This window comes from Alosa alosa, chromosome 19 (assembly GCF_017589495.1).
Source record: "Alosa alosa isolate M-15738 ecotype Scorff River chromosome 19, AALO_Geno_1.1, whole genome shotgun sequence".
NCBI lineage: Eukaryota > Metazoa > Chordata > Actinopteri > Clupeiformes > Clupeidae > Alosa > Alosa alosa.
In genome coordinates, this window is record NC_063207.1 from 23,958,913 (window position 1) to 24,103,091 (window position 144,179).

Here is a 144,179-nt window from a genome sequence, read left to right on the forward strand (position 1 = left end):
CCCCGAGCCCCGTGCCACTCGTGTCCGAGCCCAGTCCAGTCACAGTCTGCACACGGAGACAAACACCTTTTGGATGACATCATTTCCAGTCAACGCAACAGAGCTCTGCATGGATTCTCCGGCCGGGGCTCCAAAGCCAATCGGTTAGGGCCCTTGTATGGCCCCATTGCTGGTATTAATTTCTGGCGCCTGTTGGCTTGTGTTCCCTGGCATCCTCTGAGCATTTTTTTTCTGAAGCAGTGTTACTGGAAAGCTGGCTTGTGGGATCTGGAGTTGATAATCATTTCTGTCCAGATCTGCCAGCATCTGTACCAGAACTTACAGGAGATTTAGACTAGTGCTGTCTTGAGTGCTGTGCATAACAGTTTAAAAAAATAACTGGATGTATTTATCATCGCAGTAGAAACTGGAGTAACATAAACAATGTCTTTTTTGGGGTTTGCTTTTGGTTTCAAATTGACCTCTAACCTAATATTGAAACAGTGAATACCACTGTCGATTCTAACCTTGTTCAAAGTTTTGTCTACTTTATCTGCGTCCAGCAGGCCTGTTTTTGATAGTAACACGGAGCAGACTGTGGCTAGCGGAGTCGTTTATATAGGGAATAACAAACACAATTTAACAAGACCTATTGTGTAAAAACGTAAACATCATGAAACACAACAGTCATGGTCTTAGGGAGTAATGGTCCAGTGGAGTTCATGAGGAGGTTCAGTTTATATTGGGCACACTTAACAGTGATTCCTATGAGGAACAGTCAAAGGTGGTTTGCAAGCAGTGCTGCCGAGGTCTTATTAACACAAACCATCACACTGTATCAGGTTGCGCGCAAAACAATTCCAAAACGTACACTCTTCATAAACATCTGTTGGCATATAAGGGCATGTCGGGTCATTTTTCCCGGCTCAGAAGCACACTCCAACGCAAAGATAATGGCCTCTTCGCTTGTATATTCCCCCCCCCCCCTTCTCCTTTTCCATGACAAGGCATGGCTCGAGCTAGCAGCTCAGCTCGGTTTAATGTGTTTCTATTTAAGCAGAGGGGGAAAGCATAATGACTCACACCACATATACATCATAATTCAGGGCCGCCAGGACACTTGAGCGCTTCCAGCGGCAATCACAACACCACGGCTCGCAGTGTCGGCAGTGGGGGAATGTGCGCTGCCGTTACATGGACGTCAATGAAGTATGCGGCTGTGGGATTCCGGTGGTTTGGGAAGCCACAGTTCCTTGCCTATTAGGAAATGTTTAACAATAAATCAATAGGAGGAAATACTTTCCCTCTTTTACAATCCAGATCCCATAAAGTGTTTTTTGTTACATTAAGTCTCTGATATTCAGAATAAAAGTTTACAGATTTTGCGGAGCAGACTTAGGGTGCCCGATAAAATTGTTTGCTGGCGTATTTGAGAGTGGAAGCATAGTGGCAGTTGTCGTGACATCAGCTCTGACTATTGTGACCAAAGAGAACAATAACATTCAGCAATGTCTTTCCAATAGCAATAAGCTATAACACCAGTTCGCTGAAGTTGTCACAACAGCTTTAAACCGATGATTAATAATGACAATAAAATAGCTAAACCCTAAAGATGAAAAAAGCTGCTGTCCAGTGATCAGTTGAAACCATTTGGGGCATCTCAGTGATTCATCCATCAATTATACTTTTAAAATAAACCGTGTGCTAATAGGCACTTTTTGGATATTCCACAACACACACATTCTGCCTCGCCACCTCACAGGGGATATCCCATTCAAATGTCCTCCTCTCCCCCTTGCCAATGAATTCCCCCACTCTTCCCCATCAGCATAAAAGTGCGAGAGAGTGTTGTCTTATTTCTCTCGAGTGGAAACGGCTCATTACCTCTCGCCTGTTCCCCTTGCTCCCGTGACGGCCGGAGCGTCTCGCTTGCATACTGAAGGTGACCCCATGTGCACCAGGACTAAGTTACCCCTCCCGCGTCGGCATCTGCAAAAAAAAAAAAAGTAAATATATAAATAAATAAGTGAAAGTCTGTGCTGGTATGTTCTCGAGAGCGCCACATCTCATTTGTCACCGTCGCTGAGCCGGCTTGATGCGACGCGCAGGTGAAGGTGACCCTGCCTGCCGGCGAGACCGCGACTGGGGCACTGATGCGCGACCGACGCTTTTTCGTGTCACGCAATATGTCGCGCCTGTCGCTGCTCCTTTTTCCCTCTCCCTCAAGTCTGTTTGAAGGAAAAAAGTCATTTAAATGCGCGGTGATGAATGCCCTGCTCTCAGCCAAACTCACAAACACCTTTGATATGTTTCCTATGCATATGCTAACATCTCCTTTATCTTTGTGGAAATAAGCGCTGCTGCAGTTGAGTGGGGGGGGCGGGGTGTGAAGCGCTTCTAACTGTGACACGGACGATCACAAGCGTACTGTGTTTCCGTGGTCTTGCCCCGGTGATGAACGAAGGTTAGGAAAACATGTCAATAAACAGGTGCTGCTTGGCGGAGGCTTGCGGAGGACGTGTGGAGCAGAAGAGTGTGTTTTAGATCATGGGTGGTGCTGTGGAGGTCAGTGATGCTGGAGCACGTGGCAGTCCTCCGCACATGGCTCTGGGACTGAGGGACTGAGACAGATGGCACCTGGTGGGTGACATACAATTAACAAACCTACCAGAATAGCTGGTTATGACACAGTCACGTAAGCAGAAGACGCAGAAGAGCGTTCGTCAAGACGGCTATTCTGTGCAAGTCAACATCCACTCTCTGTTACTGTGTTGCGCAAACATATTTCATCTTTAAGAGGCATTCGAGAAGGTTCAACTTTTCAACCCTGTGTCTGGGTTTCGTGTTGACGTCTCCAGGTTGAAACTCTTAGTCCGCACAGTATCCTGTGGGTGTCCTTAATCCCAACAGAAAAGCTTTGCCATTTCACAAAATTACAATCATCTGACTTTCGCAGTGAACACTGAAAATAGAACTACCAGAAATGAACTTCATCTAGACTTTTTTCCCCCTCATTTAGAAATCAACAATAGGTCTGGCCCAATTTTCATTTAAATATTGTCAGACGTCTGAGGAATGCGTCGCCACAAATAACACGTTTCTGTTTTTTCGGCTTTTAGCTTCAACATATAGTACACTCGACTCTCCCTACTCATCATGGTTAAGCCTGAGTAACAAATTCCTCTGCCCTGGCGCTGTCCCTATTTTAGCAGGCCCTGTCCTGTTAGCACATAGCTGTCATCTGGTTGAAATATTCCGCTGGACTGAAGCTGGCCCTGGTATGGCATTGCTCAAGCACATCTGGAGTCTAGACTCACTGGCTCTGTGGGCAGGGTTGTATCACTGCTGCATCAGGCCCACAGCCGAGTGCTGTTTACATAGGTGGCATACACACACATACACACACACACACACACACACACACACACACACACACTATCATCATCTGTTTCAACAGTCACACGCATGGCACCCACCCTTACCCCCAGCACCACTCCTGCTCCCCGCATCTTTGCCTTCGTCCGCTGGTGAGAGACAAGGGGATTATGGCAGAGTGTGTGTGTGTGTGTGTGTGTGTGTGTGTGTGTGTGTGTGTTTGTCTGTGTTGAGGTGGGGAGTGCGCTTCCTGCTGCCACCCCAAACTCACGTTGTTCCCACCCACAGGGGTCCCCAGTAACCACAAGCAAATGCTGGTTCAGAGAATCTGGCTCGTAAATCCTGACATCCAGGTTTTATAGCCAAGTCAAGATATTAAGACCTGGGACTGTGGTGTGTATGTGTGTGCATGTGTTTATGTATGTCTGTTGTGTGTCTCAGAGAAACACGAGAGAGAGTGTACAGAGAGACTAATTTATTTTCTTGAGAAATATTCTGGTTAATCTTCCAAATGGCCCCTCGGTGGAGTGGGGCTTGTCAGTGCTGCTGGGGTTTGTGCAGAGGACTCGGACTCAAAGAGCCCACAGCAACTGCAGGCCCTGATGCTTTACTAGGTTTGTACAAAAGTGCTGCCACTTTTAATTTACATCTCAGCACAAAGCGCCTTTAGCAAAATTACAGACACAAAATCATACTGAAGCTTTATATAAGAGGTTGGACACATTATCAAATGAAATGTAAAACACATGGCTTGAAATACAACATAAATACTATTAATGCATTTTCCTTAGTGAAACACTTCCAGCATTGAGGATTATATTATATTCAATCTTTCGGTAGTTCTAAGAAGGGCACTGATTATGGTATCCCATGATGTCAATTTAGGTCATCCTTACTAATGGCACTCATACTCGCTTCACCGCTGTCCACAGAACTTCCTCAGCCACACAAATAGATTCATCAATAAAAGATCACAGTGATATGCGAGGTGGTCAATACAATTGCAGAGGGTAGGGAAATCAAGCCTTTAATCGTATGTAACAATGAGAAATGCCCTTACGCCGTATGGATTTCTAGGTGGGCGCTAAATCGGCACTATAGAGTAGGCTACATTAGATATACTTGGATATTTTGTTTTTGCCTCACAGCAGAACGAATCTTTATGCGTGAGAGAAATGAGGTCTGACGTTGTTAAAAATAAGTGTCATTACTTCAGTTGCTGTCTCAAGGGCTCTTTTGCCAATTTCTGTTTTTCCAAAGAGTATTATTTACAGTTGGCTGCATAGGAGTTGTGATTACTTGATATAGTGATATAAAGAAAACCAGTACACAGCACTTGTGTACCTTCCCCACATCTGAATGGTTATAACTTGTCATTAAGTGAAATTGAAGCTGTTGAATGTTGACAAACACTTTTATGATCATTATAATCATTTGTCAGCTGTTATGAAACTCAAACCCTCCTCTCAAACCCCAATGTTTGGAGGCTATGCTGATGACAAGAATGAGAGGAAGCTTTGAGTCACTCCAGAGCATGTTGACCTTTACGCTGTGAAAGGACTCAGTCAAACTTGATCTTGTGAAAGTGCTCTCATTTCCCCGTTTTCCCCGGTGAGTCCCGTGCTTTCTCTTTTATTCTGTGATGAAAGGGGAGGACCAACCAATTAAAGATTATGATTTCACCCCTCAGTGTCTCATGCATTAACCCCCCCTTTTGATTGCTGGCGTACAAACAATTTGCAGCCAACTCTTGTTTGTTATTTAAAACCAAGGTGGGGATCGGGCGCTTGACTTGGTTCCAGCTCTTAGATAATTCCCATTCACCTGGACCCTGCCTCGGCTTTGGATGCCCTTCCTTTGCGGCTTGAATCCCTCCTCTTTGTACCATTTAGCTAACAATAACAAGAGTCATTTAGCACAGATAATTACAGGGACGGGAGCCAGCATGTTCTCCGTGCGGCACGCTCCCTACGCTCCAGCATACCCCAGTGCCGTGCGGAGTCATGCCCCTACACACGGCACAGATCCTCCTTGTAATGGCCTCGGATAAAGATGATCCCCCACCCCCTCTTACCAACACACACAAACACATACAATCAAATGCGCAGCAGGCTCTGCTGAAGGCGCCAGTGCTATCTCCCCTATCTCTTCCCAGGAGCGCCAGCATTCCCGAACACACCGGCGCAAAGAACTACCCGCACACTAGAAAAATGTGGAGATTTATGTCAGCGTAACACAATATCTCCCCAACCCCACCAGCTGTTCTCACTGGAAATGTGCATTCTAACTGTAGTTGTACTAACTGTTATGAATTCAAACCTTTGGGTAACTAGACAGTAAGAGAGAGAAAGAGAAAGAGAAAGACAGAGAGAGGAGACACATATGCTCTTCTAGTCGTTTTCATCTTATCCATCACGCTCAGATATGGCAGCTCCACTGGCGACCCTGTTGTGAGTAAACAAGGAGAGAAGGGGGAGAGGATGGAGATACTTGGCAGTAAGCGAGAACGTTCGCTCTACCACAGCTCATGAGAAGCCACCACGTCTTATACTATTCACTTTGGACTTGAGGAGTGGTGGTAAATCTCTCAAAGGATCCTTTCAGTTCCTGGTATTTCACAGGAGTTAGTTTCTCCATGTCCCACTTCATAATACATATATCGCACTGACACATGTGGGAATACATGTCTTATCTCATGACAGTGAAAAGTGGAAATGCATTAGAAGATACAATAAATGGTATGCTGAGCAAATCCGTTAAGGAGATCCATTATATAAAAATTGTATGTCTCTTGAAAGTCAATGGCCACAACGATTTAGTAGTGGAGGGGAGGCTTGACGCAAATTCTGAGTTGATTGGTCAAATTTCAACAGAGGGCAAGGCCTCTGACTCAAACAAGATGTGTCCTGGACAACGGCAACTCCAGAGTGACGAAGTCACACACTGCCATTAATTTAAACTCTGACACCACATTTAACACTCCATAACTTATTAACTAGGACAGGCTGCGGTAGCTTATATTATTACAACAAGTCAAGAGTTTGCCAGATTCTGTGTTTTGGAAGTAATAGCTGACAGAGTTTCGTGTACTTTAGTATACTGAAAGCGATTTTAATTTAGTAAGAGCACTTTTGAATTTCCAACATGACTTCTATCTTGCCTGTGCTCCCCTTTCTTGACTTGAGAACTGGTGAGGGTGAGACTGCTCTGCCTGTCTCTAACACAATGTTTCTGGGCTCTGTCTAGGTTTGGCCTATACTGAACTTAGATGAGACCATTATTATACTATGCGACTTAAAGATATTTGATCATCAAGTTAAATAACAGCTTACAGGATGGTACTAAGAAGCATTAGTAATGAGTTCCCATCAAAAACTAGCAAGCTAACTCGCTTAAGGCAAAAGACTTAACTGGGAAACAGCCAGGGGTGGCACTTTCACTAGAGTGGACAGGATGACTTGCAGTGATGACTGGTGTACTTTTCTGTGTATGTGATCATATGCGACCAATGAATCCTTGAATGTTCTACAAAGTAGTCTACAAAACATCTTTCAAAAATATGTTTAAAAAGCTGAATTGTGTTCTTTAAATATTTGTAAGCGTGTGCATTACAATAAATGAACATTTCATCTCACATAGGCTTCTGCCAACTAAAATGGACAATTATAAAGCACTTTATATTCAAAAATAAACAGAACCTTGATTTTGTTGAGTTGAGTCTCCAAACATATGCAACAGCTGTTCATATTGAAAGGCAACAAAATTGACATCATTTCAAACACATTGCACACACAGACCCTCAAGCTAGCTTATTGTTACACCTTTCTTTGTAATGTTGCAACAGTACTACTTCACTTCTTTTGGCACAACTACAGAACTCACATCAAAAGCCTCCTTGAGGGACACCAGGAGCTGTTCACCCACCATCTCCACTATCTCCCTCTCCCACACGCTCATGTTCTCCCAACATTTTCTGAACACATGTGGACCCTTAAGGAGGGTGCACCCCCCTCTCACCTCCACCCACCCTCCCTCCCTGCTGCCTCCATCACCTCCTCAGATCAAACAAGGTGCCTTCACGGGCCTCGTCGTCAGGCTCTGTTTGTCAGGCTCCATGTGGTGGTTCACACCCTGGGAGGTGGGAGGCGGTGGGGGGAGGAAGGAGCACAGCGGGGCCCGGGCTCTTTTTTAAACACGTCGCCCGCAGTGGCATCTGGCCACCCCGGGGCCCCGGCTTGCGAGCAGGAGAGGTGGCTGAGGAGCGTGGAGCCGCTAATGAAGATAAAAGCTGCGCCTCCGATCTGCCGCTGAGGAGGGAGCACTCTCGCCGGCAGACTTGAACACCATCGCCACCACCACCACCATCCCACACACCTGCCGTTCCCCCCAGACCCTATGCACTACCACATTTATGCTTCTTCACTGGATCTTCATATATTTGTATTGAGTTTGTATATTTTCACTTGAAGAGAAAGTATCTTATTTTATCGACTCGTAATCTTGAACAAGGTCATTCTGTCTGCATTTGAAAAACAAAAGCTCAAGGTTCCAAGTACACCATCAGAACACTTTGATAATTACGTGGGGTTCTACATTTTTTAGAGGGACTGCTATATGAAAGCAGACAAAGCCTTCATAGGAAGGCTCATAATCAAAGAAGTGGAAGGGGACCCTTTAATGGATGAGATGACCCCATGACCTTGAGTTTGTTGGCACCATGATATTCCAGTTTAAACCAAATGATGTTTGCGTTGTACAAAACAGACGACACGGGTGACAACAAGATAATTTCAGCAGCGTCTCACTAACCAGTCACCAGTTTATTGTTGGCAGAGATAATGTAAGATTCCCCAAAGAGCTCCTACAACCCAATTTGTAACATGGACAATAAATTTGGCTGGGTGCAAAGATTACATGATGTGAATTGGATTAAATTGTGTGTGTCAGTTCACGGTGGGTAGCCAATTAAAACCAAATTTGTTGGGAAGTCTGTCGCGGCACTACTAGTGATTGAGTGACATTAGAGTCACAGGACCACTGTTCTTGTGTCACACCAATTAACATGCACTGATGGGGTGATGATAGGCATATAAGTGAAAGAGAGCACAGCACACACACACACACACAAAATAGTTTGTTCCAGATGAGTAAATATGGCCCAGACACTTTTGTAGAGCAAATGTTAAAATACTGACACATTAAGAAGCAAAAAGGATTGTAGTTACTGATAATTGAAGATTTCAATATGCATTCCATCGATATTTGGTTACAATAGAACATGAATGCAGTTCCATCATAGAACACTGTTCACCAGAGATATGGAAAACTGGAGCAAACATAGAAGATGTATGAATAGTATGTATTGTAAAATACAATATTTTCTTTCATTCCAGTATGAGTGTTCTGTTGTGCAAAGCACCACATTAGGTCTCCTTCCAACATGTACACTTTTGTTTTCACGACCCCCCCCCCTCTCCATTTTCCAGCACGCACATGAACACTCATTCAGCTTGTTCTCAAATGTTTGTTTGTTTAATATGCATCCCAGCTTGTTTATACATATTTGATCAAACTCCACGCGCCAGCGTAATAATCCCGTGCGGTGCCAGTTATGGGCGGCTGGTGAAATTGCTGCAGAAGGCCTGTGTGTGTGTGTGTGTGTGTGTGTCTGTGTGTGTGTGTGTGTGTGTGAGACTGTCAGCCTCTGATGAAACACATAGCGGGGGGTGGGGTGGAGGGATGGAAGGATGGAAGGGTGGTGGGGGGCACAAAGAGGGGCCCAGAGTGCAGATGTTGCTGCTGGAAGCCGGGGGACTGCGGGCCACACTGGCTCTGGCCCGTGGCTATCGGGAGCCCAGCTGGGAGAGAAAGACTGAGTGCATTCATCTGGGCTCTCTGGGGCCCTGCCGCTCGGCACAGGTATCCAGCTATTCTGAGGCAGGGGGATGAAAGGCTGCTACACAGATGTCACCTGCTGGGGTTCAGTGGCCTAGCCAGCAAATGTCATGTTTGGCAGCTGGTGCGCTGCACTCGCTCCCACCAGTTGTTGGCAGAGAGGCTCCTAAAGGATGCAAAAGATGCTTGCACCGGGGGCATCCTAATGGGACGACATTAAAGAGAGTTGCTGGCTTCTGTCTGTCATAGTACATTAACCTTGTCCTGCCTCCTGCTCCTTCAGGGCAGCTGCTTCTGCTGGCTCCCCTTAGCACTGGAGTGGGGCTCACGCGTGCTCTCCAGCAATTTGGCCCCCTACCCCACGCTTCATATGGTTGTGCTTAAGGTCCGCCGCACACATCTGCGGGTCCGGCCGTACACATGCAAACAATAGTTCCCTCTCTCCTCCATTTCAGCCAACAAACCACTTCTGTTCATCCATCAGGAGGGTCTAGCTTTTCTCTGCAGCATATTTTTGCACACTACAGACATGAACCAAAGCTTCTGAATGTGCAAAGCATGACTGACTCTCTACACTCCATATAACTATATATAAAAATGGTTCAGAATACTTATACTTGCAGCAAATTAGGATTTTATATTAGTACGCTGTCGCAGACTCCTCCTTAAAAGTGGCTAAGTACATTTCCTTGCAAAAGCAGTGGCCAATGAACAATCAACAACCAAGCCTATTTAACATTACACAACATGACGCAGGATGCAACCACAATGCACAGTTGGCTGGCGGCAGTCGCAAATGCACCGCATGTTGTACCCAAGATACATCATGACCCTCCTTCACCGTAACACATGTGCTGCCAGTAACCGGAAGGCCCAACCAAAGCAAAGCAATGCAAAAATAACAAAACAACCAAAAAAGCAACCTTTGTGCACAAGAAACAGCATCACCAAGAGGGCAGCCTTCGTGAGCATTTCCCATTTCAAATCAAGCATACAAAAGCAATACAAGGTAATACAAACGATACTTATCATCATAACATATCTTCCCAATCGATAATGTTGTTGGGAACATTTATGCTCTGTTATTTTTCTAAAGGCATTATCTATGACTGATTTACATACAATTCTCCATCTGGATATACTAAATCCCACTGCCTAAGGGTCATCAGTCAGGTTGTGAAATAAAACGGGAAATGAAGATTAAAGAGACACAGTTATTCAAATGTTTAAGCGAGGAAAATCTTCCAAGAAAACATCCATGTTTTTTGATGTCCAACTGAGCACTATTGGATCAATAAGAAAAAAAGTGGATACTGCATCACACCACCTACATGGTTTGTAGAAAAGAAAGGGCTTGTAGATGGATTTATTTACCAGTAGGACAATAGCCTAAGGCTAAAGCAACACCGGAGTGGCTTAAAAACAGTTGAATTAATATTATAGATTGTCTATCAGTCAAATCCTTAAAACTCTGCTGAGAATTTGCTGTACCACAGTGGTAGACAAGTAGACAAAATAACACATTAAGGCTTTAGAAATAGACTATAGCATAGATGTTCATCATGAAACAGATTAGAAAAATATAAAGTGCAAGTATCTGCAAATCAGAAAATTATGACATTTTCTTAAGAACTCATCTTCTTCTTCTTAAGAGCCCCATGTTTTAATATAAGCTTTGGTAACATTTGTGGCCAATTGCTAAAATAATTCTTCAATAGACCAATCCGATCTAAATGGGATAAAACAAAATACCAAAACCTCATGCAATTCTAATGTACATTATAAGGTAATTTGCCCTAAAGGTGATTGTAATGAGAGGTCAAACTGTATCATCAGTCAACATAAAAAAAATCCTATTCTGGGATCAGGCTATTATAGCACTCACATACGTTAGTGGCAGGGTCCTCTCGACACATGGGGCATGGCTAATCTCAAGCCGCCATCTGGTTGCAAAGACAGGACCGCATAGTCACACAGCTCCTATGGCCTGGCCCCACAGCCTTCCCCTCGCCTGCTGAGACGAGGTCCAGCGAGGCCAGAGGTGAGTCCCTCAGCCTGCAGTGCTGAGGTAGCTCCTGCTGCTTAGAGGTCAACTGGCCCCGCTCCCTCTGACTACACACACATTATTGCATGTCAAAACACTCGCAGGAACATATGACGGGGGCTGGCAAAGGGGAACATGGCGAGCTCTTCCATGCGCAGAATCCGTGTGTGTGTTCAGTGGTCATGTTTCTCAAGATCCAATTCCTTTTAGCTGTCTGGTTTGTTTAAATCTCAAGGGTTGTCAAGGTTGTGCCAAAAGGAGGTGTCTATGTGCATCTTGTAGCTGACAAAGAACTCATTTCACTACATCCATAGGAGCTTCATTGAAGAGAGAGAGAGGAGGAGAGAGAGAGAGAGAGAGAGAGAGAGAGAGAAAATACATCCATACTGAACACATACTTCACACAAGCAGAAGCAATTCTGAGGTTTTAACTATAGCTCTAGTTATAGGGTGAACAGGCCAGGCTTTCAGCTCACCATATTACATGCCTCATGGACGACACATAAACCATGTAACAGGGTGAAAGATTTGAGCCTGAGGCTGATGTAGCAGTTTTTAGCATTACCCAGCAACTTATCTGAGCTACAGTGTACAGTAAGCCCTCTGGACTTCAGCATGAACTCTAAGCTCTAGACACAGAAAAGCTTTAGAGGCTGTTGAAAATAGCGGTCTTATTTCTGTATAAATATAAACCAAAAAAGTACCAAAAACATCCTGCTATGAAAGATTTCCTGAAAAACCCACTGCGCAGATGGACAATATGACATGCGTGACTGTCACTTTGAGTTTTTTCGGTCCGATAATTTAAGCTTTGTTCTGTTACTCCGAGAGGCTAGCTGCTCTAGTAACTTATTCCATTGGCACCTACCATGGTGCTCTTATTGCTGGCCTTTGTGAAAACCCACTAAGGGTTCATAACTGAAATGCCAGGGTGTGTACTGCATGCCTGCTGCTGTGAAAGGCAGCGGTAATTTGCCAAGAACTCATTAAAAATCTTTAAAAATCATTAATCCTTTTTTAATAAAGACAAGCACGAGGCAACAGAACAGGGTTTGGAAAATCTAATGCTCCATCCTACAAAGAGCACCTAACCTGTCTAACCTGTTCATTTTATTTTACAGTAGATGCATGTGTTTTTGCTGAGGTAAACAAACATTCAGTTACATTATGTGGCTTCCCACACCTTTTTGTTTCCAACCTCCCAACGAAAGCATACAGTAAAGTACTTTAATGTATCCATCTGTATTTCATAAAGCTCCACACTGGGTCAATATCCATCCACAGTTTAAACAAATTAATGGACATGGGGAAAGTGCCGGGGAGACAAATCACACCCCAGAGAATTTGTTTGCAATTAAGATTATCAATGTCATGTCAATAATTTTGCCCTGGCCTGTCAGTGAGAGGCAATTACAGCCTGCTCCAGCTGGTGAGAGCTGCCCTGACCCAATAAAGAGGTTTCCCTGACCGGGCCACTCAAGTTGCACTCACCATCAACAGAGATGTGCTGATGAAGACGAAGGTTACAGGCAAAGATTCTAGAGCACTAGGCCTGAGCTCTACACTAAAATCTTTGGTTAGAGGGGTTTTTTATTGATGAAGATGGGGGTTAAAGGGGGTTGTGAATGAATATAATCCAAATGAAGGTCCCCTAAACCTCAATCTGTCCTCTGTGTTCTTTTAGATAAGAATTCAGTGACACAGATGCCCTCTTAGAATGACAAAACCCCAACTGCAAAGGAAAGATTTAGCGACTAAAACAGATGGACTTCTCTGAAATCTAGGGCTGTATTTTGGGCACCAGCACATGGCGTAAAGTTCGTTTTCCACCCGCGCAAAGTTTAATTCGGTATTTTGCACGTTTATTTTTTAAACATTGCGCCCAGGGGTGTGGCAATTAACAACCTAGGGAGGGGCCTGGCGCGTTGTCTAAAAATCGCTATCATACACCACCTAAACCTGGTCAGAAGTCAATGGCGAGTTGTTCATACTGTATGCTATTTTAAGAGCGCATGTCAACAGTCATATTGGCAGGTGCACGCACCATCTTTCTATCATTCATGAACGCACACCAGCGCACGTCCATGCAAAGCATTACAAATTGCACGATTACAATGGGAAACATAATTAGAATACATGAAACATGATTAAAAAACCTAGTAACACCTTGTTGCGCCATGCGCTCCACTTTTGATAACGAAACCCCTCCCAATGTGAACTGGACATCCTACTAAATTTGAATAGACTTTTGACGAGTGACGATGCACTTTAGAATGTCATGATAGGGCCCCTAGACTCTTAATTATATATTTCTTTTTATGTCATACATTTAATGTCAATCGTTGCCTTGTTTAATATGAATAACAGAGATTTAAAAAGACATTGCATGACATGACAAGACTTTATATACTATAGAGTACCTCTATTTCTGACCATTAGGTTCATCACCACCATTGCTGTGTCAGTGATGACTGCCTTATCAACTCTGTCTCCCTGAAAAATCATCTGCTGTATTCTGTACTGTACTGGTCAAGGGTTCAGTTGTAAAGGCCTCAGACACAACAGTAGCTGTCTTGTAGACATTAATTTACAAACATGTTTTGTTGTCTGTATTGTTTCTTTGACAGACAGCAAAGAACCAAAATGAAAGCATTTTGAGTCATCTTTCTAAGTCATACATTGCAGAAGTGGGTACCTTCCCCAGCTCAGGATCAAAGCCTCAGTCCAACATAATGTCAGGGTAGCCCTCTTAACAGACTGTACATTTGGAAATAATGTACTTTACTTATGAAAAGTAAAAAGTAATCCATCAGCCCATTGAGCATTATATATAGTCTATCCGGAATTTCAAATACATATTGATGTTGCCAATTTAGAACAAGGGAAATATTTATGTTAGCCTGGGTGAACCCAGACGAATCAGCTTTAAATTTGCTCAGCAGGTGCGTCTGGCGACCATCATCATCAACCCCATCTCTGAATCACCAAAACCCAGGAACCAGAACCGCTTATCCAGCATGGGCCAGGCTTTATTTGATGACCGGCAGAGAAGAATGGTTTTAACACTACCGATGGCTGTGCTGAGGGCATCAGTGTTAAACGACACAATATATGCTTTGGTAAGAGTATAATTTGTATTTAATTTCACTGCTGGTTATGTCCCTTGAAAATCAGAAGGAGCAAAGCCTCCCCAGACCCATTTTCAATCACATTTGACATTTGATAATGTAGCTCTTATTTTGATTTTGAAGAATGAGGTGCAAAACAGACAGCCCTGACAGCTATCCAACCTGTCAGTGGCGTACCACCATTTAAATGTCAAAAATACATAAAGTTGTAAGGTAAGGCTAAATTAAGGTTCCATTAAGTAACATTAATTTGCATTAATTGCAGTGGTTAACAGTCATATGGCATTTCCTATGGCACTTAACATTAATGCTTTGCTAATGTTGACTAATGAACTGAATAAGTTAATAATCCCATGGGATAATAGATAACTAGATAATATAAACAAGCCATACATATTCAACCTTAGCATCGACAATCTGTGTCACTGTGTTCACTGACAGGTTTATCAGACCATGATGTATTCTGTATTCAAAAGGAATTTATATGTATCCTTCCAAATGGTGTCCAGATTTGGGCATAATCTGTTTTTCGCAAAACCAGCACCTTTGATTTGAATTGAATACTGTAATATGGAATTATGCATTGATGTATGTTTGCACAATATAAATGACTTTCATTAAATATAACAAATTCTTCTCATACCACATCAATTCAAATCATAGCTATTTTATAAGAATTCTATGATAATTTAACAGAGTCCACATATTGTGTTTTCAATATTGCAGGTAAGGGCAATCAATGCAAATGATGACAAAATGAATGCAACTGGTTACCTAAGCAATATGGTATGCGGCAATATATCAACAGCCCTGTCGAGAGCATTAATAGATCAAGTCCATTAAATACCATCTAAGCATAGGTGACGTTGCATAAACAAGCGCGCACGCACAAAAAGATACACACTAACATCAAGATGCACAGCATGACCGCAGTTTTTTGTTTCCATGGATTTCCTGAACAGGAAACAAAGAGTCTTTTTACATTTTTAAAATTCTCAGGTAGCCCTGTTGCCGGGCTACAGATGGTTGGTGAATGGTTGGAAGTGTTCTCTATGGTGATGGGATGCTCTCCCTCAGAAGCCCCCCAGCACCGAGCCCTCCATTAGCCATAATGGTCTGGAGGCACTGTGCTCTCCTGCACTATCTTCAAGCAAAATAAAGGAGGCAGGTGTGAGAAGGAAATTAATGTAAATCCATCAGTGTTCAATTAGGCCTAACACACACCCACCCACACACACACACACACAAATGGGGGAGGGAAAAAGCTTCTACCTCACAAACTATCAAGACCTCCCTTTTGTGTGGAGGCGACCATCCCTTTCAGTCCATCCATCCCTTTTATACCACAGACAAAAATCACGCAAACTTTAATTATGACCAAAAAAATTGTTCTATGAAATTTCCAGGTGCAGCTTTTCTCCCTCTCCCTCCCTCAATTCTGATGGTTTCCTTAAGCGGCCGTCAACATGCTTTTTCTCCATTATGGTACCAGCGTGTCGCCAGTGTAATTTGGAGCGCCTCGAGGCACAGGGAGCACTGGCCCTCTGTGGTCTGTCGAAAAAAGCACTTTAACCTAATTTGTTTCTAATTACAAAACAGGAAGTACACCTGCCATGTATCAGGCGGTACTCTACCCTCCAAGGCTGCTGCTGCCTAGCAGTAAAGCTCTGTAAGGCTGGGCTCCCGAGTTACCAGACATCTGCGACATTATTCCTATTATATTGCATTTCATGGCTGACCTCACCCTGTCCTGCAGTACGTCATTTTTCATATTGGAGGTTACGTTGCTGGTGTAAAAAGGATTGTGAGATACTGGGAAGTAACTGCAGCAAAGATTTTAACACCCCAGTACTAGCTTTGCAGTGATCCAACAATATTGTTTTCAAAGAGTTGTGGAAATGTGGATGATTAAAAACACTTGAGAAAATAATTGTGGTATACTGCCAGAGAGAGTGATGCCAAAAAAACCTTAAAGCTGTCAAATAAAACATTTTTTCCTGTCACACACCAACCACACTCTAAACAGAAACACAAATGCTTTATGCCTGATTCTGGCTGTTTAACAGCCAAAATAGTTGAGGATGCTAAGCTTGCAATTCAGCACTTTCTATCACCTGACAGTAGTTTAATCAAGAGGTATTTGCCAAGTCTGATGTAACTCTGACTAAAGCCCAGAATAAAGTCATCGAGAGTGTTTTGTTTTGCGATGTAAAACTTTAATTACTAATTTGCACACGACTTCTGCCAAGCTCCTTGATCTTCGCCGAGGCAAACGAGATGGTGAATGAAAACAAGCGTGTTGCATTTCAATCAATCACCATGTTATCATCATTCAAAATGATATCAATGAAAACAAACCCAGTGGGGCTGGCTGGGCTCCCCGGCTGTGAGCTCATTGTTATTGCATTAGTGCAACAAGACGATGTCAACTGATGTTCTACAATTACACGCATTTTCTCCTGTCTGCCATTATGCAAACTATGGATGACTTCAAGAGCAGCACAAACCTGCACTGCGGTACATCTCAGCCTCTATTCTCTTTTCAGGGAAAAAGACAACCAGTTCTACTTGTTAGCTTTCATCAAGATAATCTCTTAATCACTTTTCTTTCATTTCACAAAGTAGTGTGATAGTGGGTGACAAATGAATTTAATAACATGCCGCGCACCTGAAACATCTCTGATTATCATCGGCAAAGTTTAATTTCAGGGAAAATAAATGATAACGGCAGGTTTTTAATAAAACCTTGGCATTTGTGTGTGAAGAGCAGCGCTCGTCCACCACAGCCGGTGGGGCCTTGGGATGTGGTATTGATGTGGTTAAATCTGGCTCCAGTGTGGAGCCAGTGCTCTGATGTGCTAATGGATTCACCAAGGGCATGTCTGAGAACGAGCGTGGGGTGAGGTGGGCGTGGGGGGTTGTGGAGTGGGAGGCCAGAGAAGTGCACCATTAACTCCCCTGTCTCTATCCACGGGAAAGGTCAGGCAGTCCACCTCATCCGTCAGGCCTTATCAACAGACAAAAAGACCACTGGTGTTAATGGCCTCTATCCCTCTATCTGGTCCAACACATATACGACACTAACAAGGGGAAGAGGGAAAGGGATGGGGCTCTGATTGTTTCTTCTAATGTGTTACTTCCCTTCTGATGGGCTGCAATAGGGCTTGAAAGGCCGGAGCTGGAAGAATTACCCCAAGATCAGAGGAATCATCAGCCTCCATCTCAGCTGAGCTCAGCCGAGAGGAGTTGGATTTCAACTGTGCCGGTGTCCTGGGAAACTCTATGCTGTTCTGTGGAATCCACTCTCCCTAAAAAGCCTGGGCAAGAGGCTTTTTTGTGGGGGGCTCACTGCTGACAGAAGCAGCCTGTATTACTAAGGCATACTTAAGAGGCCACCTTCGAATAATTACGCATATTTAGAAATGTGTGTGAGCGTGAGACACTTTTGGAGAGTGGTTTGCTGCAGCCGATTCTTCCACTCGGTGATTTGCACTTTCTGCAGAACTTTGATCTTGCCGTATTAAAGTCAACCGAATCCTAATAGGATGGGAAATATAACCGGAGATTACAGGTTTTATTTTCTCCGGCGCTACATGTGAGAGGCTATCTGAGCTTAGACAGAAGCCTTGAGAAAAGGCGGAGGAACAAAAAAAGAGAGAGAGAGAAGCCCATTTGGCAGACTGACTGCTTGTCGAAGGAGCAGGTCAAGTTCTTGGCGCAGAAAGTGCTGTGTTGCCATGGTGATGTGAGGTTTTTTCCCCTCCTCCCCTTTCCTTCCTCCCTTTCTCTCGCTCCAGTGTCCTGGGGTTAGGGCGCCATCAGCGGTATGAGTGTTGCTTAAGAGCCACTGCAGCTCTGGCCCGTGAGCAGACCCATTTATTTTTGGGCCCCGACGTGTCGACGCGCCGGAGGCCGCGCAAAACAACAGATCGGCAAACGACGCCAGCAAGGCCCAACAGACAGCTCCGGAAACACCCATAATGCATGAGTAAATACGAGGAAAACGGCGTCATTAATACGTGACAGGAGCCGACAGCCTCTCCATAAATCTCGCTGTGTCTTGGGGCCTCCTCGTCGACTCTTCCTTCTGACTTGCCGGAGATGATTAAAGTTTACGGACGCGCTTCAATCGCTCATCATCACCGTGAACACTGGCACAAATGTACAGAGACGCTGATCCAAGAGTTGCTTCAGTCAAATTTTCATACAGTTGCTCTGTTGTGTCAAAAAATAAATAAAAAAACAGGAAAATACAGAATGCGACTCTGAACCTGGATTCAAAGGCTCCTTCAGCAGCTGCACTGACACCTCGTGGGCCTGTCAGCTACTTGTGTGTGAAGAAGCCTCGAACACTACTGTACTGCTCCCAAAAATACCTACTTTAAACATATAGCAAGTTGCATTTAATCAGTTCCCTGGTGGCAATATCTTTACATTTTATAAAATAATTCCTGTTTTTAACTACACAAGAGGAAGTGGGGAAAAAAAAAAACTTGGCACACAGTCGGCGCTTGTGGACAGGACTTGGGATGCCAAAGAGACTTTATTTATGTTTGGATGGAAGCGATCAGTTCAGGCTGGCACAGTCTGTCAGCTGTAGTCTTTGGCTCCCTTTGCCCATAGCTGTAGTGAGCTCTCGCCTCCTGCTCTGGTTCTGTGGACTGTCCGACAGAAAGGGTGTATGTGTGTGTGTGTGTGTGTGTCGTGTTCCCACTAGCCCCAACCCAAAAAACCAAGTCAGTCCACCCACATGCTGCCCAGTCTCACGTGTGTCCTCCTCTCCACCATCTGATAAACTCAAGAGTGTGTTTCTGTCGCTGGCCTTCTGTGCGCTGTGCTTACAACTCGCTAAAGACGTCATACGCAGAATATGCGTGAGTCATGCCCAAACTCACATGTAGTGGCTATTCTGATCTGCAGTGTTACTTAAGCAGCCATTTGCCAGGCTCTAAAACCGTACACCGTTCATCACGCAATGTTAGGAGGTCAAGCCACACATCTGCTATCATTTGAAAATGAGGCAGGCAAATACCAGTGAGTCTCCTCGGCGAGAACCATTACTTTCCTCCACTGCCACCCTTTGTTTTTATTTCACTTTAGATGAAAATCGAGATCCATATTTCACTCGCACCGCCTTCCACCCTGGTTTCTCTCGACGTATGCACACCATTTTCTGCTGGTATATATTTATACGCCGATGCCAAGAGCTTGCGGCCTTAAAAGGAAGCCGGGGCCGTTTCCCAGCGCTGGGCTAGCTGGAGCTCGTGCCTGCGGAGGCTCAGGAGAGGACATGCTCTGTGGCCTGGGATCCTTCAGAGAGGTGCAGCAGGACGCGCAGGACTGATTCCAGCCTGCCAGAGTGGCCACAGTCAGATAACAACCTGTGTGTGTCTGAGTGTGTGTGTGTGTATGTGTGTGTGTGTGTATGCATGTGTGTGTCTGAGTTTGAATGTGTAGCTGTGAGCATATTGTATGTTAATCTCACTGTGTTCTGTGTTATGAGTTTGTGTACATGTATCAGTGTATGAGGTCTTTGTACATCTAAGTGTGTCTCTGTGTGTGTGTGTGTGTGTGTGTGTGTGTGTGTGTGTGTGTTGGGGTCTAATTTGGTCATGAGTTGTGTGCTGGTGGTTGACGGGTGGCAGGGCTCCACTGGCATGGTGAGGTGTGTCTGATAAAAGAGCTGCAGCCAGACGGCTTCTCGCTGGCGGCCGGCGCTCTCTCAAGTGCTGGCTTCTGTCTTGGGGACCGGACGGCGACATACGCGGTCCTGTTTCCATTTCTCTCTGTTTCAATGGTCATCTCCTTTCTATCTCTTCTGTCCTTCACTCTGTCTCTCTCTCTATACAGCACCATCCACTATTATGGGCAGCCCACGTAAGGTTGAGTACAAAGAGTTATACAAAATCATCTATTGGAAATGTATCTTAATCTCACAATGAACACAATGGGGAAAATGTTGAAGGCAATCAAATCTATTCTGATAAAAAAAAACAATGAATCATAAAGAAATAAATATTATTTAACAAAAAACACATGTGCCACAAATATTGACACTCCTCTATTTAATAAACTGCAAAGCCCCCTTGCCAATAAAAGAGCTTTTACTCTTCTCCTGTGGCGAGCCATAAAGTTGGAGAATATAACGAAAGGGATAGAGACCATTCCTCTTTCCAGAATCTCTGTGTTCAGTAAGCCATTGTGTTGATCTGGACATATGTTTTGGTTCATTGACCAGCTGGATGATCCCACTTTTAGTTTAGCACATTTGGATTGGAAATGGCCAGGTATTTCATGGAGGTCATGATAGCATGCACCCTAATAAGGTTCCCAGGGCCTTCGGAATAAAAACAGCCCCAGAACATCCCAGACCGATACTTATCAGTAGGCAGGGGGTTCTTAGTATATATAGTTAGTATAGTCAGATGTATGTCAAACCCACCATGAGTGTTTTTGACAAAAAGCTCAATTTTCATTTCATCTGTCCATAGAACTACATTCCAGCCAAAGACCCAATAACAGTGAGCAATTGCAGCCTTTTACATTTGTAATTAAATGACAAGAAAGGCTTAACATGGGCGTCACTTCTGAACATTTTTGGAGACTTGGTGATTCAAAGATGCTACTTTTTTCTATAACTCTCCAGTAAGTGGTTCTTTCAATGTTTAGCCTCTCTTACCATCTTCCTCATTGTGCATGGGGGCAAGATTAACATGGGTCTATGAGACATTTCTATACTTAGAACAGGAGATCACAAAATATTGTTTTAAAGTTTTTTATATAAATGGGTAAAAAGATCCAGTTACATATTGTTTATAATAATTTATAGGGGTGCCAATAGTTGTGGTATGTGTGTTTTTGTTAAAAAAATATATATATTTATATGATACATTGTTTTTTTCTCAGAATAAATTTGCTTCCCTTCAAGGTTGTATTTTTCCTCATTTTTTTATCCTGAGAAAAACAACATAAATCACCAAAAGATTATTTTATTCCTCTTGATACTCAACTTTGACAGGAGTTTTATTCCTCTTGATACTCAACTTTACCACGAGTGCCAATAAATGTGCAGGGCGCTGTCTCTCTCTTCTTCACCCTGTTTCTGATCATCATAGCCTGCCCACTGCTCTGTCAGTCTCTCTCTCCACAGCCCTCATCTTAGCAACAGATAAACATGACAGAGATGCTGGACCCCACCCCCCACCCCACCCACCATCACCACCACCAACTTCCAATCCCACCCCCAGGCTGTTACCGTGTCAACACTCTGATGTGGCAGCAGACTCTGGCTCCAGAGTCTTGTGCCTCTCTTGCTTGTGGAGTGCTGCTCTTAGGGATGAGTGTCACTGTGTGATTCTGCCTGTTGACAAACAGCAGCTGTACCAACAACAACAACAACAATAACCACGACAACAAATTCTGTGGCCTAAGAGGGAGTTTGGAGAAAAGGTCATATGATCATTGATCTCAGCCTGGGAGGGGAAAAAGGGGGGTGGATTATTACTTTTTGTTCTCTCCTCCATATGCTCGTGTGTTGAACTGTTTAATCTACACAAGGGAGAGCCAGAACGCCTGAACGCTGACTGTCACAAATAACAGATTGACAGCACAGAATGACAATACACACAATGAAAGGCCTCCATTTGGATCGTATGGCGAGGAGCTGGCTTTGAGTGCCATGCAACAAAAAACCCACGCCTGTCGCCGGTCGCCTCTCGGAGCTCAGAGCTCTGAGCCGAGCATCGGCGGTCAGAATGACTGCTAAATGTCTGTGTCACAGGCACTCTCCGAGAGGACGGATACACAGACCAGCAGTTACACCACATTCTTGGCCAGCGCCGACCTCCAAACATTGGCCCTGTTGTACTTTGTCGCGATGCTGCAAGACTGGTGTGCGATCTCTGAGCATGTTTGGATATGGAGAATACTAAAACTTGTTTATGGATCCCATGTGCTCTAAATTACAGCTTATTGTGAAATAGCTTATGAATTTTCAAGTGCCTCTACGATTTATCTTACGATTGCAGAGGATTAACGGCTGAAATATCTCTTATAGATTGTATTTAATGTAATTTATATTCAATAGCAGCTACAGTATATAATACACATAAACACTTACTTTTATTGCACCATAGTATAAAATAGGAGGTTCATTATATTTTATTGCTTGTTTAAATGCATATTTCCCCTAATATATCTAGGTAGGTTCTCCATTTTCTGTGCTGCACATTTGATAGCAGGGCTCTTTCAGGAAAATGCTCTCATGCAATGGCTTTTCACAAGTAGTAGGAAAGTGCTCAAAGAAGCTAACTAGCACCCCCTTTTGAAATCACTGATCTAAGACCTCAACAGCACAGTTCTTGTTCAAAGTTTTGGTTTTGAACCAATTTCACCCTCACCATAAAACTCAATCTGATATAATTTATATGGCTAAAATGCATCAACTTAATGCACAATTAAAGCTTCATTAGGTAATCATTATAACTGTATAAGTATCAATGACCTGTGGGTTAAGTATATGGTATATTTTATTAGTGTCAGTACTAATAGTAATAGACTTTGTTGATGTATGTCAAAAAGTGCTCAGCCACACTCTTAAGGTCCATGGAATACTTAATCCAGAATGAATCAGCACCATTGCACTTTACAGCCTGCGAGCAGAACCAAAAGCACAGTGTGTGCCGTGTAAGTGTCAACAGTATGTGTCAAAAGGAGGAAATCTTTTGCAGGCTTCACACGCCGAGGTCAAGTGAGAGCATTCGCAAAAAGAAGAAGGAGAAAAAAAAAGGCCCATGTTGCTGTGTTTCAGGAGCGTAACCCGGCGATGACTGGCGTGTAATTAATCCTACTGTACGGCTGAGGAAACACAGACCCCGGCACTCGCACAGGGGGGAAGGATCAGAGCCCTGAACACATCCGAAAGAAAGTCCCTGCTTCCTTTTCCCCCCCGCGCAGGTTAGCACGCTAGTGGCGGACGGTGTGGTGTGGCGTGTCGCGGCACGGTCGCGGCGTCACCGGCGGTCCCTGGCTGTTTAAGGAACCACCCTGCTGGGGACGTGAGCCGGCGCCAGGGCACCAGAGAGCGGTGTGGGAGCAGGCAGATAAGCAGCTCAGACAGGATCAGGGGGACGAGAGGGGAAACACAAACACACACACACACACACTCTTGCTTCTCTCCCCTCACCCTAAAAGCATAGGGAAAGGGAAGGGAGGAGAGGAGTAGTATTTTTTTTTTGCGCCTGCTACCACTGCTGCTACAACTGCTGTCACTTTTTGAAGAGTGCTTGTTTTTGAGCTGGAGTTTTGGAGCCCGTGTAGGTCAAAGAGGAGACTGGCGGCCGGGGTGCGAGCGAGCGTTAAGCCGGTCAGGTGCAGCGCCACCAGTGATCATTAGGGTTACAGCTGCTCAGGCCAGATTGTCTGCTGCCTGCACCAGGCGAGATGTCTCACCCTGGGAAAAGAGCGAGCATCTGTCTGTCCTTCCCCGTAGACACGAACCTCCTACCAGCCTGTCCAATTCAACCCAACTGGTAACAAGGTCACCTAGCTCTCCCTCACTCTCTCTCCAACACTCTCTCTCTCTGCAGAGCCCGATTAAGTACTAGCTTTCCGCGTCTGTGCACTTCTAGGCCTCAATAAAGTAGCAACATTTAGAGGAGGATAGTTTATATTTTCTTACAATTTCTCTGTAGTGATATTTTGATGACAAAACTGTTCTTTTCTGACTTTTTGGCCACTGTATACCATGTTCAAACATTTATAGAACATTTCTGATTACAAAAAAGTAAAACTACATGTCAATGTTTGCTGAGAAGTTGACTGCACATTTAGTTATAATTTGTACAAAAAAAAATTACAGGGATATGGAACTTTTTATAAATACAATAATTGCTGCATTTTGGCTCCTATTTGATAAGAAAAACATGACGAGTGATGGAGTACCAGATACATATAACTAACTGGTTAAAAATGGACATGACAGGCAGAGACAGCAGATGCCTTCAGCCATTTCAGATGATTGTTATTGCACTCCCACTCAGCAGAAGCAGATGGATCACAAACTATTTTTTTTTTTAAAACATCACGTTTCTTGGTTCTACACTTACACTGTAGGAGTTTCACTTAAATCCATAAAACAATGGTCAGTAGTCAGATTAAAGTCAACATCTCTTCAGCCACCTCACATGCAACATAATACTCTAAACCGCTCATAAATATTAAACATCAGGTAGTAGATTATTTTAGGCTTTCCCATGGATAAAAGCTGTAAAATGTTGGGCTTCAATACATTTGAGTGAACTGTAAATCCCCCTCTTGTGCAATTAACAGATTCATCAAGTAATGTGATTACTCAAAATCATGCGAGCATGAAGTCGATCACTGATCAAATTAAACTCTCCTGAAGGTCAGTGGAATTTGCCCTGGACGGGAGGCCATAGCACAGGTACAGCAATGGTCGATACAGTAACTCGCGAGGAGCTCACGGAATCACGGAACAACATGATCGATATTTACGGCAATGAGTTGAAGGTTGTCACATAATGGAAATCTACTCATCTCATGAATTTTCACGTCAGACAAGTGTGAGGGAGGAGATCTGTGTTGGCCTTAGACAAAACGTAGCTTGAGATGAGAGGATAGTCGTCAAAGATGTAATTAATGGCGACAGCGTCAGCTGTACATAATTGTTGCAGGGCTACACTAGCTTGGCCGGGTGCAAACTGCAATGAATAAATATATAAATAAATAAACAAAACAAGATGAAACAGGTGTGACAGCAACTTTCTGCTTCACAGAAAAAAATAAAGCACTCTGTCAAGGGCATCACACCTGTTCTTTTGTCTTTGGCAAAGAGCTTTTAAGTGCAAATTTGCGTTTGGCTGTAAGCAGAGCTGTGGCCTTTGCACTCATGTTACTCATCTGAACTAATGCAATTTCCATAATGGTCAGAACTGAAATGAGGTCAACACATTTCAATATGAGATATAAGATGGACATCCTCTTTTCATCAGCCGACAGAAATCTGTAACATCAATCATTTTATCACAATCTTGTAGTGATAAACATCACAGAAATGCATACTTTCACAGAAATCACAGAAATGCATACTTTAGAGTTAGTTTGGTTTGGTTTGATGGCTATATTCACACTAATTTAGTTTCGCAAAACTTAAGTATCATAATAATCATGGAAAGATGTGGAAAGGAAATATTCATAATTCAATTTACATATTGGTACTCGACTCAGGAAATGATGAAAGGTCACCCAATGAATCAGTATATTAACTAAAAGCCCCCTTTTTTAAATCTGCATATGTGTATATGAATCAAGGAATTATTTATATTTGTATTTATGCAAGCCACATAAATATTGCGGCTTCTTACTGAATCAATATGAAAGCTTCAGCGATTTATAAAGGTAGACTTTTTCCTTGAGACACTCAGGGTGGTACAAGATTTGTGCCGAAATGTGAAATCCTTTACCCGTGAAAAATTAGCTATATTTTGAATTGAAGTTTTTGGAAGTAAATTAGAATTTGCAGCTTTTGGACATGGATTAATTACTTGTAAAAGTATTTGAGAAACAGGGTCAGAACTCTACCTGAACAAAACAGTGCAGGTGGCTGTGTGCAAACATATCTTATGCTCTTTGAAAACAAGTGAACAAGTATGTAATCTACAGCTGACATGATTTATCTCAACATGAGGGTTGTCATGTCCTTTTTGAGGACTGTTCTTTTCTTAATGTGCATTGCTCGAGCGTTGCATCACATGTTGTTTCCCAAGTTTGTTTTCCAACTAGTCCATGTAAATAGCTACAATCATAAAGCTCTATACAACAGCAGGGTAATCTGGCAAACTAAAATGACATGAAAGAAAACCATTCATCAAATGATGCATATGAGTTTCCAACTCACATATAGAAGTAAGTTGTCATGCTGAGAGACACAGATTTAACCAACCAGGCAAGTCTAGCATCTCAGGAGTGTGACATAGATTGCTGATAAATATGATGCGTTAGAAAATTGTGTGGGAGGACTTTGTTAATACACTCAGTGAATGCAATGCTGGTTTCCTGAGGTTACTGCTGTGTGTGTTGCACTACAGTTTTTGCACTACAGACTTCTGTAAGCAGCCAGTGCTGGTGCACTGCAGAGAGCAGAGCTTGCAGTCATTTCAACTTTTCCTGTATGACTCAACTCCTGTGTATTGGATTGTGCCGCCGCTTCTGGAAATACAAAGTCTGACTAGAACTCGCATTTGTAGTGTCGCATGCAAAAGCATATTGCCTTTCAGTGTCCAGCCAGACCTGGGAAAAACATTTGTTATTTGCCATTCATGTTAAGGAGATAAATATAGCAATAAAAGTGTTAAAGAGGAACTACATACTAAGGTGTAATGGCTTGATGTGAAAGTCTGATATCACACTGATTACTTTAAACTTACTTTGAAATAAATGTGTTTGCCAAGCAAAATAACAAGCTAAGAAGAAAAAGGGTTGAGGTCCTAGAATGCAGAGTATCTACTGTATGTGATGAAGGGAGTTTCAGTGACATATCCAGTCATAACACAATCAGTCATGTTTCCACAGAATTCCCTACAATATAATATTCAGTGTGACACATACACACACACACACACAAATACACATACACACAAGGGGGAGTCCCAGTGAGGTCTGTATCACTCATAGTTTTATGAATTAGAGATCAATTAATAACAATGAAATAACAACATAAAATGCTATACAACTGGCTGACTACCAGAATAACATCAACACTCTACATCCTTCTTATCAATCTCAAAGCTGAGTGCCATAGACTTTGGACATGCACACTGGAATCATTTGGTGCTGGCACTGCTCTGCTGTAGCCACCTGAACCTTTGACTGCAGGAGGCTATTACTTTGCTATATCATAGAATATACAACCTGTTTGTGACTCTAACATACTTTCCTTAAGTATGGCAAGTATCCATAAAAATAATATTTTATGATAGTCTAGCCTTTCTTTCTTCTTTAAGTCACTTAAAAATGTGTGGAGATACAAAATATTTACCCTGGTCTGGAAGTGACACTCCATTGACAATTGGAGTATTTGTGCAGTTTAATCTGCTTGAGCTTTCACACTTACAAGACACTTCCATGTACACACTAACACAAACAAGTATCAAGGCAATTGCCTCTGTCTTGTTCTCAGCTAAGGTAGATTATCCATTAATGCTTTGCCGAGTATCTCCGGGGATAATTTGGACTACAGTAATAAAACTCATAGTGTGCCTTTGCCAAGCTGGGACATCTGGTCACCTTATCATAGATAAGTGGGGGTTAGTCCTGGCATCTGTTAGAATTAATCCATTTTGCAAACACAGTTATCCTAATCTACTAAATATGCCGTCACGCCCCTCTAATGTCAAAGTATTGTACACTTTCAACTTTCAGCACTTCAACAAAGCGGTCATTCTCAATGTGCCCGAAAAGATGTCTTTTTGTTATTGATGGCCCCCCTTTTTCACAGACCGAAATCGGAACGACTAAAAAGCAGTGTGTCAAAACCTGACCAACTGTGTAGTGGATAGTCAGTCGCACCTAACATCCGCCTGCATGAATATTCATGAGAGAGATTTCTCTTTTGTTGCCTGCCTAGTCAGCAGTCACGAAACACATGGTGAGTGTTGGCAGCGCCGCGCCTAGGTAGAAGGGGCCGTGGACGGAGGCAATGGCAGGAAGCGGGACCTGTGAGGCTGACTGACATTTCCATCTGTAGTGAAGGCTGGTAATTATCGGGAAGAGGAGCGCCCGCAGCAGAGAGCCATCTGCTAGGGAAATGGCTCAATGAGGTATGAGCGGGACCGCGGCGCCACGGTGCCACTGCCTGGTTCTGACATGAGGGCTCGCATCTGCTGCCGACGAGCCGGGCCTCGGAACACAGCCTGGGCAAGAGGCGTGTGACAGGAGGGCTGAGAGGAGCCAGGCGCCCCCTGTGACCCGCACACACACACACACACACAGAAACGTGCACGCGCACGCGCACACGCACACGTACACACATCCACACACACACACACACACAGTGAAACAAACTAGTGCACGTGCAAGGCGTGCACACACAGCCCTGAAGTACTGCGACACCCAGTGTGAAACTTACTGAAGTTTGCATAAAGCTGCTGTGTAAGTTAGTTGGTTTGAGCGTTTCCTCAGTGTCATTGGAACACATGTAGAGGGAGGAATCACATGGGTGATGTCAGTGTTTGTCCATAAACATGAGATTGGCACCAAGTAATAGTGCATTTCAGGGCAGGGTGGTAAAACAACTGTAATAACCCACATTGGTGCAACTGAGATTTGGAATGCCACAGAAAACGATGGTGTGTCTCCATTTACAAGGGCAAGCGTTTGTAGGCGTCTGTGTGTGTGTGTGCGTGTGTGTGTGTGTGTGCAAAGCTTGTTGCAGATGTACCATCAATTCAGTGCGTTGTTGGCGATTCAGAGGTTTTCTGACTCATCTGTGTCGTGCAGCTTTGCGGGGCCGGTCGATGCTGGGGAGTCGAGGCGCCATTACGAGCGAGCCAGCCACACCTGACAGGTGTCTTCGCTCTGGTCCTCTCTCCTCCGCTCGCCTCGGATCCAAGCCCGAATGTGCTCCCCACACCCCGCACTGCCTGCAGACGGAGAGCGAAACATCCCATTAACAATGAACACGCAGCATGGCCTTCCAGGGGAGCTGCAAACTCATGATGAGGAGCCACATCGCCCCATTGCTTTGAAGACAGCTGTGAGGTGTGTGTGTGCATGTGTGTGTCTATTGAGGGTATTACACCAGAGGCTAAAGCCACCAACAGTTAGAATCAGGGAAGGACAGCACAGGATAATAAAACATGTGCATCCTTTCTTCTGCAATGGAGCACCTGAAGCCATTGTTCTGAGGTACAAAGAGTTCGTCCTTGCTCAAATGGGGGCCACTTTGAGGCTAAACATTTGTTATAAGGCACTATTATGAAGCCTAAACCTAAAGGTGACATTTTCTTTCTACACCACCTACACAAATCCTAACAGTTGTTTTTTTAGCAGTCATTCCTTAGCATCCTGAATACCTGATTAGTGCTTGGAAATGTTTTTTTTTAACCTTTTTGGATGTGTTTTCATTGGCTGTTAAATCACTTATTCCCAACCGAGGTTCGGTGAAAAAGCTAGCAAGAAAAAAAAACCTCCCCATCACAGGATTTTGTCAGACTGTTTCGACAGATTGGTAGAATACAAAATGCAGTGGGGGCTCTGATGTGGCGATAAAGCACTTGCCTTTGATCGTACTTCACCATTTTTTCTCCCCTTGCACATGTGCACGTCAAATCCAATTACATCACCTCTAGAGAGGTTCCACTGCATCCAGGAAGCTAGTCTGCACCACGACAGTTTGTTTTAAAAGTGACTGCTCCTGCAGCTCAGGTCGTAATTCTTCTGAAATTAAAAACCCTATGTGCACGTGTGCTTTCATAAATGACAGCAAATGGAGCGCAAGAATTTTTTCCATTTAATCTCGAACAGCAAAGATGTCTCTGATAGCCTAAACGAGGCACTATAGAAACGTGACTTTTGACGCTTCTTGGAGTGGCTTACTACATGTTGTCAACACTTAAAAGAGAATTTTGAGATGGCGACAATGCTGACGGCTCCCTATTCAGAGGCATTAACTCCGTGCCATGTGTCGAACAAACGGAGGCCATTCTGCAGACCTTAATGACAAGGCTGCCGCGCTCCTCTTGTCTCCCCCTCGCTCTTTTCAAATTGCTCTCTAAATGAAGTACAGCTGTGTGGACCAGGTGCTGCCATCCTTTTTCAGACCCAACCAGGAAATTATGAAAATTCCTAAATTCCTCAAACGTGGCGAACATCGCCTCCTCTGGTCTAACTGAAAGCGAATTCAGACCCTGGTTGGATGGTCAAAATATGGCCTGCACTAGTAAGCTAGATATTAACAAATACAACTTACCGGTATTATTAGGCTATTCGACATAGCAATATATAGCCTATATAAATATATATATATTTTAAACTGGGGTTGCCACGTAATCAATGAAAATGCGATTTTGAAATGTTCTTTCCTATGACATTATATATTGTAAGTAAGATTATGTGATTTCTGTAGGCTACTTATTGTCTGTAGGTATTTAGAGCTAAAATGTTTTGTGTTGTTAATATTATTCTAATTTATTTTAAATATATCACCACAACCATTAGTGATGTTTGACTAAATGACTTGATGCACATTTTTAGTACTGACCACCCCCATATAGTGATGATCACATGCTGTCTGAGGATTGGCCATAATGTGCAGTGAGCAGCTGGAAGGCTTGCATACGGTAATGATTGCAGCACGGCACCCTGGTGGCTATGGCATTAGCCTGCCATATCCCACGACTCCACTTTGACCAAAGCTCCAAACTGCTTATCAGGTACAAAATGGAAAAAAAGGTGCTTTGGTCTCCCTCGACTCATCCCCTCGTTTGTGTGCTCAGCTGTTTTGACTGAGGAGAGGAGCAAAGCCTTTCTAACACGCGAGATGTGCAGCTGTCAACGTCTCCATTAACTTCTGTATCCGCAAAGCACAAAGCACTCCTCACCTCAGCCTTACAGTCCCAGCTGCACCATCACCACAGGCAAATCCCAACCAGCCCAGGACCAGGCTCCAACCAGATGCCAACAGGCCATGATGGTTGGTGGGTCTGCAGTCCTCACGTGTAAAAGGTATGCACAACAGAATGTTATAATAATGCTTAATTATCATGAACATCATGAGGCAAAGCCATCACGTTTTCTTTAATTCAGTATGAGTGACATGTTTGTGATAGGCTATATCTTATTGAACAAGATTGAATAAATAATTGTAAAAGACTGTGCTATTTTCCTATGACAGGTGGGCTTATTGGCAGGATGAAATGCTATTCAAAACTATATCTGACCATCATGTGCAAATATGTTGCGTTGCATGCAAGCAAAGTAGGTTTGTAACTTCCTGGCATCATGCAGTTGCATACCATTTCTGCACTGAACCTGTAAATGTACAGTATGTGGTAACAAAAGGGATGTCGGTAAGTACGCAGGGTTATGCAGAGTTTTCTTCTATTGCATCAACAAATATTTCACCAAATACAGATTTTCTGAAAAGGATGAGCAATACCTAGTTGGCAAAATAAAAATGTCAGAAAAAAGCTTGGCTGCAAAGAACAATGGAAAATCACTTCTGCACCCTGTGGCACAACTTCTGTCATTTTGTGAATAAATTTAGGTATCCAAAGTAAAAAACAAGTAGTTGTGCCATTCCTCTAAAATACCATGTCAAACAGACTGTTCTCAGTAGACCCCCTACGGCTTCCATCAACAGAACAACATCTTGCTTCTGGTTTACTTCTTATGAGTTCATATGAAGCTTTGGCATTTGGCTCTCCCTTTAAACATACCATGCCAACTTTAGAGGACCCAGGTGCATGGCAGAGTTATCAACTCTACTAACAGCCGTGCTTATTGGGATCACAGAGCACGTTGTTGGTAGCTTTTAAGTCCCGTGTGCAGCCGAGACTGACCTGAATTGGAGGCAAGCAACCCCCTGCTGATATCAGCTAACCTCTGATGGGCAGTCTTATTCGTCTTCTTGGCCGTCTCTCTGCCTCCAACACACACAAAAAAATCTCTTTGAAATGCAGAGTTCCATGAAGAATTGAGAAGCAGGACAAAAATCAAAGGATTCTGATATGAAATAAGAAGGGAAAAAAAAACGTCAGTGCTCCAAACATGGATGAGAAAAGAAATATATGTGAGATATCTGCCAGTGTGAAACAAGAAAAGCATCTTCTTTTCAACTCTCTGTCCTACATGTCATGGCAGCTTCAGAGAAACACAGAAAGCCTTTGTTTATCGCATATTGATTTTCAGCCCCACAACATATTGTGTTGCTCTGTGAGCTATGCACAAAGCTTTCATCTCACACATTCAGTGGTCAGCTGTGTATGGTGAGAAAACATGTACATTCATCCCTGAGCACCCACACTAGGCCTATGACTCCCAGATCAAAGCGATATGATGGCGTAGAGACCCAGTCAGTCTCTTGCCGTTCATGATGTTTGTCTTCCATGTCAGAAACTGATATCCTCTCCTCCACGCCAGAGAGGGACGGACAATGGCAACAGTCCTTGCGAGATGAATAAAAGAGGGGGGAATATTTTAATGTGGCCCTGACAAAGCGTGGTGGTGGCAGCTGATGACTATTATGTCCAGGTGGCCAGGGTGATGGTGGGGCGCGATGAGAGCCACACAGCTGCTGGGATTCTTCGCATGTCAATTAGAGGGGGAGAGAGAGGGAGAGAGTATTTGTATTTACAGCAGACAAGGGCGCATAGAGCACTGTGGCCGTGATGAGTAATGAGAACAAAAAGTAAAATGATTTTACAAATATACGAATGCCACATAGCCGACATGCCACAGATTTCGCGGACACAAGGAACGCACGCTATCCTTTTTAAACACATCAGTGTGGACTCAATAGGAACGCATGCTATCCTTTTTAAACACATCAGTGTGGGCTCAATAGGAGCCCGCACACATGGTTCTGTGTGAGACGACTGCTGCGTTAGGTTGAGGGAGAGACAAAAAATGACTGTGACAACCATAGTCCTCCCATGCTGTTCTCCCCTACACCAAAGCAATTTCCATGGTTTAATAATATGTCTGAAATGAGGGCTGGTGATAATGGGACTTTAGGCTGAGCGCAAAGGAGGTGTGATCTAAACCGCTTGTAATTCATGACAGTGAATGTTAATTAGATAGCCATTCTCATCACTGACCATTATTGAAATGGCTAACTTTCTTCTGCCGATGAATATTCAGCAGCAGAGGTCAAAGTTGAAGTGTGGTGAGGGGCTAGCAGGTGACTCGCTATGTTGACTTTTTCTTTATTTTATTATTATTTTTTATGAACCATGCATGGGGGTGAGGGGTCAAAGGAGACTACCTTCGTTTTCATGTTCCATGTCTCACAACCCAAGCTGTGGATGTCTGCACGTGAGCTGCTTCTTGCAGTCGGCCATGACAGGTCGGTGTGTAATTGGCTCACCTAGGTGATTCGGTATCCCTGTGACTGGCATGTTCCTCTGTAAAGTTTGACACCAGAAGCAGAAGAGCTGGAGGGTAACCTTGTAACAGAACTGAATAGGAGCACAGAAACTCTAACTGCTCCAGACCGAGTTCACCTCACAACAGCTGAGGCCATTTTTTTTCTTTTTCTGTTTTCCTTCGACAGAATTATTTATCTCCCCTCCACCTGAATTGTTCGATGACCTTGCGCATTAATTACGCTCATATGCCGAAAGAAACGCCAGAGCGCTCGGAGTCAGACATGGTGAGTTGCTGAGCTTAGATGTATATGTCCTGAGCCAGCCCCTGCTGAGGGCTTAAAGTTCCCATATGGCAGAGTTGGACTTGTCTTCCTCCTGGCTTGAGTCTTTGAGAGGAACCACGTTGTTCCTCAGAACCATCCTCGTTCAGCACACAGATGGTTATTATGGAGCTGCACATAAATTGATTATGTTGGAAATTAACTGTTGCTGTCAAAGGCAGCCGCCAACCTGTCCCTGTGTGTCCCTCTGCCCGCTGATGCATAGGATCCAGCTGATGAGCCAGATGTTGTGCCGAGCGTCTCATTTTAAGGTCAGCACAAACGTGGGATGAGGCCCTCTCTCACACTTTGTTTTTCCTCTAGCCTTTGCATTTTGGTGCATCGTTCAAAAAGGATGTGTTAACTTACATCGGAAATAGTGGCTAAAATGAGTTCGAAAAGTATAGTGTGGTATTCAAAAATGGCATTAGAAACATCTCTATTTGGGGAAATGCATACACCAATGTAGCATAAGATTATGCATAATCTAATTTTCTTTATACCAGCTACATCGCAGCTTTTAATGGCGATCTCAGATGCAGTATTTATTTTAGTTTTGTGGTAATTGAAATATGTCTTTATAATATGCATGGCAACAATCAAAACTGGAGAACCTCTGTGCCAAAAGTCTTTGGGAACGCGTCCCTGGACGATCATCCATTCCAACAGCACATTTCAGGCGTGTGTTCAAGAGTGTGTGGACATTCCATGTTCTTCCACTGGGACCCATTCACCTACCTGCAGAGTCAGCAGAAACTAGTTTGTGTGGATGTTTGTACATTTCATCTCCAAGAGCTGACCTTAATTACTGTCCCATTCCTAACTGTTTCTTTATGCATGGCATGGCACTAAGTGTTGCCAGTATGTTAGCCAAGCAGGGCAGACAGACCCCAGTGATTCCTAGACTAAATTCCCATTTGGAGTCTTGGCATCTGTGTAGAAGCTCGGAAAGGTTTTTGGGAGACCATCAACAGCATCCGTAAATTTGATATTCCAACACTGCAATGTTCATTACATTCCATTATTACCTTATTTTACCTTAGCCGTGATACATTTAGCTTTTGTTTTTGATGCGTTTAATATGCTCTCTGTGCTGATGCCAAATATTTTGATTTTGAAAATGGTGCATTGGTGGCATTACTGTATGCCAAATAAGCAGAGCTCATACAGTTTGGTTTATAAAAAGTTAAAGTTTGTAATATCTGTAGACAAATGACGGAACAGCTTTTACAGAAGTATCAGACTTGCACCTATGGTTATACCAAATAGGAGCCTGTAAAGAAGTAACGGAATGAAAGCCTGTCTATCTCTCAGAAAAGACTGGTGTGGTGTTGCATTGCACAGCCAGGACTGATGAACCAATACCCAGAAAAAGGAAGGAAGGAATAGTTCTGTGTCAGACCAAAAGATGACTAAAGATTTAATTGATTCCTCAGTATAAAGTGTGTGCTCCATTATTTTTTATGTTATCAGACATTACACATTGTGTACTTAATACCACTCAGTTTATTCACTAATTATCCCTCACAGATGATGTAATCATTTACTTTTTCCATTGTTAGTCCAGAACACTGCTTGTTCCGTGATGTCCTCCTCGTTCTCTCCTCAGCCTGCCTCAACAGCATGTGCCCCCCCATCTCCAAGTGGCGTCTTGGCCTGGAGCTGGCGCCTGAGCGTGGCAAGCGCTCGTTCATTAATATGAATGATATCAGGTGCTAAAGAGTGGGCCTCGGTGAGCCGATGCTGTCCATGACACATCCTCTGCTCATCTCTCAGGCCCTCTCACACCCCAGATGTATGCGATGCTGGTGCCGCTGCCACTCAATCGGCAGGCTCCCAGGCGAGCAGCAGGCAGCCAGGCTCCTCCACGGACGCCAGGGAGCTCTGATGGAGCTGGAGTGTGGGGATATGTCTGGGGATGATGTGTGGTGTGTCCACTCACTGTGCTGACTGTGCCACTGAGCACAGGTGGTCCGTTCTAACTATGGAGCCTGTTTACGATACAAAAACTTTTATTTTACATTTGGTTAATTGCATATTGGCTGGGCAGCTTGTCAGGCTGGTAAGATGACATTTCTAGGTTGCCGTTGCTAGCTAACCAGTAGTAGTAGTATCACAATTTTGCAGTTGACGCAAAGGTAATATTTTCGTCATAACAAATGCTATAAAAACATGATTACTGAATGCAAATGCATATTGCAAGTCTCTGATTCAGTCGTGAGTTTCCATGGGTAGATATAGTTGGTATGATGACAGCTATACTACTCAGAAAGGTGACATGGTGTGGGTAGGAATGACTACTCCATAAACAACATGATCAGAAAGACAGGTTTTCTGCTTTTTTTTTTAAACCCACATCCGTTCAGTCTTGCCTCCAGAGAGGTGTCAAATAAAGAAACCTCATGGTTCTGTTTCCACTGTATGGTGACAGAGCTCATTTTACATGATTAGAGAGTACATTTGCAGTGTAGAGGACAAGACATTGCATATTTATTTTGTTGCTTTAAAGCAGCATGTAAGGAGTTTTGGTCAAAAACTAGAAATTACACTACTGAAAGTGCATGCAAAATTAATGACAACAGCAAAATCTAAAATCTACTACAGTGCAGTTGGCACTGATATAGCCTAAGTCTTTTTTGCTTTGAAGAAATTTTTGCAGGGTCTTACAGATTTGTGTTAGGGTTGCAATAACTCTTTAATGAAATAGTTGAATACCTTTTAAACATTTTTGCAGGGTGGTCTGATTCAGTCCACAGAGCTGCATAGAACTTCAGCGGCTAACATGGCTACATATAATTAAATGAAATAAATCTGAAGATGATACCAGCCTGTAAAAACATGTTTCAGAACCCAGTGAATTGTAGCATACTGTCTCTTTAAATATCAAAACCACCGCAATAAATCATGTTAAGTCTCAGATCACTTGTGTCTGACTTTCAAAAAGTTTCTAGGTGTTCTTCCGACTGAACTTTCTTTTGCTGGCTTTATAAACTGTGTTTGAAGTAGTCTGCAAAGTTTTGTAAAATTGCGTAATTACAGTAATTTACACCATGTTCCCTCTTAAGCCTCCCCAGACAACACAGGATTGTATTGTTACATTAAAGGGCTGCCGTCTTTTTAAAAATAACTTATGTAAATGGAGTAAAGCTTTAAACATTTCTGAGCATAAGTACAGGATACTTTTCCTACCCTGTGCTCACATGGGACTATTCAACCTCATAAAATTGCTTTGGAAATTAAACATATTAGAGAAAAATGTGCTTATCTTTTTTTTACAATACGCTCCTGCGGAATATCTCAGGCTATCCAGATGAATAAAAACACAAGTGAAAAAAATAATGTTGAGATTTTGGAGCAATGTGCTCCCATTGTTTCCCCAGTCAGATTAGAAGTGAGAGGGGGGCTTCTCATGATTTATACTCCCCAGTAAAAAGGCACAAGTCTCACTCCCAGTCTATCAGGACGGAACACCTTGGCTGATAGGAGCTCAGAGGTAGAAAAACAGCAAAATGAAATTTTCCGTGCTTAAATGGTTGAGGGGGGTGGAAAAAAGAGGGATATTCTCCAATCACTGCTCTGCCGGTTTTCTCTTTGTTCTGGGGGACTGTTCGCCATTCTGCACGATTAACAATATTATCTGTACCTGCCCGAGTGAGCCGGCAGTCTTTGGCCCATTGTGTTCCCGTCAGGGGTGACTGCTCAGGGCCCGGCGTGACACTGATGTTCGCCCGTCAGGTGCCACGGGGGTGGCTTATTCCAGGTGGGGCGCCGTGGCATTTTGGCCACCTCATCAGCGGGGGGGTAGGTGTGGGGGGAGGACACCCGCAGCAGGCAGGAGCCGGTTCCTCCACCGGCATCTGCCCAAATGAGGGGTGTGGGGGTGTGTGTGTGGGGTGGGGGAGTAGGTAGGGAGAGGGGAGGGTGGGCAGCCCTGAGGGAACACCTCGCGTGCCCCCGTGCACACGGCTCCATCTGGCTCCGTAGCTCTAAGAGCGCGAGTGCTGGCACCGACGAGCCGTCCCTGTGCAAGAGAAACTCGTTAGCTCCACACAGACGCCGTCGCATTTCTGCCCTCCCGCTCCTCCGCGGCCCGTTTCATTTCGGTTTCTCTTTTGTGTCTGTTTCGAGACAGCACAAGTCATGATGATGCTTTCATTTTTTTTTTGCACGTTAGCTTTGTCTGAAACGTTCGAGGGCCTTACCTCTCTAAATGTCACAGTGGGAAGCTAGTGCGAGCTATGGCTAAATATCTCTTGCCTCCTCTCACTACTTGTGTTGACCTGCAAGATCTCTGGACTTTACGAACGCTCTTTGATTTCATCAGGAAGTCATTGTCCAGGTGCTGGGGCTCTCTTTCTCTCTCCTCTCCCCCCACCCGACATTCTCTGCACCCTAAGCCCTCCCACTATTTGGAATAATTGACTCAGCTGCAGTCTTTGTGATATAATAACCAGTTTACTCTGCAGAATGACATTTCACAAGCTCCACTCTGGCATAAAGCTAATTGTTCTGAGAGAGAGAGAGAGAGAGAGAGAGAGAGAGAGAGAGAGAGAGAGAGTGGTGTGAGTGTGTGCGTGCGTGCATTTCAGTGTGTCTGAGTGTGTGTGTGTGTGTGGCTAATGATAAGGGACGCAGGCTCGCTGCAGGGCTGTGTGCGTGCGGTAGAAAGTGACATTTATCTTCTCGCCACGCCACACTCGCTCCCACCTCTCTCCGCACAAAGGGAATGGGGTTCTCAGCCACACTGTATTTTTATTACTTTTCAATAACGACAATGTTCCCTCTTGCTGCTCCCTCCGAGCACAGGCATCCACCCTGCAGAGCAAAGATAGGCTGTGTAATTTATGGCAAGGGCTTTCATTTGCCTCTGTTCTGAGTGTGTGTGTGTGTGTGTGTGTTTGGGGGGACGGGGGGGGGGGGTTGGGGTCTTTTTTCTTTTGCAAACTTTTATTTTTTCTCCTTTCTCCTCATTTTGTTTTGTTTGTCTGTTTGTGTGTTTTCTTGGAGCCAGTACTGTGACTTTGTGTTTATTTATTTTTTTAATCACTGTTTACTGCTCGGATTGAGCCAGGGGCAGAGCGTATATCAAAGAGCAGAGCATACAAGAGAGCGCCACATCAGGCCAGTGGAACAAACACAATTTGAAACGGAGACAATGATAAACATGCTATTGAGGGGTGAGCTCTTAATGTACACACCCATACAATGGAGAGATGGATTCACATATGTAAGCTCTAAGCAACTGTCACACATCTTTTGCAGGACATGCTCTCAATAACAAAGCATATGAAGAGCACTAACAGCCTTACAACTGACAATCTGATTTTCAGAAACCATTCAGAAACAAAGACCATAACAAAGCATTACATTTGCATTGATATTACTTATTCATATTACTGTGAAAGGCATCAACCTACAGTAGTAATCATACTATATTATAATGTATATATATATATATATATATAACCATTATTCACGAAAACCTATTGACTTACAAAGAAACCATTTAAGGATTTTACTGTTGTTGGGGGGCATTTGATACACTTGACTTCTATATAGATCCAAAACACAATAAAGAATGCCTGCTTTCACACATTGCTTGAGGGCATACAATGAAAATCATCCTTCCAGTCTCGTGATGCTGAAACATATGATGTATGTACAAAACATCAGTCGGACTATCTGAGTTATAATGCATGGGAGGCAATGGTTGATTGTGAATAAACCACAGTTACAAACATGGTTAGTTAATATATGTTGATATGTCCCCTTGCATGCTGTGGTAGGGTGCCTGGGTAGTTTGTTTGTCATTAACAAGTTTGCCAACATTTAGCAGAATTCATTTCATTCACAAACAAAAACAGTTTAACATTAAACTGCTGAGCAGATACTTGAGACGTGATCCATGTAAACCTGTGCTAGCGGGTCATTAGTTCTGCCTGCTGTTCAAAATGTAGCCCAAGATTTTATTTTTAAATCTAAACTAATAATATAATGATAAAAACAGTACATTGTTCTAAATCTACCATGAAAGAGTGAGTTGTGACCATTAAACTACCATCTGATGCAATCCAGAGTTCCAATAGACCAGCTCTGATATCAGACATTAGACAGCCAAATATGAAAATATCCACACAGGCTGTAAAGCAGCAACTTTGTTATGATGTAACCACACCTATCCACTTTATTCGTAAAACCCTTCCATCTTCTGTCCATTCTGTTCACATTAGAGCTTAGTGCAGTCTCAGCAGGCTAACTAGAATATTCTTAAACGTTGACAATTCTGCACTCAATATGGATATTCTATATAATATATGACTGACAAAACTTTACTTTTACATGGCTTAGCATGTGTCAGGTACTGTCTACCATCACATTAAAATCAATACAATGCAGCTTCGGCCGGAAATAGAAAAACGGATTTCTGAATAGTGAAGTGTCATGGCGACGCCCATTGTTGGCTCACAAATATTGTGGATAAATACCCAGAAATTACTTGTTGGTGCTTCAAAAATGAAATTGGATACAACCTACTCAACAAATAATCAGAAACAGAAAGAGGCCACTGTGCAAAGAGAACACAGACACACACAACCATCACGCTTAATTACACCAATCATATCTACACAAACGTCACATGCAGCACACACACAATGCATGATGGTCATCGGTCATCCCTGACATCTCTCTCTCTCTCTATCTCTCTCTCTCACCTGGTTTTTATCCATCTCCCCATCTCTAAAGAGCGAGCCAGAACTGTTTTTTTTTTTATCTGAAGAGGGGGAGTGCAACACCTGCACATGTGCAGGCCGACAGCTGTGTGCGGGGAGGTGGCACCCCTGAGCTGGCTCACGGATCGGGCCGAGTGGGAGGTGTGAACAGGAAGGCGCGCACACACACACACACACACACACACACACACACACACCCACGCCTCAGCCATTGCTCTACCACAAAAAGATAGTTGCTGTCCAGACCACCAGGGGTCTCACAGCCCTCCATCATAGTGCTGCCCCCCACACCCCAAACACAAAGGCAGTGGCCACCTGTCATGATGCTTCTGCTGTTGATAACCAGCTGAATAATGATTTGTCTTTCATGGGCCAGCGAGACCAGCCGGTTACAATCTGGACCAGTACCAAGCTGTAGTTTTTGGTTTTGACAAGATTCACCATTCCACTATTCAAGAGGGCAACAATTATTTTGTTTGCTGACTAGGCCATTACTATTGATTTTCAATACAGGTGACTCGATTAGAGGATCTGTGAAGTAGCACAGAGCATAAAAGATAGAAATCAGCAATACAGTAGTTCTAGGCACTCTATATGGAACAGCAATATTAATTTCCTCCAATTTCAATTGTATAAACACAAAGAATAACAATTAAAAGCTTCAACTAACAGCTAGGTCACTTAACAATGGTATTATCGACATAAACAAGTCTTCATAGGGCTGTTGCACCATCATTCTGTCCACCCCCAAAGCAAGGTCTAAGATGTTAATGACCAGATCATTACATTTAGAATCTATAGCTCCCTCATGAAGTCTCTGTGCTGGCGGTACGGTGCAAGTCATGCGACAGCCAGAGTTCTGAGCTCTGTCCTCCTCCATGCCTGGCTGCCAAAGCTTTCAGGGGCTGCGGAAATCTGCTCGGCAGATGGGTGCCTCGCTTTTACATCTCACTTGAGGGACGGGGAGGCAATGCAATCTGCGATCCACAATGCACCATCAGCGCGTGAGCGAGCGAGCGAGCAGGCAAGCGTGCGCAGGAGCAGAGTGGAGCGGGGAATCGATGCAAGGGCAGGGCCCAGGTTCTTAACAATCCCACTGTACTCCTGCCTCCCTCCCTGCCCAGCCCTTCAAAAAGCTCCAGCATGTTTTATTTATCCAGTGGGAGGGTGTGTGGGGGGGTGGGGGGTTGGAATGGGGGGAGAACACAGGACCTCAACACACAGAGTAGTCCTTCTGTTTCCTGAAAAAAAAAAAAAAAAAAAAAAAAAAATCTGCAGTTATCAAGAGCGAGGGGAGGGACAGTTGGGACTTGCACATGTCGTTTGAAAAGAACTACAAATCCCAGCAGGCCGGGTGGTGGAAATGAACCAGCTGTCAGTGGTTTGTAGATCTTCTCCCATCATCTTGATTATGAAATCAGAGTATAATGAGGACCAAAGAGCAGGCGTGAAGCTTTTCTCTTTCTCCTCATTCTTTCTTTTGTTTAGAGAGAGGTTATTTTTCTCCCATTGCCTCTGAGCTGTGCTCCACGTCTGCCACTGTTTGGGCACAGTACTGTCCCTGTTCTCTCGTACAGAAAAAAAGGACTCTGCATGCCCTGCCCTTCGAAAGTGCAGCTCTAGCTCCCGCCTTTTGTTTTATTTAATTTTGCACATAGCCAGCACGCCTCCCACCACCAACTGTCTCTATCAAAAATGCAAAGATCAAGGCAATTACCACATTGTATGGAGGCTAGTTCAGTTCCTATAAGTTTTGTCTTCAAAACTCTTTGACGCAACTTTCAACAAAGTTGAAAGCACAATTCTCTACTGTTGATTCAAAAGTAATTTGCTCCATACAAACAACACTGACCTTAATTTCATTACAAACTCTGTGGTATTTTTATGATATGATTAGGATAGATTCTGTGTAATTCCATTGTACATGACATGAACATCAATCTGGACAATTCATCGTCATGTTGAAATCAGGCCTTTTGTGCCTTTTCTACTTGAGGGAATGAATAACATGTCCAAACAATAAGTGACAAATTATGTTAATGATTATAGTAAAATGGGCTTGGTTTAATTGCTGTAAATACAGTATATAGCGATGAATAACACCAACCGACCAGCTCAATTTTTTTCTTTCTTAAAAGTGTTTTTTAGCCCTTCAATTTAACATGAGTACATTAAAGGCAAAAAAAACATTAAGAAAAGAAAGCATACAATCTTAACAGTCTTAAAATGTGAGTAAGACTGCGGTCGCAATAATAGAGCGAGTGGGTGGTGTGGGGTAATACTACACGCATGGGTGCAGTTTGCCAACACTGCTCTTGGGTTTGGCATCTTCTTCATAAAGAAGACTCCCATTCCAAATAATATTATCTGGCAGAGAACATCAAAAGCTCCAGAGCCACTCGAGGGTACAGGTGGGGATTTGAGTCCAAGTCAAAGAGGAGAGAAATAGTGTACAATCTGAGTCTCGATGCAGTATGATACACTGTTCTGTGAACAGTTGGCTATCTATCTTTTTACAAAAACAAGCAAATTGTGCACAAAGCAAAAATTTATTTTTGTAAAATTTACCTTGAAAATGTTAAGAGATAAGACTTGACCATTAGAGGAACATTGGAACACTGGTGTCACAAGCTGGGTCCCTGTCCAATTCATATTTTTGAGCACATTTATGACAATTTGGATTAAAGAAAGATTAATCTGCATGAATGAAGTGCATTTCTATCCACTGTTTTGCAAATTAAAAATTGACATATTGAGTTGTAGACAGCTGATGGTTAAAAATTTGATGTTGTAAAGGGCCACCACGTAGGGCAAATATGAAATCGCAACAGCGATTTGATGCGAATACTGTAAACCAATTTCCATCAACCTTGGTCACATTATCTTCTATGCAAAGCCAAAGTTAATCCACCCTCCTTGAATAATTTCTTATTTGAAGACTTTATGGAAATTTTTAAGCGTTTGCACTCAGGATTTTGACATTTGAATGGTCAAAATTCACATTAAAAATTGTATGGAAACCCAGCTATAGTCATATCCTACCTGTGGGTTTACAAGCCATTCTCAAGAGGACATTGGTCCAGAAAACAACATGTAGAATGACATTACCAGTGCTTTTTCAGTGCAACTCATTTGATTGGTATGTTAAACTTTACTTTAAAAGGAATAAATTATTCATAATGTCATAGCTCCCCCTTCAGATAGCATGTAGACCTCCCCTTGTCTAAGAATGGAGTCTCTGGCCGAGTGAATATTGACATGAGGCGCAAGACTCTCAAAATGAGCTCAAAGTGGAGAATTCTTGCGAAACATAGTTTTCCTGTCTGGAACAGACAAGAAATGTAAATAGCTGACAATGTTAATGTGGAACCAGAAGAGAGGAGTGCATGTAACCTGGCATTCACTCAAATCCTGCACCTGCACCTTTATAAAACGAGCTCTCCCGTGTGCTTTTCCCTCGGTTTCCCTCTGACTCCTCTCTCTCTCTTTCTCACACACTCTTTATCTCACTCTCTCCCTTTCCCTCACTCTATCTATTCAGCAGAATCACTCTCTGGCTCTGGGCAACTTTTTTTAGGTGTGTGTGTGTGTGTGTGTGTGTGTGTGTGTGTGTGTGTGTGTGTGCGCGCATGCTTTTTTTTTCTTTCCCAGAGATGAGCCGAGCATGTGTGTTAATTGTACCCACCCCTGGGGAAGGAGAACAATGTGGTGGACCTGTTAGGGAACGCCTTGCCAAGTTCAGCGGATGACACAGCGAGGAGCTGCAGACACCTGGCCTGCCTGAAGGGCAAGCGGAAGACGTCCTCCTCTGCTCTCGCGCTCGCTCTCTCTCTCCCATGCTCGCTTGGAGAAAACAGCTGCTGCTCAAGCTTCGCACAGCCTTCCTACCATAACGGCTCAACCTAGGCCATCAATCACCACGCCACTCCAGAGAGAGAGAAAGAGAGAAAGAGAGAAAGAGAGAGAGAGAGAGAGAGAGAGAGAGAGAGGAGAGAAAAAGTGAAAGAGAAGTGAGAGGAAAGGAGAAGAAATCTGTGGATATATCTTTCCTTGTTAAAAAGTGAAAATGACTAGCCCTAGAATATTTGCGAAGCCTAAAATGTATCTGCAAATGCAGAAATAAACTTGGCAATGCACAGAAATGAGCTGAATCCATCTATTTAACATGACCATACTGTAGGGAAGGCTAGGTCTGAGGGGCTCAACAGGGCTCAACAGCTCTTTTATGGACTTTTAGCTGTGTATTGATCGAGCTTCACTGGTCGTCATGCGCCCTGGTATTGGTTGTCATGACACCCTGCGCACCTGATCTACAGCAGGTGTGACACTGGCTATGAGTCACTATGAGGAAGACAACATTTGAACTGAGAGCACTCCTCCATCCAGCTGGTTTATTAGCTCCTGGCCTTCACTTAATAAGCACTATGAAGCATCTGTAGTTGTTACATTTAGCAGGGGCATATTCAAATGCACAGACAGTTTGCATGGACAAACATTTTCTTTGAGTAGTACTGTCTTAAAGATGGCAGATTTACTGGTATGCTATTAAGACTACCACTTCACCATGCTGTTACTGAAGAAATAGGGCGTTCATGGGTTTGGAGAACAGTTCTGCATTCAACGATTGGCAAGCAGCTGATGAGAAACAGGTGAAAGTTCTCTCAAGCCGCAAAACTCTCAAGCTTGAGCCTGGAAAGTACACTTGGCCCCCGTGCAGAGTGTGTGAGGGAGAAAGGGCAGGTGGTAAAAGTTGGGGGGCTTTCATATTCATGTGTGGCACGTTGAATAATGGAGAGGAGCTGGTGGAGTGCTTGTGGGCAGAACCGGTGACATACGGGCACAAGCACGTACGCACACACACACACACACACACACACACACACACACACACACACACACACACAACTTGGTCAGCACAGATGAGTTGTGGGAAAACAAGCAGCTGCAGGAGGAAGAATGGACCATAAGGCCCGACCGCTTGCCAAATTTCATCATCTATTATGGATTGCCTGAGATGCGCACTCTGCAGCGACCGGGGGCATGTTTCTGAATCACATGCAATCACAAATCTGCGCACTGCCACGGTTGCTAAGACATTAGCACACAGCCCCTTTCGAAGGAAAGTGAATGAGAGTGAATCATATTTTTAGCCTGCACATCTTATGTTAAAATAAGCACAGAGAATGTTTACATATAGTTGATTAAAGCTGAGCCTGAACTTTGCGGGTCTATCAATTCCCTCAATTAAATTGGAATGTTGGAATAAATTCATTATTATGAGGCAGGGTACAGCTTAATTAACTCCAGTTCTAATAAAATGTGTGTTCGCAATAAGCTTCCCAATAGTGGAATGAATATGCAAATATAAAGCTTTAAATCCTTTATGTACTCATCATAGCCTCATTCAGTGCTGAATAAAACCAATAATTAAGACTATTTACAATTTATAATATATATATATATATATATAGGCGCGCCATGCTTGGATAATCAAGAACTTGAGGATGGGATTTATGGTGGCGTTACAAAATTGTTGATCAGTCAGTACATCATGATGCTCTGCAGAGCCAGAGAGAAAGCCCTCTCAATTCTTGCCTTTACGTGCAATCAATTTTCTGTGTAAAAAATGAGTTTTTCCAAGCGACATATAAACAACTCCACATCGAAAGGTGTTGCTGGGCCTTCTTGGCTCGCTGCAGCGGAGGAAGGTTCTCCGATCTTTTCAGACGGAGCACTTTGGCTGGCACCATTACCACACAGCAGTCAATTGCCTTGTAAATTACAGGGCCGGCGTAATAAAAACTGATTTGTATATCACCAGGAGTGGAGAGTGTGTCTGTCTTGTAAATTTAATTAAACAGCAGGTGCAAAATCAGGTCATATGGCTTTGATGTGCCCCATGTGAGAATGACAAGCAGACAAAGATTCTAATACAGGGAGCATTTACATATTTTTGCATTCAGGGCTTGTACGAAGGAACAGCTATCACCTTGTAGCGTATTACATTTCCCCAAAATCAAACAGGATTCAAATGAGCTGTCACCTTCAATTTTAATAGATCTGTGCTAAAATAAACATTTAAGCTCTTCAATGGAAAAAAAACTGCCTCTGCTAGTCTAATGTTGCATAAACACACCTATTACCAAACAGCTAATACAGACTTTGAGCTAATTACAACCTCGCAACACGCCTTGTCTGCGGCTCAGCACAGAGAAATCCATTCTTAGAATGCATTCTCTCGCACGGCAGTAATTACGCAGCCCCTGTTAGGCTGAGTTCAGTAACAGGCGTTCACTATTTTTTTTCTTCCTGCTCCTATTTATACCGGCACTTAATGAAAAATTCCTCAGAGGCGTGTGGTTCAGCGAAGCTAAAAATCATCCTCTTATGGGACAATATGACCTGTGACTTCTCTCACAGGCTGAGCGCCATAGGGTCCCAATGATTTGATTTGACTTGCGAATGTGTCAGCGGCTGACCTGATGGTGACACCTCTCCCTTGTTTTGTTTTTTTCCCCCTCCGTCTTCTCGAGGAGGTGGTTGATAATTACCACCTAGGAGGTGCCATCTGTACCGCCCTTTCACGGCCTGTTAACTTGCCTCTCAAAAAGTTTGCCTGTGACAGGGGCCACACATGTGAGGATGAACACACCCGTTTTTTTTCCTTTTTCACGAGAGCACCTCTAAACATCCTGCTTGTACTCTCCTTCCCTATCTCTCTCTCTCTCATTAACATTCTCAATAATAAAAAGCCATACATACATAATTCTATGAATGACCAGCAAAGCCGTAGTAACAAATGATACCTGACAAATAATGGTTGCAGGTTAAAGGTAGGTGAATACTGGCCCTGAACAAGGAAGATAAACACTTATAATGTCCTTGGACAGGAACACTGAATGGTTCAAAGAGTGCCAGGCACACTACAGAAGGGGCTCTGCAACACTGTCAGGCACAGATGGAGGGGATCAAGTCAGAGCTGGCCATCGGCACAGCGAGCTCCTGCAACGCATTGTCTGGGGCCTCCCAAGGCACCTGTGTGTGTGTGTGTTTTTTTCCTCCCCTGCTTTCCACCAAAAGGCCTTATCAACAAGCTGCCGGATATCTCCTGGCCTGACAGTTTCATTGTGAAAGCTTCACTGTTGAAACTCTCGTGTCAAGCGGGTGTGAGTTTTTAATGAGAACTGCCAACCAAAATACACAGACAACAACAACGCGGCTGAGAAGAAGGTGTAGGGGTGTGTGTGTGTGTGTGTGTGTGTGTGTGTGTGTGTGTGTGTGTGTGTGTGTGTGTGTGTGTGTGTGCACGTGGAGGGCAGGAACAGGTGCATAGCTGGGAGCAGTGGATGAGCTAATATCCAAGGGGAGAACATATCTGTGGTAAAGATCTCCTCTGATTGCTGCCACCTCCAATCACAGAAATGAAACAACACCAAACAGGAGAAAGTAGTGAAGAGATGAGTGACAGCAGTGGCACGCCGGCTGTTGCGGTGGTGGCGATGTGGGAGTTATATAAAATAAATCCCATGTGTGTGTCTGAGTCGCAGAAAAATAGATCATCTCGAAAGCATTTTCTCATACTTTACAGCTGTTCTAACGTGGTTATCATCTTGCACATCCACATTGCTTGGTAACAGCCAGCGTGAGGATATTAAGTTGTGATGCTCCGCTGCACTAAAAGACCGTGTGTGTGTGTGGCAAAGGTTCATCACAATGCACGGCTAGAAGCAGAATCATTTTCCGAACAATAATAGGAGCATTAACACTGAGTGGCACATGAAAAAAATGTGCATTTTGATGAGAATTGCAGTGAATTTATGTTATGTGTAAGAAATGCATGATTCATCTTTTAGAATGCTTGTGTGTCTACACTGCATTGTTATATTTTTATTTATTTATATCCAAACAATGGATTATTATTTTTTGCATTATATGTATTCAAAAGGTTTTGATGTGTTTAATGTCCTGCCTAAATGCTAGCTCTGCTTCTACATTGACGATACTTGAAAGGTGACAAAGAATGTGGAGAACAAGATGTTGACATCTGGTTTGCTGAAGTTGTTATAGCAATTTTCAGTTTTGTATTTGTTAGAAATTCCATGTCAGAAGGCTGCACTAGAAATTGGCTCTCTCCCTGCGGCAAGGACCAACTCCCCCCTGGCCACAGCCCTGTGTCCAGGTGAAAGTCTTCAGGCATGCAAGCTGTAGTGTAGTCCCAGCTGAGTTGACTTGATTGACGGTTCCTTTATGACATAGCTTCACCATGGTGTGCTTCACGTCAAGTGTCAGTTGAAGCACAGGCAGGCCTCCAGTGAAACGAGACAGGTGTTGCACAAGGGTTAGCAGGTTCATTGACGAGAACCTTGGTCTCAACACGCAAACGTTTCGTCTTAGCACGCAAACGTTTCATTTGTGTTGCGTCAGTAACACAGGTCAGTGCCGGGGCCCATGTCTCCCGTCACATCGCCAAGGAGGGAGCGACAGAAGGTCTTGAAGGCATCATGAAAGGCAAGCTGATAAATGAGGCCAACATGGCTTGCAGGCCCATCTGCCCTGTTATTCTCTCCCTCCCTCTCTCCCTCTCTCCCTCTCTCTCACACAGACGGGGCTATTTCTGTGAGGACCGGCAGAGGTGGAGTGGTCAGGGTGAGTCGCGCGGACCAACAGCGGGAGCGCCCTAGAGTCATTTGACACCACCAGGTCCTGAAGGTGTATGACCCTCGAAGGGCCCACAAGCAGAAGCCGACTCCCCCGGCCACCAGTCATTAACCTTCTACTCCTGCCGAGCGGGCCCAGAAGAGGCTGTTGCGTTCTGCTAGCATTGCATGGGAGTAACAGATAACATCAACCTTCAGCGCTTCATCACAGCCACTGTTACTCCTCAGCTGACCTCACTACAGAGAGCGTCTCACATCCCGTGTTTGAGCTCAAGATGAAAACTAATTCATTTACGTAATATCCCACTAGAGAAGTGGCACCATTGTTTTTCAGCCTAGTAATAAACCATGACAAGCTCCCTAATTGTATGTAAGAATGTATGGACTCATAACTAGAGTAGAATGACTTGCTCGTCGTAACTTATTTTTCATGGTAGGCTTTATTCTATTTTCCGGTGTGCTGTGCCTGCTACAAAGCACTCTAGCGCCCTCTCCTGGCACATTGATGCAAATGGTTAGGGGGAAAGGAAAACAAAGAAATGGACCTCGGGGGAGGTTGGTCTAGATCCTGTCAATATGATTTATGATATTATCAGAACTGATCACCAGTATCTGCAATACTTAACTGAATACATCAAATAATCTTCAACTACCACTGTTGGGTTCAAGTATATTATATTATGTATCTCCTACATGGCATTAAAGATTATTGTATTAGTCTATTGACATGCATGAAGCCAATGTTCACAATTACCAACATCTTTAATATACAGCAATACTCCTGCACAAGTGTGTTGGGGGCCTAATCACTAGACAAAAACAACCTGATGAAATCATTGATTGGCATTGATTTCCTGTGCAGAGCTCATCTACTTTCTGGTACATAAAACAGAAGAGATGGAGAGAAGAGGTGACACAAAATGAAGACATTAGGGGAATAATCAGCTGAAGGTGATGATAATAATATTAGTCCTCTTTCCTAGCACATAAGTAATCTGCTCTTAATTACCAATGCTCTCTCTCCCTCCACACACACTTCATATTTCCCATCAGCAGTGATGGACAAAAATAGACTCTCATTACTGCTTAATCGTATTAACCCCACTCAGTACACATTAGGCTTGATTAAGACTAGCCTGTGAGCTCAAAAGAGTGCCTCGGAATATGGAATGACAGTTTCACCCTTGATGGGAGCTACACATCATGCATCATGTTATTATGTTGTGAAATTCAGCCTATATTTCAGCCTACTATAGTGGCTATAATGTTTTAATGATTAATTAGGAGGCAGTGAGGCAATAATTTGTTGTTTTTTTTCCCCCTTTACTATTTTACCGCTTGTTACAAGCAAGCTTGGCTATTTGTATGTAATTACTGATTTTTTTTCATTGGAATTGTGGTATACATATAGTTTTTGCATGTAAATACCGGATTTAGTCTCAAGCTCAGATTTGTGTTTTGTATTTTTCTGGTTTAAGCTATCAATTTGTGGGTAGAAACTTGAAAAAAAAAAAAAAAAAAGAAGAAAAGAAAAAAAATATTGCACATTTACTGTTTGGAAGCCTCTTCCCTCCTCAGAGAATGACATTCAGGACATGCAAACATAAAATAGACTCAAAGAACAGGCTTACCTGACTCCGACCTGAGTTCTGAGGCTCCCATGTCCAGTATCTCATTCTCAGCAGCATCACTGACTATGACATCACTTGTCAGGTGGCGAAAGTTCCTCATGAAGGATGGCAGTGCCAGTAGGCTACCCTCCTTGCTGTTGGGCCCTACTGTGCCGCTGATGGTCTGTGGATGAACAGCTCTGACAGTAAAACAACTTCCTTCAAAAATACTGTAAAGTAGCCTAATCAACAAGTTCACTCCACTGAAACAAATGCTAGAGTTGTTTAGTTCTTGAGTCTTACCTTCGGAGTTGTATAGCCTAGGCTACAAAAGATCCAGGACACACAGACACTAGTGAGATGAAGGGATATTGGATTGAGCCCTAAATACTAAGAGATAGAAAGATATGATCCTTAAGTAGGCTAACCTAGGTTAGCCTGGGTAGGCCTATCTGATTTCTAGACCTAGACACATGAAAGCAGCCATTCTAAACAGGCCCAGTGGGGTAAATAACCTAAGCTATAGCTTCACTAAACTCAAATTACTTTTTTACGTTTTTAAAATTAGATTTTATCCAGTAAGAAACGAGCTAAAGCAAGATGAGTCAAGCACTTTAGCCCTCCACCTACCTGAAAAGCAGCAGGGTCAAAGGGAAATCAATCTAGCGATAATGCGATAACGGTAACCTACTCTCAATAAACTAGTCTGTGAAAATTATTTTGATGTGGAACGTGATGTAGACTGATCAGGTTAAACCATTCAGTCTATCTATGGGTTTAACACATAGACTGTATCAATTAGATTAGACACAAACTAACTTGGCGCGACATAGCCTACTGTATGGATAGGCTACCCATAATAATGCGCTCCAATCAGAAAATATGGGCATATGGCTCGAGCAGTTAAGTAGCCTGCCAGCTGCTAATGGTAAATGTGTGAGTAAGCGAAGCATTCTAGTAGATACATTTAGCCTAATTTATTGATCCATGCACACATGAATATCCTATATACAGTAATAGTAGGGGAAAGAAAGGGTTGATATAGGCCTATTGTTTTAATGACGTCGGGGATAAGGTTCAGTATGGCTACTCTCTGCATAACAACAAGTCTGTTGATCTGTTCATAGGAGAACATTTTGACATCTAGGCAACCATAAGCCTGTAGACCTGTTATTACAGTAAATACTGCCTACCATAAAGCAATATGTAGCCTACAATAGACCTACACATGACATCTCAGATTAATTTTAGTCCTGTTGATTGAGATAAAGAGATCTGCCAAAACTGAACTTCTTCACCTCATCAAAACACTCACAGAAAACACATAACATAAATTTCACGTCTAATGCAATAGTGCTTTAATACCAATTTAGACAACATTTGGGCGACATCTTCATTCATGCATAACCTGTCAAGGTAGATAAATGCTATGGTCTGCAACAACACTAAGAATAGCACTAAAAAGCCATTTGGTACTCTACATTCTCCTATGACAGTCCCCAGACAGGCTGTATCATATGGAGGGTCCTAGACTCAGTTGTACTGTAGGCCTAGTTCCAGTTTCTTCAGATTTGTAAAGAATATGATCTTCATTGTGAAATTATCTTATTCAAAATGAATTAGGTTGTAAAAATAAGATGACCGAATGAGACATTATGAAAGTACAAATATCAGAAAAATAAACAAGGAAAAATGGAAGTGGGGACAAAAGGATGAAAGACAGATGGAAGACAACAAAAAGGATGAGAGTAAAACAAAGGTAGGAAGGGAAGGGAAAAGAAGACAATGTTGAATAAGGAATATTTAAGAGGAAAGAGATCTAAGGGCACACAAGACAAGAGCATGGGAAACCAGCTTATAATAGGTCACTGTGGCAGCTTGTGAACATTGCACACGTTTCATGGCCTGTTCCCTGTAGTGTGCAGAGGACAGCTGTGAGGGACTCACGCTGGCATTTACCTCTTGCTGCACTGCTCCGCTCACTGGAGATAACGCCTCTGTCACCATGGTGCATGCATACGGTGCTTCTTGGAAGGCCTGGTTCGTGATTGGGTGGAACCCGATGAAAGTGGGAACAGCTGCCATGGGATGATAGATCACCCATTTGTTATTTGCCATTTTTGCTCTTTGCAGTTGAGGCGGACAAGTTCAGCACTGCAGCCTGACATCTGGCAGGAAATGAATGTAGGGAGATGGGAATGGTTCTTCGGAAGAGGTTTTTGTGACAGTCTGATGCACAAGTGTTTGTTTTTCACTGTGCATATGTTAGCAAGAGTGTATGTATGCATGATGCTTTCAATGGGACTGAACAAATTTATGTAAATCAAGAAAACAAACAAATGGATACAGATCTTTGTCCAACTACATTAAATACATTGCTTTACTATATCAAATGTTGGTGGATTTAATGAAAAAGGATGGAAAGAAGTGGCAAAGTTTTGATGGATCTCAACATTTAAACTGCTTTAATTTCACAGTGTTAGTGGCACAGTAGATACATACAAGTACTTTTTTTCTCCTCAGGTGGAAAAAAAACAATATTTTAGTCATTGAACAAGACCATCCACACATGCCAATGTACAAGGTTACAACTTATGAACAAGTCGGAATCTTTCCCATTTACAAGGAAAATACAAATAAAACAGGATATTTTTCCTTTAATTCTTTTGTATAAAAAAGAACAAATCCAAAAAACAACATAAAGGCAATCTAGAGATGTATGAAAGGCAAACTTAGTTTTAAGGACGAAAAGAGGACTGCACGGCCAAAAACCTTACATGGAGATATGTCTTTAAGCACTTGTCACAATGATTGCCTGGGACCTGTGATGGCAATCACGACCCTCAAGACCCTCAAGAGAGTGCTGGGAGGAAAGAGGAGCAGATTGTGGACCGGAACACTTTCTAAAGCATGACTCCAAACACAAGAACATAGCCCCAAAGACCCAACACAAAGCCATGGGCGAAGACTGGACTGAATAAAAAGCTTTCAAGCAATACCATTTTTTTCTTTGTGCAAATTCATTTGCTTTTTCTGTAGATTACGGAAATATTTTTGGCCTCTTTTTGCTACATGTTGTTATATCTTGGAGCACACCCAAGTCAAGCAGAAGCGTTGTTCTGGAGAAGTGTGCAACGCACATATAAACACCACAAACCTTAGAGTGTAGCATGTCTAATAGCCTAACAGGTCATATAACCAAACATCCCCACCCAACCCTGAAAAAGAAACTAAGGAAAGACCAAGACAGGTTTAAATGTTTCTTTCCATAAAATGAATCCCAGAGATGTAGACATCATTACAAGTTTTCTCAAATTAACCCCCACAGATGAATAGTTAAAGAAAGAATATATTTACATACTCAAAAAGAGATCTTTTAAAAACAAAACCTCGTAAGGAGAGAGTCAAAACCGTACATACTGTAATGCTGCCCTCTCAGTAAAGCTCTACACATTCTGCTTTTTTTTGTCATCACTGTCAGCTCAGAAACCCACTTGGCACGATTGTCATACATTGATTGGGTTCAAAATAGCCACCTTAAAATGAACAAATGACATATCTTTTGATCCAAAATGAACAAAAAGGAGATGGGTCAAACAAAAGCATCTCACAATAAAGATTGTGCTTGGAGCAGAAATATAAAGAGTTTGGATCAAAGGCTACATGAGTAAAATGCTTAAATGCTTTAACGTAAGGCTAAAGGCATTTGCGTAAATTGTGTGAAGACTTGTAGTGCGGAGGAGAGAGAACACCTCTCCTTGCTACATGAAGAAAATGACCAAACTATGTACCCAGATATAAAAGAAAATAGAAAACACCATTAAGAAAAGAGGGGGGGGGTGAGGTTGTGTGCAATGTGATTATTTTATAGGTGTAGTCCATCAACACAAAAGGATATTAAGGGTGGCACGTTCCAGAGCTACAAGTGTCAAACAAACAAATCTCACAGATTCCCTGTGGACAAACCAGAGCTGCGAATAACTGCACATAACCAAACATGCATAAAACCGTTTGGACAGACTTTCTTTACAGACAAAGCCCTGGTGGGTGCATGTGTTCTGGCTACAATAAAGTGATAAAGGACGGTGCGGCTCACCGCCCTGTCCAATCACTGCTGCAGCCTGGCCACTTTCTCATCGCTAAAGTGGCATGACACAATGGCACAAGGTTGGTCGGTATCTTAGAGAACACATATACTGAACCACACACATTATTGAATCACACATTCACTACCATGTGTACTTTGTGTATAGTGTTGAGAGGTACAAACTTGCATAGATAGGGTGCAGGACCAAAATGATACGTGTTCTGAAAAGTGAACAGTCTGGATTTTCTACATTTGGTGCCCCTGTCAGATTTAGCTATAAGTGCCCTTTTGAAATGCTTACTTGCCCTTCCATTACCATGTTTTGATTCAATTTTTAAAATACACTATGCAAGTTTGCAACCAGTGGTCAATTTACAGGAGTAATATAGGATACAGGTATTTGGATATAGATACAGTTGGGACAATACCATGCCACAAACAGAACAATATGGTTATTTGTCTATACTGAAACAGGATAGAGTGAAAATCTGAATTTGAACATTGTCGTAAGGAGAAGCTAACATGTTGTTGGGAAAAGCTCTGCTTCGGCAGAGATGACTGTCAACAGCCTGAACTAAGAAATGGGCAAATCAACAAACAAACCAGACATTCAACATTTTTTTCAGTTGAAAAAAAGTTTCAAAATTCAAAGCGGTTTCCAGACCTTGTTTTTTGTTTGGAGAGAAGAGGGTATTTTAAGCAAAGTTAGTAAAGCTTTCCTCGAGCCTCGTCTCAATTCTAAAGTGGGCTCATCCAACGAAAACAACTGCCTCACCCGACTGGGAAGAGGACATATGAAATAAGCGTTGTGACATCACAATTTCAATTCACCATGTACATACAAAAACAGCTTATAATTCATCTATAGGACAGAATAAAGCAATTGAACTGAGGTGACGGCACTCCGTGTGCTGTACAGGTGAGCACTCCGTGTGCTGTACAGGTGAGCACTCCTGAGTCTCCCGCTCACACTCGCTCCGCCCTTAAAGTGACGAAAGACGAAAGTTTATGTGCAACAGAGTGAGTTTTGTTTTTCTCTTTGAAACTCGGTCCGGCCATGCCCCAGCGCTGAGTGAGGAGCTACATTAAGGATGTGAGACCAGAGCAGAGTCTCCCACCGGTGAGAATGAAAGACTGACCAACCTCACCAGGAGTCCTGTGGAGCAGACTCTCTTGATGGCCAACACCATCACATGAAGAACACAAAGAAAGCACACAGATGAGAAAATGGTGTGTGCGTGTATGTGTGTGTGTGCGTGGTGAGGGGGGAGGACTCCAGAACATCCTCCCCCAACTCACATGACAAACCAGCCAACTGAACAACGAATGAACCAGCCAGCCAACCACATCCTGCAGCTCAGTCCAGGAAGTGGCTACAGCGGGGCTCCAAAACAGACGCACAACTGGGCCATTCCGAGTCGCTCCCACAGCCGGTCCAGCGAAGGGGTATGGAGGCCCGCGCTCCATCCTAGCAGAGGCCTGGACCATATGACTGCAGCCCTCTCTTGCTCTCTGAATCCTCTTCTCTCACTGGGCTCTCAAAGGCAGCATCTCTCTCTTTCTCTCTCTCCTTCTGTCCCTCCTCCACCTGCCTCTGGAGATGAATACGCTCAAAAGCTGGAGCGAAAGGGAAACCAAAAGGAGGAAAAATGGAGGGGGGTAATAGTAACATGTGGGATGGGGTCAGGGGTGACGCTGGGGGGGAGGGCCGATGGTTAGGTGGGCAGTGGGTCGTCATCGCCTTTGCTGCATTTGCACTTGCAGCACAGCACGAAGGGCGTGGCCAGCAGGAGGAAGGGGGACGCCACCAGCAGGAGCAACCCAAACCCAGCGAAGATGCCGACCACCTGAGAGAAGGAGAGACAGAGATGGATGTAGACAAAGAGCGATCTAGTTATTGTCACCAATTGCTACCTCTTGACAACCAAACTCTTCCAACACATCTAACAAGCACAGCATGCCTAATCCACACTTACCATACACTTCCTTCTTACACACAGTACTATGACTACTCTACTAACTCTTACTTCACTTCTGCACCCTCATTCTCTGGCTGTTCTGCACTCACATTCTCTTGTGGTGCTTGCTAAAGTTTGAATTTGTTATATGTTAGACCGGCATATCTGGGAACTTTGAATTTGCTACCTGTCTCCGTCTCTGTCCCCTTTTTGGGGAAAGCAGACTGCTTGGATTGAATGGAACCCTATGGAGTTGATCCTTGAGCAAACGTGAATAAAAAGCACAAAATACTGTAATTTCCCAACTATTAGCCGGGTTTATACATTGATTTTGCAAAATGTCTTCATCTATGAGGTTAATACACAGGGGCAGTAGATATGGTATTAATATGTTTTTGTTTTTTTAACTTTCATAAAACATTGTCCTGCAGTTTATACACAATGCAGCTAATACACTGTAAATTACTGTTAGGTTAGGTTAGTGTGAGCGTTATCTGTGTGTACGTGGGATTTATGCGACCATTACATTACTATATACAACATATGCTTGAATATCTTCAAAGAGACAATAGTGAAAATAGTAATATTTTAAACATTTAGTAAAATAGTAAACATGACCAACCAAAATACAGAATGTATGAACACACTAGCAAGGAAAAAGAGGCAAGTGACAAGTGCAGGACTGTGTACACTTGGACAGAATATGTGCAATGCATCCATTCACCACACGGGGGCAGCAGGCCCTCACCATCAGCCCTGTTGGCATGAGCAGAAGGGTTTCCTGGTGCAACCTGGGCCAGGCCAGGAAACGTTCTGAATGTTTCATGGGCCTCAAGCCTCTATGTGCATTATAAACACCACGCCGCCTCAAGTAGTGGCCTGTCAAGGACACAGAGGTCTGGAAAAGGCCTGAGGAGTAGGGGGAAAAGCCTCTCCTGAAAAAAAAAAAAAAAAAAAAAATCAACAGGAGGCAGAGTGGATGGTTTAATGTACAAACACTCCCCTGGCACTTCCTGGCTCCAAAAAGCACTAGATAGAGAAGTGTGGTAAGGTGACCTTACCTCCTCCTTCCTCACTCTCTCTCTCTCTCTCTATCTAGCCCTTCCTCTCCATATCTGCCCTCCCTTTCTCTTTCTCTCCCTCTCTGTCCTTACTCCACTCCCTGGCTCCTTAAGGCCTGTATGGAGGGCAAAAACACTGAGGGCTGGGGTGGAGGCTGGTGGCAGTGGGCCGGAGAGGCTGGACCTCAGGCACTAAGTCCCGGGGCTTTCATGACACTCACGCCCCCGGGGCCTCAGCCAAAACACGTCCTCATGTATTCATAAAGGGCCCTTTTCAGCCGGACTCCTTTAGGGTCCTGAGGAGAGGAGGAACTGTGCCCTGTCGCCACAAGGAGAGGACAAAGAGAGAGAGAGAGAGAGAGAGAGAGAGAGAGAGAGAGAGAGAGAGAGAGAGAGAGAGAGAGAGAGAGAGAGAGAGAGAGAGAGAGAGAGAGAGAGAGAGAGAGAGAGAGAGAGAGAGAGAGAGAGAGAGAGAGAGAGATACACAGAGCCAGCGAGTGTGTGAGAGAAGAAAGTCAAGAGAGGAGAGAGAGGAAGTGAAAGAGAAAGGCACTGTTCTGCCCCTGCGCCACAGCTCCTGTGACTCACTCTGCCCCACTGAGCAACAGATGTCTTTGTGTGAGCGGAGAGCAGAGGAGTGAAAAAAAGGAAAGCGCTCCTTCTGCTAAATGGGAGCCTCCGCCAGAAAACTGCTCTCGGAAGCAGAAACAGGCGCCAGCCTATTCTCAACCTGCTAAAAGGATGCTGCAGTGATTTTCTATTAAAGATGTAAAGCCTAAGGTTAAAACATTCCACAGATTTATTGAAAAGAAAAGTGAGTGTGCGAAGAAAGACCAAGCAACGCCACACTCTCTCCATCTCACTCAGTGCATTGTTACTCACACACACCTGTCTCATCCTGTGAAAAGGACACCAAATATAGCCTGAAGTTGTCTGAAGTCCTGTTCTATAGGGCCGCAGCTCTGGTCCACGTGTCAGCGTGTCTGCATCTCCACGGGCAACACGTGGAGTGGAGTGTGTGTGTGTGTGTGTGTGTGTGTGTGTGTGTGTGTGCATAGACACACGCTGGCGGTAATGAGAGCTCTGGCTAGCAGGGAGGAGGACAATGGGAGCAGAGAGCAAAGGGAAAAACGTGGGCACCCACCTGCGTTCTGTGCCAGATGACCGAGGCCCTGGAGTGGCCTAGTTTGTTGCGGCACGGCCCTTTGTCGTAGTGGATCAGCAGGAAGTCGTCCTGTTAAAACACACCGCAGAGACACGCGCCACCACATGAGGGGACGCACCACAGACACAAGTTTTCACATGAGCACAAAACACACCAAACTGTATAGCAATAACTAGAAATCCGCTTCACTATCGTATACTATACTGGAGTGCCTTTCCCAAAACCATAGTGGCTAACTAAGTTAGCAACTTTGTTGGCTGCAATGCAATTTCCCATTGCCAACCAACTAAGTTGCTAACAGGTTAGCAACTAACGTTTTGGAAAACGCACCCCAGTATGGTAGCCTACATTCAATGTCTTTCTGAAACCGCCAATGTTGATCTTAGATGGTAATCTAGGCTAGGCTATATTTGCCCCAGTTGCAGGCAAACAACAATTACACTTAGTCACAAATGTGAGAGAATGTTGAAGAGTATGATACAGTATCTCAAATAAATGTTATGAACACACTTACATCGAGTGATTCAAGGCAGTACCAGCAGAAGGCATGCTTGCAGTTCTTGCACATCATCTGGGCACAACCCTCGTCTCGTTCGATGTAAACTTTACACTTAGGACAGCGCTTAATGGGAGCGTCGTCCTCATCACTCTTGTAGAAGGAGCTGTTAGGGGGAGGGGGAGAGAGAGAGAGAGAGAGAGAGAGAGAGAGAGAGAGAGAGAGAGAGAGAAAAGAGAAAGAAAGAAAGAAGGAGAGAGAGAGTGATAGGGAGGACAGAGACAGAGAGAAAAAAGACCGGTCAGAACCTCATCAGTTTCACATTGACCAGCTGGCTGTGCCCTTGAACACTCTGACTTGAAAACCTTTACACGTGGCATTTAATGAAACAGTGCAGCATGGTGTACTATTTTGGTCGTAACAACACCTTGCTCGTCCTGAGGCCAGGCCTGTGATGGAGGGATGAAAACGGGGGAAAAGGTAACAAATGGGTCTGTCTGCTAATGAATAGCAAGCATACACCCAATTAGCATCGTGTCATACATCAATGTGTCATTCAGCATGGCACACAAAAGCACCTTGCTGGAAACTCTTGAGGACAGAGCATAGCAATTGGTGCCGTGTGTTGAAAACCACACAATTTGGGGGCTTGCCAAACAGTAGTAGGCACAGGGGTGTTTTTTTCATCTTTTGTCCCCAACAGCACACACCAGCATTCCTCATCCTTCTTTTTTTGTTGTGAACGAGCAGCTTTTTTCTCCTCCAAGACACGAGAGCAAGGACAGTTGTTTGTTCTATCCTGAATGAAGACGCAGCCACCACAGGTTTGCTATAGAGAAGGGTACGGTTCATACACCCACTCTTGCACGCAGCTGCTGATTCAACTCCATGGCAACACTCGAGTGATCGACTACGAGTCGTGGTGTCAGAGAGGACTGATTTGAAAAGCACACAAAAGCTCACTTCTTTTATGACTCGCAGTGTACACTGATCTTAAGATGGCCAACAGGAAGAATTGGATTACTGGATTTCTCAGACAGCCAGATTTAAAGATTTCTTTTTAACACTTTAGTAAAGAGGTGCAATGCAGCAGATGTTGGTAAGACCTTATATCCCTCTGTCATTGACTGTCTTTGCATGCACACCATATTCTGATTAAGGTCCCTATTCTGGTTAAAGCGATATTCAGAGTAGGATGTTTACATCTGCAGCAGAGTGTTGAGCTATGGGAATATTCCCATTTAAATGTTAATTGGCATATTCCGATTAAAATAGCGTGCAGTAGTGGTAGCAAGAGCATCTTGACATCTTTAATGGTCTCTGTCCCAGAATTCCGTAGATGACCGCAAAATAGGTGAAACTGGCCGTTATCGTTTTGCTTTTTAGCCTTATAAAAGGCAGCTTTTCCATCGATTCTTGACCTGTCAGCAGTATACGCAAAACCTGCTTCTTTTAGTTTGTCGCACACCCTTTTAAAGATATCACTATAGACCCCTTCAATGTTTGAAATAATCCAGAGCCTAGGTTGGATGCGCGCACAGAATGGGGTCAGAAAAATGGCACAGCTTATAGACCAGCATGTTGAGCTGTCAAGGTATGCAGGGTCATTGTTACCCAAGGGCCACGAACCGTACCTTAATAACTTAGTCTTAGTTAATGGCGATTGTCTGCCTGATCCTAAGCTGATAACAGAATGGTTAGACGACGTTAGTGTGGGATCACACACACACACACACACAGCTTTCTGACCCCAACATGAGCACACCTTTTCTGTGACGTGGACCGTGAAGGGGTCTATTGTTGTGCTTTCACCCATCAGCCTTTCATGATTTGAATACATAAATTGACCTAATCATCGCTCCAGTAGTGCAAACGTTTCACAGTACTGCCAAGTTGACAACCAAGCTACCAAAATTCCTTGCACGAATGTGCAGACGTAAATGAACATTTTCCAAATAATGTGACCCAATAAGTCACATCACATGTCCCAATGATCTAACTAGGGTAATGGAAATTGGGTGTTTACATGCCTCGCACAATCGGAATACTGTAATTATTCCAATTGAAATGTGATGTGCATGTAAACATAGTCAATGTTACATGCAGCAGAAAAATAAGTGCTACTGGATTAACCACAACCACCTCACGTTCTACAAAATCAGCTTTGTGAAAACCAAGATAGAGCACCTATATAGCCAACGTTATCTGAAACTCGTATAAGGCAGGCAGCACTATACAATTGTTGGGCTTCTTGGCAAAACCAGTGGCCCTTTCTGCAGCTCATTACAGAGGGCACAGAGAGGAGAGAAATTCTGCTGGGTACAATATTCGCACTGACGGCTGCTGGGCTGGGCTGGGCTGGGCTGGGCTGGGCTGGGCTGGGCAGAGCTGTGCAGAGCTCTGTGGTTGGAAAAAGCCCCCTCTGCTGTTTCCACTCCGCCCCTGATGTCCCCGCATGACCCCAGACACCACTCTGTGGCGGTGACAGTCTATGTGAACCAATGTGCTCAGCCCACATCACACACGCATGGAGAGAGACCTGACTTCGGGGATGGGGGGGCTGCTAGGGGGTCTGTGAGGACATGCTGCTTGCTTCGGGGATGGGGGTGGGGCTGCTAGGGGGTCTGTGAGGACATGCTGCTTGCTTCGATGAACCGTGCAGACGGGAAGGGGGAGCGAGTGAGTTTTCAAAAGCTCAGCTCCTCAAAAGCGCACACACCAATACTTACAAAGACTTTATCGTCAGCAGATAGCAGAACGACTCCCCCAAGTCCACTACACCAAAATCCACTACACTGCTGGAGTTCAGCTAGTGTTCTAGTGAATTTAGATTAGATAATATGGTAAGGTCAGACCTGAAGTCGATGAAGAAAACAACATGAGATAGAGATAGTAACATCACTACACACCTTCGGTGCATCAATGCGGATGTGCTTTGGTTGGGCAATAAGAGCCTTGAGCCTATATAGTGGTGACATGATGCAAGGTCTTTCTAATTACACTGAGAACAGAGAGACAGAACAGAGCGTGCACTGTGAGCTGGCTGGGAGATCAATAAGGGTCAGCAGGCCAGGCAGGGTTACCTGGTCTCCCCGGGCAGGAAGGAGGTGATGGGCAGGTTCTCCTGGCAGGCCTGGTCGGGGTGCCAGCTGGCCTTGCAGGCCGAGCAGAACTCCAGCATGCAGACGGAGCACTGGACCAGCTGGGGAAGTGGAACGTCCGACTCCTTCAGCTGGCACACTGCCTGGCACGTCGAGGACGGGCACCAGGTCCGGCAAGGGTCCAGCAGCACCTCTGTGGGCAGACAAAACGAGCAGATAAGAGTGGGGTGGGGAGGGGTGGAAGAGTGTTAAGGTCAGGCTCCAGGTCAGTACAGAGCTGCATTAGGCTTCTGCTAAAGGAAGGTCCAGGTCATCATCCGCTAGCCTGGTGAAGCCTTAATGACGGGCAGATTGGGACAGCGTGTCCTTAGATGCCCTCCTCTGTCTTTATACATATGATGGAACTGACAGCAACACAGACTTACACTGACACTTCAGTATGGCTACAGAAAACAAACATAGGCTTTTCCCCAACAGCTTTCCCCCTCCAACTGCTCCGATTCTGCCAGTCTAGCGTACACCCCCACCCTTCCCCCTCCATGGCCAAATGCTGTGCATGTTTAATCAAGATGGCACTTGGTGACTTTCTGGTCTGGCTGACCATGTGGTTGGAACAACTAGCCCAAAACCCCAAAGCGCCTTCAATCTGATGTGACAGGCCATGCAGAATCCCACATGCACTCTAGCCTCCATGTCTGAGAATATGGGGAGGATTCTGCCTGGCTGGCCAGGGACATCGATGAGACGGATGGCTGCTTTTATTGAGCCTTTTGCCTTTTCTCAAGGATTTTTACTCATCTATGTGAACGCATGCGAGGTGGGAGGCTGTGTGTGTATATGTGTGCGCATGGATGACAGCAGCCCTAAAACACAAGCGGCAAACAAAACCACTGCTTTGGTTACAGGAAAGCAAATTATTATTCAAAACCCATGAGATTCAAATTCCAGACTGCATGTAAATGTTTTCTATGGAATTAAAACCATGACTATTACCATGGTTACTATGGACTCAACAGACAGTGAAGCCCTGGCTGCTATAGGGACAGGAGAGGCCCCCGTGCACCATCAGCAGGATTTCATACCGACACCATCCAATTAAAAAACAAAATCTAATTACGGCGACTGCAGGCTTTCAACTACGCCTCTTTGATGCTGCTTGGGTGGCGCTTTTCCATTTTAGTCGCTTTGAGGGTGTGCTGGGTCAGCCAGTACTCACCGAGATCACCGCCTCGTGCTCACTCAAGCGGCGTCAGATAAGCCCTTCCTTCACAAGAATTGATCTGATTCTAAAGTCTCTAGGGGAAATGATACATAGCATGGTGCAGAAGAGGTTTGGAAAAAGCTAAACGTCTATTTGCCATTTGATTTGGGTGTCTCGTATGAGATGCAGTGTAATATTAAAATTGATGGCTCTAGGTTCACCCAACCACACCAATGTCACGATCTTGCATCTTAATGTCCACAGTGGAGTGGAGGAGGACTTGCTAGCAGCCTTTTTGAGCCCTTTCCGTAAGTGGGTATTTGTGCAGGTTTTACCTAATGGAATTACCAACAACTCATAGCGTTGTGATGTGAAACATGGGTTTATCATTAGGGGAAGCCTGGATGCTTTAAAGAAGCTATGTGGAATTCTGTAGATTTCGAGTTGTTTAGAACAGAGTTTCTTAACTGGTGTGACAGCTCATGTTTGACATCATTTTAGTGGTAGACACAAATAGGCTACGACCCTGAATATTTGAAGTAGGATATGGATTCACTTAAATTGAGGACAAAATGGGACAGAAACCCCAGTGTGTGATGTGCATTGAATTGCTGGCACATGAGAGTATGAAACCATCAAAACTAAAATGCTACATGGCACCCCTGTCAAAGACAAATTTGTCAAGTACTTTGAAAGGTGACATCACAAGTTTAAGACTTCACAAATGTAATGCCAAACATCAGCATGTTCCAAACAAGTAGGCACTTCGCGTGTCTTACCATGTAGCTCACCGTAACCGTTGGCTTGATCGCTAAAAAAATATATGGGTCGTGACTTAATGACCATGGTAAATTGTGGGTCCCAAAGCTAGACCAGTTAAGAACCACTGGCTAAGAACACAGTCACACGGCTCTTTCACATTCACTTGCATTGTATTTAATAACGGCCTTACAGTACATGGTAGAACGTACGACGAAAGAGAGCTGGCCCGACACTAATTTGATTTTTGGACATTTTAACCTAAAAAAAAAGAAGAAAAAAACGCTTTTGAAATTTTTTTGTAAATGACTACCATAAAACGGAAGTGGAAATAGTGCAACGTGTTTTTGGTGTCGTCCACTTAATGTGGTAGCCACAGGTGCTGTCCTATACCTGTTAATAGCATTTTAGCCTTTAGAGTCTCTCAAAGTCTTGAACCAGAAATATTACACTACTGTTCTGTGTGTCTTCGTTTTCATGTTGTAAATGACTGTTGTAGAAAGAAATGGTTGATCTTTAATGCAATATATACATTGTCCATTATCAGCAAACATTCATCCAATGTTCCAAAGACACATTCTGTTTACTAATCTGATATCATTTTAAAAGGCTAACTGAGAAAACACTGGAGAACTTTTGCAATTATATAAGCACATGATGTTATCTGAAAACTGCTGCCCTGCTAAAACAAAAACAATGCAACTGATCTCAGCTGGTATTCTGTCTATAATGGACTGGGAAAATGTTCTACGTGTTTAAGTGACCCCAAACTTTTGAACGGCAGTGTGTGTTTTTGTGTGATTATATATATATATATATATATATATATATATATATATATATATATATATATATATATACATATACACATACACACAAGCACATATCTGTTGCACATCATTGCCTCATACTTACCCCTCTCAAACTGCAGCTTCCTGTACCTCTGCATGATCTCTGTAGCGACCATAAACTCAATCTAAGGGAGGAGGAGAGACACAAAGACGAGGTGAGGTGACCATAGAAATGCCTGAGGGATAACTTCATCTTTCATCCCTGACCCAGCAATCCCCATTCACGCATATAGTACATACTCATGAATATGTATTGCATCACTACACAAGGCTGATTGCTCGTGGGGGAAAAAAAACAAGGACAGTTCTCTGAGAGGGAAAACCAAACTAATGGTGTGCACCATCATTTGTGACTACCACGGTGACCACACAGGTGTATAACAGTGAGCTCAAAGGGTGGTGCACCAAGATCTCTTACACTAATCATCCACAACCCCGGCTGGCACAGACCAACGAGAGTAAGCCGCCGTGCCAACCAAGCCCCAAGGTTCCGAGTCACCTCGGCGACCTCATGCTAGCTCGCCCCTGCTGTCGCTGTCCGTGTATGCATGCAAGAGATTTCCAGCAGCATGTTCATCCATGCAGTATAAATACAGCCACCTGCCTGGCCAGGCAGGAGAAGGCCATTTTGATGTGTGGCGTGAAGGAGGGCAACAGGCCGTAATTCCTCCTTTACAGGATAGCCCTCCGTAAATACTCTCATAATCCTACACTACCTTTCGCTTCCCTGATCCTCTAAACACTATTAAAAGCATCCAAGTGCATAAATGTGATAATATAATCAAGATGATTGAATAATTAGTCAAATCTGTCACCATTTCTAGTCAATTTGATCAGTTACATGTTGCTTTGCATAAATACCTGAATATGCAAGTAAATATCTGCATTTCAACGTTTGTCTGCACATTACACTGTGAATTTGATATTCACTTCAATCGACTATAAAATCAATTCATTTTTTAAATAGTTAAACTAGTAACACTGGTCACTGAAAGCTGCTCTTACAACATGCTCTATGGCCTTGGATCCTTCACCTCACAAACATCTATGTCAGGGACAGGGAAACATCACATGGTGGGGGAGTGTTGAGTTCTGGCCCAAGGGTGATCTAGCTTTTTAGAAGTTCTAAATACACTGCACTACAGAAATTGACATTGAAATAAGATGTTCTTTGATAAACTTAAGTAATGTACAACTTTAATGTACTTCAACGCCACATTACCTCATTTTCCTGCAGATGTCCCCGTTTTGGACAGGCAGAATCTGGACAGCTAATTGCAGTTTCAAGGCCCTCTTTGATCAGAAGTTCCACATACTGCTTCAGGCACTAAAGGGGAAGTTTCAAGCAAAAGCACATTAGTTACCAGCATATATGTCCCAGCATGTCCTTCCACAAAAACCACTTGGGTGTCCTGACCACAGTCCACACAGCAGCTCTTGTGTCACAAGGGGAAGTTAATTTAACGCAGGCTTTTTACATTTTATAATGCATTGCACAACCACTGAAATACTCAGACAAGCTTCAGCTTGGTCTACGTACAAGTTGACAAATAACCACTTTACAGGTACTGTGAATACATTGCAGTAGAAATTTGTTTTAAGGAAAGAATCCACTGTCCACACCTAGGTTCAAATTAATTCATGACCAGGTGCTACAGATAACACAGGCCACTGAAAAGAAATATTCAATGGCCCATCTTCAGACAATCCGTAATAAGACGTCTTGCAACACTTCTGCTAGTCTTGTTAAGGAGACTGCTGACTTATCAGTATCACATCTGGTTGTCATTCTTGCTTTAGTGTGTTCAACTCCACCATTTTGGCTGACTATAGAGCAGGTTGAACAAACAGATCTGATCTGCAACAATGTGAGCTGCTTTACACATAACTCTGAAAACATTAAGAAATGAAGACAGACCTTGTATACGGAAGAAGAATATGCTCATTGGGTTAAGTTTGTGCGCATAAGACTTAAGGCAGACAACTTGTTATGTAAGTGAGAGGAATGCTCTAGTCCAGGGGTGTCAAACTCATACTAGGCAGTGGGCCAGATTTGTTGGAATGAGACCTCATGGGGGCCGTCATTGTCATGGTCATTTTCATTTTTCTGCATTGGTATCAGAGTGTTGTTAAATTATATACTCCTTTACTATACCCACTCATGAGCAAACAAGTACAAATCATTTACTCGTAATATCCTGCTCTTTCTCTCTTGAAACACTCTACTACCATGTCAGTTTTTTGGCCTCTTCCTTACTGAGGATGGTCTGTAGTGCTAGGTTTAATCAATTTATCACAGAAATTGCTTATTACAAATTGTTGAAAAGAGCTGGATGTGAATATCTTTTATTTCTAATTTTCCCTTCCTACCCAAAACATCTTGGGGACTGTATAAAACCTGCTGGCGGGCCTGATCTGGCCCCCGGGCCTTATGTTTGACACCCCTGCTCTAGTCTATGGGGCCATCTGATTAACACATGATCGAACACAATGATCTAACACAGACATGCCTTTGGTTTACAGTACATTCAACGGTGAAAATTTCAGAAATTAAATTTCAGAAATTTTGTGTTGTGCAAACTTGAAACTACAGTTCAGGCAGTGGTTAACCACTACCATCGTAGAGATTGCAAGAAATTGTGTGCAACAGGCACACAAAAGCCTGCATTACAAATGGCCAAACCAAGTCAGCAAACTTTATTGGCAAATCAAGAGCAGGGATGCTCCAACTGAAATGTCAAGTGACACTAAATTAATATTCAGACCAAGTGAATTAATCAGATTTAAGACATTGCACAGTTATCTAAAATCTAAATGATGAGCAAAATCTCATCGCTTTAATAAGGCAGAGTTAGCCTAGTTTGCTTCAGCTATTCATCACTCTTATGTGGCCTTAATCTAGTAACATGTAACATGATCCATTTAAAACAAATATCAACAAATACTTTCTGCTCCTCAAACTGACCGACCCTAACTTAGAGATAATATTAATCAGATCAATAAATCAGTAGCTAGTATGATCAGAAATCCCATAGTAGTGTCTAGAAGTGTCTGCTGCCTTTGGTATGCTGCACATGACTATATAAAGTGTGTGTTACACTTCAGATATACCTGATAAAGAATGTCCAGAAAACATAGAAAGATACGTATTAGATTATTTTTGGACGTGATTAATACTGACAAATTCCACTGCAGATAAATGCAATGACCATGTAACTGTTGCCAACATTTTGCTGCTTTGCGGGCAGGTTGCATCAAATCCAAACTGTTTGGCTGAGTATGTACCCTGTTTGCAAGCACCCCGCTGCTGAATAAAAGAAAACAAACAAACAAAAAAACACTACACAGCAGAAATAGCTCACTGCTGGCCTAAGCCATTTCTTCACCTTGCAATACTGTTGCAGGACTATAAAATGTAATGGTATTAAGTATGAGTTTGTTAACAGTATCAGTTGATCGTTCAAACTAGCCTGCCCCCAAATAAATCACGAAATAAATAAACATACAAATAAATAAGAGAATAAATATAGGCATTAATGAGTAATGTTTGCAGAAGCTTTCCCTTTCAGGACCTCCAGTGATGAGTGACCCCCACCCTCCCTCACAGTGCTACTGCTGCCATGTGTGGGAGGAGGGGGAAAGGCAAATGCCAAATGCCTCACCACACTTGTAGCCAACTGACTTTTATGGTTAAATTAGATCCCGCTCGAGGCTTTCCTCATGCTCTCCAACAAACTCAGATCAGATTAGCTCAGATTTTTTTTTTTGTACAGCATCTCAAATAGCGTAAGCAGAAATCTAATTTAGAAATTTGGAGTCTAAAGTCACCCAAAAGAAATGGAAAATGACAGGCAGCACTTTACACCATTTTGAAGGTAGTACATTGTTTTTTATTAGGTCCAGAAATGTGTCTTAAAGGTGTATGATCATGTGTAGATGATGTACACCTGTTACTCCCAGCCAAGTCTCCCAGCTTCTGTATGTGCGATGTACTTATACACTACTGACAAAAAGTTAGGTACATCTGGCTTTCGAGTGAATTAATAGTGAATTAATGCTTCAGTACAGAAAGTACTAAAACACTGAACTGTTGGACATGCGCATTCAAAAAATTTAGAGAAGGTCACATTAAGTTCACCTGTAAAGGTTATAGTGGATTTTAGGTTCATCCTGAAATTTCACCCGAAAGCCAAATATCCCTGACTTTTTGTGAGTAGTGTATGTGGTTACATTTTAAACAAAAACTCTGGTACTGGCTGGTGAGAAGGTGTCAACCGAGTCAGTCAATATTGACAACTATTTGACAAGTATTGTGCGATAACCCTGAGTATTAAAGACAAAGAAATGTTCCAATACAGAGCTAGCCAACACAGTGTGATCCTGAGCAGCTGACCCTCACTGCTAGGCAATCAAATAATAAAGATGCTTGTCAGAAGATCTTCATAATCTTACTGTGGTGCCTGGGATACTCACCAGTGTACAGAACACACATTGGCACTGTGTGATGGTGGTCATCTGTTCCAGGGGGAACTCTCCCAGGCAGAGCTTACAGGACACCAAGGGGTCCAGGGCCAGATCCCAGGTGGGCCGGTATCGGGCTGTGGTCATTTTCCCAGGTGAGGAGCTAAAGATGAGAGAAATACAAGTGTAAATCCCTGGGCTTACAGCTTTCACATGGCTGTGTCAACTGACTGAAATTCAACGCTGGAAAATGTGATTAAGACGGCACAAAACACAAGGAGCAAAAAAAAGTTATTCTTCACTAAAGTTAAGAGTCCATACAATGTTATGAAGGCAATCCTAAAACAACCCGGTATACTTATGCACAAAATTGCAAGCCACAAAAAAAAAAATCCCACTTCAAGCCTTCAATTTCTTCCATTACTGTTTGGACTGAATTGATAAAACAAAAATAAACAAACAAACCAACAAAAACAAACACACAGCACCAAGACCACTTTTGATTCAAGTCAAGTCGCTGGGTTGATGAAGGCCCAATGAAGGCTACACATTCAGATATTCACCTTCCCCCCAGAATCCCCTCAGTCTCTCACAGCCTCCCAGCAGGACACAGAGCAGCTTATGTCTGAAGTGTTTATAGGAAGTGCTCCTGTGTAGGCAAGTCAACAGTGTCTTAACTCTCAGCTAGCTGCTAGGCAACAGGAGGGGTGGAGGAGAGGTTGAACCAACAGTGTTTGTGGAGAGAAAGCACATGAAAACACAGACTGAGGTGTGGAGAGGACTTTCACATGGTACGCAACCTCCTGTCTCTCACACTCCTGTGACATGTCAGAGCCTGTGCTCCTGCCAACCACACTCACTAGCACACACACCTACAGTCATAAAAGCTAAAATTCCCACCTAGTGTTGCAATGCAGCAAAGAAAAGTACACAGCCAACAGTAACATTATTTCCCCTAGGACTCCCTCTAAAAAACTATTTGGACCCACTGTCACCAGTCTGAAAAGAACTGTGAAGCTTCTCTATCCAAGTCGTGGAGAGGCTCTGATGAGGCTGCCTATGGGATCCCAGCCAATGCAGTCTGCAGCTCCATCACCCCATTCAGCTCCTGTGTGACTAGTGTGGAGACTTGGCCACAAGCAGTAACACCTGCTGACTCAAGTGGGCTCTGTTGCAACGAGCTTGAGGATGACTATGGGCCTGCAAATTCCCAAGATCTTGTCAAAACAGTCTTCTCAGAACTCCAACTCACCAGGTTGGTTTGCATTAGTCACATTTGATTGAGGAGGCATACAATCTTTCCACTCAAAAAAGTGTTTTGCCAGTTTTTTCCATTCTAAGAGGTCATTAATTGTATGTCTCAACGTACCAGACCAATCTAAAAATAAATAAATAAATAAATAAATAAATAAATAAATAAATAAATAAATAAATAATAACCAGACCAAAATAAAGTGGCACTGTGAATGACCTCTAGACTACATTCCAGGAGTGCACCTTTTAATCTCTTAATTCAATTACTTTAAGTAACTCCAGACCACAGGTGAAAATCTATATAATAGTGCTAGCCTAATATTTGTTCATACCTCTCGTCGACTACCTATTTTACAACACAGTTCAATATAAAAAAAGAAGCATTTTGTGAGCTATAACCAGGGTTCCCACCCCAAATCAAATGTAAAATTCCATGACTTTTCCCTGACAAAAAACCTTAATTTCCATGACTTACTATATAATGAATGGTACAACCGACCAATGATTTCAGAGCAGCCGCGTAGCATTCAAGAATCTTTTACTTTTTAATAGCGGGAGGGACATGAATAAATGGGCATTGAATAAACAAAGGTGGGCTACTCAAGCAAACAGTAAAGCTAATAAACAGATATACACCAATTTTGCGTGGAAATATATTTGTATTAATATATTTTGGCAAGTAAGCTTTAAACTGCTGCAACAAAATTCCCTGATATTCCATGACTGCACTCCAAAAATGATCAAATTCCCTGACTTTTCATGTCTGGAATAGACTTTCCAAAAATTCCATGATATTCCAGAAATTCCTTGACCCGTGGGAACCCTGTATAGCCATCACCACAACTGGAAGATATTGTGGTATGCGACCCTACCACTTATAATATTTTAAGCAACTAGTCACTTGTATCTTTGATGACTATCTTTGAGCAAGTCAAACCACAAAATATATTTAAATACTACTTCAGCACAATATAAACCAAGATAAGTTTAAAAGTGGAATTGTATTAATTCACATCAGGATGTAATATTATAATGTTATAGGATATAATGTTACTTTAATTATTATATTCATTCGTACATAAAGAAAACAAAAATGTCATTCTTTAGGAGGGATATTAACACTGAACCCATGTTAACTGTTCAATCAGAATTCCTGGAATTGTCTAGCCTGGGTTTTCCCATGCTGCCTTACGCGTGCGATTTTATTCACGCCGCTAAGCAGCCTGGATTCCATGGAGCGAATTTTCGCCTCAGTTAGGGGACCAATCACAGAACGGAGGGAGGGCAGCAAGACGATGACGACACACCGAAGCCGTTATGAGCTACGTACAGACGCATTTCGTAGCGCCCAATAAACGGCTCTGGGTATTCGTAAACCACGTTTCAAATATGAGAAAATTAATGTCTAGTTCCCAGACCCCATCTCAATGAGATGAGGTCTGACGTTAGCCAGGCTAGGAATTTTCAAGCCAAAGCATCTCATTACATTGAAAGTCATTTTTTGCAGGAAAAACAAAAACATTGTGGAATGACATAAATGAGCATTGCCCTATATACATACAATTTGGCAAGCTTAGACTTCCTGTAACATTTTCTCTTCTTTCCTCTTAGAAAACAAAAGTGTATAGTGAGGCACCATGGCAACATGCCATTCACACAGTGCTGTAGCTATAGTGATAAACAACTGACATCATGGAGCGCTGATGCTGTTTTTCTTTTTGCTTTATCTGAACAATAAACTTCTCTTCAACCAGGAATGTAATTTTGTGCAACAACTCACAACCCTTAACCTGAAAAACATTTAAATGAAATTATGAGTTAACGGTCAAGTCTCAAAGAATCAAAATGTACCAACCTGGGCTACCAAATAGTCCTCATTGCTGGTGACGGATAAAGCGACAGGTCAAGGAAGCCACCAGCTTTCATGTTATCCTAGTCACACAGCTTTCAGTGTAATTACATAATGCCCTATCAAAGGGATTACGTAACCTCCATTTTATAATCTACCTAGGCTGCTATCTGCTCAATTTGAATGCACACCTACAACCAACAAGGGCACAGATTACCCCGACATGTTATTTTTCTATACATTTTTCCAACTGAGAGCGAGGCTATCAAAGCACTCTAGGGGATGTGTTTACCCCTTACATATTTAACATCTAACATTCATATGCTTAACATAATCAGCACAGCACATGTAAATATGCCAATGAATGCAGAAACCATCATCTTCTCCTTTTAAAACCTACCCCTTAGGAGGGAAACATTGTGCATTTACAAGGAAAAGGTGTCATGAGGAGGTCAGTGGCTGAGGATTCATGCTGTGAAGATAAAGTGCTGTGCAGCATGGGACTCAGAGACGACTGCTCTGGCTCATAAGAAAACGAACAAGCCACCATCCTTATTTCTAAACCAATGTACTGGGTGGAATGGCAAATAAGGTTGCAATGAAGCATTGATGATCAGTAGGATTCAAAATTCATGAAAAACAGCTTCAGATCTAATAAAAGAGGTGCCTAGTTTTCCCCGTAGGCTTTTATTGCATTTCTGTCAACAAACACAAACAAGCCCAAGTTTACAAGACAAGAAATCAGTAGCTATAATGTTAGCCTACACAGTCTCAATGCATTGTTATCAGGCAAAGCCTGAAGTCGAAAGAAAGGGGGATGTTGGGCTCTGGGGGTAAAATAAAATTTTATAGAATCAATAATTACAATTACTCTGTGTAAATGTAGAAGAGCTGCCCTACAGAGCTGTGTGCTTTTTAAACATGTAATGATCTGAAAAGAGAGAAATGAACTTGACAGCTTATGTCATCTTTATAGTAATCACTTCTTGGACACTAACTTCATGGATTTCTCAGGTTCAACCACAAACGGCCATGTCAAACAGTCAATGTGCGTACATGACACGGATGACTTTAGTCCATGGTGTACAGTTGCCTAGTTGCTGGTTGAATGATATCTAAGAAATGTTACTATACCTTACTGTTTTAAGCATGTCGTCTGAGTTTTTTTAGTTGCCATGTAGCGCTTAATTTTAACCTGGTGTGGGACAAGTGTGACCTGATGTTGTATCAATTTGCTGAAGGACACGGTGACTGACAGGGAAGGAAATCGTCGTAAAAAATGTAAGCATACTAACAACCATTTTAGTCACCTGGACATTTTAGTCATCTGGATGCCTGCATATGTTGTTTCCAACTGGACAATAGAATCCTGACCACATTCTTCCAACCTCTCACTGAAGAAAAGACAATGGATGCTGCCAAAGACTGCATCTCCAAGCAAATCCCTGTGATGTGACAAAAGAACAAGACCCCCAGTGACCTGCAAAACAGACTCGGTTATTTCATGGGGTGTGCTGACAAGTGACCTTTTCAAATTTGATACAGCTCAGCATTTCAGTTGAGAGAGTGCCCTCAGCAAACATAAGGTAGCTGGGGACCTAGGCTATTCTAATCCAGAGTTTGAGGTTTCCCGGTCACATGTGTTTGACCATGCTGTAAGCTCTGATGGTGGTATACCCTCACACAGATGTCGCCTTTGCTCCCCCACCCCATGGCATGGCCTGCCCTCCCTCTCCCAGGTGTCAGTTCTGTTCTTTATCCGGCTTGCTCTTTCCAAAGGTCACTCCTGGTCTCCTGCCAGAAGGCTATAGACTCGCCACAACTTACTAGTGCCACAGAAACTTGGAGTGCAGAATGACCTAATGGAGCCATCCAGATTCTGAGCAGACCCCTGCTTGTTGCACTCTTAAGAATGGCACTCAAAGAGTGCAGGCTTCCATTAAGGGCAATAGTCCACTCATGTTCTAAAATAAAATCTTGAAATGTTTTTGTATGTTGACATTAGTTCATTGGTCAGATTTAACCAGCTGAAATGTCCATGCACAATGATCTCTTGATGTGAACAACACACAGCATGGTGTAATTTAACAGACCAACGCGGCAGCCTTGCTGGGCGTCTAGAGAGCTCTGGAAACACAGATCAGTCTGAAGTCATGAGTGAGATCTGAGTGCAGGAGATTGCATATCAGCAGCTGGCTGGACTTTTGATTGCAACTAGAACTCTCATGGTAGTTTGCTACCAGCCTAGAGTTCCTGAGCAGTCATATAGTGTTAATTTTGTCACCTATTTTTAATTTAGTTTTAGTCTTAGTCTTGTGACGAAATGTCCTTTTTAGTCTTTGTCATATTTAATCATTCAAATATCATTTTTGTTAGTCAAGTTTTAGTCAACTAAAAGTCTCGTAATTTTAGTCTAGTTTTAGTCAAAAGAAAACTAAAGCTATCTTAGTCAGTTTTAGTCAAAACATTTCAGTCTTTTTTTATAACAAATTATTTCAGTCAGTCAGTATGTTTACATGCACAGGTAAGTCGAGCTAGTTATAGCTCGGCTGGGATTTGACCATAGACAGTAAAAGATTTGACTGGACCACTGTCATGATCTTCGTAGACCAGTGTTTCACAAAGTGTGGTCCGGGACCACTGGTGGTCCCAGTAAGCTATCCCAAGTGGTCCACGAGCAGACCTGGTAAAATATAATATAGATGAGTTGTTTGCAATATGGAACCAACTTATATGTAAATTCAAACAGTTCTACAACACTGTCTATGTCAGATATGCCAGTTTAAATCATATGAATCCTCTGACACAATTAAGCAAAGTGCAAAGACAATAAGCAAGGTGGTTCAGTGAGTATTGTGTAGGCTAATATACTGCTAGGTCTATTTTAATTGTTTTTTAGCTAGGTAGTCCGTGCGTTTCTTTTTATTGATTAGTTAAGTGGTCCTTCATCTGAAAAAAGTTTGAGAAACACTGTCTTAGACTCAAGTATGAATGTTTACTCCCACACGCTTAGATGGCAATATGCCCAAACGCAACACAAACTCTCTATCTTAGCTAACTTGCTAGCGAACTTTCCATATTAGCTTACTTGCTAGCAAACTTTGCATCATCAGTGTAACTAGTTAAATAGTTGACATTACTTGCTGAAAATTTTCGTATGGACATTCTGGGGGATGTTAATCTGTATATGTATGAGAGAAGCTTCAACTTCTGGGTATGTAGCATTGTGGCCTAATGCCTAGGTAGTTAGCTTGCTAACTCTGGCAGAAATCTCCGGTGTTCTTGTTCCATGTAGTTTCGTACAGGGTTGCAGCAGAGAATGTCTAGTTGCAGCAACAGCACACGACTAGCCTACAGGAAAGCTGCTGCGCATGAACCTGAACTCATTCGGAATATTTTGAAAACGTAACAGCTATTCTGGCTTCTCATTTTTTAGACGAAAATGAAGAGAGATTTTATCTTAGTTTTTATTTCATGCAAAACATTTTAGTCTCGTCTTTTTTCGTCAACAATGCATCTTAAGATAGTCTTAGTCAGTGTTTCAGGACATTAGTGCAGTCTTGTCATCGTCTCGTCTTAGTCATGGAAAAAAAGGTTGTTGACGAACATTTTTTCTCTAGTCTCGTCTGACGAAATTAACACTACAGTCATACACTAAGTAGCTAGCATGGCAGGAGCAGCGTGACTCGCCTCCGTACCTGTAACCTAGGTAACGTAAGGGTACCATACATGGATCCTTTAACTGTTCTGTAAATACCTCCATCAACATCCATTAGCCTCACTGCACAGTCAACACAACAAAACGCAGGTGCTATGTAAACGGTTCTGGCTGCCACAGAAACTACAAACAATTGCTTCTATTGATAAAGATGATTTCACAGATGACACATAATTTGATGGGTTTGTGCATGGCATACACTTCCATTAAACTGTTATGCAGTTGCTGAGCAACCCTTCCACAACATGGCATGATGATATTACAGGGAGTGCCACTGAGGATAATTCTTTAATAAAGTCACAGTGGGGTACTTATGGCAGCAAAGATGTGGGGTAGTGGTAGTGTAGTGGTTAAGGAGCTGGGCTAGTGTGCAGTAGCCTTTAGTTCAATTCCCGGCTTCCACTTTTGTGGCCTTGAGCAAGGCACTTAACACCAAGTTGCTCCCGAGACAATGTACAGTAATTAATATAGTTGACACTATGGATAACGGTGTCTGCTTAATGAATTTATGGGATGGCACTTCTTTTTCCCCCAATGTGGAATATGAAGGCAATTTCGAATGTCAATATTTGTGGGGCAAATGCGCTTACAAAAACTCTTCGCCTCTCCCCTCCAGCCAGCTGACCCATATCCAGGAGTCCCAAAGGGCGTGCAAGGTCCTTAGGTTCTGGCAGTTGTCTCCCAGCTCTCAGGATCCCAGACTTGTTGGCCGGCCGTCAGTCAGCCTGCCACAATCACCTTTTGTCCTCCAGCGCCATGGGCATTTTGCCTGGGAATGCATGAGGTGTCACAAAGTTCCCCGCAATCCAGATTTGCACAACGCTCTGAAATACCGTGTCTGTCTCTGTACTATCCGTGGGTGGAGTATGGATCGTCTCTAGCCAGTTTAACCTCCATGGCTATAGGTGCTGGTGAGAGAGGCTACCTAAAGAACCAACCCTACATTATCTACCCTTTCCTCCATGCCTTTTTGGAAATAATCTGGGATGTTGCCAAACCTACCAGCCCTGAGCCCTGTCTGCATCACACTCCACAGAGGTGTTTGCTGACTCCTCTGGATCTTGTGTGTGTAGGAGGTAATGTCAGGGGAGGGGCAAGCAGACTCCTGCCTCTGGCTGTATTTGTATTGCTTAACCAAAGATGATTCACTAAAATGTATCATTAGCTAAATTAGCATTGGTTTAGCCTGTAGAAAAACTGAGACTTTTGTGAATCATATGAATCAAAATTAAGTTTGTGTTGGCACCTCGAGCTAACACAAAGAAAAACACAAAGGGCATTTTCCCCACCACAACAGTGCGGTCACATGATGCCATTTAACCACACCGGTCAACACATTGCATAAACAATACTGTGAGAAACACTTGTAGCAATTTGTTTATAAAAGGACACAGCACAGAATGCCAAGCAACAAGTTCTTCAACCATTCCCAAGGAAAGTCTTCACCCACATTTCAGATCACTCTATATATTGACATTTACATTAAGCTTGGTTCCTTTACCTTCATTTCCTCTACAGAAGATTAACACTACAGGTAGTAAATTAAAAGCACGCCTCTCATCACAAAAAACATGACATTTAAAGAGACGCTCCCCTCCCATAAAGCCTTGTGGCTCACCATGTGCATCTGAAAGAATTAAGAGGACATGACAGACAGTCTACAATGATTATTCCAATTGACATGTGCAATGAACAGCATCTCGTGGTTGTGCGGTGTCTTATCTGTGGTTGCTCATGATTCCACAGCAGAACATGACTTTCTCTCCCTCAACCTATGTAATAGTGTCAATACTAATTGCGGAGAATTCTTTGACATGAAGTCGAAGTAGCCTAAAATCCTTCTCACTGCACATGACGGACAGATGAGATCCAAAAGATTTCAGCTTCCTGTTTTTGTGTCTTCCTCTTAAATTTGAGAAATAGGCTGGTTCACATAAAGCTGCAGAATGAGGTAGTTGATCAATGTAGTTACATAGAATTTTCCTAATGATAGTCTGATATTGGCCCTTATCTAAGTTTCTGAAAGCAGCTTCAGGCAAACATGGCCGAACATTCCACATGGAACACTAAAACTCTGTGGACCATTCTACTTCCTCCAGCAAGTTAAATGGTATTTCGCTGACAGAATCATATATAATGCACACTCAAGAGCAGGACCTGGAATATCCTACATAAAACTATACAAAAACAGTGAAATAAATGTTGTTGATTTGTCAGATCTGTTGAAACAAGCCTTGATTGCTACTCCCTCTTTAATTTGGCCTTAGAAACTGAAACTAATCTGAAGCCCAGCCTTACCTCTTAACCCAGATCAAGCAGCCTGAGTGCCAGATCAGCACATCCTCCTCCAAGGGTGGCATAGTGGGTAATTTTGCTGAGGTAACTGCCCATAATAATGGCAGCTCCCAAAAAATGACCCTTAAAAAATCTCCATGGTTTGTCTGTTCAGACTTCCAAATGTCCACTGGTTTGACTTGTTTCAGACCGTACAGATTATATAATCTCCTCCATTCAAAGGGTTCAGTTCACACGTGTGGCATGCTCCTGTGCTTTCAGAGACACCAAGCTCACCCTGGCTTGTCAGGGAGACTGTGCATCATTAGCTCCCCATCTCTCTCCATCTCTTTACCCATCATCCAGTGTTGCTCTCAATTTTCTGACACAGGGTACGACTTCTTGACGGTCACTTTTTAGACCCCCTCCACCCTTGACTTCCTCTACTTCACAACCCTCGTCTCATACTCCTCTCCGCTTGCGCGTCGTGCCTAACAACACCCCTTAGCTGTTCTAAAATCAGTGTAACCTGCAGCCTCTCGGGGCTTATTGCTTAAATATACAATCAAGTTTGACCTCTCTTTCACTCTCAAGCCATTTTTCCTTCAACACTGCCCCTCACCCCATCTCTCTCTAGACTCCGGTGCTTTAGTCATCATGACCGTATTAGAAAATTGTTCCTTCAAAGTCAAGTACAAACAGTGTGGATAGGCCTGATTTTCCACAGTATTTTCAGTGTTTTTTTTGTTTTTTTTCAACTGAGTGACTCTGCAGTAAATTGGATTTGTATGCCTTAATGAATTAGATTCACAGTATCAATGCCTGCTTCATGGGTATTCTGCAGAGTTCTTGTGGGGCTAATGCTTGATATCTGTTGCATGCCATCTTCTTGTGGATCATTGATTAGGATTGTGATGGTGTTACATCACTGCATGAGTTACTGTTTAGACGCACCAGAAGGCTGTTGCCAAAATAACGATAACCCAAACAAAAGGTTATGCAGTGTTTAGACAACTAAAACTACAAGGATAAATGTTCAATGGCATTACCAGTCTCAAACATTGCTACTCTTTGATCGACACCTAAATCCATCTTAAAGAAAAACTCAGGCGAATTTTTCACAAAGACTTCAGTTTCTTATGGTCATCAAGTACTGTCGGTACGATTCTTTAAAATCATGCCCCCAGAGTGTAGCACTGTATCTGCATGGCTGCTCTAGCTATTTGCTGCAGCAACTCAAGCTAGATAGCACCCATTTTGTGCAGGGTTGTTTCCCCCCGTACCAGCCATACTGTGCTGTACAGTACCGTACCGGTGACCTCAAGAAACAGAGACCTATGTGGAGTTTTCCTTTAACTGTCGTCTTCATATCTGACATCAGCAAACGATAAAAGGCAGCAAACAATAATATGACCTGTGCTCGAGTTAAACTGAGAGATTTTGATGTTCACCAAATACGCTTATCAACTTGCTGACCAAGCAGCAGCTAAAAGTCCTGTAGAGGGGAGCTACAGTTGGGTCTAAATTGCTGCAAATTTCTCATTTAAACACCAACGACTGGCTAGGGGACCAAACTGGCCTAAAGAGCCCTCTTCGGTATCTGACTCATCTCCATCTAAATGAACCCTGACAGCCATCCACTGGTTGCTCATTTGTGAGTCAGGAGAGAGAGAGAGATGAGCACGGGTGTACAATCTGACCAGAGGATGGTGTAGCCTAAGCACAGATCAAGAAAATCTTATGACTGAACAGGAACTGGAGCTGAAGAGGCTGAAGAGGAACTGGAGGGATGAAGAGTGCAGAATGTTTTTGTATTTCTGCTTGCCTGGCTATTTCTAAAGCCAGTGCAAGAGGTTACTTGAACAATAATACTGCAACCATATTTTAAGTAGAGAGAGCATATGGCTCCCTGTGCTACTAGTCATGACATCTTGCCCGAGACTAACAGTATGGTTTAGAATAGAGCTGACATTCAGTTGCAGCCTTGGCTATAGCTCATTATTAAAGGTCATAAAATGCCATGGAGACATAAACACAATAACTGACAAAATAAATGACACTGGACTTGATATCACCCATCACTGAATCAGCACAATTTGTATTTCCAAGGAGTCTTTGGAGAAGTTTCCATATTTAAATAGCGTTTCTATAAAGCCATTCAATGCCAGACACAAAACAGACTCCACCATTTGCAGTCTCATTTTTTATTTTCTTTAAAAATGTTATCCATAGGCAAGCACATGGTAGTTCTACTCCACACCATTTCAGCTGACTTAAATAATAATTTTAAAAAGTCAGTCTCTGAGGGTTATGCATGAGGGGGAATAGAAACAAAACAAAAAAAATAAAAAAATAAAATGCTTTGCCCCTTCACCTGTGTTTGATGCTTAAACAGCCGTTTGTTAAAGCCTGCTCTGCTAAGAGCACTCTCATTCAAAGGCTGGGACACGTAGTGCATTGAAACGACATTAAACAGGAAGGTGGAGACTCCATGCTGAACCCTTCATAGTGCTGCAAGTGCATTTCGGATGAGCCAGAGTAATGAGCTTATCTAAACCACGATGTTTTCATCTCCTTCTCGGCCCAAATTACATAAGTACACATCCCCACTGTGTTTATCTCTGCTCATTTGTTGTCATCCCCTGATAAGCGCCTTCCTCTTGTTCATAATACTTTTATGTGCAATGGAATGAACAGTTTAAATGAAGGTCATTAGGCTGCCACCAGGTAAACACACGGCCATCATACATGCCTTGAGCACAGCCTAATTCTTATGGAAAAGAAATTAAAAAAATACTTCCCTCTACTTTTCTTATGCCAATAGAGAACAAAATGTGGAAAACACGTCTAAATATTGTGTGGCTGTGTTCTCATCAATTCAAGCAGATATTGTCTAATTGTTTACCTCGATACAGTCCATTAAACAAAGTGCTCTACTGAGCAATAAACATTTCAGGAATCATTAAACATTTAGGTTAAGTACTATCCACACTTGCACTCTTCAAACTTCACATTGGTTTTAACTGTGCAAATGTCACAGACACACTGAAGTTACTTCACGATTACAAGCCTGATAAAGACCTCATGAGAGGGAGCTCTAGGCTATAGGACAGAAGCTTGCGACACAATTCATCGCAACTTAAAGTCAAATTGCAATGGCTGAGGGGACTGATGAAAACTGGTAGGCTAATATTGCCCGTCTTGGACAGAATAACATGCAAGGTGCAGGTTCATACTATCCAGCAGGAATGCTCCATAGCCTAATGTTAGGATAAAGTAAAGCATAGGCTAGATAAAGTCATAGCCTAGATTAAAGTCATTTGCAAATCACATTTAAGACAGATCAATTAAATATCAGCCAACTTACAATTGCATCATGTTTGACAACTGACTTGGACAAATAGCTTGCATGATGTTCTTGTCAAACAACAATGTGGCAAATAAGACATTTGAGCTGCTGGCTAAATAGGTAAGGACATCTACAGTGTCCATTTTCGTCCTGTTTATGTTAATTTCAATTATTCTGAAGACATTTTCACTATATGCAACAACAAATTATAAAATTATGACGGCTTACAGACTCAATACAGCCTAAATGGGCATGGCCCACAGTTTCGTTTAGACAAGATAGCTTGAGTTTGACCAGTTGATTAACTTACTTTGAAATTCTTTAGCCTAAATGTTGAAACTGCTGTTCATGGGTTTCATGAGCAGGTCCCTTTACACAGGTGTATTAATCAAACACCATGCAGTCTGCATTCATAATCAAGGTGCATGATTGTATACACCTGTGGAAAGGGACCTGATGAAACCCATGAATACAACGACTCATAGCCATCTCTTTTTCTAGATATACAACTTTCCCGTAGCCTTTCTGCATTTGAAGAGCTAGGCCTACCACCTTCCATCACTAAAAACCTAGATGAGACCAAAAGGCAGGTATGCATCTCAACCTAACTCGAAGACTGTGGATTCCAGTTGCTCCTATGCCTATTCAGACAATAGCTGTGGCTGTGTACAAAGCTACCAGAGCACCCCCTGTTCCCCCGGAGTAAAGCAACGTTCATGTCAACAAAATTATTCACTTCGCAATGATGCCTACAAATGTTCCATAACTTAGCCTATTGCTTGAGTGGGCGTGGATGCACGCCAGATCATGGCCAAATCCGTGCCATTATTAGGTCCGACAACCCACCTGCAATTTGTCTTAATGATAGCATTAAATCGGCTAACGTTAGAGGTAAGGTTAAAGATGTGCTATGCTCCCCAGCACAAAGAACACCTCACAAAAGATCAAAGATAGAACGTTAGCGTACATTAGACCAATCTCAGGTGTGGTTAATTACGTTAACGTTACTGGCAAGGGTGAAATAAAGCAACAACTTACCTTGCCTCGAGTGATCTCGGACGCCCCAGTTAATACAGTTAGCTGCTAACTTGAAATTTTAACTTCCTTGGTGCGCTGACTAGCTGTCTTCCTGGATTGGAGACCTGGTTGAGGTAAACAGCTTCTTTGCCAGCCAGCAGTCGCTAGCTAGCTCAGTAAGCTAGCTAACGTTGTCTATTTAAGTGGCATTATGGCAGGTTTTACATGAGCTGCAGTGCAAACGGTGGCTACTTCCTGGCACCATGGATGAATTCAGTTCTGAGACAAAATCGGACATTTGAGTCTCACCTAAAGAGAACAGACAACAGTGTGAGCTGGAGGCGTTAAACAAGTTCAGGCAGCCTGGGCTTAAGTAGCAGCTAACGTTAAGTGAACAGCAAAAAAAAACAAAAACAGAAGCAGTGAGTAGGCTAACTTAACAGCTATCGTGAGCTAGTTGGCTACCTAACGTCACCTTTCCGTCTACCTTGTACTTTAGAGATGCGTTTGTTATTAACCACTAGCCTGCTGACTGCCTAGCTTCCAAATCAGAAGGCTAACAAAAACACATGCACTGTTTTGAAAGACTATTTTCAAACGCTAGGTTTTAGTCTGTGAGAAAGGCGTCGCTCGCCAAACTGTTACTTGTGTAAATGTGAAATCGGAGAATCTGATGCATTTACCTAACCCTTGAAATCCTGCACACGGGAGAATCAGCTGTTAGGTGCGACGCACTGGAAAGACGCCATTTGTGTGAGATTGCTGTTGCAGAAGACTGAGTGCATTTTTCAGAGGCTAGAAAATCGCTAATAAAATTACCGACTACGCCACTTGGTGGCCAAGAGGTGTATTTTTATATATATATATTTATTTATTTAGGTTGTCAAAATGTTCACACACACCATAACAATATATCAATATATTTACTTATTTATTTTCCAGTGTGCATAATGCACAGAATTATTTATGCACTTTAATAACACTGTATGCATAACAATGCCAAAACAATATAATTAGGCTATCTGATAAATTAAAAGTAAATAAAACACAAATTACAGAGATGTATTTACAAAAATATTTAGGCTATGCACTTTAATAACACTGTATGCATAGAAACGCCAAACCAATATAATTGGGCTATCTGATAAATTAAAAGTGAATAAAACACAAATTACATAGAGATGTATTTACAAAAATAAAAATGTGTACAAAAATAGAATTATCATTTTGAATATGACAAGCTTAACAAAACCACAGTAACATAAACCTAGGCAACACAAAGCAAGTCTAGTTTTCTTGGTAACACAGAGTCACCACTCGAGATTCATATCAGCTTTACTCCACATATATTTCCCTCCCCTCTTTAGGAACATCTTCTCATCAAATCCACTGAACTGGATAGCCTCTTCAACTCCTATATCCAGAATAGACTTAGAAGGGTCTTTCCGCCCTTCTCGGCAATCTAGGAACCGCATCTGTAACAAGGAAATTAAGTAATGGAAATGTCAACATCTCAATGTTTATATCAGTTCAAGGACAAAATTGTTCTGCCCAAAGGGAACGGGGTTTCTATTTCTTTGTCTCCAGGCCAGCAAGTGACATTCATTATTTGGCACCTTATCTGAGAAAACTGGTGTATCACAGTTTGCCACCTATCATGGATGACCCACTGGCACATAGGCTTTCACTCTGTCATCCTCTCATCTCTGCAAATGAGACTGCTAAGACCATCACAAATATTAACAGCCAGTTGACTCTGTACTTTTCCATTTAGTAGTAGGCTAATTTCTCATCTTTCTATGTTCTACTCTGGGTGTGCTTCTGAGCTTCTTTGGTTCCTATTTTCATGTTTTTTTTTATTTGACTATGTTGCCTTTTCATTGCTGATCCGTATTTCAAACACAGTACCCTTCTCATGTGGTCTTTTCTACTTGTAAGTGGCTGGAAATTAACTAAAATTAATATGACCTGATCCAAATAATTTTATTCCTGCAGATGTGTCTCACCTCAGGTCTTTATGCAAGACCATTGCTGGTCAAGGGAAAGAGTACTTTAAATACAAATATTATATTGTGCATGTGTTTCTTACAGCACACTCTTCTGAGTTCCAGGCTTATTGCCAACCACAACCTCAGTAATCGAGCTGGCACTGGCTGTATACAGCTGGCTCATTTGAAAATGGAAACCTGGAGGGCAGCAGGTGTTCTGACAGTACCCTCCTGAGAGAGTGGTGTCTCGACCCTCTACAACAAGGTTGTCCAGTGGGTATGGAAATATACATACAGTACAGAACATACAGTACAGAAGTAGTAGCCTACATCTCTTTGCATTCAGAACAAGAAATAGACTATTTACACTGCTCTACAGTAAGATTTTTAAAATAATAAAATGTTTATTCTACATTTATTATATATATAAAGTATATTTTCCAAATGTACTCTTCGTTATATATATTTGTAATTATACAATTTATTTACTGCTTATTGCACCAGTGTAGAAATGTCTGACCCTTTGGACACCCAGTGAAGACTGCTTGGCATACATTCATATGAATGCTATTCCCTCAGACCTTTTTCACTCTGAAGTACTCAATGATAATGTCAACCTGAAATGCAGGTCCTGAATGGCACCAAATATCAATCAGAATAAATATTTACTGAACAGATCAATATATCATATAACCTGACATGGCTGTATGCATAGCCTATCAATATGCACACTCAGCAGTTGGATTGACTTACATATTCATCCAGAATCAGGTAGGAATCTCGCATCTAAAAAAAGAAAAAATGGATTTAGGGGGGCAAAGCTATGTACTGTAGAGTATTTTGAGCAGGCTTGTACAACCGTAAGCTCTCTTTTCCTCACTGACTGCTGCATATTCATTTTGTAGAATGGTATAGCTTGCACTTTCTTGAACTATGGTATGTAACTATGTGTCTTGTATACATTTAATCAATCCAAAAGAATTAACTTAAAATATATGGTCTATATCACCCCAGCACAATGTACATACCTTTTCGTTGGATTCTGGAACCAGGCATTTGATGCTGCTGTGACGGTTAAGGAAGTCCTGAAATTGTTGTTCACTGATAACAAATCGTTCTGCTTCTCGAAGGCTGTTTTCTCCCGCATTTTCCCCGTCAATCAACAAGCACTGAAACACCTAGAGAGAAAACAAGAATTACCTATTAGGTAGGCCTACATGGGTGTTTATTGGGCATTAAAAGTGGTTCTAGAAAGTATATATAAATATGCAAATGGTATGTTTTCCAGGTGACGTATGAGACTGCAGTCTAAAGAGAGGACTTGATGCATATTCATGTATATTTGTATAAAAGGGAAAATGAAAACATCTTTACCTTCCAACGCACAGGGTTGAGCTGGGTGATGTTTTCAGTCATATCCTCATCAATGTTAAAAGTGTTGATGACGGAGTTGAGCTTGAAAGCCACCTTATAGTCTTGACACCACTCCCGTATTCTGAACAGGTTGTCAATGTGGCTTTTCTGGCCCTGGGCGCGGCCAATGACTTGGTTTGTGTCCTCATCAAAGCTGTCACAGGAGATGGCAAGAATGTCCAGGTACTTTCCTTAAACAGACAATTAATTTGATCACATTCCTGCGACAAATCAGAGGGGCTTGCATGTATGCAACCACCATGAAATTGATGAAAGGTTACAACTATTTGAGAAGAATAAACCTAAAGCGAATTAGACACCAAGTGACACTTTTATGCATAGATTTGTCATGTGCTGCCCCCTGCAGGTATGTGCAGAAAGCACCTTACCATATTTCTTGAACCATCTTTCCTTGATCATGCTGCCATTGCTCACAATGCTGACACTGGGAAGTTGAAGCTCCTCTTTGCAGTACCGCACCATCTCACCCAAAAAATCGCCCCTCTCATGCAAGAAAGGCTCTCCGCCAGAAAAGTTTATTTTCTCCATCCCTGAGGGAAAATATAACGTATTGATTAAGCGATAGCAGCCTATTTGCGCATTACGCTACTTTATTCAGCACCTCAGACACATTTGCTCTAAAAATCTAGGTAATATTTTTCTAAATGAAAATATGACTGACAAAACATCTCACCTGCTTCCTTTAGAAGATGCAATCCCCTCTTTGCCTCTTCAATTGGCAGGACAAAAGATGTTTTCGCTGTATGAAAGCAAAACCCGCACTTGTAATTGCATTTCCTTGTGAAGTGATAATTGACACTTGTTGGCGTGGTGACATCTTTCGCTGTCCTTTCAGCATGATTTCTTTCATTTTTCACACTCTCAATTACGCCTGTTCTAGACGGCACTTGCTTGTCCACCCATAAACACACTTTCTTCAAAATACTGCCAAAGATGCCATGGACGCTGCTGATGCAAAGTTTTAAAAGCATCTTTACAAACGCGAGATGAGTTATTAGCAACATGATGAACCTGAAGAGCTTTAAAATCTGTGTGCATTCAAGTCTGGAAGATGCTGAACTGCAGGCTCGAACATCCTTTTATACATAGCAGCATGGTTTCTGTTTACAAACTATGAAATCGAAACACATTTCTGAGTGACAGGTCAACTGATTTACACGTAAGCCTACTGCTGAGTCATTTATCTGATTGTCCATTATCTCTGATGTATCAGAGGTTCTAAACCTGTTAGGGCACAACACGGCTTGATTATGATTTATGGCACACATTATGGGGTATTATTATATATATAGACCAACAGTATTACCAGGGGTGTTTATTCTCGTGCACATATTTTTTTCTTTTCTATTGTGACACATTTGGGGCTACATATCTGCCTGTATATTTACAAGGACATTAACCCAATTAGTCTATACATGCTGAGTTAGCAGCCTTGCTTAAGTTTCGTTTTCGAGTCCCGTGCAGTGTCTGGCCTAGGGTACTGCGAGTTTCGATTACAGTTTGGCATCATAAAATACGATATGCATTCTGCAGGAGAATATACTTCCCACGCATGTCAAATTGGACAATGGAGTTTTTGGACTTGGGTGACAGCCCTGTCTATTTCGCCTTGCATAGCAGATAGCATACCCGAAGGAAGGAATTACAACTACGCAGACATGTGAATGTCTATTCATGTCACGTAGCGCTAGTTAATACCAAACCCAACTAAATTAACACCAAAATCAAAACACAATTTTAAAGGTAAAGACCGACAAGCTGAATTACAGTATGCCCTATAGCCTGCTGAGTCATGACGTCCGCTTGTCTTTCACTGAAGTACCCGATAGATGCATACAATTAGTCCCAAGACACCTCTTACAGTGCGTGGAATTGGACTGAAAAAGTAGATTCAAAATTAATATCATTAGGCTACAAAAATATTACTATTGTTGGTGTAGCTAGTATTATGTTACAAAATGTATTGTTGGTGCAGCCTAGCTACTATTATGCTGCCCGTAGGCTATTTAAATAAGGACATGAACCCAATTTGTCCAGAAGTGCGAGTGAGCCCAAGTAGCCTAGATACTTTCGCTTTACCCCTAGCTCTTCCTTTACTTAGGTTTCGTTTTAGAGTATAGTCCAATATCATTCCTACTGAAAGTTTCGATTACAGTTTGGCATCATAAAACACGGTCTGCAGGAGCCAACTTCCAACACAATGGCTAAACGCACGATGTCCCACATTGGACAGTGGTGTTCCCGAATTTTTGGAGTCGAGTGTGATAAGACGCTTCCTGTCTATTTCGCCTTGCGCATGGATAGGCAAATGGACCCGAAAGGAAATGAACTAAAAGAACTATTCGGAGATAGGAAGGTCTACTCATTTCACGTCCACTGCAAAGACAGAGTTCAGAGATCGAAATTGTATGAGCATCTCCAAAACAAACTGTCATTTATTCCCTCAACCGATTGCACTATTATGGAAATGTCATCATTCTTGCCCAGTGTACAGCAATCGGTCATCAAAGGATTTCTTTTAAAACTCAACAATGATAACCCCATCACAGAAAAGGTGGTTGAAGAACTTCTACAAGTGGACAAACTGTTTATCTGTTCTTATGTTCAAGAAAGAGATGAGATCTGGCAGCAACAATTGTCTCAGACTGAAGGCTCAGAAATGTCTACAAGGTACTGCGTCATGTCAACAGGAGCACCGGTGCTTCATCCCTCAGTTCTAAATATAATGAACAACGACGTTTTCTACAGCTTCGAAGACGCGTATAACGTTTTGGTGGAGGTGAGATGATTGATTTCCATTTTGTTATGGCTTAATTTTACCAGCTATCTAAACAAAGCCAGGTAGCTCTTAGAGGTTTGCCAATTAAACGTAACAAGGTTTGTCACTAAACATAGCCTACTTGGGCTACCCCTCTGTGGATTTTAGAGAGTGTGATGTAAACAGAGAAATGTCTCGCCCTAGTGGACGGAACAGGAGTAACACGAGAGACAGTTAGGCTGGTCCTTTCCATTTTTTCATTGGCTGGCAGAGGGGTGATTAAGGCTTTCTGAAAAGAAACCCATGAATGACTTACATCATTACCTGGAACGCTAAATGGCTATTCAACTAAAATAAGTCGTACTGAATCATTTGACCTTTGGAGTCGTACTGAATCATTTGACTTGCTCTGTGTGCAGTGTAGGGACATCATTCCTGAGTCAAAGGCAGTTCTGGATCTAGTGGATCAGCGAATGCATCCCAGTGAGAGTGGGAAGTTCCCAGTAATTGTCATTGAAGGACTTGATGCCACAGGTACATGGCCACTACTGCTAATTCTCCATTCAATAGAACTAGTCTGTTTCTTTAGCTTAAAATTTAAATTATTGCATTGTCCGCTTCATATAAGGAGTAATTTTAGCTAGAAGTGAGTCATCAAACAATTTGTTTTTCTTTTTAACACTTAATGAGTTTCTTCAGTGTTTGGAGCACAGATATTTTTTTGTTCTCGGTTTGTTCAGGTAAAACAACGCTGACAGAGTCTTTGAAGAAGACCGTGAATGCTGCGCTGCTCAAGTCCCCTCCCCAGAGCCTGGCTCCACTGAGACCGCGCTTTGACTGCGAGCCCCCCCTTATCCGCAGAGCCTTCTATGCCCTGGGGAACTACATTACAGCTGGGCAGATAGCCAGGGAGTCATCAAAGACTCCTGTCATTGTAGACAGGTAAGAAAATGTGTATATTTATGAGCAGTATAATGCAGTTATAAGGACTGACAGGAACAAGGAATAGCGTATGTTGCATTGAATCAACAATTAGATTCGAATGACATTGCCAGCTAGGCTGTCAAGGTCACAGGTGAACAAACATCGGTTCCTTTATCAGTGCACAAATGATTCTTTAAATGAGGAGAGCTTATGTGATTATTAGATAACAGAGTTCCTGAGCAGTGGTGTCTATGTGCCAGCCACATAGTGATGCAGCCAGTATTGATTCACCTCTGGGGCCTCCTGTCGCTTGCCATATTGTCTACTCTCAGGTACTGGCACAGTACGGCAGCGTATGCCATCGCTACAGCTGTGGGCGGAGGCGTGGGAAACCTGCCAGCCAGCGGGTCGGAGGTGTACCGCTGGCCCGAGGACCTGCTGCGGCCCAGCCTGGTCCTGCTGCTGACCGTCAACCCCGAGGAGAGGCAGCGGCGGCTGCGGGGCAGGGGCCTGGACCAGACCCGTGAGGAGTCCGAGCTGGAGGTTAACCACCTGTTCCGCAAGAAGTAGGTTGAACCTGCACAGAACATACAGCAACCACAGAGGCAGCTACTCATGTCTGTATACACACACACACACACACACACATTCATAACAGACACATAGACACACATGCATACAGCACAACACTGCACAACACAAACCCCATTCCAGCCACTCATAAGGGAGTCCCTTTAGCACAAGTAATTATCAATTACATTCTCAGGAGGAGGCATGGAATGGGTGAAAGAACACATGATTAGTTGCCTTGTCTGTGTGGCCCCATTAAACTGGTCAGAGTTAAGTGCTGCCTGTGTGCTAGGTCACTTTAGAGCTTAATTTAGGTCTCTTCCATTGGATGCTGGTGAACTATCTGGTGAATCTAGCAGTGATCTGGAAGCACACACTGGCCTGCTTAACACCTGGCCCTGGGCCAGTGCAGATGTTTAAAAAACAAAATTATGACCCAATATCATGGCCTGGGAAATATGCGAGGCAAACATCCAGGTTGTTTGTACATGTTTTTCTGTCACTATCTGGAAGTGATTTGAGAAAGATTTACTGTCAACAGCTAACTCTTTTACTAGCCCTGTTCCCAGCGCAGGGAAATGAACTAAATATGCCACGTTTGTAATTATGGCACAGTTGTTGGTAACACATGCCACTCTTTCTTTTGCCGGCAGAGTGGAGGAAGCGTACAAGAGGATTGAGGACCCAGCCTGCGTCATCGTGGATGCCAGTCCCACTCCAGACAAAGTGCTCCAGCAAGTGTTGCTTTTAATGAAGAACAAATGCCACTTGTAAACAAGCTCGTTCGCTCCCTCTTCTCCACCTCTCTCACTTCTCACTGCCTCATCCAAGGAGGAGCCTGTTCCACTCAGCTCCACTAGGTGCCAGTGTAGTGTTGTGGAAACGCCCTTGGATTCCAGCAGACGCCCCAGCTCTGAGAGGGGGCCAGAGCCGGAGCGCGCCCATCAGGACCAAGTATCGGGACGTGTCACAACATGTTCGGCTCTTCCACAGCAGCACTGATGAGATCGAGGGAAGGAGGGGGGGTGGGTGTTATTATGGACGCTGGTATTTTCTGTCAGCAGCGATCCACAGTGTGACCCTCTGACTGTTCACAGGGATGCAGCGTTCAACGGTGCCTTATTCCTAAACCACAGGAAACTAAAGGGCTCAAGCTCTGTGTTCATCAATCACTTATATTACATTTAAGCAGAGGTTAGCACTGTACTCTTTCTTCCAGGCACTGAGGACAAGAACTAGCCTAAGAGCTATGGTAGCCATTTGGCAATTTCGAGCCAGCGCTGGGCACATAATTATTTAGGCCATAGCAGTCTGTCTGGCCAGTGTTTTGATGATTGATACATTTTATAGAGTTATGTTTGAAACACATTACTGTTTTCCTTCCATAAGTTCCAGCACTTGTTAAATAGTAGATGATGTGAATGATTTTTTAAACCATTGCTTACAAAAATAAACATGCCAATGGTAAGACCTTTTTATCATTTCTCCACTTCTTATTTTTAGAGTTCACAAACACGATCATCACTGTATAATGGTGCAATAATAATAATAACACACTTGTGCACTTTCAAAAATACACCCTACTGGACTCCAGCTAATTCACATATTCACCCTCATCCGTTCCAGCCCAACACACACCAACACTTACACACACACACACGCATGCACAGTCTCACAGCAGACCTCATGATTGTGTAACGCATAACTCATTTATATGGTGGCTACTGTGGTAGTGCTGGTGACGGCAAGATTAATTAGACGTTTTACTAATTATGAGCTTGGCAAGGATGTGGGCTGGAGAAGACGGAGTGACCCATCTCCTTACACTGATGCATCAGCAGAGGGGAGAGCAGAGAGAGGACCTTATTCATATGGCAATTAATGGAGAACTGTAGATCACTGTCATCCCACTTTCCCCATCACTGCACTCTCAGATGGACTCCTCAGGCAATTAGCACAATTCTTTTATTTCTCAACTCCATGCCACGGTATGTTAAAAATGTCTTTTACGTGTTCATATGCAGAGATTATATATCGTGCAGCAGTTCAGGAAAAAAAGGGGGGGCATATACTCCACATGCGTCTGCACGGCCGGATTGAGTTGCACGGGCCCAGGCCAAATTCCAGAATGTTCTGATGTCCCGATCAATATGCTCTAAATCCTCTGAGGTCAGGCATGCATGCAGATCAAATTCCATCTGATTACTGTAAGATATATAAAAAAAAAACTTTCTTGCTTTTGAGGACTCCACTCACTAGTGACTGTATTGTACAGAACTTTACCACTTGTTTCTCACAGGCATTATTTTAAAGTCCACTGTGACTTACACAGTGGCGCTTTCTCCTGTGCAAGGGTTTATGTGCCTGAGAAACAAGGAAACATGCCAATATCTGCTTTTATACAGTTCAAGGCGATGTAATGCAAGCCCAAGGCAGGTCTCTGAGTTGTAAGGACTATGATGTCAAACACACATTTAGTCCTAAATTGTATAGTCCTGTATGTTTTGGCTTGAAACAGCTATGAAAATACAGTATAATGTGAATTGATGCAATGCAGCATGCCCCCAGGTACCAAACAGCTGAGCTTCCATAGTATAAATCACAAATCCACTATGGATTGCCAAACCATATATAACCCTGCCATTCCATTCGAGCTCATTTTGAGTTTCTGCACCGTAACAAGCTTGTAATTGCATATTAAAACATTGTACTTACATCATTAAATGTGTCCTATTAAAATGTCCCATTATATATAAGCTTTGAAGAGAATAAGCACATGTAATGCAGTGGGGATGATGCAATGAGGCCTCTTTGAACTTAATTATCTGTGCAGGAGTTGGAGTGCTTCGGCTGAGCCAGTAACACAGGCATCACTTCAGACAAAAACATTTTGACATTGATGAAATGGATTGTTGATCACTCACTAATTGTACTTGATTGAAGTAGATTCGCATATGTTCAGCTGTTGTGTGAGAATGTGAGTTTGTGTTGTTTGTGTGTGTGTGTGTGTGTGTGTCTGCGTCTGTGTGTTTTGCTGTTTATGTATGAAGTGGCGGATAGAACTGATCAATGAAATCTGCTTACTATAGGTCAACCACAAGAGTGGTTAACAACCATCCTTATAGTATAACCAAGCTCTAAACTTTAATACGCAGTACTTTCAAGTATCATCTTCCATTAAAGAATCAATAATTACTATGTGTCTAGGAGTGGGTAAAAAAGTGAAAGTGTATACGTTCCCTCACAGCATGGACTCTGATATAAAGTGGATGAGAGAGCAGGAAAGGAAAGATGGTGGCTCACATGTTGGGCAAAAGCATGCAGGTCAGCAGGTTCAGGTGAAGAAGCTACTGTATTCTCCTCAGTGGTAGCCTTGGTGCACAGGGGCGCGCACTGGCCACTTCAATATTTCATTAACACAACAAAGAACATGATCTTGAAATAATTAAAGATCCAGGAGGGATGCTAGCACGCCGAGGCTAAGGTCCCCTCCTAAGTAATAGATCAAATGAAAGCGGTCCCTCGGAACATGAATTATAAGTAAAGTATGGAGGGATGAAAGAGGGGGGAGACACATGGGCGCGCGCCTGTGTGTCTGTGTGTGTGTGTCTGTGTACACAGTAGTGGGGGTCATGCTGAAAGCCCTGGCACACACACACTTCCACGGGGCTTGTGTGAGCTGCCAGCCTAAAGCATTTCTTTGAGGGAGGCACCAGGAACTGTGTATGGTGGTCATGGTGCTGGTTAGTCTGAGAGGCAGGGTTTGAAGGAGGGAGGGAAGTTAGTGAGTGTGTGTGTGTATCTCTGTGTCTCTCTCTGTGTGTGTGTGTGTCTCTCTCTCTCTCTCTCTGTGCTTCTGTCTCTCTGTGTGTATGTGTGTGTGTGTGTGTGTTTACTAGACTCTGTGGTACCCTCTCTGCTCCGCCTAGTAGTCTCCAGCAGCTGGTGGGCAGGCCTGACCGTGGCACAGCCTCCGCACAGTGGGGAAGATGGCAGCTGCTGGGGATCCTATCATCTTTGTGGGGGAATGTCTCTCCCCCCCAAAAAAATAAAAAAATAAATAAAAAAAGGCAAAAAAGGGCATGCTTGTATCAGTAGATGTGTGTGCGTGTGTGTGTTTCAGAGGCCATTAGAGAAAAGAACAAGAATTGTAGAGAGAGAGACAAAAGAAAGTAATTTTTTCATTAGTTCCAATTGTTCCTATCCTTTGCAGACTGCACCTGTTGGAAACATGAGGTCACACATACTGTTCCGTTTGCTCTGAGCAGATGTGTGAGTTTATATCCAACAATTGAAATGGCTGTGGTGGATTAATGCTTAGCACCGACTTTTAGTGCCTTTAAGTGTATATTTTTTCCTCCTTTAATAGAGGGGCACCAGATACTCCATCTCCTGGTAACACGCATGCTACAGCGCCAAGGCCAAAACCACACTGGCTGTCCCTGGCGGCAGTTGGAGATTTTACACCAGGAATTGTTAAATATTTAAACATGGTGAGAGATCTCATTAAAAACTCCACTACACCAACCAACCCTCTCCCCAGGACCAATGTCTTCCCCCCTCGCCTCCTCTCTCTGTCTCTTTCTCTCTCTCTCTCTCTCTCTAGTCATAACTCAGCCAAGTGTGACACAACACTTATTGTCTCAAGCCTCCATGTCACACCATAAGCTCAATATATCATCATTTTCCGTGAAATGAGGCAGACCTCAGGTTTTAAAATCGTCATATATAGGAGTGATGGACCTCTGGGACACAGAGTAACACCAATGACTGCTCAACCAGACTAATAATTCCAAAGTGTAAAACAAGAAGTGGAATAAATAAATGGATGGATGAATACATACATAAATAAATAAATAAACAAACAACACGGAGAACAAACTTTGGCTCTCTTGAGTGCTTCCTCACTCCAAAATCCCGCCAATTAATTCAGTGTATTGTTAGGCCTCTTCTATTTTTAGCCGGGTTGCCCTCTCAAATAAATTGATTTCCTGTGGTGAGCTGGAATGTTCCTTCTGAAATTTTTCCCCCCTCACATACCGTCCTCCTTCCCCAAAGGAATAAATCAAAGACCAGGCTGCCGAGCACTCTGCAGCTGTGTGTATCTTTTTATACTTGAAAATGGTTTATTTTTGTTTTAGTGCCATTAATGCTCGGGCATGTTGTAAACTTCATCAGTGTCAAGTGCAACCAGACAACAGAGAGGGCATTGCGTGTCTGTCCCAAACCCTCCCTCTAGAAAACTTGTACATGTATGTGTGTGAGAGTGTGTGTATGTGTCGCAGTTTGTTTTGCTTACCGTGGTCTGTCACAGAATTGATGGCAAGGTCAAAACAAACCATGCTTCTCGGATAGAGCAAAAATATCACAGACATCTTCTGCTACCCATAAATAAAAGCAGAGCAACTTGATCCTGTATTCTTGTTGCAATTGTCGTCATGAGAGAAATGTTACTTTGATGCATGCAACCCAACAGGGATACAACGTGGTTGGAGGTGGGACTCTGAGAAAGAGCTTTACAAACCATGAAGAATATGAATCACTATGTAGAACAAATGTTTGTTCACCTTCTGTTAGGGCCACTTTGAAAACTAGACAAGAGAAAGACATGGACACATTCATCAAAGCCCTTTCTGTAATTACCTCACAGACACCTCAGACATACCACCGATGACAAAGAAAACAAAATCACCACCACTACCACCACCAACCCTCATGCTTATCAACAGCACACCCATTTTACAATGAAAGTAAATCTTTCATGACCACATTCTTCTTCCAAGTGACCGCAGAGTTTGTGAGAACCGCATTTCCAGTCTTGACTCCTCGCTGCACGCTGCGTTGTCACTGGCTCCTGAGAAGCTGTAGGAGCAAAAAGCCCTGGGGTTAAGGAGAGGGGAAAGAAACGAGCGTCTCGATTCTAGTGCCTTATCTGGCCTAAGCCGCGTGAATCCCCCTACACCCATTTAGTGTGCGCGCCATGAGGTGCTCCCACACAAGGCTCTGGCCCTTTCTCCTGATTTGCAGTCCTCTCTCGACTCCCGCTGAAATATTGGGTTTATGACTGTTCATCTCAATAATCAGCTGGGCGCAGCCTCCAGCCTCCACAGTGACAGCCTAACAGGAAAGCCGGCTCAGCTTGCATGCTTTCGGCAGATTTTCCTTTCCCCTCTCCCATAGGCACCTGAGAGTTAGATCCTGTGTGTGTCTCTGTGGGTGTATTTCTCTCTCTCTCTCTCTCTCTGTCTCTCCCTCTCCCTCCCCCTCTCTCTCTGTAGAATACCTTGCTGAAATGTCCCCTAGAGCTCAACGTGTCTCCACTGCTCACACGATGTGTCAGGCTTTCGGCTGGAAATAACAATCAGAGATTGCCTCTGAAAAACACTTCCAAAAATGCCCTTTTTGCGGAGCATGAAATGGCTTTTTTTGCCCCTCTTAACGTATATCATTGGAGAAAATTCCAAACTGCAATCCCGGACTGATGACAGAATTTGAGCACAGAGTCATATTACAAGATAAAAAAATAAAAAATGCCCATCTACTTTCATGCATGTCAAAATGTTCGACTGACAGGCATCTCCCTGATGTGTCCAAACGATCATAGCACAGAAGATTATGATTTCATCTAAGCTCTCTACCTTGAATAAAGACCTGCCTTCTCAGCGTGAGCTTGTGTGTCTCCCAGGTATCACTCTGGATGGAAGCATGATGTGTGCTTAGAGACAACTCTCGAAGAGGCTCTGTCAACACTGACAGAATTTTGACAGACTTTCAAAAAGAGACAAAAAAACCCCGTTATAAATAAGTTATAAATATAAAAACTTCTCCAAGTTTATGCCACAAAATATTTTATTTATTAATTTAGAAATTCCCTCATTTCATGTCTTACCTATCATAAGAGGCATGTAAAAGTGAGCCTTGATCCCAAGGTGAGGGTTTTATACAGCCGTCAAGTCAAACCTTCTGACAGAGGCGTAACCTTTAGGGACAAGGCCCACAAAAAGAAGCGGGATAAGATTACCACGCTCTCCAGTCAACAGGTTACGAGCCACAGTCGAGCGAAAAGCCATAACTCAGGTATCGCGGTCAATGTCGATAACATCCCCCTGCTCACTCGCTCTGAAAGTAAAGGGTCTGCGAAACGGGAAAAACAAAACAAATCGTAAAAATAAAATCGACACGGCCGTGCCATGGGTGGAGGTGGAGCATGACGCCATCGGCATCACGTCCGACGTCAATTATCCCCACTGTGTTCTGTCACACAGACCCTCTCTATTCCAGCACTGGCCACAGTGGGTCTTCCTCCTCTCTCTCTCTCTCTCTCTCTTAGAACCTGACACTGCACTCTGGGCCCACAGACAGCGACATGTGAGCTCGTGAAAGTGTCAGCGAGGCCGAGGCGGCCAAAAGGGAGTGGATTTACAGCCGGCCACTGCGAGCGAGAAGCAGACAGATCGCTGGAGGAGGAGGAGGAGGAGGAGTGCGTTGTGGTGCAGCGCCTCCAGCATCCTTCACTCTGACCTTCAGCTCCTCCAGCGGACGATCTTGGCCCAGAACTTTCGGAGCAGGCGGGCGCGCTCCGTTAACACCGACAGCTGGGGAAATCATCCAGGGAAAAGCAAAGGAGTGCAGAAAAGACACTGATGAGAGATAGAACTGCCACCTACTCCATCCTGCACTGCCCGTTTCACTAGAATGTAGCTAATGCATGCTTTGCATCACTGACTGGAGAATATGTATGCAATGTTGAGATTTGACAGTGTAATATATAGTCACTGAATCTAACATTGTGGGGAAGAACTTAGATACATCAAATTACATTACATGTCATGCATATAATGCATATGTAAAATGTCAATCTACTCTAGTGGTAAATTATATTTCCACAAGGGTACTAGTCCTCTGCACTAACCAACCAGAAACTGAGCAGAGTTCCTCCATGCCGTTATTTCTCATATATTTCAAAGTATCCCATCAACATTGTGTGTCGCTGAAGTACTGTGCTTTGTAAAATGTGGCGTGTCAGCTTTAAACTGGCATGAGCCTGTGCAATAGTGTTGCATGTAATCCAGTTCAGTGGAGCTGGCAGGCACTGATATTACAGGATGTGGCTGGCTGTCTCTCTCCTCAAGGAGTGACTCATCTCATGCGGGCGGGTTACTTTAGACGCTCAGGGTCTCCACAAAGTCTGCATGGCCCAGCATACAGTAATCAGATAAGATAATGCTGAGGGAGCAGAGAGTGTGTGCAAGCATGTGTGTGTGTGTGTGTGTGTGTACTATGCACCACTCATTGGGATAGTGTGTGTGTGTGTGTGTGTGTGTGTGTGTGTGTGTGTGTGTGTATGTGTGTCTCAATGCCCCCCAGTGACACCTCAGCATTTAGAGTGCATTTGGGCCGGATACACACAGCGGATGTTTATATCCCCGCACAGGCACAGTGGATCATTCAGGCAAATTATCGGAACCATTTAATTGGCCAGGAACTGGGCCTCACTGGCGGTTCACAGGGAGGCTAGCGGTCGCGCAGATTTCAGCGGCTCATATTTCACTGCAGTCTGCTGACTGTCTGCCTGGCAACCTGACACGAGCGCTCAGCCTACTCCTCTTCTTCTTGCTGTTTTTTCCCCTTTGCCATGCTGCACCAGCAAATAACAACTCATCTCCACCAGGCTCCATAAGTGTGCTAATTGTATTACGCAGTTACACAATGGGCTTATTATTGCTTCACTTTCATGAATCAGGATTTTTTTATTTTTTTTGGCTGAGTGCAGCTACTTTAGAGAGGCGCGGTGAGACTAATGTTGGTTTAATCATCGAACCAGTGCAATTATGACGTAAGCGCTCCAATAGGGTTGGATCACCTAACAAGAGGAGGCTCGCTGTTTAAGCCTTTAATTTAATATTTGAATGTTTGGTGGAAAAGAAAAACAGCTCAACAAGCTTGTAAATGCAGTGTGTTTTTGAAACGAGTTTTCCACAAACACTGACCCAGCACAGGAGGAGGCTCTGGCAAGACATGCAGTCTCGCCCTGTTACTGGTGAGCGGAGGATCTGACAGCCCCAGGGCGCCTGAAGCAGACAGTTTTCATCCACCTTAAAAAACAGGAGGAGCTACCCCCTGGGCACCACTCACTCTCACCCCCCTCTCTCCCTCTAGAGCGATGTCCGGCAACCCTCACCAAATAAACAGCTTTGGGAAACTCAAACCTGTGGGGGGGCGGCCGAACTTTCACACCTCCTGCTCACCCCCCACCTCCTCCCCCCTCTCTCTAATATCCTTTTTTCTTTCTCTCTCTCTCTCTCTCTCCTTTCATCAAACGTGTTTAAGTTCTGATATCAAATATCAACCACAGCACACACATGGCCCTCCTCTTTCTCTCTCTGCCTTCCTCCTGAGCTGCCGCTACCTGATCTCTCTCCCTTCCTCGGGCCTGTCAGAGCGACTGGAGGGATAAACTGTGTGATTAAGCAAACCCAGTTTGAGCAGGGAAGCAGGGGAGCAGATGTTCTCATTAAAAATGCAGGGGAATGAGACTTCTTCCAGGCAGACACTGTCCTGTGGTTTAATGCTTTCATTTTTGCTGGAGAAAGCTGCCCCGGAGCCAATTCGCAATGGCTAGTCCTCTGCACAATAGGTGGACCAGGAAAATAAATGATTGCTACACAGCTCTCATAACCATACGGCTGACTCCATCCTCGAGCTGAGAGTTCACAAAGCCCTTGCCTTAAAATCGGAGGAGGATAACTTGAGGTTGTTATTGTTGGCTTTTTAACAACTCTGCCTTTTGATATTCATTTCTTTTTAATGGTCCAAAATAATCTGACCTTTTAAAAATGCATGTAGACAAACAAAAATGAAACACACTGAGCTTGTTTGGATGTCTTCAAAGAGTGGTTATATGTGCATTTTAAAAGTGTTGTTTGTTTCTAACATGAAGTTAATGACTCACAAAAAAATCCCCATGTGTCCAGCCTCCTATGGCCAGTGAACTGTACCGGATGGAGAGAAAACTCACAGGCACTTATGAAAACCTGAGGTGTCCATCAGCAGCTTGTGTAAACCTCCACAGACACACTGCCAAGGAACAAAGTCATTGCCAAAGCAGGGAGCAGCACGAGATAAGCCCCCAGCATTAAATAAACACAGGATACAGTTCTACCCATAATGCCACAGATTTGGGGAGTTAGAGGGATTTGAGTGGTGAATGTACACGCTCTGGTTTTTCTCAAGTAGATGGGGAGGCAATAGGTGAGGGTGAGTGTGTGTGTGTGTGTGTGTGTGAGAGGGGGAGGGGGTGCTCAGTATGTATGTGCTTGCATGCGTGTGTCTGTGTGTCAGGAGAGGGGCAGTGTTAAGGTTACTGATGGATTGCAGTCCTCAACTCTGAGTTTGACCCCATTACCTGCCCCGTACCCCCCATACCCCCCACCCAGCGCCCCCGTCGCCCCCTCACACAGGAACAGAGTGCTGCCCCACCTGTGCCGCGCTCTTTATCTCCCCGCTTCATGCATGCATGAGGTGTGGGGGGTGGGTGGGGTGGCGCACATGAGACCTGATTTAACAGGACAGGCACGCCAGAGTGGGAGTTCTTCTCCACCGGTGGCCTAGCACACGGGGGCCTCAAACGTATGTAGGAACACTTCCTGACAGAGCAACCTTTTGCAGGCTAGACTCACCATACATGTTGTGCCAAGATAATGGTTAATGGCATGACTGCTGTGATTGTGTTTTCTTTGTCCTTTTTTTTGCAGACAGTTCATGACCTCTCACAAACCGGTTAAACGGAACAGCTTGGGCCAGCGTTTAACCTGAATCTGCCCCACATTTCAACATGCAGCAAAGCATTACATCAGCCTATGTGTGCGCATGTGTTTATATATTCGAGAGGAACTCTGACAAAAAAAAATACCACATGGAAATTTCCCCCAAAAACCTGATTATGGATGCATCGCCAAGATCCGGCAGTAATGATCACTTCCCATCAGAGCAAAGTGTGTCCTGTCTCGGTGCCATAAACTAATTCATGAAACAGTCCCGGAGACTGGCACCCTATGAGCCCAAGTAATGATTTAGTGCTGCAATATCAGGTAGGAAAAAAACTATCACCAAACATTTTACATAATTCACTATATTGCTGTTAAAATGGTGTTGATGTCAGTGGTAAGATTATAGGAGAGAAGGCAGTTAATTACCTTCACCCCTTTGCGGCAGTATCTGTTGCACTGGAACATAACTCTCCATTGTGCATATATAGTCCATAAAACAAATGGCTGTTGTGAGGAACAGATTGTGTTGTTAAACCAAATGTTGTTTGTAACACTCAGAGGCAAGCAGAATTCCAACATAAAAAGTGCAATAACCTACATGTTACAAAGATTTATGCACGCCTGTCTTCTCATTCTGCGCCACGTTCCCGATATTGCCAGGTTGTAAATTGGAAGAATGTCTTTTGAAGCCACAAAACATTACTTTCCATATGCACACGCCGCAACCATGCTAGCCCCCACTTGTGCTCATGTGCCAAACCAGACTGGCTGCTTTCTGCAGGTGACACACCTGGAAGTGACGGTGATTTTGGTATCGAACGAGCCCCTTCACAGGAAATTCAGGCTGAGAATGAGGCCATTACAGCACAGCCTCAGGGGGTCCAACCTGGAGAAATACTCATATGGGATGTGACACAGCAGGAAAAAAAGAAGAAAGGAAAGAGAAACAATCAATGGCTAACGTGTTATATGACTTGATAAGTTCAATCGCTGGTGTGAATACTGCGCTATTGAATGGCTAGCTTTTGTTTTGTCGCACACTATAGGGCTATCTTGAAGACAGATCGAGCAACACAGTGAGCACAGATGTAATAGCAGTCTGAGATGAAAGACTTGACAGATGTGATTCATTTTTATGCATGTTTGTAATGGTGGATGGTGGGCCTAGGACGGGCTGGGGTCTGTCTCCAGCAGGGCTATAATTGTCCATTCATCATTTGGATGTGACCATTCTATCACCAGGCTGATTCTATTGCTCCACATTCTGTTCCATCAAGACTGTGAGATTGAGAAAACAAAAAAGACAAACAAACAAACAAACAAACAAATACAATAGTGTCATCTATTTTTGTCAGTAGACATCTCTACCATGTCTACAGTATACATCATTCAATCTCCCATCTTTGGATTTGGGGGGAAAACAAGAAACTGAGTTTACGAGCAGAAGTTCAGCTGAGGGAAAAAGCAACTCCTCTGCATTGGTTTCCCCCTGTAGAGGCTGCTGATGGGAAACTCTTTGGAGATGACATCAGTGCTGTTGCTCAGTGTTGAGCTGGAAGAGTGTGCAGCAGCACGTGTTTTTTTTTTTTTTTTCTGTTTTCACCAAGGTCACTCCTGTGCTTTTGCAGGAGTCATGAGCAGGGGTTTGTGGGTAGCGGGCCGGCTGGTCCTCCCAGGACTTGGCTTTTGCCCAGCAGCGATGGGGAGAGACAGGGAGAGAGAGAGAGAGCGAGAGCTTCACTGACCCCACAGCCTCCCGCCACGCCACAAGTTTTTCGCTCCTCTTCCCCTGCATTTTTCCCCTTTGACGGACAGTGCACTCCACAGCAGAAAAAGAAAAATAGACACCACGGATGGAATGGAAATAGTTGGGGGGTGACTTCACCTTTGCGTTCCGCGCTCGCACCTCAGACCCCCATTTTATTTTATAAACCTGGGCACACACACGCATAATCGAAGCTCCACGGCACAGGTCAGGCAGCTGGCCGGTATTAAATTGGATCCCTGGGTCCCCCGCTGTTCCTGGGAGTTAAATCCATAATAAAAGCATCTCTTCCAGCCCCAGAACCGGTGGGAGAGTGTGGACCGGGGCCAAAGAAAGCAGCCGTGTGCCAGCCACACCCCTGGAGCACAGCATCTGCTTATGGTCTTTACCTTAGGGCCTTCCGAGCGTGTGCGAACCCCCCCCCACCAGCACGCACGCACCCGGCGCATGTGTGCTTCCTTGCCGCAAACGCGTGATTCTGCGCCGAGCGCACATGTCGTTAAAGTTAATTAAACAGATCTGTAATTGCATGCATCACTGTTTTTGACTATAAGGGCTTCGCTGGGCGCTTCCTTGAGCTTTGTTCCAAGCCGGTCACGTTACAGCACGGCACTGTTGGGCTAAAAACTGAGATTTCCTCCCGTCTCATTCAATTTATGTCAAGCGTTATACAAGGATTGGGAGGCTTTCGTGCCGAGCCAGCTCTGATCTGGACACAAAGCCAGTGTACAGCAGTGTGTGTGGGCAGCTGCGCTTTTTATGGGCTTGGCTAGTTTTATCATGCTATCCGGTCAAACTGTGCTCCAGCATATGAAATCATCCGATCTCTTGCTTAGAGGTGCACAGGAGGATGATGCTACTGGGGTGTTCGTTGTCCTGTTAAAACTATTCACTACATGATTTGTAAGAATGGGATGTTCATAAATGGGAAAATGTAGGCAATTCAAAAAAAGGAGGTGACCAATGGATCCGTAGTTGGTAAAATGGCATCTTTCCTATTTGACTGACCACTGGCAGAATGGTATCATTTTCAGTATTTGTTAAGAGTTCACTTCCTGTTTGTGAGTCTCCCATTGCATAAAGAAGTTTAGTTAATGTTTGACTGGCTAATAGTCATGTAGGGCAAAGACCATAAGAAGGGGAAAGCCATTTTACAGCTAGTATCCCATTTGCTTTGCTGCCTAATGTGTTTGCCATGCTAGCCTGTGTTTTTGTTAGTTACGTCAAAGTCTGAAACACTCCAGTCACTTAGTGGTTCATTGCTAAAGCCGTAAAAGATTACAGTATATCTACTTGGACCTGCAACCCCTGAATTACATCAATCCTTGACTGAACTACAACAGGAAAGGATGAAAGGCTGGAATAATAATTATGTCTCCTCAGAGATCATCACTCAAGCTTAAAGAATTTGGACGGAGACATCAGTCCTGAGACTACTGTACTGTCCCATTATGTGTCATAGTCAAGTCTGATGTATTCGGCATTTCAAGCTGTCATAAAAGACCTGGTTAAACATACAAAAGATTTTTTTTCTCCCTTTCTTTCTCTCTTTCTCCAGTAGGCACTCGACTGTTTTTCCAGGATCTGGTTCAATAACTGCCGACTTGCAAAACGCTAATGGTACATATGAGAAACATAATGATCTGAGAAACATTAAAAAATTCAGACGATTAGTCAAATGACATGAAAGAATAATAATTCCTGCCCCTGGCTAAGGCAGCCTCAGTGGCAGGTGAGAGAGGAGAGGTGTTGGGCTTGACTGCCGGCCGGAACCCCCTCTCAGGCCTCAGAGAGCCTGTCGGATAATAGCAGAGGCCTTAATAACTTTGTTTTGCTTGTTCCTCTGATTGTTTCCTCACAAAGCTAATTAACTATCTGTGCCTTGGGGGAGCGTCTTCATTCCCCTCCCCTCTGCCCACCGCGCTCTCTCCTCCACTTCTCATCCCTGTCATCTGGAAATTGATGGAGGGCCACGGATTGTCTGCTCGGTCCCAAGGTGCCTTTCCCTTTGCCGTGTGCACAGACATCGCCTGGATTCCTCTTCGCCTCTGGTTGATTACGATAAATCAATTTGAGGGGTCAAACGCGACGGCTCGTGGGGTGGGGTGGGTGGAGGGTGGGGGGCACAGTCATCTCCGCCGGCGTGGCCAAGCTGGCGGGGGAGCATTGGCGGGACCTCCATGACCTCCCAGAGCAGTTTTCTCGCTTTCCACAGTCAGACCTTCATTACGAGGCCATGGCTCTGAAGCTAAGGCTTGTGTTTTATATATATATATATATATATATATATATATATATATATATATATATATTACTGTACATATTGGATCTGCCGGGTTTATGGCAACCCACTCGGGGTGAGGCTGAAGAGAACTGTGAGGAAATGTGAAGGTGAAAGGCAAAGGCGATGAGTGAAGCCTCCAAGAGCAAACAGCTATGATACCATTCTTTTAACATGAGGTAATGTCAGCGATTTAATCAATGGCTGAAGGAAAAGGGAGGCAAAATCAATATGACCCAAGCTTGTTTGCCTACATGCTTTGAAGGTGAATCATGGCCTTGCTACATAAATTGGACTAATTGAAGTGCACACTCTAAAACAAGCTTTTAAAAACCCTGTCCAGCTCCATGTGATACATGCCTAGGTAATTGATTCACATGGCATAAGAGCAGAAACAGAATTTGAAATGAAGAGCCATACAAATCTTTGATAGAGGTAAAAATATATATATATTTTTTATGTTATACATCAGTATTCATTGAATACTCAAAGATAGCAAACACCATGCCTTTCCTGACGTGTTACCCCAGTCTAGTTGGAACCAAATAATCACACCGATTATACAAGTGTAATGTAATGCAGTCTATCAGATGTCTGACAATGTCTGTAAACAAGACTGAAATGAGAAATGGCTAGTGCTTAATAAAGGGGCGAGTTAAGAAGGGGAGACGGTAGACTATAACTCAACAATGACCATGACCGTAAATGTACTGCAGCTTACAGCCGGCAAATGCACCGATGGAGATGCATGGAAGCCACCTCTGCCTGCATAGGTGAACTTGAAATGTATTGCATACATTAGTGGCTGCATGATGTCTAGGCCATATATCACATGTCAATAGCATTACACATAGCCAGTCATCAAACACTAGCTGTATATAATACAACATGGCACTTTTCTAACCATCAGGTTTTTTAAATCGCACCCTGATAGCAGTTTTTCTCTCAAGAGCTTGCATTCAGCTGACATGCAGACGAGTAATTCCAAGGTAATTTTGGAGTGGAAACTCATCTCAGACAATGCTATATTTGACACTGAGCTGATTCTACCCTTTCTGTTCAGGGCTGCTAGATAATTGCCATTACTTTCATAGAAAATGCTCATTAGGGAAATCTAACCAATCAATCAGAGCAAATCACTGCGTAATGCACAAATCTGTCAGGATGTGGCAAAAGTCTATTTACTGAGCCAGCCGGACCGAGTGCACTGCTCCGAAAGACCTCATTGGATTCAGTCTCAGGGGGCAGGGAAGCCCCAGAGCACCAGGGTCTTAGTCTCCTGCTCTGGCTTAATTAATAAGTTTTGCCATAATGGCCAGAACAACAATAGGTTTTAACCCTGTTAACTAGGTGGCATGTAGTGTTTGGGGGTCCGTGATGGAAGTTCTAGCCAGGAATTAAAAGATCTGTGCGGGGATTGCCTCCCTGCACCAGGAAGGAGATTTGAGCCCAAATGAAATGATTGTATCAGATAGAAATCGATGGCAATCCATGCCTCCCTTAATCCGACCGTAGCTCCCAGATCACTCCCTGATGCAAGCAATCTCTCAGCCATCATTACGACACGCGGATCGATTCCACACCTTGCAGCCAAGGCCCACGCTTTTCTGGGCAGGGGCAAGAGGAGGTGAAAGGCCTGCATCGCTGGAGGAGCCTCTGGATGCCTGACAAGATATAGAGTTGTTTGTTAGAGGTAATTAAGAGGAGAATGTGGCTAGGCCAGTAGTAAACCAAAGTAACGATGGCCTACATCTCAGGAGAGTGCAAGTGGCATATAGAAAACCATGATCAGAGGACTGTGTAATAAAGTCAGATGCATGCAAAATCTCACTGCTGTGCTGAGACACTTGGTCCCTTAACTCATTACAGCATTAAGTCAAAGACTGAAGCCTTTGGTCATTTTTGTATAGCAAATGTCTCATTAGACCGTTTTTAATCTTCTGGAGTGACATCTTTCTATAAATATATGATGCAAAACATGCCATCGCTAAAAATGCACCACTTAAAGTACCTCTGAATAGATGCAAAAACAACAAAAGGCATCCCAGAAGGTGGTTAAATCCCAAACTGAAATGGAAGGGGTAAATATTTTCACAAACAAAAGAAAACTGCTGCAGGTGGAATAAATCGTTCAATACCGCACCTCGGCGCAAACACTAATTGTAATCATCACTAATCTCAGATCCTGTTAGTCTCCTTCCCAATGCACACATCAACTTAGCTCCTAAAGCCGCGATTCAGATTTCCCACCTCTGTCAAAGTCTGCTTTCGCTCCCCGACTGTTGCCCAGGCTCTCTCACAGGGCCCCGTTTGGATCTGTGTTAAACAAGTAATTAATTTTGAACATCAATATTCTTCTCAGGAGCGGCAAGCACGCCAAGCACGCTGGCAAAAGAAAGCAAGCACGGAGAAAAAGCAAGGAGTTGTGGCAGAGGGCTGCAGGTCTCCTGTAAGTAACCTCCACGCTCTTGTTTATCTCAGCCCCCTGTTTCAGATGCCCGTTGGCATCGAGGAACTTCTCCTCGCAATTAAAAGGCCGCAGACGAGCCTCGTAATTACGCCTGCATAATGCCGCTGTCACAAAACTCGCTTTTTTGCCCCGTGGTCATAAAAAAATGCACTAAAGAATATTTAGAGATAAATTATTCAAAGTGATTGCTCGCTCTAAATTATTCATGCAGAGCGAAGAAGATTTGCATCTCACGCTGTAAATATTATTAATCTTGCCAATTACAAAACTCGCGCTCCTCCAAATCCATCAAATGATTTTCTAAAGTGTGAACCATTTATGGCCTTAAATGTTTAAATGTTATGATATAAATGAGTCTGTGAATCAAAAAGAAGAACATTAACCACCTTGGTAAGGTACTGCTAGTAAAGATTCTCGCAGAAATTTCCCCATGACAAACAAGCTTATCACACACCCGGTTGGCTCTCTCTCTCGCTCGTTCTCTCTGTCTTCTGACATTTTCAAAGCTTTTCACTGTAACTCTTAGCTGTCTTTGGTGCAGTAATCTATCAAAGCCTCCCAGTCCATCCCTGTTGCTTGTAGTTAAGTGTACATAGAGTCTGGCCTTGAAAGGAAAGTCGGAGAGAGGGCCAGTGAGCAGCAGGAGATCAGTCCCCTCAGAATAGCAGGACTTCCAGCATCTGGCATTCATAGCCAACTGATTATCTATTCTCTCCTGAGTGTGCTGGTTCCCTTTGTTGGGGAATGAATAGTAGCATGCTGTCAGTCCATGACACATTGTCATGCTTTAGGCTGAAGTGCTGTGAAATGCTTAATTAGTATGGATCCCACTGTTGAAGAACAGATAGAGGGGAGAGAGAGAGAGAGAGAGAGAGAGAGAGAGAGAGGAGAAAAAAGGAGAAAGAGAGAAAATAGAAAAGTACTTTAGAGTAAACACCGGCTCCATACTACTATAGTACTTTAGAGCTAGATGCACCGGCTCCATAGTGCTCCTTCTATTTTACTCCTCAGCTGGACATTTCTCTTACCATTCAGTCAGACGGTGGATAACGCTCTCCTGCCACACATTGGGTTTGGAATGCAGCAATCCACTCAAAATACCTTGTTAGTCTACGCACACCTGCTACTTTCTCTGTGTGCTCTCCTTCTCTCAAAGAGTAAACAAGAATAGCACTGGGCTAATTACGGTGCCAAATCTGCCTCGTTATCACGTCTCACTGTCTCTGACTGTGCACAACAGATAGCTTCCCTTCTCCCGCAGGCTTGTGCTGCTTTGCTGTGTGGATGGTAGTTCTGAAATGTAGCGTGGTCCATTCAGGCTCAATTCAGAAGAGCCGTTTGGCTGGCATGAAGTGCCTAACAGTTCTGAGCAAGATGGACGTCAGGAGTGTGCCCTCATTAATGTCTGCTGTGTGTCAGCAACTACTTGAGCTAAATGGGATTATGGAAGCAGTGTCACTCCCCAGTCTTAGAGGTTGTGTGAACAAAGGTCTGTCCTGTGACAGCCACCCCTCCCAAGCTCTGCCGGGGTTTTGTCAGCCACGGAACTTCACAACTTCAGTCTGCAAAGGCCGAGGCCATTACATTCAGCACTTTGCTTTTACTGTGATTAAAGAACATCTCATCCTTTAAGAGGTGGCTTAACTGTAATGCAATTACAGTATGCATCAAGGGTTAATATGTGTCACACACTTTGTATGGGTCAACATTTTTCCTGTATGCTTGTACCACAAAAGCATCTATATGTATCATAGGAGCATAGCCAGCCCTTTCCGCAAAACTATGTGAGCAAATATTAGCGAGATACAGTATGCAGTTCAAAGGTAAACAGCACTATTTTACACAAAGGGGCACTTCACAGGAAAGTATGTGTTGTGTGTTGTTAATATTCTAAATGAATCAAAATCAAAAATGGTAAGTGCTCTGACAAGTATGGATTACCAAGACACTTGTAACCCAAATTAATCAAACTGAGTCAGTAATACTGTTTTGTGAATAGCGTTCAGGAGATTGTCATATCATTAGTAAAAGTGCTACAAGGATCAATAGTGCAGGTATATGGATGTGCGGTGTTGGTATGCGTCCCATGTTACACATCCAGGAGTTCACAGGTCCTGTGCAAACAAATAAATCATTGCCTGTGGACATATTAATCAAAGTGTCTAGCTGCTCCTGAGCCTGGTAACAGCGCGCTCTGCGCTTTGTGTAAACTACACGCCCGCTCCTGCCCAGTGCACCACAGGCAGAGGCTGCACATCACGTGCGGCCCCTTCGGAGTGACACACTGCCAGGCCCCAACGGACTTCCGTGTTGTTGGATCAGCTGTTCCACAAGCCTCGTCCGGTCTCCTGTCGTCTACCGACCACCAGCAGCAGAAGGGAAATGGATGGCCGGGTTGCTCGTTTCTCGCTATGACTGCCTGTTAATGTCTCCTCTGTTGTCACGAGCTGATTCCCCACCATTCCCGTTTAGCAGAGGCCTCATTAGCCATTAGACATGCTATATGTTCGGCTTTACGGCTCTGCAGCTTGTGAGTTTGCCACCATTTGCATATCCGCGAACAGCAGTGGCTCGAAATTGTTTAAAGGTAACCAGATCCTTCAAGTGCTTCCAACTGCTGCACACTTACATAAAAAACCCAAGCCTTGTGCCTGAATAATGACAGGATAGGTTAGAAGATGAGAGCTCTGTGATTTGTTTACAGCCTGAGGTGTTCATCTTGAATGAAGGAGACAGTTCCGTTCATAGCGAGTGAGAGAGAGAGAGAGAGAGAGAGAGAGAGAGAGAGAGGTGGGTTTGAACCTCCGCCCAAGCCCCGAGAGTAATCTCACGCTCACACAGTAGGTCACCATGTAGGAAGGATGGTGTCAACAGGATGGGCGTTGCACGTGTGACACACCTGTCACCTGCATGGCCCCCAGCCCCCCCTAGCACTCCAAGTTATGACGACACGCCCTTATTGGGATCGAGGCCCCCCGACTAATCAGATTTCCCCTGACACTAACTCTGGTCTCCACCCCCCACCCCCCGCCCACCTCTGCTTCCTCTCCCCCCATCCCTGCTCTGCCTTTCTCCCTCTGAGGGGTCCGTAGAGGGGGGAAATCACACTGACAAGTTTGCCCGCGCTAATCTCATAAACGTGCCTCCCGCCACCACCACTACCACCCCCCCCCCAAGATGCCGGCACATGCAATAAAATCACTTACATAAACTTCTCCGTGGAGACAGGGAGCTGATAAAACAGCTGACATATTAAAAGTTCCACTCCTGGATTCTCCGGGCGCGCCGGTGATTTCCTACAGGAACGCTTTATTCACGTTCTTTATCGCGCGTGCTGTCCCACTGTCTGAAGGGCACTTTTAATATGAGTGTTCAGAGCACTGTGGTGTAATGAGAGTTGATGGTGCATTCATGGAGATGGGCTTTACTTGCTCACCCCTGCACAGGCTCAGGAGTTAGGGGAAAATGAAGGTCTTGATATGTCAGGGGAGGAGAAAAACAGGGAAGTTAAGCACCCAAGAAATCTGTTTGGGATTCCTTGTGGGTTGCTCACTTCAACAACGAATGTTTGTGCAAGAGGTCCGTAAGTGGGTGTTGAATCCAGATCTCACAGAGTTAATAGCGAGGATTTAAATGTAAGAATTTAAAAAAAAAAATTCCGCAAGAGGCAGGGCATCTCGACAGAAAAGCCTTCAACAAACAAATCAATGCGCCCCTTGGGGGCCATAACATAAACATGGCCGCCCAGTCTGGTAATTTACTCAAGCTTGTTTTTCTCAGGCTTTTTTTGTCTGCCGCAGAACCCCCACCAGACAGTGCATGCAGACAGCAAGTGTGCTGCTGCTGCTGCTGCTTCTACTGTTGGGCATCTTCTGTAGGGCTGATTAGGCAGTCTTGCACGTAGCCCTGGCGCATTACACATTCCTCCCCACGCCTCCTACCTGCCTGCGCCCCCCCTCCCTTTATGAGGGATCTTATGATGTGCCATCATTCACGTCGGCGTGTCATTCTTCTCCTGAATGGGATCATAATCATCTCAGCTTTGCTTTTAATAGCGAAAGTGACAATATGCTAATACCTGGCGGGTTGCGCGGCTCAATTTGACACTTCTGTGATTCTGGGTTTAGCGCCGGCAGATGTGCCCAGTGGAGCGGAACTGGCTCGGGCGGCATAACAGGCTTACTCATTAATGAGACGGTGACAAACCACAAGCACGCCAATTAATGGCACTGAATGAACCCTTTAAAAGGAGGAAGATTAAGAATCAGAGTGTCCCAAGAAAGGGGTTGTAATGGGGTAATGTATGCACGCAGGTAACACGCGGCAGGGTTCCCTGGACGGTAATGTATTCATACAGGTAGCGGTGTTTGTGATTAAAGTGGGATGACAGGGGCGTCACTCTCACTTTTGGTGATGAAAATTTACATTGTTAAAGAGAGTCGGTAAGATTAAAAATGAAACATTTACAGTGGGGGCCAGATTTGCATTTATTTCAAAGAGATATGATGGTGGGCGAGCCATTAGAACACAGGGTGGTGTTGCAGAAATGAACTCGAAAGCCACATTCTAATTAAATGTTTCAGTAAGTTTTTTTTGGTGAAGTTTTGTCTAGAGGACTTATTATATGCAGACAGTAGGCATCCTTGTGACCACTATGCTAACGATCTCATTCCTCTTCGTGGTCAGCGAAAAGGTTTGCCTTAAAGTTGGTTTAAGAACTTGGCTTTTTTCAAACAAAGCCTCCACACCAGATAGAGAGAGAGAGAGAGAGAGAGAGAGAGAGGGTGCGAACAGACAGACACGGGTCAAATGGAGCGGCTCGCTGCCTGTGTGGCATCCATTTTGGCCCGGTTAGATCTCCCACCTCTCGGCGTGTCATTTTCCACTCATTAGAGCCGGGCTGTAGCGGCTGCGGGAGCCGCAGGTTCACCGGCGATGACCCCCCCATGTGTGATAGCACCACTTCCACCGCCACCACATCTCACCTCTGCAGGTTAATGTCTATCAAGTGGCAGATGTGCTCTATCGAGTTACTGCCAGGGGACAGGCCAGGTCACTGTGGGGGCCCCCTCTTTTCCTCTCCTTGCCATCCTTTATTCTTCAATCTTTTTAATCCCCCCCTCCGTCACCCCCACTGTCTCCTTCCAGTATGTTCTGTCAGGGTGGGAGCTGGAGTACGTGTGAATGTGTGTGTGTGTGTGTGTGTGTGGATGAAGTAGTGGAGGTAGTGCTGCTCCAGAATGAGGGTATACAGTGTATGTGTGTGGAATTATCAGCACAGAACAGCCAGAGGCATAAGTAGGTATGCAGGGGTGGCTGTGGCAGCGCTAGGTACGGAGGGCCCCTCTGCTGGCTGCATTGATCGCTCTCCCTCCCAGGGCCCTCACTGTTGCTCGGCACCTCCAGCAAAATGCCAGTAATTGATCTTGCAGTACCCGCGTGTGTTCCCAACGTGCACATGCTGTGGGGATCTTTCACTGCTAATGCTCGCCTTACTTTCTGCCGCACTTCCTGTTACGCTAACCCCTGGGTCTCAAATGGGCTGCTACCACGGGCAGAGCAATGGGCAGTGTACCAAGCCTTTAGAAGTGGCTACGATCCATTCCTCACCCTTACTTTCTAACCCCCCTCCCACCCCTCCTTCTCCTTTTCTTTTGCATTATCGACAACGCCTATGGCGAGCCTGATGTAAAATCATTCCCTTCCTGGGTCGACTTCAGTGAGGAAGCGAACCCTGTGATCAAATGCGATTCGGATCCATGCAGATGAAGGTAAATCACCTTGCTCCCAATTTGTTTTAATGCCCTGCTGTGATCAATGGTCCTGTGTAAGAGAGAGAGACAGAAAAGGTGTGTGTGCGTGTGCGTGTGTGTGTGTGGGGGGGGCCCTTCCCTTGTCCTCAAGGCTGCCATTTCACTTCCTTTTCTCTGAACAAAGAGTATGAAACTAACAAAAGCTGCCAGGTGAAAAGAGAAAGGCTGCTATGCTTGAGATTCGTCTCGCACGAGCTTGCAAAATGACACTTCTTTTCACCACTCTTTTTCCCCCTGTTCCCCTCAAGGTTCATCAGTGCATTTGCATTCTTTCTACTTGTCGTCTGTATAGTATCTGCAGTTCACAGCGCCCTGGGCTTTGCCAAATTACAAGCTTCATTTGCCAGGCTAATTAATGGTTCATAGCACCCGCTTGAATTTACTGCTCCGGCCTTGCCCTGCCAAGTCAAACAGGGCAGACCTCACAGATAACTGTAAACTTGTAACTTGGCCATGGAACCCGACACGCTGGAAAACAAACTTGTTACAGGGAGCCTGTTTATAAGCCCTTTTCCTGCAGCCCCTCTCTTTTTCTCCCTCTCGTTTTCCATTTTGACAGTTTGCTCCATGGTTCACCCTACAAGCTCCCGACGTGGATTTCAAAAGGAAAAAAAGTCTGATGGGCATTATAAGACAATTCATCACCTTATTTTTCAATGCACATTTGTCAGGTCATGTCAGTTTTACACAGTGATTTAAAAAGGGTGCATATGCTATGGTTTATGTGGAGAATGTGCAGAATATGTCAAGCCTACAGAGGGAAAGTAACACATTACCGTGATGTCTTAAAATATCTGTGTTTTCAACGTAATATTTGACAAGGGAGAAAAGGAACACAGGGTCTGTGCGGCAGAGGCAAAAAAAAAAAGCGACTGTACACTGTCTAGTACTCTGTCATCAGCAATCAGCATGTCTTTGGGGAGCCTGATATTTATACTGACATGCTCCTGTAGTGCTGAATCTGCCTGGCAACCGGGGCGACTAGAGGTTCCAATCCAGGAAGCACCAATTGCTACACGTGGCAACTGGTCCCCTTTTTAGCAAAGGAGGGTGAGGCGCTGCAAGTTGTCAAATGGGACCTCTCTCACGAGCCTACACTCGATGTTCCATTCTTGCATCATATCTCCATGACAAGGGTCTGTTGTCTCGCCCCCAACTGTCTGGGGTCTACCATGGGGCTGCACGTGGCTTTGACTACAAAACAGGAGCACTTTAGCATTTTTGTTTCCACCCTCCATTACACTACTGGCACTATCATTGCAGCATATTTTTAAACTCTGATGTATCCCAAGCACATAAATCTTCCTAATTATACAACACAACAACGGGGAGAGGAGCAACACACCCTTCGGTTTCACTGTGCCAGGACCTCCTCAGTAATGTTTCATTTTCAGGTCCTCTGTGAATTGAGTTGCCAGAGGATTTGCCTCAGAAAAAGATTTTGTTTTAGATTTGCTGTAAAGCATATTTGGGGCTACAGAATATCACTTCCCTCCAACTGATAAATGTTAAACTTTAACTGCCCTCAGAACTGCCTCGACTCCTGGCTCAGTGGCTTCATATTTGATTAAGCCTTATAAAACTAAATGCACTCAGTAATTGATCTGATTGACTGCTTCCCTGCTACACAATGTGCTTCCACTGTGCGAGATTGTCAAAACAAGGTGTCAGACTTCAAATGCACCATTATTTTGATGACTGCATTTGAACCTGCGTGAGGCAAACAACAACATGAGCACACAATTAGGTTATGAGAGAAGCCCATGCCCGAAACATCACATAGGAATGTCACTAACTTGCTGTGGATTGCCTTTGAGTTACACCAACAACAGCACACCCCTGCCGATATTGTTCGGAAAAAAAAAAAATACTTTAAGATATTCAAAAACAAAAGCCTTTTTGTCAGGTTTCAAAGCTCCTCTCTTGTAAATTCCAGGCCTTTCTCACAGGATTGCCTTTTTTCAAGGTGGTATCAGTGTATCAATCAAAGAACTCCTAAATGAGACACAGAGGGATGTAAAGGAAGTGCTGTTCCTAATTGATCAATGGCTTGTTCAAGGAATTAAAAGGCAGGCTGGCCTCATTAGCTCATTGTACAGCATCTTTGACTCCTCCACCTTTAGGAGAAAAACCGCCGGAGGCCATAACTCCCTCTCCACCCACCACCACCACACCCACCCCCCTTGCGTCCACCCACACCCCCTCACCAAAAAAAAGAGAAGGAAAGACAACTTGGAATTGAAATGATTCTAGGCTTTAGTGAATTTATTTGGTCTGTCATCCCTTCAAAGCGCAGTCTGGGTTGGAATGGATCTTGTTTCTTGCTACAGTGGGCTGATGCTGTGTTCAAAGTGAAGGAATCCCCCCTTTTCCTCTGAACAATGCGGACTTTTGAAGACTTAGTATGAGCCTGATCCGCTAATACCCCAAATATGATACAATTGTGGCCTATAAAAATAAAAAAGGACTTTCAACAAGAGGCGTCATATTCTCCTAAGAGGGTGGCCATTAACACTCCAAGACTGGACTGGGTTTAACTTGTCAGACGACTTCAAAGCTGCTAGTGCTGCCCCCCCCTCACAATCCTCCTCTTCTGATGGAGAATTATTGATTGTGTGTTAAAATATCTCGAGGCGCTGGTGTATAACACTGGGGTTTAAATCCAACCCTAACGTGCACCACATGCATAATTTATTTGGTTCCCATCAGAGGGTAGCAACCCCAGCAACAGCGAGGTGCTCTTTCAACAATCCTGTTGAAAGTTGTTGTTTTTTTTTCGGCGGCACAAACTCCAGGTTCACTGGAGGCTCTGGATTGTTTTTGGAGGCGAGCAACAAAAGTAGTTATCTAGTGTGTGTGTGTGGAAAAGCACTGCTTATTTTTGCCGAATGAGCCCTCTGATCCGACAACAAAGGCAGAGGTACAGATCAAACCTATCTGAGAGAGGGAGAGGGAGGGAGGGAGAGAGAGAGAGAGAGAGAGAGAGAGAGAGAGAGAGAGAGAGAGAGAGAGAGAGAGAGAGAGATGAGGGGGAAAATCTAGCACAGACCTGCATGTGTATGTGTGTATGTGTGTGTGTGTGTGTGTCTGTTGACCTTGTGATTAATAAAGCAGGTCTCACATTAAAATCCAGACAAGCAGTATAAATGAGAAGGGTTGAAGGTCAGATGGTAAGAGCTGCAGTAATTTGCACTCTCAGACTCATTTTCTTCCCCGGCTGCTGGTGTGAAAATGCCTATTTGTTTAGCAATTCAAATATTGATCCGTCTGCCTTCCATGTGAATGGTTTGTGTGCAGATGTCGGGGCACATACAGTGCTTTTCAATCCAATCAGAATAAATATATTTTAACGATGCACCATAGCCGTTTTAAAGCACACCATGCGCACAGGAAACCCACACAACTTTCAACCGCTGTGAGATTCTGACAATTAACACTTGTAAGACACTCTTTGTAGTGATTGAGGCAACAGGAGCTTTCCAAGGCCGAACAATCAGTGTCAACGCTTGCACGGACGGCATGGGCACCGACATAATGAGACAGTTCCTGGTGGCGTCTGGAACTCTCTCTCTCTCTCCATCTCCCTCTCCCCCAACACATCCTCCTCATCATATCAAGCTCATAACAGGTGGAGAAACGAGCCAGGCGCAAGCTTGCTCATTTGGCCCGAGCGTGTGTTTTCACAGGGGGTGGGGATGGGTGGGGGTTTGCGAGCTGCGGCGAGTGTGACAGCGCCTGTCCTCATTACCGGTGGACTCACACCTGAGAGATGAGATGCATCCCGACACCCGGCGCTGGATCTCACCTCTATTATCGCCAGCAGGGGGTTGCCACAATCCGATTACAGATAGGGTGGGATGTGAGGGTGGGTGGGTAAGTGGGTGGTGTAGGGGGGATGGAGGCGAGGGAAGGGGAGGTCTGTAGCCTCCCTTTGGGGTGCAGCAGCCAGCAGTGAGCTCAATAATGGGGTTCTGGGCCACCCTTGAAATGCTGCTCAGTCAGTGTGGCTTGGCATAATCGATACCACCTGATGAGGTGTCGGAGTTCCTCTGATGTACATCAAAATAGGGTATGTTTTTTTCCCCTTCTCCCAGCCATGAATTGATGGAAAGTGTGTGTGAAACTAATTGGGCAAAATTGCAGGGCATTTATTGATTAATCAGCTAGAAAAATGGGAACACCGTCCCGGTGCGGGGTCCTCATTCTGTCGACGTGTGAGTTCAACCATGTGTTCCATTTTGATTGGCAAAAAGAGGGAAAAAAACATGACACCAGATCTCCAGAACATTAAACATCATTATATTTTAAAGGCCCAGCGTGATGACAAAGGCACAGTGAGGAACAATGTGCCCCTAGAGATGGTTGCATAGATCACAGTGTAATTGTATGCTGCACTCCAGCAGTGCTACTGACTACCCATATGACCAGATGAGCACCTAACCAAATGGCGTGTTAGGACCCTAATGATGGGCAGACCCTCAACCTGCTCTCTAACTCTGAGGTGCATTTGATTCGTTTAAAAAATGGTTGACCCAGGACTGGATGTGCTTGTTCCTTCATGTGCCTTATAAAGGCAAGACTGGTAAGACCATAATCCAGATTCCTGCAGCAACCCCTCCCTTGGGAAGCTTGTATAATGCCACTTAAGGTTTATTTCTTCTGCACCACCATGGCAATAGGCCGGCCGTAGCCCCTCGAGAGGTGAGAGACGGAGACCCGGCAGTGGGAATTGGATGGAAATGGCAGGGCAGAACGAGATTCCATGTCCGCAAAATGTGCTCCACATCAGGAAGCGTTCACATTTTCCTGCCCTCCGAGCGCTTTTACAGCACTACGTAAAAATAACAAGATTAATGAGATTGTGAATACTTCACCCCTCATCCCCCTCCTCCTCCTCATCTCTGCCCTTGCCCAATTTGCTGTTCCTTTGCGAGGCATGCAGGGAAATTCTCTCACGCGTAGGATGAGAACTATTACTGAGGCCTTTCAAATGTCTCCTCGCCATTCTGCAGTCATTCCAGGCCAGCTATCAGTGCAGCCCATACAAAAATGTCAACGTTACAGACTACAAATTTGCTCCACTGCAATCGGACCGGTGGAGGGGCGGGAAAGGAGATTGAAATCTGGACCAGCTTCTCCTGCAGATGAAGCACCGTGTTTCTCAAAGGCTTTTCAGGTTCAGCCACGAGATACTAGAGTGTAGAGTGCTCCACTCCACCCCCAGAACACAATTTGCGTAAGGAGAACTTAACGGCCAGACAGCTGCCCGTGCATGTGTGTGTGTGTGTGTGTGTGTGTGTGTGTGTGTGTAAGCTACAGTGGGGAACTATATTGTATATTGGCAGTGGAGAGGCCTCTGCTGATTGCCTGGCAGGAGTCAGTGGGGAGGCCGGCCGGCGGGCTGATTTTTTCCGACTCTTCCACTCAATCGACTGGCGAGGCGGGAGCGAGGCGCGCTATCAAATTATGCAGAGTGGGTTTCCTCGGGGTCTCGTTGTACCGACCCTGCCGGGCCACGCTTCCCATACAAATGAGTCTTAAAAAGTCAGAGGGATACTTCAGCTGAATCAGGCCAGGGGCTGATGTTGTATCCAGGCCACTCATAGTTGACTGTAGTGCAGCATACAGTTTCCCAGATCTGTTGGTCTACACTGGCACTGTTGTGGGTGGAGAGGCCCTTTGTCTGTGGCCAGACCAATATTACAAGGGATGGAAAGTTGTAAATTCAACATACAGTACTGTTGCTGTAGCTACACGGAAACATTTTTTAAAAGAATTGTCAAGTGTGCAATTAGTAGTCATACGTGCATTAACTGACAATAAATCCTTTAAAAAGTTTAATTTAAAAGAATTAAAAACCACACTATTCTCTTTGATGGAGTGTGTGTTTACCATGAAAGGGTGTGAATATTAATAAATAAGAAAGCGAAGCGTACATGAGAGACTTCAAGCCAATGGGGGAGACAGGTTACTAATTTGCAGTAGCGCACTTAGCACAACAGGCATTTCATACGCAAACAGCAACATTAATTTCTGCCAGGTTCTCAACTTGTCTTGGGAATATAAACATAGCTAATAAGTTATGACTCCAGTTCTAATTACCCATTACTCCTCAGAGAAATACCATTGGAGAGGACACCCAGGAATTTAGAGGAACTTCAGAAATCTTTTTTTATTTTCTAGATAATACCACACATCTTTCCAGCGTTGAGTCCAAGTATTTATTTCAGTAAGATTACATCATGAATTATAGCCGCTCTAACTTCTGTGAGACACTTTTCATCCAGTGATTCATCTATCCTGTGAATGAGGTACTGTGTATTAATTATCAAGTTATAAGCACTTCAGTTATAATGAGCTCATACTGTAGACCTGCATGTGTTCATGCCAGGTGTTGCAGGAGATTTAGGTCTGTTGGCATTAACTTTAAGCCCTGTGGTAAAACTACACAGGGACTTTGGAACAGATGAAAAATTATGATTCATTTGATGACACCATCATTAAATTGTAATTCATAGCACAAGATATAAAAAAACATTGCCAGCAAATGTCGGCAACTTCTAACTACTGTCCAGCTTTGCTTGAAGAAGTGTCTTACTAGCTGGAAGTGTAGATAGAATCCACTTGTTCTGGTCACTTACGCTGTCATGCCTATTTGACAGGTAACCAGCAACAGTGTGGCTCCAACAAATCTCTGCGCGCAGGGGAAAAAAGCAGGTTCCCTGAGACAACAGGGATACAGAGAGAGAAGGACTTGAGACAGACCTGGTTTTACAACCTGTTTGGGATTTGGCTATTGCACCGTGACTAACACCCCTGCTGTACCACATATGCTCCTGAATTTTAAGTCTGGCTTTCTGCAGGAGGTGCGTGTTAGAAGGAGCAGAGAACAAATGCCATCTGTTATAAACAAACACAAAAACACACAAGAAATGGCCCTCATTTGGAAAAGGGACAGTATAAAAAAGTTCCTAACTAAAAGAAATGAACGCACGTCATAACGTGTGACTCCAGACGGCCAATTATATTTTATTCCGGCACTTAAAGTTTGTGTAGGAGTGCAGGATATTACCCATAATGTATACACAAGCAGCCTGGAGCAGCAGGCCCGTGCGCTTAAACTGGCCCCGAGGGGGTCCTGCTAGCGCAAGGAGAAAGGTACCTCGCACCAGAGACAGCCACCTGGGTGCGTCTGCTCAAATGTGCGCCAATTACTCACCGGCAGACAGCGCGAAAGGCTGACAGCTTCTCATCGTTTGGCAGATGCCAAACACAAATGCCCCTGTGCACGCACCACATCAACACCGTGTGAAGATGCGTCCATGGCTGACAGCTTGGCTGGAGCCGGGCCAGGAGGGAGAGAAGAGTCACGACGGGAGGTGAGGAGAGAGAGAGAAAAAGGGAGAGAAAGAGAGAGAGGCAAGGAAGGAGAAGAAGAAAACAAACTCATTTATGATTCTGGCCAGTGTATCAAAACTTCAAACTATGCAACACAAGACTCATGGTGTTCATAGTGGGGGAATTATCCATAAAAGATCTGGATGTTTTGTTGACGATGGGAATGCATTAGTTGAAGGTATTTCTGTTATTTTGCCTTGGATGAGAATGTCCGAGCTGAAATACTTCCATGCATTTTTATTCTAATAACCCATACTTGCCAATTAGTTGCCACAGCTCTTTAGCCAGCAGGTACTGAAAGTCAATTAGTGATATCAGCTGGCTCCATGCATGGGTAAATACGTGGTGATATTTAAGCATATTTGAACCTCAGCTTGGTTCAAACCTCAAAGTGACTAGAGTAGGCTGAGATCTGAACAAATTGGCTCACCCTTGTCACGAAAAAAACTTAAAGGCAAGGTAAAAAGGAAATTTGCTAATTATATTGTCAGATTTACAGTCACAAGGGTACTGAGCGAAGCCCACATTTTACTTATAGCAATTAAGAATTAAAAATATACTGCATACAATCTATACAGTGTCTAAAGTCCAAACTTAACTGGAATATATTCATATCCCTATTCATTTCTGGGGTGACACCCTATTCAAATGTGAAATCCACCATGACATGTAGAAATGCTGGAATGCTTAAGTGTTCCTCTTATTACATGGTGTGACAGTTAGCCTACATCATTTATTTAGAGTCCACATCTAGCTGGGGCCCCAGTCTTTGTCTGGGTGTCAGTTTGATCACCCGAGGTTCCTGGACCAGTTGCGTGACACTGTCACACTATACTGTGGGTGCCCCAGGCCCTATCCAGACAAAAAAGCCTCATGCCAGGTCTTCAGTGTCAGGTGAGCTGAGGAAGAATCGCCCCCGGTCCTCCAGGGTCAGACCACTGGAGCAGGCGGATTGAGCACCCCTGTCTTGCTGGCACTAGCAATTACTGCACTATCTTTCAGGGGGTGTAGGGATGCCGGACATATGAAATCGAGAGAGTCTTACGGCTAAAGACTGTGGGTTAGCTTGTCATGGCGAAATGTTGCTGATGTGAGACATGCTTCCTTAGGCTAAATTAAAAGACTAAGAGGAAGACGGCTACACTACAATGAGAAATTTTCCAAAGGCACCGCACAAAGACGGAGTTAATCACAGCTTTTGATTGCACGTCCAAGTATTCCCTTTAGACAGCATAGGTAATACATTATTTTTCAAAACCTGTAGACAAATTACTTTTAGCATGCTCTCTTAATGTATTCTGTATTTATTATCATTACTGATAAGAAAGACTATTGTTTTATCATGTTTCACATGGGATTTCACATAAATACAAATCCATTCCTCTCAAATAGAATTCACATTGCATTTGTGAGGCATAGACTCAAGAGATTTAGTGATGTAAGTTCTTCCCTCCCTACTTTGGAGAATGGGTACTTAGTCCTAAATGGAGGCCTTACTGGTTCTAATGCGAGGTGCACCATAACCAATTTATTCAATACAGCCCTATCAATTAATGTGAGACACCATTACAGCAATCTATATATGCAAATGGAGTAAACAATACACATAATTATAGATAACTTGAAATAATAACTTTCTTAACATAATTATGGTGATGATTCAACTCATTGCACAGACAAACTTCATTAATGGAGCGAAGGCTAAAAATGGCCGACTCCTCAGCACTTGGCAGTTGGGATTAGTCAACACCATATGACAATTATTTTCACATGCAAATGGGAGAGATAAGAGATCTCTCGACTCCCTGAGAGCAACAAAGGCAAATAAAGAAAGGCACTGAGCCTGAAACAATGATGTTGACTATTAGAGGATATTGTGTTGTGTAGGACTGGCGTTTGAAATGTCTGCATTAAATTACATTTTAATTTGCTTGGGTTTTGAAAGACACACAAAAACACATAGCAGAGACGCTGCAGGCGAGACACAACTGGGCATGTCTATGTGGGGAAAAACCCACTGCATAGGGACCTCCAACAGTTTCCCCTGATTAAATCCAAATAGTTTAGATCAAATGCGTCCAAAAGCAACAATTTGAAGAGGTGTGCATTCTCACAGATAAACAAATCATCCCATTTACCCACCTTGCATCCTCAACCATGGATTTAAGCATCTTAGCCAACAGCGAGATCACCATCAGTATAGCATAAACAACAAAGCACACAGAAAAATCTATAGTCTCCCCACAACAAATGTAAATGGCTGACAGTTCCCACACACGCTGGTGTTGTGTTGTGGATAGTGGACGTGCGGACGGGCTGCCGTATAGGCTATGTGGCTGGCTCTGCGCGGGGTGTCGGATTGCTTCCTGACTCTCCGTGGAGCCGATAGCCCTTATCTCATCTTCAACAGAAGTTATGGGACTGATGGTATACCTTTCGGTCTCTGCGGCTCTCAACCAATTGTTCTGTCTGGGTGAGTGGTCTCCGAGGGCTCAATTTAGACTGTGGATGGTAACCCCACCATAGATTAATAGTGTCTATCTGGGAGACTCACTAGGACTTTGTGCAGGATTGCTCAGCAGACTGTGTTAAAGGTCCTGAAAAACAAACTGACATGCATATAATAGTTATACGATTGGATGCACTTCACATGCACACAGCCTGTTTGTATGTGTTTGTGTGTGTGTCAGTGGGTGTTTATCCCATAGAGATAAGGAACACTAGAGGATATGTAGTGGAAAGTGACTACAGCCTAAGTTGTCTAGTTATCCATAATTGTTGTGAATGTGTGTTATAAAATACAACCACACCATTGAGCTTGGAATCCCTAAAGGTCCTTAGCCATACAAAATACTGTCATAAAACTCAGCCTCTCTTTTATAAACACACAGACAAAGACAGGGAGATATCTAATAAGGTATGTTTTAGCCTCATTCTTACTCCAACTGTAGGCAAGGGCTTTTGTGTTATTGGAATCTACCCATTCCTAATTTCATAAGGAGTTTGTGACAAAATTCTGATATGTCTGAGAGCGTCAGACTAATAGATTGTTCTTGTGGTCAGCTGACAATTCAATTTTTTAATCTAATTACTGAAATGACACAAACTTCTTGAACAGAGTCTCATTTCTCAATGGCGGTGAACCTTTTCCATCAACGACTGGCTCATGATGTAAAACAGTGACGGTGCCATACATATTATTAGATTAGGTTTAATAGCTGCAGTCCAATTAATTATGACTAATTAAACAACAGAAACGTGCTGCTCCTGTGCAAGTACATCATTATTGTGATGTGTTTTGAGTATCAAGCCCCAAATGTGTAAATTATATCTCCATATATGGAGGTAGGATGTCAATTATAAACTGAAACAAAATATTTTTGGCTTTCAGGCAATGGGATTTTGGCCTAGTTGTGCAGTCACTAAATAATGGGACAGACAACACTATAAATCAATCTGTTATAAGGCACTGACTTTACTGTTGTGAGCAGCTGATAGACTGTTGGTGTTAGAATATTTCATTTCTGCTCCTGTGTTCCTTATCTGATTCTTCTTTATTGAGCCACAGATGGTACTTGTTCAGATAAATTGAGTGAACATATGCGGTCACCTCTGCCACAACCCACGGTGTTCTGATGGACAGATTATGATCTTGTTTGTTCTGGTTCATGGAGGGGATTGTGAATCCTAAGCTGCTTGTTTTAGTATGCCAGTGGGGAATCATAAGTCTTACAGTAGACTCAACAAGCCCACTTTATAGTAAGTGCTGTTAGGTGTTCTATGCTTTGCTTAGTAAGATGCACTAATGGGTAGATATCAGCACATTGTATTAAACTCACTTGACCACATACTGTAATGTGAGACTGATTAGTCTGTGCACTGAAATTAACTAGATGTACCGCAAAGCGGTACAAAGTATGACCGCTGCTCAGTCTGCACATTCTCACACAAAAATAAATCACGCTTGTCAATTTGTCTCCATCTCCTACTCCATCCCCTACTCTTGCAACTTTTGTGTATGTAAATGACTGTGTGCATGTGTGCGTTTTGTGTACTGCATGTGCGCTTCTCTCTGTGTGTTTTTCGCTTGTGAGTGTATGGGTGGAGTAATGGGGTGTGTGTGTCTGCTTGCCTGCATGTGTGTGTGTTTTTTCTGTGTCTGTGTTCGCTTGTAAGTGGGGATAATGGTGTGTGTGTGTGTGTGTGTGTGTGTGTGTGCTTGTATGCATGTCTCTGTGTGTGTGTGTGTGTGTGTGTGTGTGCGCTCCTACGTACGCCTACATGTATACTGTGTGTGTGTGTTTGCTGCGCAGCGGTCATTATAACACAGATTCTATTGGTTTAATCACACATTATTCAACAAGTAGTCTCAGCAACAATATCTGGTTATCAGTTGTTTTGTGATCTACTAATAAATATGTATCTGTATCTCCATCGCCAAGCACACTTGCTAATGTTTTTTTTCTTTGCTCCCACAGTTAGCTTGTTGTGTAATAAAGATCCTTTACTTTGTGCTAATAAGATATTATTAAGGTGAGGACGGTGCAGTGTCAACATGAATAACCTTACTGCTATGATGATATAAAGCTTTTAAATATTGCTAGAATACTAGCATCTACCACTGTCAAGTCAAAACATACCATAATCTCTAAGACACTGGAGAATGCATTGGCAGAGGCCAGAGTGAGATCACAAAATCACATTTTCTCAGCATCGCAATCAGAAGAAGTCTTGGTTAACTGCAAAATTATGTCTGCAGGAATAATGTTACTTTACATAATGTCTAGGGGCATTCATGGCTAGATCCTGATATGAATATAGTCCAAAATGCATGAGTTCGATTGGGCATAGCCATTCAAAAGCTGCACTTTCCATTTGTAATGTTGCTCAATGGTTCAATGGTTCCTAATGTGCATACAAATCAAAAGAGTTGACTTAATTGGGCATTATAACGACTTAAAATACATCTGATCTCCCTAGTGGTTAAATTAACCAACATTAAATTCATATAGTCCGAGATTTCTAGGTCATCCTTAAAGTTTTGATCTTCCATATGGTACAGTAATACTACATACTTGACAGTAATGAGACATCTATTTGACATTCTGCCAAAGGAGTCCTAATGAACTCAATGCAAGTTCAGATAAGATACAAAATTAGAAGGTAACATATGTAGCCTTCATTTGGACCATGTCAAATGACCAAGATAAATTGAAATGGCAATATTCAGATGAAATCTGGACAGTATCTCCAAGTTTCGTCTCAATCCCCACACCCTTTGAGCAAATGCATAGGACTGATTCCCACCATCCAGAGATATCATATTCCACTTAAATGTTCTGGGATATTCTGTCATGTGTTAGAGAGCACTGGGGACCATTTTATGCAAACTAGTAGCCCTGCTCACCCTCTGGCCAGGCTATATTAGATTCTCAGGGGATTTCCGTATTCTGCTTTACATGTCAGATCAGACCCAAATTAGTGACACACATTGCTCTCATTATAGGCCCCTTGTAATATGTATCCCATTTTTACATCACAGGACTAGCAGAGGCTATCGCTAATTATGCACACACAGGGTTCCATGTAATATATATCAGTCCTCCAACATCCAAGCCCAGTCTCTTTATTAATGATCACTGCAGTCAGAATAAGCGTTTAATTAGACAAAATGAAGTCTACAAAAAAAAATAAGGACACGGTGGAAGCCCCGGACTGGAACCAAGTCCTCCTCTGTGGACGAAGGGTCCTTATTAAATCCAAGGTTAGAATGCTTCCAAAACTTTCAGTGTGATTAGCTAGAGATTCGTCCCCAGGGCCTGCAACCGCCATGGCACTCAAAGAGCACTAGTATAGAAGAGCAAGATGCCTCACTTTTCCCCCTCCCTTCCCCCACCCTTTTCTTTTCATGTGGCATTGAAGAGTCCACCTTCCCCTAGCGCAATAGTTCTTGTATTGAAGTTGTGCAGGGCCGAATCGACAGACAGACAGGGGAGAGAGATGGTTCGAGCTCATTAGACTCTCCCGGGATGACCTGAGAAAAGAGCCCCTCTGTCTTCTCCTGGTCGCCCTCTCACCACCCCAACCAGAGGATTCATCTGCTGCCGTCTCTTGACCTCTGACCTGCAGCCTTGGAGGCAGGATTACCACTGAGTCCAGCTCCCTCTTTGTTCCTCTCCACTGAGGGAGCAGAGCATCACGTTATTGAAATTCAAACGGCTGGCACAGAAGCTTGAAGAAGACACACACACACACACACACACACACACACACACACACTTCCAGCTCCCATTCCCATCACCCCAGGAAAGCTGGCAAGATCAAAACTTTAATTTTCGTAACACTTAAGATCAGTAAGGAGCTCTGCACCATACTTTCTTGTGATTAATGTTTTCAAAGATTTCATATCAAATCACAGTTTTTCTAGATAGATAGATAGATAGATAGATAGATACTTTATTGATCCCCAAGGGGAAATTCAAGTAAGATATCGCTCAAGAAATTCAGCTTTGCTTCTGAAGAACCAGGTAGTTTTCAGCCCATGAGATTCATACTGTAAGGACTATGTTTTTGGTCTAGCCATGTTCATTAGACTTCGTTTGAATTTGTGATCTAATATCAAAACAAATCCACATAGTATGTGATCCCATTTTGGCCAAAAAACACTGACCAATGTTCAAAATGAATAAATAATACTACTAACAATGTGAAATGATGGTATCATTATGTAATCATAGTGAGAGCGACCCTGCCACTCGACTTTTGGGGTTTTAATAATTACTGGATAAATGAATGTGGAAATGAGTAAGAGAGATGCTCCCATGTGTCAGCTGTGGTATCGATCCTTAGAGCTGTGTGTTTTTTTTGTGTCTGTGTGTTTGGGGGGGGGTGTGCTTTGGATGTCTCCAATAGCGCCATTAGCCGAGCGCGGTCTTGGGGATATGTTCTAATTCAGTGACCCAGAGAGCCTGGGAAGCAGCCCCTTTCCAACCTGTGACCTGCACAGACGAATAACAAACTCAGGAAATGCAGCGGCAGAGCTCTGGCAGCCATGGGGATTCATCAAAGCAGGCTAAAGCTCTGCCAGAGGGGTCAGCGAGTGGTGACCGCGCCAGATGTGTATGGTTATTGTGCTCGGCCAGCTTCTGGTGTGACCAAGAAAACCTCCCCAGATTAGATCCCCTGGAACCCACCATCAATATATTCCATTTCTGTCTTTGTGCCGCAGCTTCAAGCGAAAAGGAGAGTAAAAGAAAACCACAAGAGAAAGACAGGGAGCCAGAAGGGATGGGGTGTGTGTGTGTGTGTGTGTGTGTGTGTGTATGTGTATGTGTGTGTGTGTGTATATGTGTGTGTGTGTGTGTGTGTGTGTGTGTGTGTGTGTGTGTGTGTGTGTGTGTGTGTGTTGGGGGGGGGGTCACAGCACCTCCAATTTTAAGCGTGATCCCACTGGTTAGTGAGAGTGAGCTTTCCCTCAGTGGAGCCAAGAAGACACAGATCACTGAATTCCAACATTGCTGTCTGAACGGCGGCAGATGCACAATACATGTTTTCCTGTACGTGTTCTATAAAAGCGAAGCGATCATACCGCTTACATGAATTGCATCATTCCAAACATTTGTGGGTGTTTCACAGGGTCAGGCGTGGATAATTTGTCTTCCTGCCATGGGGGACAAGCGTCTTTCCTCCGATTAATCTCAGGATTTATACATTTATATTTTATTGCCTTCTTAATATCACTAAAGGCAACATTAAATCCACAGCGTATATCTAACCTCCATCTATTCTGTGCTTACCATCCATCATTAAAAGTCTCTCATGAAACACTGACAGACTTAAAAGACAGCTGATTACACACTGATGTAATGGCAGCTTTTCCTGGGAAATATTTAAATAATAATGTGAGATCGAAATCCTTTTCCCCCTTAATAACTCTGTTGATTTCAGGGGGGAAGGGGGGATATATGCCTCTCTTGTGGCCAAGATCAGTGTTGGCACCAAAGCTCAAAGCCACTGAGGTTTATAAGTCTGTCATACACATCTGTAAGGCCATCCATCTTCCAAGGGTGAAAAAAAGGCACAAAGAGTTAGAGAAAAAGAGAAGAGAGAGAGAGAGAGAGCAGCGAAGAAGAGAGTTTGACGTGGATCTCCAACTGTTTCTTACTTTTCCAGATCTTGTTGAGGAAGTTCAAGTGTTTTCCTTTCCACGGCGAGTCTCCCCGCTGTCTGCTGAAGAGGGGCTAAATTTGAACAAATGTAGCCTGTGCTTGGAGAAACCAAAGCCTGGCCTTGTTCTTCAACCACAGTGCAGGAGATAATTCATCTAAATGTCTGTCTGTCAGCACCATATAACTATTTTAAGCGCAAGACATATATTTATTTATATATTACGTAAAGGGTAAATCTTTATCATATAAAAAAAAATCTGGTGGATGTGAGGAAGGCCATATGAAATCTAGCACACATCAGGAGAAATTCCATTCAGTGTCCTGGGCATTGTTGGCTCGCATGGCTGGCTGAAGGCCTCATCCATTGCATCGCTCAATAGCGTATTTTTAGCTTGAGTTTTATTTTTTTTTTCATGGGAGTGCCGCCGCGCGTATCATCCATTGGGCGCACCGTTGCTCGAAATCCAGTTTCCAGTTTACATTTTGGCAGTGACAAAACATGCTTCTCTATGGAGAAATGAGAGAGATCACACACACTAGTCGTGTATTGATTTTCCCCCTCTATCTAGCTGGTGGTGGGTAGCACAGGCAATGGTCTAGAAGCAGATGTCTAATGGAGTTTGGTAAGTCTCTACTTTATCAAGCCAGGCCAGCACTGACAGTTAGATGCTGGAGGGCAATTAAAATGAAAGCGTGCCTGATTAGAATATCATATTCATCTGGATGGTAATTACGGTGTCTGGCTTGGTCTAAATAATTAATTATGCAAAACCCATGCAGCTGCCACTGGCTAGAGTTAACTGACTTTCTGTCAACATCTCACAGTTCTCGAAAGGATAAAGAGATTTGGGAAATAAGCTCTTTAGCTGCTATCTCTTGGCCCGCTGGGCTGCGTTGCTCCATTGAAACAGTGGCTGCTTGCCCTCTGTGTGTGCAGGTGGCATTGGAAGGACAATATGGGAGGTTCTTTTGATGATCTATAACAGTGAAGTTGAAGAGAGCTCCCCTTAAAAGCACACCTCTCATCAATAGGCATGAGCTTTCAGGGACATGTCTGGATTTTCAATGACACAGACCTTTTATTTTGTTCCCTTATGTGAATTTAGTTAGGACTTAATGGTTTTATATTGGCATTATATTGGCACAGAAATGTATTTATTCATGACCTTTGATTTTTTATTTTTCACTACTGTAATAGCCATTATGGGAATAGCAAAACAAATATAGTACATAAACAAATACATATAAGACAAATATAAGACAATTTTTGCTGCATGTCACTCTGGCTAAAGCATCAGCATTCCTTAGGAAAAGCACAGCAGGTTCAGATTCACAGTGATAGCTGTGAATATATATAACGTTTTCCATCCCGGAGTCTTTTAGGGCCGCTATGAGGTAAGGCCACTCCACCCACCTCTGGATATTACATTAGACGTGGCAAGATCCGACTGATTTACGATGTCAGGCGCTAGGGCTCAAACACTTAGAACAAGTATGGTGTCAGCTATCAGCTCGGGGCAAGGAGGGAGAGATAAGAACGCGGCCCTCATGACAGGTATCTTCAAAGCTGTGGGGGGAACCCGACGGGAATTCCCGAGACCCGCGCCAAGGCATAATAAGCAGGCCTCCTTGCTCAGAACTAAGAAAACAATTTCTGCCCCTCTGTTGTTCCATGGTGACACGTGCAAAAAGGAGAGGATAATGTTATGTGACTATGAAAGAGGAGGGAGGACGCGAAAATAACAAGCAGATGGTTTGTGGCCTTTTTTTGCTTTCTTGCAGGAGGAAAGTTGAGAGACAACGCAAGGAGGGGGGGGCACCCCCCACATGCCTTGTGCATATGCAAAGTGCACGACATGCATTTCAATCCCCGCTCACGTAAACGTAAACACTTACAATGTTAAATAAGTGAATCTGAGATTATTCCTTATATATACCTCATTAACATGACCTTCTCAAAAAGACATCCATAGCGCACAAATTAGCTTCATGCTGTTAAAAAGGACTCCAGCATGATAATCGAATGCAGAAGGTTATATAACGGTAAGAAGGTTATTCCATTTCATGAGAAGAGGGAAATGTGGGAGCCGAAATTGGAAACAGAACAAAGAGACGTCAGGATCACTTAGTGTGTTTATCAACCTTTACATTACTCTTCAATTACTCGTGCACATGGCCCTGTGTGTGCATGTAGCGTTTACTTGTGGCTAATTGTGCCATTATGTAAGAGCGCCATGCTGACCAAGTCCAAAGTTAAAAATAAAGTGACCGCCTTGCATACATCATGGGATAAACATCAGGTAATTATGGCTCCCCTCGCACATAAAACGTCCCTGAAACCAGATTTTATAGGGTGAGTAGAGTCTCCGAGGAGCTGTGCTGACTTCTCCACCACCACTGGGCTCAGACATGGATCTTTTCACCGCCTGGACAGCGTCTCAGGCCTTCTTCACATCACAGATTACACCGTTTTTAGATTTTGTTAAAGTCCTTGTCATGGCTTGTTATTGCAAACCTACTTGTTTGGAGCATGTATCCTTATGTAATTGTGCTGCATATGCATGTGTCTATATTTTATACACATAAAAGCCCACAGCAATTCAAATGGCATTCTTACTTGTACAAAGATGATCCATTGCTGTGGCACTTTAAACACAGCATTGGCACACTTCTTAAAATGCTCAATAGCATTGTGAGTGTAAACAGCTCCCAAGTATCTGTGGCTTCTGAAACAACACTACCTATTTAAGCACTCAATATATGCATGTTTTTTTCCTTATAGCCCCAAGGTTTTTACACAGAGAGATGAATTGGTATACACACATTCTTTGATAATCTCTCACGGTGGGAGGTTTGTTCATTATGTGCATCTCAAGGCTAGAGCGGTAGGACGCAAACGCACAATACAAATTATTTAACCAGACGCTGGCATTGGCACAGAGACATTTTCTGATAATCTGTCAAGAGAATAAAATGTGCTAAATTAAAACCGTAAAAAAATCAGCAAGGTCTTAATGAAATTGAAATGTGCCGATTTTAAAAAAAGGGGGTATAGTTTCACCCAGCAATCATAAAAAAAGAGGGAAGTTAATTTCAAGGCCTTTTTGTACATACTCCTTCCCTACTTTGACTTTAATGGAGATTTCATTGTTGACACAGTGGATCCACAGCCAGGGAGACGTTATTGCTTTTTCTCTTCTCCTGTAAAGCTTGGAAAACTAGGCTAGAGCACGATGTGGGCTTGCCGTCTTGCCCTCTAAAAAGCACTTCTTGAGGAGCACCTGGTGCCACTGGCAAACGGGACCACCGTGAGGGGGGCGAAGAGGGGGGTTAGGAGTGTGTGGGGTGGGTGGCTGGGTGAGGGTGAGGGGGTGGTGAGGATTGGCACCGGCATGCCCAGGCTCCTGAACCGCAAGGTCACAGCTGTCTCGCCGGTGGCTGCCATGCTGCTCCCCTGGCAGAGGCTGTCGAGTTCAAATCTCCTCCACTCTGTCACCGCCCCGGCAGGAAGCGCAACCTGTCTGCCGCTTGCCGCTGCCAAAACAAGCCGCCGTCGCTGCTCGCACACTCACAAACACCAGGCAGTGGACACAAGGACAGACAAACACACTTGGAGGAGAGGCAAGGGGTGGAGGGGAGGGAGGGATGTATGGGGTGAGAGGTGGAGGAAGGGGTGAGGGTGGGGGGATGGGGGGTGGCAAGAGAAGATATCTGGTGAATGCAGATTGGCCTTTGACTTCGAGGTGTTGATTGAATGGCTTGAGCCCTTGTAATGGGAGGTGCTGAAAGTGCCATTGACATTTCTTATAGGCTGTCAGTCCTTTCTCTCACACACAGACACACACTGACACAGACACACACACAAACTTCCTGCAACCCAAGAAGGGTTAAAAGTAGGAATCTTCTCACTGATTCCTCCTCCCTCCTCTTAGCGAGTTTGTGTTGTTTTTGTGTCCTTTAAAAAAAAAACAACTTGTCAAAATTGAGTTGATATCTTTTCCAATATCATTTCTATCTCTCAAGCTTCACCGAGACTACCTGCGGTGAGCAGATATTGACAGGGTAAAACTTAAGGCGAAAATAAATAAATGGAAATAAATAAAATAACAGAAAGACAGAGATAGCAGAGAAAAAAAACAAACAGACATCCTCTTTTATGCCTCAGACTGAATGTTGAAAGGCAATATCTGAGCCATGAGAGGATGCATCAGTGCCATGAAAGGCAGTGAGAAATAAATCAAGACTGTTTCATGTAAGATATGAGATTTGCATTGAGCCTTTCAAATGAGGTCCTTTATGCGGGGAAATGACTGACAGTCATAATGGCATAACGCTCCCAGAATAAGCAGAATGGAAACAGGCGGAGCGCCAACTCGGATTTCAGCATGAAAACACAGGCCCCCAAAAATAGTGCACGCAGCTCAGCCCAGCTGATTTCGCTTTAGCGCTGCTCGTAATATGGAAAGCTGGGAGCTCTTCCTGTTAATAATTGCTGGGTATCCAATGTTAAAATTGTTGGTAGCCCCCCTTTTTTTTGTAAATGAAATCTTTCTTGCTGCGGAGGACTCCCTGCTAACAAGACTATAAATTAGCCCGGAGGACAGGGGATGTAGAGAGGCTCGTACTCTGCCGAGCGCTCTGGAGTTTAGAAAAACAGTGGAGCGGTGCCAGACCCACTGGTACACTGCTGGTGAAAATGTAGAACAGTTTTAAACCCCATGAATGGAACTTTATTATTTTTATCCTTTTTTGTATGTAGTAACTGCAGTGCTATTGCCTTGGCCAAACGACTGTGTGAAATTACAATGCTGCCTTATGCTGCTCTTGTTTGGATAGCATGGCTCCCCTGCTAGAGGGGTGTCTCGATGTTGAGCTGAATCTTTAGCTCACTATGACATTATTTAGTTTTGTGTTTAGCTCAGGTGGATATAGTGTTTCATTCACATGAATTTCCAATCCAGCACAAACATGTTGAGTAACCGCTACATACATTTTAATTTAACACCCACAGACTCCTGTGGTGCTAACAATACCTTCACCACAGTCAGGGAAGCAATACTTTGCTAAAACTGCATTACAAGCTGAAAATGCTGTAGCCTATGTTTAGAACGGATCTTATAGCTGACATACAGTATAGTTCTGTAATAATCGCCTGTGTATTAAATATAGAGAGTATAAAAACACAATTATGGTAAAAGGAAAAATATACAGACTTTCTCAGGTTGTGGTGTTCCCTTTTCTCTGTCTACAAGCCTGTACATGATTTTTTGCCTAATAGACGTAGTTATGATGTCTTTCCTTTAACCTCTGAGCAATATCCTAAAATAAATGACACCACAGCGGTATGGAACACCCAACTGACTACTCCCCCCCTCCCCAAAACACACACATTTTTGGCTCATGCAATCTAGGATGTTCTCTGCCACCAAAAATGACTTTGTACATGCCAGAGGCGTTTTCCATCAGTGTTTTCTGAGGGCCCACTTGGAGTTTTATCAAGAGCAGTCAACTAATGTTCACATTCATAATGGTTTGGATGACCCTTTGGAATGGGAGAGATGTCACCTAGGAGTTTTCCCATCTGCTGCCTATCAAGGGGAAAGATCTTCTTCAAGTGCCCTTGTACTTTGAGAGAAAAAGAGGGGGGGGGGGAAATGTGCTGTAAGAGAAACTTGTAATCGAAAAAAAGGCAAACAAGTCTTGCTGCATATCATCACTCTTGCAGTCCTTGTTTGTCCCAGCACTGCGAGACACCAGACAATGATGGTCCCAAGTTGATTTTCTGCATGAGAATTAATGTTAATTTTCATGAAATTCTGGAACTGGAATCAATGCGGTAAGTCTCGATCACCCTCCCCGTCTCTTTTCCCCCCACAAGTTCTATGGCTAAACACGGTCATTGTGCTCTTCTGGCATCTAGTTATTTATTTCTTTTTACGGAGAGCTATCTGGAGCGTCCAAGCTGGTGGATTATCCTTCTAACCACGAATCCTTTTGCAACAGTTGAGGAGATGAGAGAGGCTGGATCGTGTCCAGCAGCTCCGTTTTCTCCTGAACTGATCCAGATTCCTTTATGTCAATCTCTCTCCCTCTCTTTTTTTGACCCCCCCATTACAACCACGCCCAGCCACGGGCTGATGGCAGCACTGCTTCGCTTTGGCGCTGGCTTTGCGCAGGCCTGGACGTTAAACCTTCAGCCTCACTCCTCCTTGTCACTCCCCCTCCCAAATCCACCCGAGCCATTCCCCAAATGCACCATCACGCTCTCCAACTGATCACATCTGTTTCTACTCGGTGTTACTGCCTGTCGCGGCACCTCCAGCCAGAGCAGGTGTGGGGGCAAGACCCAAAAAACAAAACAACAACAAAACAAAAAAAACACACAAACACAATAGCTAAAAAGCCATCGTCCAACGACAACACCGGCAGCCAAACAGAACCTCAGACCCAAACAAGATCGCATCCATCTATTAAATGAGGTGCACCACGTCTGCCCTTCAAATCCAAACCAGTGCTAATGCACTCCAACAACAGTTGGAGGCAGTCCATGATTAGGCGAGCATGCAGGGCCATGCGCCAACAGAGCGAGCGCAATCAGTCTGCGGGGTATTACTTTAAACACTGTATACACGCTGACCAAACACGAGGGCTTGAACAAGACGGATAATTCACCATAAACAAAAACACTGATAATTGGACGCATGTGAGAGCGCCGCTATTAGTAGGGGGTGAGCCTGCATCACGTCCACCCTCCAGTTGAACTTTTTCAGCGGCGTTTGCAGACCACAGCTCTCAGCTCACTGGGTGTTGGAGTGGGCTGGGATGGAGGAGGAAGAGGAGGGGGCTCCAGGGCCATAGGATGAGATTAAGTCTAGCGTGTCATGGTGCAAATCAATGATTCCTGGCACTGAGCTTGTTTGTATGTTTACTTGAGTCAGAGAAGAGGCTAAAAACTATCAGACTCAAGAGTCACCCAGAGCTGTAGTTTAATTGAAGAATTTTAGAGGACAATTAGACAAATATGTTATCATCAGGTCTATCAAGATCCGTCTTCCAAGGCCATCCAGAGTTTTTCTTACAGTTGGACAGTATCCGATAACAAATCCTACTAAATGTCAAAGTAAATTGAAAATGAAAGCTCAACATTGTATTTGATAACAAGTAAAGGGCAACATTTAGGAGCAGCCCTCAGTCAGTGAATGGCTCTTGTGGTCAATTGATTTATGATGAAGTCTCTGACACTGAGCCTCAGCTGGACCACAATGAATAAATGACCAAACCAGAGGAGCAATATCACCTCATATGGATTGCCTTCAGCCACACACATAGATGGAAATATCATGTTACCCACACGACCAGAACGCTTTAACCAATGACAGTGTGTACAACTTTTTACTGTTTTTTTTTTTCATTTCATAAAATGATGTATACTGTGCCCTAAAGGGGAAGTTCTTTTTTGCAGTACTTTTTAAGTTTCAAGCAGCCCAAATCCATATATTATTTCACTAACTGACATTTACTGTCTTTTGATCTGATCATCAAATTCAGAGGGTGACATATTTTTCATTTTATATTTATTTTTGCTTGGTTACTTTTCCCAGTTCCCAGAACATTTGTAAAACTCTAGCAGTGGTGTGGAATGAGCACTGTGTGTGTGGTGTGGTGCGGTGTGATGTGTGTGTGTATGTTTGTGTGTTTGCAAGGATGACAAACCCGTGTACAGGCGCTGGGATAGGTTCCCTGCCTACTTAATAAGCCACCGGCTGGATGCCACGGCTCTGCTGCGGGGGAGCAGATAAGCGTCCGCGCCGGTTTGGGCTCCCATTGAAGCGCGCCACACCGCTAAGCCCCAGCGCAGCCGGGAGCCTGTGACGCCAGGCAACAAAGGCGCCTCGGAACGAAGTAACCAGCCTGATTACTGGAGCGGCATACGCGCGGGCGGCAGCGGTGGTGAAGGTGGCGGTGGCAGTGGGGAAGCGCGAGGTGTTAAAAAATAACAAGACAGGAGCCCGCCGCAATGATGGGCTGCTGCGGTTCAGAGCCAAACCAAGTGGGTGAAACTCCCGCACCGAGGGACATTCATTTCTGGTGTCCAACAGAAAAGACCATCATAAACCAGTACGCCCCAGCACACCACCACCACCACCGTAGTCCCCCTGCCAAAACGCAAAATGCGTTCCATTTTTAAGAGTACTCATTTTGCATGCCTCGGTGACGATAACGATTACCTCATTTAAGGAGAGGAAAGTATTTTAGGCTTTTGTTGGGGGCAAAGAGTGGTGGAATTTGCATGCCAAAGCTGTCTGGCCAGCCATAGGGGAGGGAGGCAAGTTCTCTTCCTTAACAGGTCGGGATTAATCCTATGCAAATGGACCAGATGCCAAACTCAAATAAATCTGTGATTAACAGGGCTTACATATGTGGAACATGGAGTGAAGGGGGAACCTACACCTTTGCCATTTTCTGCACAAAATTGCTGCATCTGGGGACAATTTTATGGATGAATGAGGAAAATAAGCTAATGGGGCCAGAGCATGTTCTCCAATCACTTGAATTAATTGTGTCGGATTGGGGAAGATATGGGACAATATTATACCCACAAGCTGTTGGATAAGCACAGGTTGCTGTTCAGTTCACTGATTAGTGGGGTTAACGATAATCCCTTTAAATCCAGCATGTAAATACCTACCTATACTAAATCCTATCATTAGATTGCATTTGAAAGTCATATACTACATGGCATCAATATAGCATTTAATACACAAATATATATATATATATATATATATATATATACACACACAATGGCAACAACCCTGAGAGAGGTGCTGTGCAGTTAAAAGTGACTCTGGAGTAGTCTTTGAGTCCTCTCGGCTCCAGGACATTTTTGGAACAACTGGAATTTCTTGTACCTCATGAAAAATCTTCAAAGACCCATTAAGATAAAGGTTCTGGAACCATCTACCCAGCGGTGAGATATCTCCAGCCCTTGAGAGATAAAGGGGAGAAACAGTGCCTTGCTCCACACTAGCACAACCTCCAGCATAGACCCCTGAGCTCTACAGGCAACTCCGCTCAGTTCACAAGCAAAGGTTAAAAAAACAACCCAGAAGGCTAGGGAAAAGAAGCCAAACGTTGCCTCATGGTTTGGATTGATGGCATTCGTGTAAAACAGATTTGCCTTTGTTTTGAATCAATCAAATCAAATCAATGACATCTTGTGAAGCTCTCCATCCAAACCCTGATTTTTTTCCAGTACCTCCTCCACAAAAAGCCCAGAGTGGCTGTGATGATAATGAAAAGTCGGATTATATGGCTTTTTAATTGAAAGCCATTTTGCCATATTTTCTGGAATTGTCGAAGTATCTTAACATATGGGCCCATCATCTTAATGGCATAAAAAATGCCACCAGTACATTTTCATTTAAAAGACAGCAGTCAAGAACTCTGTTCTGGAAGGAATGTCATTGCTGTCTTACCCAGTAAACCCAACCCATGCAGACGTCATCTATGATGCCGCTGAGTACTGCTTACGGTACACAGTTTATGCAGGTTTAGCCTGCCGTTCTCTTTCCAGCTGATATTATGGGGCGGTGGTAGTGTAGTGGTTAAGGAGCTGGGCTAGCGTGCAGGTAGCCTGAAAGTTGTCTGTTCAATTCCCGGCTTCCACCGTTGTGCACTTGAGCAAGGCACTTAACCCCAAGTTGCTCCGGGGACAATGTGATCCCTTGTAATATAGCTGATATGTAAGTTACTTTGGTCAAGAAGTGTCTGCTAAATGTAATGTAATGATATTGTGTTCATAACTGTGTGTGGTGTAACATAATGCTTCAGCATTTACACAATGCATGGGAGTGTGCATGAAAAATATTTATGCAAAATCTATGAAAAATAAGATTTGTGTATATATTCATGAGAATGCACATGAAAATGTATGTGTGCATTGTTGTGGTTGGCCATATGTCTACATATGTTTATATGGGATTGTATATAATGCAAATGTGAGCATGTGTAATTCACAGGAATGTTCATATCCATATGTACTTCTGTGTATGCGTCTGTGAATTGGAGTTTGGTGTTTCTCACTGAACCTATGACCCTTGTGTGCCAGCTTTTCCAACTTATCTTGCCAGCTCGTCTTTGGGGAAGAAGGAGGGGGAAGCAGAAAAAGAAAGGAGGGAAGGAGGGTGGTGTGTGTGTGTGTGCGTGCAACATCAGAGCAGCGAGCACATTTGGGGAGGGTGCTGAAGGTGCGCCGGGGGCCCTGGTGCGCCCCTCTCTCGCACGGACATGGGCAGGGATCAGTCGAGCAGAGCCCCATTCCTGGCACGGCACTTGGCTAGGCGGGCCTGGGAGAATAGCAGGATTTACGGGGGCTCCCTTCACAGCTGTCAGCCCCAGTGAAAAGGGGGCAGAGAGACACGCTCGCACAGAGGTGTCCTCACTCGCCGCCCGCCGCCCCTGAGACCCGGGGAGCGTGACAGACCTGCGACGGCCATTACACAAACACAGATAAATAGGTACACATTGTTATCGAGGCCCCCGAAAGCCGCTTAAACCAAACGCACGCAAGCAGATTTGGCCCCCTGCAATAATGTGCTTAGGTTTGCTTAGAATAATGGGCTTAAATCAACTCCGTCCTCCCCGCTTCATCAAGTTTCCCTTTTCCCTTCCCTTTTTGCCTGTGTGTGTGTGTGTGTGTGTGTGTGTGTATGTGTTTGTTGTCATTTATTTAGGGCATTGCATGTGCCCTGCAAATAAGACTGTGTACTAGAAATGTGTGTGTGTGTGTGTGTGTGTGTGTGTGTGTGTGTGCTCTCTGGTAGCCTTCTGCTACTGCTTTCGGAACTGGCCCAAAAACAATGAAAAGGGGGAAAAAAAAGTGACAATGATACTACAAACTCTTCTTAGCTCACAATTTCAAAAAGAAAGAGAAAAACATGTCAACATTCAACAATGAAACTTTCTCAAAACATTGGAAAACTGCACAGTCTGGAATGAGTTCTCAATCCCTGGCCCTTACAGTGCTGCTAACGTGTGGGTGTGTGTTGTTGTTTAATCGAGTCCGAGTTCGAGGGGGGGATGAAAACCAACACCAGCGAGGTGCCTTCCAGGGTCCCATCTCCTGTCAGCGCTCAAGCCCGGCCTCACCTCAGCAGGCGTTTCCTGGTGCCGTGGATACACACTTAATACCCTCCACTCTTCCCACCTCCACAAACACACACACACACAGGCTCCTGTCATGCATGTCAATGCTTTATGAGATAGAGGGAGTGAGATGAGAGAAAGAGGGGGGGAGAGAAACAGAGGGAGAGAGAAATAGAGAGAGAATGAGAGAGAGAGAGAGGGGAGGATTCGGGTGTGCACTGAGGCCTAGACAACAGTCGGAATCAATCAAGTCTGCTGGATTACTGCTCCACTGGGTTGTGATCAATAGATCCAGAACTCTATCCCCTGCCAGGAGGTTGACGGGGTAAGTAAGTGCCCGGGCCCTGGCCCTTTCTGCCCCCGCACCGTGGCCTGCCCCCTACACTCCTTTACCCCCTCTGCTGCAATCACCCTCACCCAAAACAAATGGGCGAGAGAGCGAGGTGCTGGCTTGGTGGTAAATGCAGGGAGCAAAGGTTCAGTCGTGGTCCACTGGCTCTCAACAATGCCAGAAGGGAGTTGCAAATTCAGGGCGGAAGCCCATCTAGCACTTTTGAGTTTTTTTCTTTGTTTTTTTTTTAAGTTTCTGTTTTCCTTTTTTGCTTTTCGTTTCTAGTTGTTATTTTTTGTTTTCTAAGAGAGAGAGCGAGAGAGAAAGAGAGAAAAGGTAACAATGTAAAAAAAACAAGCAGGGCCCTGCGTAAGTCAGTCAGTCGTTTGCCTGGCTGCCCCTTGCTGTACCTGTCTGTCAGTCTTCAGGCTTAATTTTACACACATGGCTAAACTCCCAAACAGCAGTGTGACTGACATGATAGCTAGTTAATACTATAACCAAAAAGATAGATGGGACTGAAAGAGAGAAGGAGAAGAGAGAGAGAGAGTGTAGGAGGATGTGAGAAAGTCTGATATATAAAAAGGTCCTCAATAACAAGTTTTTGTTGGCTGGAGCAGCAAAGATTGTAATATTGAAATGATGCAGGCATCTCCTTGTGATGCTCTGATGAACAAAGTGCTTTCCGAATGAAAAGGAGATAAATTAACGACAGCCCCTTTTCATGGTCTGACAGTTATCAGAGAGCCATTTCAAATGTCAAAGCTGAATATATATTTGACTGGAACGGTGTAGGAGTCTCTCTCACTAACTCTGCCTCCCTCTATGCCTGCCTCTCATTTATTTGTTTTTGTGTCTGTCTCTCACCTAAATATTGTGTGAGCATCTGTGTAAATTGTGTGTGTGTGTGCGTGTGTGTGTAAGGGGGGTGTCAGTGGTGATGTCACTCATTTCCCTTAATGTTCTGTAGACTCTTTCTGTGTGTGATTGCATGTGACCATGAAGGAGGGATCTGTCAGTGTCTCTCTCTCTCTCTCTCTCTGTGGATTTTTGTTTGTGATTTCAGGATGTGACCAGAAGGTGGCACTCCAGTAATCCGGTTCTTGTTTGTGAAGCTACAGGCGGCGGCTGCTGCTGCTGCTGCTCGGGTGTTGGGGCAGGAAATCTGTTTACACGTCTCACAGCGATCATTTGCCTGGCAGCGCTGTCCTCCACGATGCAGCCAACGGAGCGTGCTTCTCTCCCTGCCAACTATTCCACAACATGCCACGTAAAGGAAATATAAGAAAAACAATTGCCACAACCAAAATCCACGTCAGCCTTGTTGCTGGGGGACATTTACCTCCATGTGGAGGGAGGGAAGGTGATCAAGTCCACGTTTAAACATGTCATTCCAGCGCACGATTCACCCCTGAACATCCAGACGCCTGATTCAATAACACTTCAAAGTTTTACACTAGTTACACCCCTCCCCCATCTATAATAGATCAAAAGCATGACTATAATATCAGTGCAATTAAACAAGACAAAACATCTCCGCTGTAAGCCACAGACACGAGAGCAGACCGCATTATTGGGCTAATTAGGAGATAAAGGGTTTTGCTCAGGCAGTGACCTGCACAGCAGACCCAGCCTTACCTGCACATCACCAGCGGTAACACCCTCAGTCAGGCAATTAGTTTGTATTATGTTTCATTAATACACAAGTTGATTTTATCTCATCCCTTGTGAGACAGCAAGCCAATAAACCATAGCCTCGCCAAGTTTACTGTCAACATCTTCCTGTTAGTGAAGATCTCCTGTACTTACAGCCTAGCTGGTGCGAACTTTATTTAACCACCACAAAAGAGTTGACTGTTGTTGCCTTATTGGCATTCGGTAAAGACAACAATGCTGTTTTGATTTCCCCCACTTGAAATAAAATTTAACCCAAATTTGCATTTTGATCTATACTGAATCGGAAGTGTGTTAACACAACAAAGAAACGGTGCAGCAGCTGGACACTCTGTGCCTGCTAACACTCCCCGAGCAGTGAGTAAAATATTAAACCATATCTGAGTGGAGAGAGCAGGAGAGGGGAGAAGGGAGGGAGTGGGAGCCAGAGAGAGCAGAGCACATTTGGGTCTGTTCCTGAAGCTGGGGAGTTCAGTGATTACTGGAGATGGTTGCTCTCTGTGTGTGTGCCTGTCTGTGTGTGCATGTGTGAATATTTCCCTGTATACTTGTGTATTGTGGATCGGTGTTGGCAGATGGTAGCAGTCCATGCATGCATGTGAGGTGTGTGTGTATGTCTGCCTCTGTGCACATATACTGTACCACTGATGCAATTTTTTTTTACGTGAATATGCATCAGAGAGGGTTAAAGCGGAGCTAGTAATCAAGGATCTTTGTATGCATTTCTGAATGTGCATGCGAGCTTGTGTAGTGTCACTGTGTGTAGTGGTTATTGGGATGGTGGTGGAGCTGTGGGTTTGGTTAGCCCCTTGCATGTCCTCCTGGGCTGCGCTAATGCACAGGTAGGCTAAGTGCTCCGGACGCCGGCGCTCAGAGACTCCTCGAAGCACAGGCGAGGGATTTGACTTGTCAATGGCGGCCACACTTAACGGCTTACTTGCTGGCTCGGTCTGCAGCAGCCGACGACGCCTAATGAGCGCCCAGGCTCTATTAGCTCGGCCCATGCCCAGGCCCCATGCATTATTTACAGGCCAGAGCGGAGACCCACTCTCATCAGCGAGTCACTGACGCTGCCACTCAATGTAACCCCCACCCCCCCTTCCCATACACACACCACACACACCACACACATACACACTGACAAAGCAGCCCTGACAACCCTTCAGAGTGTAATTACAGCGAGACGATTATGGTTTTGATGCAGCTCCAGCCAAGCCCACAGTATATCACACTGGTAGTCTA

General features: G+C 43.7%; 3 protein-coding genes and 1 long non-coding RNA gene across 7 annotated transcripts; 1 reads left to right on the plus strand and 3 right to left on the minus strand.

Annotated features, from left to right (window-relative positions):
- Nucleotides 1-29,061: 29,061 nt before the first annotated feature.
- Nucleotides 29,062-51,191, minus strand: LOC125284551. The gene is made up of 3 exons (XR_007191894.1): nt 51,149-51,191; nt 50,867-51,029; nt 29,062-29,081 (listed from the first exon to the last, which is right to left on the minus strand). It is a non-coding gene; the product is annotated as an uncharacterized LOC125284551 (long non-coding RNA).
- Nucleotides 51,192-54,170: 2,979 nt separating this feature from the next.
- rnf144aa (ring finger protein 144aa) lies at nt 54,171-84,265 on the minus strand. 4 transcript variants are annotated; one of them, XM_048227498.1, is made up of 10 exons: nt 84,130-84,265; nt 83,468-83,755; nt 74,399-74,568; nt 69,998-70,148; nt 66,747-66,851; nt 65,589-65,649; nt 62,696-62,906; nt 59,631-59,778; nt 59,096-59,185; nt 54,171-56,779 (listed from the first exon to the last, which is right to left on the minus strand). In XM_048227498.1, the coding sequence occupies exons 3-10, from the start codon at nt 74,413-74,415 to the stop codon at nt 56,648-56,650; spliced, it is 915 nt and encodes a 304-aa protein (XP_048083455.1). In that variant the 5' UTR covers nt 74,416-74,568; nt 83,468-83,755; nt 84,130-84,265; the 3' UTR covers nt 54,171-56,647. The 4 variants fall into 4 exon arrangements, with proteins under 4 accessions (XP_048083455.1, XP_048083456.1, XP_048083459.1 ...); XM_048227499.1 differs by lacking the exons at nt 74,399-74,568; nt 84,130-84,265; XM_048227502.1 differs by lacking the exons at nt 74,399-74,568; nt 83,468-83,755; nt 84,130-84,265 and adding an exon at nt 77,397-77,688.
- Nucleotides 84,266-84,328: 63 nt separating this feature from the next.
- On the minus strand, nt 84,329-87,958 carry rsad2 (radical S-adenosyl methionine domain containing 2). The gene is made up of 6 exons (XM_048228519.1): nt 87,542-87,958; nt 87,237-87,398; nt 86,809-87,038; nt 86,463-86,612; nt 86,188-86,220; nt 84,329-84,921 (listed from the first exon to the last, which is right to left on the minus strand). The coding sequence occupies exons 1-6, from the start codon at nt 87,870-87,872 to the stop codon at nt 84,757-84,759; spliced, it is 1,071 nt and encodes a 356-aa protein (XP_048084476.1). The 5' UTR covers nt 87,873-87,958; the 3' UTR covers nt 84,329-84,756.
- Nucleotides 87,959-88,980: 1,022 nt separating this feature from the next.
- Nucleotides 88,981-92,134, plus strand: cmpk2 (cytidine monophosphate (UMP-CMP) kinase 2, mitochondrial). The gene is made up of 5 exons (XM_048228518.1): nt 88,981-89,647; nt 90,046-90,160; nt 90,367-90,568; nt 90,883-91,116; nt 91,774-92,134. The coding sequence occupies exons 1-5, from the start codon at nt 89,069-89,071 to the stop codon at nt 91,892-91,894; spliced, it is 1,251 nt and encodes a 416-aa protein (XP_048084475.1). The 5' UTR covers nt 88,981-89,068; the 3' UTR covers nt 91,895-92,134.
- Nucleotides 92,135-144,179: the final 52,045 nt, after the last annotated feature.

Bases quoted from the DNA above. Each gene is read 5' to 3' on its own strand.
- rnf144aa (XM_048227498.1), bottom strand. The intron at 65,650-66,746 runs GTAATGTGGCGT...CTCCTCCCTTAG, and splicing joins GACATCTGCAGGAAAATGAG to ATTGAGTTTATGGTCGCTAC. The intron at 56,780-59,095 runs GTGGGTGCCCAC...TCCTTCTCTCAG, and splicing joins TCATCTGGCACAGAACGCAG to GTGGTCGGCATCTTCGCTGG.
- cmpk2 (XM_048228518.1), top strand. From the start codon at position 89,069: ATGGCTAAACGCACGATGTCCCACATTGGACAGTGGTGTTCCCGAATT. The intron at 89,648-90,045 runs GTGAGATGATTG...CTCTGTGTGCAG, and splicing joins CGTATAACGTTTTGGTGGAG to TGTAGGGACATCATTCCTGA. The intron at 90,569-90,882 runs GTAAGAAAATGT...GTCTACTCTCAG, and splicing joins ACTCCTGTCATTGTAGACAG to GTACTGGCACAGTACGGCAG.
- rsad2 (XM_048228519.1), bottom strand. From the start codon at position 87,872: ATGTTGCTAATAACTCATCTCGCGTTTGTAAAGATGCTTTTAAAACTT. The intron at 87,039-87,236 runs GTAAGGTGCTTT...TGTCTGTTTAAG, and splicing joins AAGATGGTTCAAGAAATATG to GAAAGTACCTGGACATTCTT. The intron at 84,922-86,187 runs GTAAGTCAATCC...TCCTTGTTACAG, and splicing joins ACCTGATTCTGGATGAATAT to ATGCGGTTCCTAGATTGCCG.